Source organism: Equus quagga, chromosome 9 (assembly GCF_021613505.1).
Source record: "Equus quagga isolate Etosha38 chromosome 9, UCLA_HA_Equagga_1.0, whole genome shotgun sequence".
Taxonomy (NCBI): domain Eukaryota; kingdom Metazoa; phylum Chordata; class Mammalia; order Perissodactyla; family Equidae; genus Equus; species Equus quagga.
Genome location: NC_060275.1, coordinates 25299073 through 25401144, shown reverse-complemented (window position 1 = coordinate 25401144; position 102072 = coordinate 25299073). Strand labels below are relative to the sequence as shown.

General features: G+C 44.2%; 3 protein-coding genes across 53 annotated transcripts; all 3 read right to left on the bottom strand.

Annotated features, from left to right (window-relative positions):
- Positions 1 to 18093: 18093 nt before the first annotated feature.
- Positions 18094 to 60899, bottom strand: CFAP53 (cilia and flagella associated protein 53). The gene is made up of 8 exons (XM_046671139.1): positions 60380 to 60899; positions 56017 to 56246; positions 55348 to 55521; positions 42286 to 42589; positions 36828 to 37046; positions 27983 to 28199; positions 25823 to 25925; positions 18094 to 23093 (listed from the first exon to the last, which is right to left on the bottom strand). The coding sequence occupies exons 1-8, from the start codon at positions 60446 to 60448 to the stop codon at positions 22865 to 22867; spliced, it is 1545 nt and encodes a 514-aa protein (XP_046527095.1). The 5' UTR covers positions 60449 to 60899; the 3' UTR covers positions 18094 to 22864.
- Positions 60900 to 61528: 629 nt separating this feature from the next.
- MBD1 (methyl-CpG binding domain protein 1) lies at positions 61529 to 75743 on the bottom strand. 50 transcript variants are annotated; one of them, XR_006890043.1, is made up of 18 exons: positions 75586 to 75743; positions 74070 to 74204; positions 70976 to 71090; positions 70713 to 70879; positions 70543 to 70625; positions 70349 to 70389; positions 69821 to 69967; positions 69598 to 69726; positions 69358 to 69432; positions 69121 to 69240; positions 68969 to 69037; positions 68226 to 68393; positions 67580 to 67867; positions 67349 to 67441; positions 66886 to 67017; positions 66717 to 66799; positions 63275 to 63569; positions 61728 to 61800 (listed from the first exon to the last, which is right to left on the bottom strand). XR_006890043.1 is itself a non-coding variant. In XM_046671110.1 (18 exons), exons 2-18 carry the CDS (start codon positions 74177 to 74179, stop codon positions 61784 to 61786), a joined length of 2043 nt encoding a protein of 680 aa, XP_046527066.1. In that variant the 5' UTR covers positions 74180 to 74204; positions 75586 to 75742; the 3' UTR covers positions 61728 to 61783. The 50 variants fall into 50 exon arrangements, 28 of the variants coding, with proteins under 28 accessions (XP_046527070.1, XP_046527072.1, XP_046527066.1 ...); XR_006890044.1 differs by having other exon boundaries at positions 66738 to 66799; XR_006890040.1 differs by having other exon boundaries at positions 67349 to 67486; positions 75586 to 75742.
- Positions 75744 to 76804: 1061 nt separating this feature from the next.
- CXXC1 (CXXC finger protein 1) lies at positions 76805 to 82638 on the bottom strand. Of its 2 annotated transcripts, XM_046672222.1 has the most exons (15): positions 82327 to 82638; positions 81380 to 81498; positions 81179 to 81279; positions 80636 to 80871; positions 80350 to 80544; positions 79917 to 79943; positions 79594 to 79839; positions 79345 to 79452; positions 78989 to 79173; positions 78455 to 78662; positions 78265 to 78375; positions 78083 to 78132; positions 77837 to 77933; positions 77326 to 77478; positions 76805 to 77244 (listed from the first exon to the last, which is right to left on the bottom strand). In XM_046672222.1, exons 1-15 carry the CDS (start codon positions 82327 to 82329, stop codon positions 77098 to 77100), a joined length of 1986 nt encoding a protein of 661 aa, XP_046528178.1. In that variant the 5' UTR covers positions 82330 to 82638; the 3' UTR covers positions 76805 to 77097. The 2 variants fall into 2 exon arrangements, with proteins under 2 accessions (XP_046528178.1, XP_046528179.1); XM_046672223.1 differs by lacking the exon at positions 82327 to 82638 and having other exon boundaries at positions 80797 to 80871; positions 81179 to 81498.
- Between the last annotated feature and the right edge of the window lie 19434 nt (positions 82639 to 102072).

Genomic DNA, 102072 nt, shown 5'->3' with positions numbered 1-102072 from the left:
GCCGGCCGCCCCCTGCTGGACGCCGAGCGCACGCGGGGACAGGTGCGCGCCGGGCGCCCGCACCTGCCGCGCTGCGCTCTGCCTCAGGCGGGCTGCGCCCCTGGGAAGCCGCGCAGGGATGTAGCGGCGACAAGAAAAAAAAAAAAGAGGGAAAAGAACCCGAGGGGAAGAGAGGAATATAAAAGATGCCTGTGGCTGAAAGGCTCCATTTGTTTTCCTCTGGACTTTACGTGGCTGCATTCAACATTTTCATGATTAAAATTCAGTTATGTCGTAGATTGTTATTAGGGTGATTTGGCTATACCAAAGACTGTCTCCGCCAAACTGAGCTCCCTGCGCTGAAATCCTCACCAGGACGATGGGAGTCGTAACTTCACTTTGTTGGCCGGGTTCTCTCACAGCTTCCAACTAGGCTCTCGGCTGCCCCCATCAGGCGACTGTTGGCCTGTCTGGGAAGTCTCATTTTCTCCCCTCTCTCCCACGCTCACACTCTCAGTCCCTCTGCCGCTCCCTGCCGCATTCATTTTTGTCCCCTCTGCCAGTGTCCCTTGGCTGCCTACAGCAACTTTAGTCCCTCTTCAACTTCCAGCAAAAAATAGAAATTTCAGCCAAAAGGGAAAATAGTTGACAGGAGCTGGTGGAGAGAGAGTAAGTGCTATAGGCGGGGACATGGCTTTGGTTTTCTGAAGGTGGCTTTTGTACTTGAATGAGGGATGGCCTCTGAGGGTGGTTCTCAGCCAGAGTGTCTGTCTATAACCGCTGGAGTGATTGTTCTGGAGCCCCATTCCCTGGAAGGTGATTCTTAAACTCATCCCATTCAAGATCTTCCCACGTGGAATGCAGGATCCCCATTTAATTCCCCCGCCGTGGACCCTTCTCAACTGCGACTCCTCAAGGAGAGTCACCTGGGGAGCTTTAACATTCCAAGGAAAGGACCCCCCCCCCTCAGGAATTCAGATTTATTGGTGAAGGATGGGAATTATCTGAATTTTTTAAGCTCCTCCATAGTCTAAAGGATTGTACTTCCAGGGCTGACAAATGCAGTAACCAAAGCTTGGGCAACTCTCCTGGATCCGAAATGGAGCTCTTCATACCACTGTCAAGAGCAGAAAGGAAATGGTTCCATCATTTCTCTCTCAAAAATCTGTCTGCATTGATTCCTTCCCAGTAGTCCAGTAGTTCTCTAAGCATGGCCCCTGGGCTATCCGCATCACCTGGGAACTATTAGAAATTCAGATTATCAGACCTTACCGCAGATGTACTGAATCAGAAATGCTGGGGGTGGGACCCAGCACTCAGTGTTTTCACGCCTTTCAGGGGATTCTCCACCCTCAGACTAAGAAAGACCCCTTGCTAAGGTGCATTTCACACATGTGCTCCAGATTCCCTTCGCTTCTCCGCTTCGTGCTCCATCAGTGGTCCTGTCTCTCTACCAGCAACTTTCTCTCTCAACTGGCTCTTGAGTTTTTCCCTGTTCTCCTTTCCTGCTAAACTTCTTGAGGTGGTAGCTGGTACCAGCTGGCTCCACTTACACCCAGTCCCTCCATAATTCACTGGTTCTCAACACTTTCTGTATATTGGAATGACTTTTACAAAAACAGATGCCTGGCTCCCATTCCCAGAAATTCTGATTTAACTTGTCTGGGGTACTGCCTGGGCAAAGGAATTTTTAAGAGCTCCCAGGTGGTTCTAGTGACAGTCAAGGTTAAGAATTGCAGCTTTAATTCCTTCCTAAGTGGTTCCCACTCAGCCCCATCCTATTGAAATTGCCTTCTCCCTCTGAAGCATGGGGTGCTAATTGATTCTCCCCACCATGTTAAACCATGTCCTCCCTTGGCATCTATCATTTTTCTCCTCTTGTTTTCCAAGCCTCTCTAACCACACCTCTGTGATGCCCTTTTCTAGCTCTGCTTCCTATTCCTGGTTCCTGAATAAAACTGTGGCCCATTTCCCAGACCTCATTTTTCTTCTCATCTACGTCCCCTATTTCACCTCTTACTGAAAGGTTAACTCTCAAATCTAATTCTAACCTTAACTGAGACCCACCTTTCCACCTGCCAGATAGGCAAGGCTAACAATCCCACTGGGACCTCAGACCAACCTGAAACTCATTCATTTCTCTCCTTCCTCCCCACCCCCAACCCAGTTCCAACTTTCTGGCTTCCATCATACCTGGCACAAATTAAAAGCTCAATGCATGCTGACTGAACTGAGTCATGCCCTTGAGGAGAATGCTACTCTTGGCCAGATCCCTGTGAATTTCTAATCCCACAATCAGAAAAGGTCTTTCCCTCCTTTGAATAATAATAAAGATATTTTAAAACTTACTTTGTGCCAGGAAACATGCCAAGTGCTTTACTTCTGTGATCTCGTTTGAGTCTCAGAGCAATCCTTTAAAGAAGGTTTGAATAATAATTCTATTTCACAGATAAGCAAAGTGAGTCTGGAGGAGTGAGGAACATTCTAGATCAAAGAGCTGGTGTTCAGCTAAACTCTATCTCATTCTAGAGTCTAAGCAGTTGCTTTTTACACCAGTGATTCTTGAATGTGGGTATCAGGACTAAGGGGATAACAGGAGATAACAACATAATTCAGTTGGTCCACAAGTCTGCATGTTTAATGAGTACCCCAGGTGGTGTAGGGCCCTTACTTTAAGAAATATTGCTCTGTGCCCCATGGCTTCTCAAAGTAAAGAGAAGACATCCATTGGGTATGCCTTGGTCTCCCTCCTGACAGGTGGGGCTTTCCATCACATACAAATGGGGAAGAACTTTGAACTTCCAAAGCATTCATTTGCACCTCTCTTAAGGAGCTCCCCTGACTGCACCGTGCATTGCATGTGTGCTAATATCCCTCTCTCCTCCTCACTACTAGGCTTGAAGGACCTTAAGGATGAGATCCACACTTGACACATATTTGTATCTCTGCACTTCCTAGCACAATGCCTTGCACAAAGAAGAACTCAGGAAATAGTAGGTGAATTGTGTATGGGCTGGACCTAGTGATTTGCTTCTAACAAATAAAATACAGCAAAGGTGATGGGATGTCACTTCCATGATTAGGTTATAAGACTGACTTTTGTCTTGCTGGAAATCTCTCTGGCTCGTCTTATATGCTTGCTCTGATGAAGCAAGCCGTCAAAATGTGAGCTGCCCTATACAGAGACCCATGTGGCGAGGAACTAAGGGTGGCCTCAGACCAATGGCCCTCGAGAAACTGAATTCTCCCAATAGGTAAGAGAGTGAGCTTGGAAGCAGATGCTTCTCCAGTCAAACCTTCACACTCAACTTGAAGACCACAGCCCCACCTGACACTTTGATTGCAGACACACGATACACACTGAAGCAGAAGATCCAGAAAAACCGTGAGGTAATGAAGTCTGTGACCCACAGAATCTGTGGGGTAATAAATGTGTGTTGTTGAAACCACTAAGTTTGGGGGTAATTTGTTATGCAGCAATAGGTGACTAATACAATCACATACAAAAAGTGCTCTATGATGACTTACTGTCAAGAACTTCATCCTAGCAATTTCTCTCCTCCCCTTCATGGCGGCTTGGTTTCCCATAGGCTCCTACGTCCTAAGGTGTCATCTTCAAACTAGGATTTGTGGTTCCCTGATATGTACCAAGAATTTGCAAGGAGTTGTTATTCCGTAGATAGTTTTAAGGGAGACAGTTTCCAGATCCTAAATCTCTTTATTCATTCCTTCTAAACACCAATTTGCCAAAAAACAACCCTGCTGTTATGGGGGCTCATTCTCAGATCTTGCCTCTCACTTCTCTCACTTTGCAGAAGAAAGGCACATTTCTCAATCCTCCTGAAGAGTGTGTGTGTTGGGGCTGGGGGGGGAGGTGCTGTGCTTGGGGAGCAAAAGCCTGTAGGACACCAAACAAAGCGAAACTTAGGTGTTGAGAAAGTGAGTGACTCTCATGAAGGAGCCACATGCTGTGCAGGTCTGGTGGTTTCCAATTCTGTTATCCACAAAATTGAAGGAGGACCTGATCCAGTTGTCAGCTGACTATTAAAAATAATTTTTGGGGCCCAGCCCAGTGGTGCAGTGGTTAAGTTCACATATTCTACTTTGGCGGCCTGGGTTCGTCGGTTCGAATCCTGGGTGTGGACATGGCACCGCTTGGCAAGCCGTGCTGTGGTAGGTGTCCCACATATAAAGTAGAGGAAGATGGGCACAGATGTTAGCTCAGGGTCAGTCTTCCTCAGCAAAAAGAGGAGGATTGGCAGCAGATGTTAGCTCAGGGCTAATCCTCCTCAAAAAAAAATAATAATCTTTTGATGGATTGCCATGAGATTTTTGGCAACTCAGAAGGAATTCTAAGAATCGAGGACACTGTCCTAACAAAACTTCCTTTACCATCTATCTGTTTATGTAAACAAATATATAACACATATATATAACAAAAATAATAGATTTTAAGTTGTATAATGATACCAGCTGTGAAGACAATTCAGTTCAGAATAATTTTAATACTTGACCACTGGAAATTTTTAAAACATGTTAACATATACATATTTTAGCTATAGATAAGTATTATAGGGTGATTGTTAAAAAGAGTTTCCAGCATAAAAAATGTGGGCTAAAATTCTGTGGGGAAAGTGGAATGGAATTTCAGGCTCAAGAAAAAAATGAATGTTTTAAAGAACTGGTGTATTTTTTAAAATTGGCAATAGAGGGTATCAAACTGCTATGGCAGTTAGAGTCCATTGGGTTCATTTAAAAGATTGACATAGTTTTATTGTAAACTGACAATATCTACAATATGCCAGAAATTATGTCTTTTTCAATTATTTAAACTTGTAAACAATTTTAGTTATTAACCTAAAAATGCGTGGAGACAAACATGGTTTTTCAAAATTCCTTTAGAGAGTTTGAGAGCAAGAAAGTCTGAAGCCCATGGAGCAGAGGGCAGCCACATCCATGATCTCCCAATTAGATCTTTATTGGGAATTCAGGGTTGAGAATGACGTTAACAGCCTGATGCTCTGGAACACTTTCAGCATCGTGGTTTGCTCAGTGGGCGTCTCTGGGTCTCCCTTGGGGCAGTGGAGACTTACTTTTCACCTGTTCTAAGTTAGCACTCAGCCTGTGAGGGTTTAAGCTGTGACTTCTGACACTATTTGTGTAGAGGAGACCCTGACACAGACCCCAGCCTGGATTTCACATGGGCATTCCTCCATGGGGTAGAGGTGGGTGGTGATCAGTGTGGAAGCCCTAACGCATGAGGATGGTTGAAGACAGTTGGGAGGAGGTTGGTTTGGGAAAGGAAAGACTCTGGGGACTGAGGTATGGTGAGAGCTGAGGGCCCCCACAAGGGAAGTGGGGATGTCACAACTGTTTTCAAATATTTGAAAATCCATCATGTGAAAGAGAGATTAGCTGGCTCTGCTTAATGGAGGCCAGATCCAGACCACAGGGAGGAAGTTTCAGGGTGATAGATATTGAACAACCATAACAAATAAGTTCAACTTCTAACAAGAAACGCTGTTTAAGAGAGGAGCAGGCGTTTTGTGAAGAAGTGAGCTTGCTGGCCCTGGAGGAATTCAGGCAGAGGTTAGATTATCACTGTCAAGGATGTTGTAGATTCTGGATGGGAGGACTGGCTGTGCCACTGCTAGGAGTCAGTGTTTGTGGCCTGGTGGCTGCCCTGCATACACCTGGCTCATGACTCCAGAGAAAGTTTAGAGCTGTGGTCACAAATGCTGTCTTGATAACCTCGAAGGAAGAAAACCCCCATCTCAAAGCTCGCTCCTGGGAAGATCTGATATCGGTCCTTTACAACTCGGTAAGACTGTGAGTCCTGTGTTCCCTTTAGGGGGGTTTCATTTAAAGCTTGACTTTAATTCTAAACGGAATGAAAGGCTTGCTTCCTACTAGGTATCCTGACTCAGCTGCAGAAGGGTTGAATTCTTTTCTTGAGAGAAGAGGGAGAGAAAAGGGTGGAGTTAACCCTTTCCCAGAACTTCCAAAATCTCTGTTCACAGGGACTGTTCACAAGGCCAAGGGCAATTGTATAAACAACTGTAATGACCCCCAGAATGGAATGACAAATCTACTGGGGTTTGGATGGAGAGAAGGGCGGAGGAAAATGAGGTGGCATGGATCCGAGTAAATGCAAACGTAGCAGCCTGCATGCCCACAGTCTACACATCCGCACTAAAGTGACTCTGAGCCTGTAGTCCTCCGATAATAACAATGCCCCCCTCACTGTCACTTGCTTTCAGGTGAGGTAGATCCCTTTCCAGAGGACGGCCAGGAACACAATCAGGTTTATCCCCAGCATCTTGCTCCCTCTTCTGGATACTTTTCCCAACAGCTGGTTTTATTTTTGCTTTTTCTCTCATTTTCAATATTCTATAATTCCCTGATCTTTCAAAGTCATAACTAGAAGGGCCTCAAACGCATAAATGTCCAGCCTTCTCATTTTAAAAATGAGGAAGCTAAGGCTCAGAGAGGAGGTGGGACCTGCCCAAAGCCACACAGCTGGTTGGTGGCCTAGCTGCTCTTGGCCTGGACTTTTCTGGGAAGAACTAGGAAGTTGATAGGGGCTCACAAGCCCTGCTTGAGTAGCAGAGAGTTTCGCTCACAATCTCTCCCCCCTGCCTTGCTGAGAAAGTGTACCCTTCACCCCATATCACCCATTAATAAATCAAAATTGAAGCATTAAACTGAAGTCTTGCTGTGGGGCTCAAGTTTATTCCTGATTCCAGGTGAGACTTTCTGGTATCCTGAGATGAAGTGAGAGGGAATCAGAGCCAGACGCTGGGCTGAGGATGGACCTTGGGGCTTGTGTTAATTACACAACCCTGAAAATTAACAAGTCCTGCCTGAAATATGCTGAATATGCTGCCTGTTTCCAAATCCCACTCATCCTTTAGGGCCATGATTCTCAGTCTTGGCTACACATTAGAATCACCTGGGAATCACTTCAAACAGGTGATCCCTGTATCTCATCCCAGAAGCTCCAATTTAATTGTTCTGGGGGGTGGTCTTTAGACATTCCCAGGTAATTCAAGACCAGAGCCAAGGTCTAGAACCTCAGCTTTAGGGCCTACCTCATATCCCATCTTCTCCATGAAGCCTTCCCACACCACATGGATATATGTTTCTATTCTATTTGGTACCTGAGATTGACAATATTTGTAACATGCTTTGAAATATTTCAGTACACGTGCTTATTTTGAGTATTAATTCTAGGGGTAGCTGGATAATATGCTATCAAGAATTTCTATTCCAGAGCGGCACATCAGAAAAGGCCACATTCCATACATAGCCACTAGAAGTCCTTGTGCTACTCACATCTCAATCAGTAACCAAGTCTTGGCTTATTAGCATACTGAATGTCTTAATGAGTTGTTATTGGTGAACTTAAATAGCAGAATGGATGTCAGAAGTAGGCTGTCTCTGGTGAAATTAAAGGCACTCAAGATTTTTGGATTGGCGACAGACCCTCCTCCCCCTTGCTGGAACAAGAGTCCTGAGCTCCTTGTAGCTTGTGTCATTAGGGAGGGTGCCCGAGGCTGGATCCCAGTTTGGTCCTGTGTCCAGCCAATGGTTTAGGAAGATGTCTGATTGTATGGTGCTGACTGGAAGGCTTGAAATTCTCCCTCCGAACTGTTGCAGTGAATGAAGCTTTTGTTCAGGTGAACCTCGAGTGACCCTGCCTTACAGGTATAGTCAGAGCCCCTAAAAGGTCAGAGCACTGGGACTTCATCCAGCTTTTAAAGCCATTTGTATGACTGTTCTCTACCTACTTGCCAATGAAGGCTTCTTTAAGTAACATCTGTATATGTGGCAGAATTTTGACCTGAACTACTCTCTTTATAACCTGTAGCCATGAGCTCAAGTTTCTTCAACAACTACTGTTATCCACCAAAAAGCCCCCAAGTGTGGTGTATGACCAGATAAACCTAGATCATTTTCTAACTCGGAGTCTTGTATATTTCTGATTCTTTTTAAAAAATATCCATCTAAACATTGTTTATTAAACACCCACTATGTTACATGAACCCTACAACGTACTAGATATTTAAAGATAAAATATGTTTAGGGCCCCAGCTCAGACATCCAATAGCCAACTTGGCTTTTCCACATGGATGTCTCAGGGTATCTCCAACTTAACTGCCCAAAAAAAAGTCTTGATTTTCACCCCCTACACATATTCTTCCCCAGATCTTACCCGTATTGATACATGGCTTCACCATCTAACATCAAGCCAAACACCTAGAAGTCATCCCTGATTCCTCTCTTTCCCTCAGTTCTCTGTTCTAAACCATCCAGCAAAGCCCAACAGCCCAATGTCCAATGCTTGCTCCAATCTGTCACCTCTCTCCATCTCTACTGTCATCAGGTCCCAGCCATTTCCTGCTGGACACTGAAAAGGCCACCCAACTGCTCTCCTCTATCTACCCTTTGATCTCATCTCTTCCGGCCCTTCTCCTTTCTTACCGTGCTCTTCCAGCCACAAACCTTCTTTCTGCTCCCCAAACACGCTGAGCTGATTCTCAGCTCAGGGTACTTGAATGTGCTGATAATCGAGTCATTCACCTCAGGCCCAAAATTTAAGGGGGCACCAAATATCTCATCAATCAAGACATTATTTTAAGGCAATAGTAAAAAAAAAATAATAAATGTAAAAAGTTCATGATGAACAAAATATCGAAATTTTAAATAAAGACAGCATTCATCAGTGCCATGCTGAGCCATAGAAGAGCCTGAAGCAAAAGTAAAAATGTGTGCCCCTATATATATGCGTTTATGTTTTTTTAAATGCTGATTTTTTTTCCTAGGACATTAAAGGAGTTGAAAAACACTGAGAAACTGTAAAGTAAGTGTATTAAAACTCACAGCATTAAGTTTAAATGCTTTATTTATGCTTGTGTTGGGGGTCCCCCAAGACCACCTTCAAGTATGATGATTCCCTAGCAGGACTCATAGAACTCCGAAAAGCTGTTAAATTCATGGTTTTGGTTTATTACAGTGAAAGGATGCAAACTAAAATGAGCAAAGGAAAAAGGTGCATAGGGCCGTATCCAGGTGAGACACGGGCAAGCTTCCAGCTGTCCTTAGCCAGTGGAGTTGTAAGGACTGTGCTTACTTCTCCCAGCAATGAAGTGAGACAACACGTACAAAGTGTTACCAAGCAGGGAAGCTCATCCGAGCCTGCAGGGTTTTTACTGGGCGTTGGTTACGTAGGCATGGAGACCACAGTGACTGACCTGAACTACTCATTCTCCATTCCCCCCACTCCCAAAGTGAAACTGATACAGCACTGCCCAGAGCCCCCAGGGAAACAAAAGCAGACGTTCACCATAATTCACATTGGTAGTATAAACTCTCTGGTGCGGCCCAAGGCTCAGGTATACGAAGACACTCCTAGGCAGGATTCCAAGGGCTTGTAGGTTATCTCCCAGGAGCTGATTAAGGACCAATCACTCCTTTCTTTGGAATGTGAAGGGCTTGAACACCCCAAGCCTGCTGAGTTAATCCTTTACTGTTCAATCCCCAAGACAGAATTTATTATAATTTTACTTATTTGGCTTTAAACAAGCAAACTCATCATTAATATTCTTAAAATCTTCTTCTGGAAAAAGGTAACCATTAAAGAAACACATTAAAACATACATAGGGACATACATTTTTCCTTTGGCCTCAAGCTCTGATAGCCCATGCCACTCTCAGATCCTGCCTTTATTTAAAATTTTTATATTTCATTCCTCATGGATTTTTTTTTTGCATAAATCTGGATTTTTAAAAATACTGTTTATCTTGATTATTGAGTTTTTTGGTGCCCCTTAAATTTTACACCCAAAGCTAGTACCTTCACTCACCTCACCCTAGTCCTGGCCCTGCAACCATCAGGGCTGTTGCTTCTCATTTTCCTACCCTCAAATAGCACCTAATGAGAAAGGCCATTCCTCATCACCCTACCTGTGATTGCACCCTCCCACTTTTCTTTTCATTTGATCACTTCCCACTCTGAAATTACCTTATTCATATTCTTGTTATTTCCTGACTATCCCTATGACCCAACAAATATAAGCTCCGCAAAAGCAGAGACCTTGCCTGCTTGGTTCACTGCTGGACTCCCAGACCTCAGAAGAGTGTCCCTCACATAGGAGATGCTCACTAAATGTTATGTGCATTGAGCCTCTGGGGACTGAAACTCCTATCTGGGAATAGACACAAAGAGCAGCTCACAGGTGAGGTTCCTTCCAGTGTAGTTCATTGCCAAGCTGCCCTCTGTGGCTGGCGGGGTCTGAAGGCTGAAAGGACCCATGGAGACAAAACCAGATAGAATACTAGAGTTGAAGGAAGCCTCTACTATTCCTGATTTTACCAATTTAACAAGAGCTATTTACAGAGTGCAGACAAGCTGCGCTCATGTCCGAGTACAGAAAATACCTTTCGTATTCAAACTTGGCCTAACTCAAATTAGCTACGTTTAAACTCTCCAGCCGTGCAGAAAACATCCATTTACCACTGCCTCTGAGCTTCTCATTAAGAGATACTCTGGCCTGTGGCTCTGGTGTGTCCTAGGAAAATGGCTCATTCTTTTTCAGTGGAGATTTGTATTTCTAGGTATCTATTATTAAACTACGAACACCCCTGAAGGGAAAACGCGTTAACAAAATCCTCAGACACGCATGCTTTCATTGTGATGCCTGCACTTCTGAGTCTCGTATGGCTCCCTTGTTCTTGCCTGGTCATAACCATCCATTCTCCTGGGCCCAGAGTGCTCATCAGCGTGACCCCCATCCTTCTGGCCTCCTGCCCCAGCCTCTGCATGGGTCCTGACTGCAAACATTCCATTGGCCAGGATGTCTCTTTCCTCTTGTTCCCTAGATTTCCCCACGCACTTTCAGCGGCCTTGGCTCTAGTCCCCACCAACTCCAGCTACCAGCCCCTTGCTGTCCTTCACACCTCACAGTCAGTCCCTCCTTGGTGCCTTTGCCTTTGCTGTCTCCATGGCTTTCGCCGCCCGTCTCCTCGGGGCCTTTCTCCCTGAGGCCTTTCCTGCTGCCTCATTTAACAGTGCACGTCCCCGTGGCGTTCCAGACCCGGTCTCCTTGTGTTTTTCTCTCTGCCATTATCACAGTCTAGCATATTACAGATCTTCCTTGTTTATTTGTTTGTTTCCTTCGCCTTTCGAGAATGTAATCTGTTTTATTCTCTAATTCTTAGGGACATCCTCACCTTAAGCCTGGTTCTTTCCAGACTGAAGTGATAGTTTGGGTGATAAATTAGTTTTCTAGGGCTGCCATAACAAAGAACCACAAACTGGGTGGCTGAAAACCATAGACGTTTATTGTCTCACAGTTCTGGAGGCTAGAAGCCCAAAATCAGGTGTCTGCAGGACCTCGCATATGGAAGAATCCTTCCTTGCCTCTTCCAGCTTCTGGGGCTGACCGGCAACGCCTGGGGTCCCCTGGCTTACAGCTGCATCACTCCAATCTCGGCCTTCGTTGCCACATGACCTTCTTGCTATGTGTGTCTGTGTCTCTCTGTCTCTTCTCTTCTTTTTATAAGGGCGCCAGTCCTATTGGATTAAGGGCCCAGCTACTCCAAGATGACCTCATCTTATCTAATTACATTTGCAATGGACCTATTTCCAGGTAAGGTCATATTCTGAGGTACACAGGGTTAGGACTTCATCATCTCAGGATGTCCTTGTCCAGTTCTATGCCATCAAGACAAAGACGTGGGGCTGGAGCCACTATCCTTTATATGAAGCAAAGTCTTCCTTCCTTTCTTTACCCATTTAGTCCACAAACATTTATGGAGCCAGACATTTGCTAAGCACTGGAGACAAAAAAGTGACAGGCAAGCCCCCTACCCCAAGGAGTGCCCAGGCTGGTGAGGAGAAGCAATGACAAGTGGGCAGTGTGGTTGGTCCTGTGTTGCCCACCCGGTGAGAGGCAGCTTTTCCCCTCCTGGGCCATCCGGTAGCAGCCACCTGCTGGCGTCTCCGATAATATTTGCTTCCCTAGCCTCAGCAGCCTTGGAGTGTGGGGAGGCATGTCATTTAGGATTTCGTTTTTATGCTCTAGCTAAAACTTCATGGTGTGCTTTTATTTCAACTTGTGTCACTCCATAAACTAGGCTGTAAAATTCTCACATACAGAAGATGTCTTTTGACTCAAGCGTTTGCCACTCCTGCTCAAGCTGGTCTTAAAGCTTATTCCACAAGTGGTCAGTAAAGTAACTGTCCCACCCCTGGCTTCCCACTCCTTGTACCTCTGGTACCGCCCACAGGCAAGCTCGGTCCTGGAACTGCAACCGGTTTTAAGCTTAAAGTCTGTAAATTGTCTAACTCAGTCTCGACACTCATCTTGCCTTGAACTACACTCCTCTTCCAGTAATTGGGATCCTGCTTTATTCCTTCAACCAAGCCTCTGTCGCAGTCTGGTTATAGTAACTGAATCCTTCTCTTGTCCTAGTGCCCTCATCTTTCCCTGGTTCCTTATGTCATATCCAGCTTTTCCTGGGTCAAGACTCAGCCTCACAGTCTTCCCTTGGTCCGCGATCTCATCTTTCAACCCAGGTCCATGACTTTGTCCCAGTACTTGCAGCAGTTCCTCCTGAATGCCTGGACCTGCCTGTATCTTGCTTCCAGATTCCCGATGCTGTGATTCACTCACCTGTCAGGATTCCTGTGACCCACTGCTAGGACATTCCCAGACTTTCTGCTCGCCCTGTGGGATCTGCTTGGTTTGGGGGTCAGTGTCCCATGGCACACTGATGCAGCACCGTGAACTGTCACTATTGCACCACCAAATTCTGATTACAGTGTAAAATTTATTTTTGTTATGACTGAAGATGAACACACTTTTATGAACAGGATGTCATCTGCTTAGACTGAGAGGTAAGAAATGAGGTACCATGTTTGCTGGCACATCCAGGCTGAGAGTGTGGACGGTGCAGTCAAGCAGTCTACCTACACGCAGGAGGTCAGTGTGTAGTCCACTGGCCCGGGTGCTCTTACAGACACTGTGAGGCATGTGCTGCTACAGTGGTGACCATGTTGTAATCACTGCCAACTTGTCTAGTTTTGTGTATTTCAATCCTTTCAGATGCTTCAACAAATATTCTGGCATTTAAAGTTTGACTTGAAATATACATGGAAAAGTTGAAGAAGCATGACAGTATCAGGTTCATCCTCCCATACCTGAGCCCTGGAGTCATCAATCAGCCCCTCCTCTTCTAAGGTGGTCAGTAGCATGGAGGTGCATAGTGCTGGCTGCTCAGCAATAATGATCAGGAATCAAAATGCACATTCCCTTCGATGCAGAAATTCCACTTTAGGAATTTACTTTCCTGGTATGCTCCTGAGTTTATTCATGGCAGCATGACCTGAAATCACAAAAGACTGGAAACTACCTGAATATCCATCTACAGGAGTCTCCTGGTAGCACAATGCCCTAAGGAATTTTGTCCACGGAGATACTGGTCCAAACCTGAGTCATAGCAGTCTTGGAGATTAGTTTACCAGAACATTCTGTGGTAAGGGTAGGGCATTGCACACATGGGGACCCAGAACAGGTAAGTTTGGGGTCAGAAAAGAGAGAGAGGAGAACTGGCTGTGGGTGGGAGGAGGATGGGTAGCTATGTGTCCTTTGGGAGAAACAAGTGTGAGAGATGTGTCCAGCAGGTGGGGTTAGGGAGAGGGGACCCTGCCCCCTGGGTGCTGGGCTGTGAGGAGCCAAACAGCATGAGGTAGGAGGAGGGCAGCAGTCTGAGAGCAGACACGGAAACTGCCAGAGATAAAAGTTGATTTTTGTATCTTTTACCATTGTGTCCTGGGTGGCCTTGGTGACTCCTCTTGCAGGCAACTAAGTAACGGAGCAGTCCCCCCTCTTCCTGACTGTACCGAGCTGTATTTAGCACACGCTGTTGGAAAAGCTCATTCAATCTGAGTGATTTCCTCCCTTGCCTTTTTGCCTCACATAAATTTCTCCAGTTCTTGGCCTCAGACTTGGAATTTGATTTGCAGCATTTCAATGAAATGATTTGTTGTTTAGTGTAACTGCTCTAAATCCTTGTCTGGCTCTGTTTTCCCCGCCCTTGTTTTCTGCAAATCACTCTGAGCTGCCTCCAGCTTCTCTCCCTGAGTCAGGTGCCAGCCCCTGGCTGCTTCCCTGGGCTGCAGCGAGACTGCGGTTAGTCCTTTGAACGAAGAGCTAGAGTGGCCACACTCGTTCCTGAGACAGAGGTTCTGAAAGCTGGGGGGTGGGCTGGCGGCAGCGGGGCTGGGGGGGATCTGCAGGGGCAGAGCAATGGGCCTCAGTTTCCAATGCAGGGAGAGGCATATGCCCATATGCACAGCAGGGCTTTGGAATTTCACCATGGTTAGTGGCATGCTAAGTTCACACGCACACCCCCCCCCCCCCCCCCAGGATTTCTTCCATATGAATCAGGACCATTAAGCATTTATTCAAGGACTGCCATGGGCATGGTGTTCATTTTGAGTACATACCTACATTTTCACATGAGGCTTTCCAACATAATGGGTTTTTTATTTTTGCTTTTGCTTTTTGATTGAGCTACTTATACTCTTCAAGTGATTCAAGATACTATAAGCCATGTAACTCAAAGTTCTGTAACCTAAAAAAGTTTCAGGAAGCACTGCTTCAAAGGGGTTTGTTAGAAAGAGTACTGGGTTTGGGGCTAGATAACTCAAGTTCAAACCCTGGCCTTCCCAGCAGCCTGACCTGAGGGTCTGAGGGACTCAGACTCTGGCCCTGGATTTCTTCATTTGTAAACTTTATCTAATAATCCCTACCTACAAGACAGTAAGTAAATTCTAGTATATTCACACAATGATGCACTACCCAGCAATAACAGAGAATGAACGATAGTCGGGCACCGCAAAACGGTGTTTCAGTCCACGAGGGACCACATATTTGGCAGTGGTCCCATAGATTAGTACCATGGAGCCTAGGTGTGTGGTAGGCTATACCATCTAGGTTTGTGTAAGTGTATTCTATGTTGTACACACAACAACAAAACTGCCTAATGACGCATTTCTCAGAACGTATCCCTGTCGTTAAGCGACACATGACGGGACTGATACATGCAACAACATGGACGAATCACATAGACGTGATGTCGAGTGAAAGGAACCAGACACACAAGACTGCAATTCTGTATGATCCATTTATAGGAAGTTCAAGATCAGGCACAACGAATGGATGGTGGTGGAAGTCAGAATAGTGGTTATTTCTGAGGGAGCACTGACTAGCAGGGGGCATGAGAGAAACTGCAGGATGCCAGAAAATGTTCTCTATCTTGATCTGGTGGGGTTATACAGGGGCAAACATGTAAAAATTCACCATGCCGTGCACTTTACACATTTTACTGTAGGACTGTTATACCTTAATTACAAAAAGAAAAAAATCCCCATCAAGTGTCCTTGGCTATGGTGAGGACCAAGTAAAACTAGACACACTTGCGAAACACCAAACACATATGAATGCTTATTGTTAAGTGATAATAATGTGGTAGAAAGATGTTAAAGTCCCAAGAAAGCCATACTGTTCTTTTAGATCAGAACTAATTTGATAATAGAAACTGAGCACTTCTGGGAAGTTACCTAATTTCACTGGAAGGATAGGATACGTATTACGGTCTGTAATATTTCTAATGTTGAATTATAGCAATGAGCATTTGTTGAGTGCTAACCCTGGGCTTGTATCATCTCACTGAATTTCCTAACAGTCAAGGCAAGGTTAGCTCTGCTGCCCTCAGTTCTTTGACCTCTCACCTGGCCATGGAAGTGAGTCAACCACTCAGCCAGGCCCCAGCTCTCGAAGTCACTATGGCTCTGCAGGCACCTAACGGTGCCCCTTCTTCTTCCTGGAGTTCTGTGCAAATGGTTACGGCTGGTAGTGTTAACCGTATAATCAAGACCGTGCCCTCAGTGAGAAAGGAGGTGACTTGGTCTGGTCATGAAGCACGCCTGAGATGGGGAGTGCAGCGATCGAAATTCTACAGGCAGTTAATCTCTATTGAAAATTGGTGGGGTTTAGGAAATTTTCCTTTCTCTCATTTGGGAAATGGGACTTTTTGGTCTGCCACAGAATGCTCTAACCTCCTGCTCCCAAGATAGATTCTCCAACTGAGTCGAATCCAATTCTAACTGTGGACCTGCCCCTGACAGACTCACCTCCAAATATCCTCTTCCCTCGCTAAACCACCTACAGTCCACCTGTAAGTCCAGCTCAAGTGCCCCCTTTTCCCGGAAGCCTTCCTTGATAGCCCCTTCCATGGGAAAATTCTCCCTTTCCAAAAACCCAGAGCAGCAATGGTGTGGCTCCAAAGTGTGGCTTGGATAGTACCACCCTCCTCCAAGTCACCAAAACCTCCTCTTCCAAGCTCCTCCAAATAAACATAAAATCTAAACAAAGACAGGGGCCAGCCTGATGGCGTAGAGGTTACGTTCACTCTGCGTTGGTGACCCAGGGGTCGTGGGTTCAGATTCCAGGTGCAGACCTACACACCACTCATCAAGCCATACTGTGGTGGCATCCTACATGCAAAGCAGAGGAAGATTGGCACAGATGTTAGCTCAGGGCCAATCTTCCTCACCAAAAGAAAAACAAACAAAAACACTAAACAAAGACAGTATGCTGCTATTCAAATGCAGCTTCAAGACACTCTCTCTAAGCCTGTCTCCTAACCAGAGGCCTCCCTTAAGCCCAAGCTACACAGAAATTCTGGAGCCTTTCAGAGGGCTCAGCATTAAGTCTGTTCTATACATTTGATTATATTTAACACAGCACTTGATTGCATGTTGCTCATACTGTTCTCAATTATTTCTTGTCTGTAGGTCTTGATCTTCAACAAGACTATAAACTCAAGGGAAGAAATTGTGTCACTCTTACTTTGTATGCTCCCCAGGGCCCAGCAGAGGGCTTAACGTAGCCAAGAGAGCACTAGTTACTAAAGGCGTTGAGAAGTTCTGCTAAAAGCATACTATATTTTGTAAATTCAGCAAATTAATTTTATTCATATTATTTATACTAGTAATACTGATAGTCATAATGAATGATTGTTAGTGTCCTTATTATTGCATTTTGTATTGATTTCTCCACTTGTTAAACACAATTTATAAAAAACCAATTGGACTTTAAACTGCACTGCTGCTATTTTCCAAGGTAAGATTGTACTTTTTCATTACATCTTTAAAAACTATACTCAGCACATTTTGCAGGCTAATGAGATAAACTGCTCAAAAACAACACTGACATCTGTAGCGTGCATATCAATAAACATGTTTTAATTCCAATCACGCATCTCCCCACACTGGGTTTAAGTTATTTCTCCTTCTGTTCAAATACCAATTGCAGTTTATTTACATAGATGATTAGCTTTTCCCATGGTCTTCCTTGAGTTGACAGCGGTGGGGTTGGCATTATGGCAGTAAGCTTGGACCCTTATGTAGCACAGGTCCATGAGCTTTTATCCAAATCCCTTGGGGCCGGATATGTTTTTGGAATTCTGAGTCTTTTGGATTTTAGAAAGGTAGCAGATGCCTAAGGCATAGATTTTATAACACTCTCAGCCAGAACTGGGGCAATGCCCAGTGATCAAAAACATTAATAGCTCTACTGGAAAACCTAGTGAAATAATTTTAAGTAGTTTCACTCTTGTTCAGGTCAGGTTTTACTCCTAAATGAGGTTCAGCCTCAGACTTTCCGGCGTCAGAGCTTTTTGGATTTTGCAGCTGTAGGTGAGGGCTGCTGGGCTGGGCTGGCTTCTGCTGTGTATATGAAGTAGGGTTGGCCACTGGGTTTGTCAGAGATTCCAGACCAGGGCCCCAGTGGCACCATCTATCTCTCATTCCTTCGGGGATTACAATTCAGTTCAGCAAACATTTGCTTCGGGGGATCTGTATATGCCAGGTGCTGCGAGAGATTTTTAAAGGGAATAAGAAAGGGCTCTGGGGCCGGCCTGGTGGCACAGCGGTTAAGAGTGCATGTTCCGCTTCGGCAGCCCGGGGTTCGTCGGTTCGGATCCTGGGTGCAGACATGGCACCGCTTGGCACACCATGCTGTGGTAGGCGTCCAACGAGGAAGATGGGCATGGATGTTAGCTCAGGGCCAGTCTTCCTCAGCAAAAAGAGGTAGATTGGCAGCAGTTAGCTCAGGGCTAATCTTCCTCAAAAAAAAAAAAGAAAGGTCTCTGTATTAGCGCGCTCGGGCTGCCATATCAGATACCACAGGCTGAGTGGCTTACATAACAGACATTTATTTTCTCACAGTTCTGGAGGCTGGAAGACCAAGATCAAGATGCCAACAACCTGGTTTATCGCAAGGCCTCCCTTTCTGGCTTGAAGATGGTCACCTTCTCCCTGTGTCCTCACATAGCATCTTCTCTGTGCACACTGAGAGAGAGCAATCTCTGGTATCTCTTCCTCTTCCAATGAGGACACCAGCCCTATCAGATTAGGGTGCCACCCTTATGACCTCATAAACCTAATTACCTCCCTCAAGGCCTTATCTCCAAGTACAGTCACACTGGGGGTTAAGACTTCAACATCTGAATTTGGGAGGACACAGCTCAGTTCACAGTGGGTCCTTTCTCTCAAATAGCTCATAGCCAGCAGCAAGCAGAGGCCAGATCCCAGCTAAACTGTGACATGTGATAGAAAAGAGAAGTCAGAGCTGGGAGTGAGCAGGGAGGCAGGGCACCCTCAGGGAGTCTGGGGGGGCAAACAGAGCAGATGACATTTGAGTTGAGCTCTCAGGGAGGGAAAGGCTGGAATTTCACAGGGCATGTGGCAGGGAGGACATGACATCCTGAAGCCACACCCTGAGTAAAGGCACAGCAGTGGGGCAATGTGCATGTGTGGACAGGGAGGGTGTCTGCTTGGGTGATGGTGACAGTCAGTTCTGGGTAGCTGGATTCTCGGTGCTCAGAGAGTTGTATACGAAAGGAGCCCTTTCCCTGCTCTATGCCAGTGTCTGTGGCTACTTAAAGCTAAAAGACATTTCCTGTCCAGAGCTGGCGGCTGTAGAAATGTCCAAGTCTCCTACCTCCGAGGACTCATCTCCTGGCCCAACCACCTGCCTGCTTCAGGTCTTGCCTAGCTTCCTCATCGTCAGGGTTCTCTGCCTCCTCACGCTCAGCTCCAGCCTGCTGCTGGCCATTTCAGCTGTTTTCTGGGGCCTGTGTCTCTCCGCCCTGGCTTTATCCCACTTCAGCCTTGCTTGGCCCTCTTAGGTCTGGGTGCTAAGGAATAGGAAAGAAGGCTCAATGGTTACCCTTTCACTCTGGCCACTGATCTTTCCTTTTGTCCTCTAGAACAAATAAGGAAACACTTTCTGAGGCCTTGCTCTAGGCAAAGCCTTGTGCTGAAAGCTTGGGACCATCAAAGTTGTCTAAGACTTGGTACCTGCTTTAAGCAACTCAGTTGTTAAGCAATTAATTGGAGAAAAACACACACACATACACACACACATGGAAAATATGCAAAAAAGGAAAAAGCACAGTCTCAGCTGTGTGCTGCTGGTCATACCCTAAGTCCTCATAACTTCCGTGGCCTTGCGATGCTCTATGTCGCTGCTCCCCTCTGTCCACCTGATCCCACTGATGGTTCTGTCCAGGGCGCCAGGGTCACCTCGAGCACATGCCCTGTATCAGTACCATCTTGCCCCAGGGCTTTCTTACAGCCTCCTGAGCCTCCCACCTGGTGAGGGGAGTCAGTGCCCCCAGGGTACCCCTCAAGCAAAAGGGGTAGGACTAGGGCAATAAATGCCCCAGCCTCCACTTGGGCTGTCCATACCTGCGGAGGCTTTCTACACCCTTTCTCAGAAGGGCCCCAGGTGGAATGAGACGCAGCTGCCTGCAGCGGTAACCAGCCTATAACACATTCTTGTACTGGCTCCTCCCCCGCCGCTCTGCCTGCCCGACACTTCTGCTTCCTGGATCACCTACCAAATAACTTAACTGCAGCCAAGTCCTCATAGGCAACCAAACCCAATTCACTTTCTCATCTATAAAGGGAAGGATTTGGATGAGACACTCTCTCAGGTCCCTTTCGGCTCTCGAAGCACCTCAGTTTTTAGACAAGAAAAGTGAATTCCAGGAAGTCCTGCCGGAGATCACACAGCTGATTAATGGTACATGGGGCAAGAATCTAGCATGAAACTGTCATGTTATGTCAATTTCCCCAAAACCGTATCTACCCAGTCATTTCAAATAAAAGTCCCACATCACAATGCTTGGTAGCACTAAGCTAATAACCCTCAGCCTCTATCCAAAACACACGTCTTAGAACTTTATAGAAAAGAATTGACATCGGAGGCATGTTGCCTCTCAGAGCCCTCGTCCAGCCAACAGCTTCACAGGAGACAAACAGAATCACATCTTTTTATTGTGACCTGCACTAAGTGTGATAAAATACCCTTTTCCAGTTATCTCAGAGGCTTCTCTACATAGGAATGTATTTTTTTTATCAGATGAAATCCTCATCTATATTCTGAGAGGCTGTTTGCCCAGTTTATGTAAGGTAATTGAAATATCAGAAGGATGGTTTACAGAAGAAAAAGTATTCATGCCCATGTGTGATTTATGGATGTGCTTGATGGATTTGCGACAAAATGCTATGTCAGCAAAAACAAAGGTTTGGATAGAGACCACAAAGTGATGGAAATGGAATGAAAATAGCCTCCTGCTATATGTTGTCAAACAACAAGCCTTAAAGGGCATATTGGTTGATTAAGAGTGCTTTGATAACAAATTGGATTTTACGAAGAAATGATGTTATGTGATGGAAAAAGTGCTGAACCAAGAGATGGAGATTTGTTTGGGCTTCTGTTTATTTGCAAATTAAAGAAACCTAAAATATTTGTGATGGGTTTTTAAGCTCTAAAAGTCTCTAATTCATTGATTTTACCTGTACTACCTATTGTGGGGAGGCAGTAAAGCAGAGAGACAAAAGCATAGATTCTATAATCCAGGCTGGGTTCAAATGCCAGCATCACCACTTACTAACTGGGGTGTTTTCCAACACCAAAAACCAATCTGTGATTCTTCAGACACCAACGTTCAACAATTCAGTTCCCTTCTGACACTAACTACTCAGAGTCAGTGCAGACCCTACAGATTAAAGGCTCAGTCCCACAAGACTGTCCCTCACTTCAGAGGCCAGTCAAAATCCTGGGCTACCTGTACTTCTAACCAACTGGCTATAAATCGGGAGTTCCTATGACCTCCTCCTCAGTTTCAATAATTTGCTAGAACTCAAGAACACTCTTTACCTACATTTACTGGTTTATTATAAAGGATACAACTCAGGGACAGCCAAATGGAAGAGACACATAGGGCAAGGTACGGGGGAGGCAGAGCTTCCATGCCCTCTCCAGATGTGCCGCCCTCTCCAGATGTGCCACCCTCCCAGCTCCTCCACGTGTTCACCAACTGGAGCTCTCCATCGACCATCGTTATTCAAGCATTTCTATACAGCTCAGCCTCTAACCTCTCCCCTTTCTGGAGCTTCTCCCTTTTCTGGGTGGGGCTGAAAGCTCCAATCTGCTGTATCTTTGTGACCTTGGGTTAGGCAAAGATTTCTCAAATACATCACCAAAAGCATGATCCATAAAAGAAAAAAATAATTTAGACTTTGTCAAAATTTAAAACTTTTGCTCTTCAAAAGATGTTAAGAAAACGAAAAAACAAGCCTCAGACTAGGAGAAAATATTTGCCAATCATATAACTGATAAAGAACTTGCTTCCAGAATATATAAAGAAGTCTTACAACTTAGTACTATCAGAAGACAAACAACCCAATTAGAAAATGGGGAAAAAATATTTGAATAGACACTTCACAAAACAAGACGCCATCTTGGAGACTGGCTACCACACTACTGTCACCTCTCACCTGGGTTACTGTGTTTGCTTCTTAATTGAACCCCTGTTTCAGTCTCCCTGAAGTCTATTCTCACCCTAGCAGCCAGCAACCCTCTTACATCATATCATGTTGCTCCTCTGCTCAAAACCCTATAACAGCTTCCTATAGCCACATAAAAGCCAGTCTTTACCATGTTCCCAAGGACTGACATCATCAGGCCCCCACTACCTTTCTGATTAATCTTCTACCAGTCTCTCCTCACTCTACTCCAGCAGACACACTAAGCAGACTTCTGCCCCAGGGCTCTCGTACTGGCTCTCTTCTCTGCCTGGGATGTTTCCCCCCAGATAACCATATGGCTGGTTCATTTAAATACCAGCTGCTCAAAGAGATCTTTTTTGACCACCACATATAAAATAAAATAGCACTCCTGCCATTTCCAGTTTTATGGCACTTAACATTCATCTCCTAGTTTCCTCCACTAGGATGTAAGCTCCATGAAAGCAAGAGGTTTGTTTTGTTCTTGCTGAAGTCTCAGTATCCAGAATAGTGTCTAGTACAGGGGCGGCATTCAGTAAATATTTTTTTAATGACTGAATAAGTGGGTTAATGAAAATGGCTGCCAGTCCCAGCTCTGCCTGCAAAAATGCCCTGCTAATATTGTGAATTACGTATATGAGGGAGAAGAGAAAGGAGGCAACAGGGAATAGGCATATTGGTAGACAGATGGAAGAAAGTGTAGCTCTTAATAAATGAACAAGAAAGGGAGGCATGGGGTAAGTCAGGAAAATAACTGTGTGATATGAAGTACATCATTCAGATTCCTATGTCTATAAAATCTAAAAAAGGAACAAAGTTTAATTTGAAGGAAGAAAATTATGTATAATTATGCAAACTCTGAGGAAAAAAGTTATCCACGGGTTAAAAGGAACATACAAGCATACTGTAGTTAAAAATATTAAAAGACTGAGAAAATCAATATTGATGCTCATGAAACTATGGCGGCAGCTTATTCGGGTACCCCCTCCGCATGGGATGAATGTTTCGGGGCAGCACGTGGTGGACGGACAGGACCTCCTGGATCTTCTCCTGGCAAAGCTTGTTTGCTGCCACCCCTGCTTCAAACTCTCGGCGTTCCTCTTCCTTCTCTGCTTCCCGGGCCTGCTGCTGGTAGGACATCTGCATCTGAAGTTGCCTCCTGTACTCCTGGACTAAACTGGAGCGTCTAAAGTGTTAGAAATGACAAAGTATCCAATTATAAAAGTAAGCATTTGGATTTACTTAGGGCATTAAAATTAAAATGTAACTTGTGAGGTCAAATTAAAATTCCCATTAAAAGCAGAGTGAGTGAAGAAGAAATAGATAAAAAAATTCAATAATGTGTTTATTACATAATAAGAATTAAGATAATCTTAGAACAAATATTGATTTTAGGGAGGGAATTCTTCTTCCACACTCAAAACATTGATTACTTTGTGGAGAGAGTCCTTGCCTCTCTCCACTCCCTCTCTCGCTCCTCTCTAAGGAAGAGGGGACTTACCTATTGGGAACAGGCTAGTCTGCCTGTTTTCCCCTCTGCTCTCTGTCAGAGGGCCATGGCCCTGCAGGGGAGGCCTGCAGTGGTGTGACATTGCTGGTGGCTGGGTGGGCTAGTTTGCTTCATTCTATTCAGTATTAACTAGACAATTTCCTCCAAATATAAGACACATTTTAAAATTTATAGTGTGACTTTTTTTTATTGTGGTAAAAAAAACATAATATAAAATCTGCCATCTTAACAATTTTTAAGTAAACAGTTTAGTAGTGTTAAGTACATTGCTGTGAAACAGATCTCCAGGACTTTTTCATCTTTCTCCAGAAACTCTGTACCCATAAGTAACTCCCCATTGCCCCCTCCCCCTACGCCTTAGTCATCACCATTCCATTTGTTGTCTCTATGAATTTGACTACTCCAGGTACCTCAGGTAAGTGAAATCATACAGTATTTGTTTTTTTGTGACTGGCTTATTTCTCTTAGCATAATGTCCTCAAGGTTCATCCATGCTGTAACATCTGACAGGATTTCCTTCCTTTTTAAGGCTGATGGTCCATTTTATATGTATACCACATTCTGTTTATCCATGCATCTGTTAACGGACATTTGGGTTATTTCTACCTCTTGGCTATTGTGAACAGTGCTGCTATGAATTCAGCTGTGCAAATATCTCTTCAAGGCCCTGCCTTCAATTATTTTCAATATATCCTCACAAGTGGGATTGCTGGATCATATAGTCATTCTATTTTTAACTTTTTGAGGAAACTTCATACTGTTTTCCATAGCAGTTGCACCATTTTACAATCAGTAAGCTACATTTTAATATCAGCTTTTATCAGAAATAAAGATTATAGAATGCATGTACCTCTGTGGCAGATTCTATTCTCCAAAGATGACCACAGTAATATCTCCTCTCCCACACACTCTTCTGCAATGTGAACCTCTACTCCCCTTATCAAGAGGTGGAGCTTATTTCTCCATCTCCTTGGATCTGGATGGGCCCTTTTTACCAGCAAAAGAATATGACAGAAGTGATGCCATGCTAGTCACAGGTGTAGCCCTTAACTGGCCTGGAAATTTCATCCTCCTATCTCTTGAAATGGCTTGCTATTGAAGCTCCATCTCAGAACCAGCCACTGCACTGTGAGAAGCCCAAGCCACATGGAGAGGCCACATGTAGATGTTCAGGCTGATAACACCAGAATGGGTTCCCAACTACAGTCAGCACACACTGACAGCTATATGAGTAGGTCTCTTAGGTGTCCACTCCAGTTGAGCCTTCAGATGAATGTAGCCCCAGCCAACATCCGACTCGAACCACATGAAAGATCCCAAGCAAGAACCAACCAGCTGAGCCTTGTCAACCACAGACTCGTGAAAGACAATCAAAACTCACTTTAAACCACAAATTTTGGGGTGTTTTGTTATGCACCAATAGGTACCTGTAATACCTTCGGCCCACACTTTTTTTTTTCTCTCTCAGTTGATTCAGAAGTTGGGCAGGGAAGACAGTTACTATCCATTAAGTTCCCTCACCTCTCCAATAACAGACTATTCAAAAACAGAAAGGAAACACCTCCAGAGAAGCAGTAGCAGGAAGTCAGTAGCGTAGGCTAGACATTGTTAATGCACCTAACTGACAATAGCCCCAGGTACATAAACCATACTCTTTCTAGTAAGAAAAGAGCTTATCTCTATGCACCAAGTGTGGGTGAGTCAGGGGACAGGCCCCAGGGACAGGGAGGGTGACTAGCAATCAGAGGAGATGGGTCCTCTTCCTCTACCACACTGGTTTCCTGAATTGGGTGCCATGGCCATCAGGGGAAAAGGATTACTATAGTCTGAGAAAGGCCACAAGGAGGGGCCTGCCTGTTTCCTCCACTTGAGCCTGACTGTGGTGATCAGAGGGACACCTGTCAGAGGAGGGCAGTGGAATTTCCCAAAGCACCCAGAGCATTTCAGTTTTCCAGCCCAGTGAAGCTACACAACTCCTCCTGGGGACATTTGCATGGAATCATATCCCCATAAGCCATTTCTGCTAATCTTAACTAATTAGGTCACACTGTATTTCAGAATTTATTTCACGGGGGAAAAAATCTTATTTCATTAGGATCTAAGGTTGGTGCCTATTTCATAAAAATTGTTTCTAATTTATTTTATTTTTTAAGATGTACATCTAATTCAATACCTAATATGTATAATCAGAAAGCACACAATGGCAACAGAATTTGATTTTACCAAGATGGTTGGTGCTTACTTTTATACAAAATTTTGTAAACTGACTTAAGCTTTTAGGACAAATGTAATACTGATGTAAAATAACATCGATAATATGTGAACTATGGCACATCGTCCCCTCTCTATGTAAAAATCTCCATAGTTTTTTAGGTAGTAAATAATAATAAAGAAAAAAATCATACCTTGCAAAATTCTCCTTCTCTTCACGGTTAAGCTCTTTAAGACCTTCATTTATGCGTTCCTGTTCCATAGCACGTTCCTCCTGTTCTTTTGCTTTGCGTTGCACTATGAAACACAAAAGTAATTTTTGCTAAATGACTTTTTTCAGACAAGACTTGCTGACATCTTTCTGGGCATCAATGCTATGTTGTCTTTAGAGAGGCAGAGCTTAGAATCACTGGGCTGGATCTTAGATCAATAAGGTAGTAGTCATCTCCATTGAGGGAAGAATAGGGTTTAGGTTGATAAGCGCTGCAATCTATACAGATTTTCTCTTAATCATTTTTCACTGAAAATCCGTGGTCAGTCCTTTTCATACCAGATTGCCACTGTTACAACACTTCTTACCTTTCTCTTCTTGAGGACAAACAGTTCTTTCTATTGCTATTTATGTTAATAAGAGTTTATTTACTACAAAATAAATATTGGAAAAACAGTATTTAAAGATCTTATAAGTTAGATAAGAAAAACTTAAGCATCCCAGTAGAAAAAAATTATAAAGAAAACAGAGTTCACAAAAGAATAAATATAACCAAAATGTATATATCTTTGGTCCAAAAATCCATTTATAGGAATTTATCTTAAACAATCATATATAAGCCAAAAAAATTATGTAGACAGATAGTAACCTGCAGTGCTAAAATAGTAGTAAAAGGATTCAAAACGATCTGAAGGTCCATTACTTGTGTTTAGGTAAAGTAAATTATGGTCCATTTTTATAATGGATTTCTAGGCAGCATTACAAATCCTATAATTCACCTGGAAAAATGTTTATGACAAGTGGAAAATGCAGGCTGAAAAACAATATATACAACATGATCCTAATTTGTGGGGGGAAATTATATACATAGTAAAAATACTGGCAGGAAATACATGAAGTTGTGAATAGTAGCTATTGCTGGGTGGTGGAATTATGGTTGACTTTATTTCCTTGTTTATAAATGGTTCCAAATACTTAAATTTTCCATGTTTTTTTTTTTTTAATAAAGATTTTATTTTTTTCCTTTTTCTCCCCGAAGTCCCCCGGTACATAGTTGTATATTCTTCGTTGTGGGTCCTTCTAGTTGTGGCATGTGGGACGCTGCCTCAGCGTGGTTTGGTGAGCAGTGCCATGTCCGTGCCCAGGATTCGAACCAACGAAACACTGGGCCACCTGCAGCAGAGCATGCAAACTTAACCACTCGGCCACGGGGCCAGCCCCTTAAATTTTCCATGTTTTCTTAATATATTCTAAAACATTTATCATGGATGCATACAGAAATCTTTTTAGCTTATAAGCTTTCTTCTCATTTTCTTAAAACTATAATACTAGCTTAATAATTTTCAACTGCTGTTATCATTCCTAGAGTAGAGAATTAATCAAAGGAACCAAGATGAGCTTTCTCTTGTAAAGAGAATTAGTGTGAAATCTAATGGTTCCCTAATAGTAAATCTGTCCATCTACTGTCTCCCCAGTTCACTGGGCTAAACATGGAACGGTGAAAATCTGGAGACGGCAGGACATCCTCTCAACAAATATTTCCTTTTGTGACCAAGCACTGTTGGAAGCTGAGAGAACACAATGGTGTGCTAAGACAGAAATGTGAGCAAGCCACAGTGAGAGCCCCCGAAAGAGGATTTATTATGAATAGGGGGACACAGAGAACCTCACAAGGAATGAGACATTTGAGCTGGTCTTGAAGGATGTGCGGGATGACTCAAGATCAAAAGCATCACAGGGGAGAGAAAACTACCCAAGCAAAGGTATGGAGGTATGGAGGTGTGGAGACATCTGCAGAAAAAAAAGAGGGACAGCTAAAAGGGAGGAGGAGGAGGTGTGTGTCTGAGCCCTACCTTCTCATTCTCCTCTATAATCACTAAGGCACAAGAGCATTCAGGACATACTGTTCCTTTAACCTTGAGAACATCTCCCCCATGACTGCTCAGAATCTGCTGGGATATAAAACTCTTCATGTGTTTATACTTTATGTATTCAATTAGATAAGTTCTGCAAAACAGAGATCGTACCTTAATCCTTTTAACATCCTCCATAGTATTTCACACATAATACCTACTTAATAAATATTTTGGTTGCTACTTAAATTAAGGCCCAACTATAATATAATTAGGATTCACTTCCTTACACTTTTCTTGAACTTGAAGCTTTCTTGTACACATGACCTCATTCACAAGTTGTTTCCTTGCCTCCTTTTCAAGTCTTAGCTCCTTGTCCTTCTCAGCCAACTTCTTCTTCTCCTCTTCCTCCAATATTCTGTCCAATTCTTTCTCCTGAGCTTTGTCTTCCTCACGCCGCTGTGCCAGATATTGACGATATATCTTCTGTTCTCTTACCATCTCTTCCTTCATAACATAAAAATTACCCCACGTTAAAATGTTTAGGTGTGATAATGATATTGAAGATAAGTTTAAAGACAATCTTTTAGAGCTACAATCCCAATCTTTTAGAGCTACATACTGAAACATTCACAAATAAAATATTATGTCCAGAGTTTACTTTAACATATTCAGGGGTGGTGGTGGGGAATGCGTGGGGGTAGATGAAACAGGAATGGCCATTAGTTGATGTTTGTTGAAACTAAGTGATGGACACAGGCGGGTTCACTTTTTTTATTCTCTGTATCTGTTTGAAATGTTTTATAATACATTTTTTAATAAGTTAACTCAAACACTTTCCCAAAGTGTTTGTCGACGCGATTCTCAAATAATTTTCAACTATACGGCTTTATTTTCATTTATTTTCATCTGGATGGATGAAATCTTAACCTGATAAACAAAGTAAGTCAATACTATTATTATAGCACTGTCTCTGACTGAAAGATGAATCACCTCATACTTTATAATAGCAATTCTCAATCTTAGCTACACTTTGAAATCACCTGGGGAGCTTTAAAAACCATTAAGGGCTGAGTCTCACCCCCAGAGATTCCTATCTAGTGGGCAGCCTTTAAGTTCCCCAGGTGATTTTAATGTGCAGCAAAGGGTGGGAACTGGGCTTTATAATGCAGGCATTTTCAATTGGCTTCTCTGTCTTTCATAGTATTATATTTGTGCTGGTTCATCCAATCTCTGATCTGATCTCTTTCGAGAATATCATAGATCTGAGGTAGGACTAGAAAGGTCTGAGGGTGTAGCTGCACCCTCAGAAAGGCTTATATACATAGTTTCATACTTACTTACGAAAAAAATTAACAAAAGAAGTGCAAAACTTATACTCTGGCAGGCCAGCCCCATGGCCAAGTGGTTAAAGTTCTGTGCATTCCACTTCGGCAGCCCAGATTCACGGGTTCGGATCTTGGGCGCAGACCTACTCCACTCATCAGCCATGCTGTGGGGGCATCCCACATAAAAAACAGAGGAAGATTGGCACAGACTCAGGGCTAATCTTCCTCACCAAAAAAAATACCCCAAAAAACATACACTCTGAAAACTAAGAAACATTTTTGAAAGAAATTAAAGAAAACCAAAATAAATGGAAAGACATTCTATGTTCACAGATCAGAAGACAATATTATTAAAATAGCAATTGTCCCCAAATTGGTCTACAGATTCAAAACAATCTCTATCAAAATCCCAATTGCCTTCTTTGCAAAAATCAACAAGCTGATCCCAAATTCATATGGAAATACAAGGGAGCCAGAGCAATCAAAACAATCTGAAAAATAAGAACAATGTTGGAGGATTCACATTTCCTGATTTCAAACTTACTACAAAGTTACAGTGATCGAGACATATAGATATGTGATACTGGCCTAAAGAGAGAGCTATAGGTTAACAGAATAGAATTCAGAGTCCAGAAATAAACCCACACATTTACTGTCATTGATTTTTGACAAGGGTCCCAAGACAATTCAATAGGGGAGAACAGTCTCTTCAACAAATGGTGCTAGGACAACCAGATATCCACGTGCAAAAGAATGAAGCTGGACCTCTACATCACACCATATACAAAATGTAACTCAAAATGGATCAAAAGGCCTAAAATTAAGAGCTAAAATTATAAAACTCGAAGAAGAAAACATAGGACTACATCTTCCTGACTTTGGAGTAGGAACGGTTTTTTAGATATGATATCAAAAGCACAAGCAACAAAAGAAAATATAGGTAAATTGGACATTGTCAAAATTAAATACTTTTGTGCTTCAAGGGACACCATCAAGAAAGTAAAAAGACAAGCCATAGAATGAGAAAACTACTTACAAATCACTTATGATAAGAGATTTGTATCTAGCACATTAAGAACTCTGACAACTCAATAATAAAAAGACAACCCAATCAAAAATTGGGCAAATGACTTGAATAGACTGCTAATAGATTTCTCCAAGGAAGATATATAAATGGCCAAACAAGCAAAGGAAAAGAAGAGGCTCAACATCATTAGCCATTAGGGAAATGCAAATCAAAACCACAATGACATATCACTTCAGACACACTAGGATGGTTAAAATAAAAAAGACAAATAATAGCAAGTGTTAACAAGCATGTGGCGAAATCAGACCCCTCACACACTGCTAGTGGGAATGTAAAATGGTGAAGCCACTTTGGAAAACAATTTGGCAAATACTCAAAAGCTTAAACATAGAGTTACCCTGGTACTCAATAATTCCAGTCCTAGGTACTTGCTCAAGAGAAACAAAAACATATGGCCAAACAAAAATTTAAACATGAATGTTCAGAGTAGCATTATCCATAATAGCCCAAAAGTGGAAACAACTCAAATGTCCATCAACTGACAAATGGATAAACAAAATATGGTATATCCATACAATGGAACATATTCAGTCATACAAAGGAATGAAGTATTCATGGATAAGCCTTGAAACATTATGCTAAGTGAAAGAAACCAGTCAAAAGGTCACATAATATATGATTCCATTCATAGGAACGTCTAGAATAGGGAATCCATAGAGACAGAAAGTATATTAGTAGTTGCTTAGGACTAGGGGTTGGCAGTGGGAAAGAGGGATAAGCAAGATCATGAAAAAGTTCTAAAATTGACTGTGGTGATGATTGCCCATATCTGTGAATATACTAAAAGCCACTGAAAGTACATTTTAAATGGATAAATTGTATGTTATATGAATTCTACCTTAATGAAGCTGTTAAAAAATAAACAAAAGCAATCCAACCGAGAAAAACTCAGTAACAAAAAAAGAAAGAAAATCAAACAATCCAACTAGAAAATGGGCAAAAGACATGAGGAAACATTTCACTGAAGAGACTATACAGACGGCAAATAAGCACATGAAAAGTTGGTCAACATCATTAGTTGTTATAGAAATGCAAACTAAAAACACAATGAGATATCACTACGCAGCTATCAGAATGGCTAAAGCAAAAAATAGTGACACCACCAAACGCTGGTGAGGATGTGGAGAAACTGGATCACTCATACTTTCTTGGTGGGAATGAACATTTTTGGTGGAATAGTAATAGCTACTCTGAAAAACAGTTTGGCAGTTTCTTGAAGAAAAACTAAACAATGACCTAACAATTGCCCTTCTGGGAATTTTTCCCAGAGAAACAAAAATTTGTGTTCACACAAAAACCTATACACGAATGATTATAGCAGCTTTACTTATAACAGCCATTAAACTGAAAACAACCCAGATGACCTCTAAGAGGTAAATAGTAAAAACAGACTGTGGTGCAATAAACAATAAAAAGAACTACTGACGCATACAACAATCTGGATATATCTCCAGAGAGTTATGCTGAATGAAAAATGTCAATCCCAAAAGGTTATATACTATATGGTTCCATTTATATAACATTTTGAAATGACAAAATTATAGAAATGGAGAATAGGCTAGTGGTTGCCAAGGGTGGGCACAAGAGGGAAGTTGGTGTGGCTATAAAAGGGAAATGTGAAGGATCCTAGTGGTGATGGAAATGTTCTGTATCTTGACTGTGTCAATGTCAATATCCTGGCTGTGACATTGCACTAGGGTTTTGCAAGATGTTATCATTGAGAGAAACTGAGTAAAAGGTACATGGGATCTCTCTGTATTATTTCTTACAACTGCGTGTGAATCTACAATTATCTCAAAATAAAAGTTTAATTAAAGAACACAGTAGCAGACTTCTGGTTTCCAGTCTGGTATGTAAGGAGCTTAGAAGTTGCCACTCTATCCTAAGTAAAAAGCTCAACAAACTGAAAAGCCCACAGCTAATCTTAGATCCAGAAGAGAAGTGAGGGCACAGGGCAAACCACTGCCCCCTAAATTGGAGAGACATACAGGTGAATACAGAGAATCACAACTCACCGTAGCTGAAACCCATGAGCAGAAACTTCCATAGGAAGCAGTGCTGGGATAGAACGACCTCATCTGTAATAGATGACTTGCTAGAGGCTCAGCGAGTTTAAGGGGACCCAGACTCTAAGAGTTAAAAAGTCTAAGAGGACCCAGTCATGGGAGCCCCCACACTTTTGCAAGTTTTACTTCCTGAGTTTTTACCAGGTTCTCACAGTGAATATCAGAGAAAAATCCCCCAATGCTTCCGGCTGAGGGAGGGGGAAAGGAACCATTTTGAAATACACCAGAGCATTCTATTCTTCTTAACAAGGTTTGCCCTTAGGAGACACGATTTAACCAGAGTCTAACATGCTGGGCTTCTATCAGAACCTAACTGACCCAGGAGAAGGGAAATATCCAACTCTGGGCCCTCTCTAGCCTTCCATGTGGGAAAAGGGAAATACCATAATCAAAGCTTCCAATGACGAGGGAGAGTCCAAACCCAAAGGCACCAGCACGAAAGATATAGAAGGAGAAGACACCACTATAGACCCTACAGACATTAAAAGGATAAGAAAGAAACACTATGAACTACTCTGTGCCCACAAATTTGATAACCTAGAGAAAATGGACCAATTCTTTGAAAGAAACAATCTGCCAACATTCACACAAGAAAGCGACAATCTGAATAGGCATATGTCTATTACTTTAAAAACTGAATTAATAATTAATAATCTTCTGAAACAGAAATCACCAGGCCTAGATGAGTTCACTGGCGAATTCTACTGAACATTTAAGAAATTATGCCAATTCTCTACAATCTCTTTAACAAGACAGAAACAGAAGGAATACTTCTTAACTCATTATATGAAGCCAGAACTATCCTAATACAAAAACCAAAGACATTACAAGAAAATAGAACTATACGTTAGTATCTCTCATGAACATAGATGTAAAAATCCTCAACAAAGTATTAGTAAATCAAATCCAACAATGTATACACCACAACCCAGTAGGATTTATTCCAGGTATACAAGGCTGGTTCAACATTTAAAAATCACTTAATATAATCCATCACATCAACAGACTAAAGAAGAAAAATCATATGATCACATCAATAGATACAAAAAAAATTTGATAAAATCCAACATAAATTCATGTTAAAAACTCTCAGTAAACCAGGAATAGAGAGGAACTTCCTCAACTTGATAAAAACATCTACAAAAACCTACAACTAATATCACACTTAATGGTGAGAAACTAGCCACTTTCCCACTAAACTCAGGAACAAAGCAAGGAAGTCCTCTTTCAGCACTCATTTTTAACATTGTACTACAAGTCCTACCTAATGCAATAAGACAAGAAAAGGAAATAAAAAGTATATTGATTGGGAAGAAAAATAAAACTGTCTTTGTTCACAGATAACATGATGGCCTATGTAGAAAATCTGAAAGAACCAATGAAATCTGCTTGAATTAATAAGTATAGGCAAGGTTACAGGATACAAGGTTAATAAACAAAAGTTAATTGCTTTCCTAAATACCAGCAATGAACAAGTGGAATTCAACATTAAAAACACAATACCATTTACATTAGCACCCCAAAAAATGAAATACATAGGTATAAATCTAACAAAATATGTACAAGATCTATATGAGGAAAAATACAAAATTCTGATTAAAAAAGTCAAAGAACTACATAAATAGAGAGATATTCCATGTTAATGAATAGGAAGACTCAATACTGTCAAGATGTCAGTTCTCCCCATCTTGATCTTTAGATTCAATGTAATCTCAATCAAAGTCCCAGCAAGTTATTTTGTGGTTATTGACAAACTGATTCTAAAGTTTATACGGAGAGGCAAAAGACCGAGAATAGCCAACTCAATATTGAAAGACAAGAACAAAGTCAGAGGACTGACACTATCCAACTTCAAGTCTTACTATGAAGCTCCAGTAATCAAGACTGTATGACATTGGTGAAAGAATAGACAAATAGATCAACTGAAAAGAATAGAGAGCCCAGAAATAGATCCATATAAATATAGTCAACTGATCTTTGACAAGGGAACAAAGCAACACAATAAAACTAAGAGTCTCTTCAGCAAATGGTGCTGGAACAACTGGACATCCACATGCAAAAAAAAAAAAAAATCTAGACACAGACTTTAGACTCTTTACGAAAATTAACTCAAAATGGATCACAGACCTAAATGTAAAACACAAAATTATAAAAGACCTAGAAGATAACATAGGAGAAAATCTAGAAGACCTTGGATTTGGCGATAACTTTTTAGATACAACACAAAAGGCACAATTCGTGAAAGAAAATTGATAAGCCAGACTTCATTAAAATAAAAAATCTTTACTCTTTGAAAGACTCTGTCAAGAGAATAAGACAAGCCACAGATTAGGAGAAAATATTTTCAAAAGCTATATCTGATAAAGGACTGTTATCTAAAACATACAAAGAACTCTTAAAAGACAACAATAAGAAAAGAAACAACCCAGTTAAGGTTGGAGGCTGGTTGTCAGGAGAATCAACTATGTGATTAGAGGGTTGGAAGTTTCAGTCCCACCTCTCTGACCTCTAGGGTAGGGAGAGGAGCTGGAAGTTGAATCAATCACCCATGACCAATGATTTAATCACTCGTGCCCATGTAATGAAGCCTCCATAAAAATCCAAAAGGAGAGGGTTCAGAGAGCTTTCAGGTTGGGGAACCAGAACACTTCCATGTGCCACTGTGCCAGGCCCCAAACTTCATGAAGACAGAAGATCCTCTGCTCAGGACCTCATGCTCTGTATCTCTTCATCTGGCTGTTAATTCATATCCTTTAACATCATTTGTAATCAACTGGCAATGTAGTGAGTAAATGAGTTTCCTGAGTTCTTTGAGGTACTCTAGCAAATTAATTGAACCCAAGGAGGCGGTCATGGAAACCTGTGATTTATAGCCAGTCGGTCAGAAGTACAGGTAACAAACTGACTTGTCATTAGTATCCTGAGTTGGAGAAGGTTGTTGGAAACTCCAATTTGTAGCCCTTCAGTCAGAAGCCCAGGTAACAACTTGGGCTTGTGACCGGCATCTGAAGTGGAGGGAGGTCTTGTGGGACTGAACCCTTTCCCTTTGGAATCTGATGCTATCTCCAGGTAAATAGCGATAGAATTAAGTTGAATTGTAGGACACTCAGCTGGTGTCCTGAGCATTGCTTGGTGGTATAGGGGGAAAACCCCCCTCCATACATTGGAATTGGGCTCAGAACCCTTATGCTCCACACCATATGTCATTAGGGAAATGCAAATTAAAATAATAATGAGATACCACTACACACCTATTAGAATGGCCAAAGTCCAGAACACTGACAACACCAAATGCTGGCAAAGACGTGGAGCAATAGGAACTCTCATTCATTGCTGGTGGGAATGCAAAATAGTACAGCCACTTTGGAAGATAGTTTGTCAGTTTCTTACAAAACTAAACATACTCTTACTGTATGATCCAATAATCAAGCTCCTTGGTATTTACCCAGATTTTTATGTTCACACAAAACCTGCACACGGAGGTCTACAGCAACTTTATTCATAATCACTAAAAGTTGGAGGCAACCAAGGATGTCCTTCAGTAGGCAATGGATAAATAAACTATGGTACGTCCACACAATGGAATGTTATTCAGTGCTAAAAGGAAATGAACTATTAAGCCATGAAAAGATATGGAGGAAACTTAAATGTAACATGCATTTTGAAAAATGAAAGAAGCCAATCTGAAAAGCCTACTTACTACATGACTCCAACTATATGACAGTCTGGAAAAGGCAAAACTACGGAGACAGGAAAAATATCAATAGTTTCCAAGGATTGGGGGTGAGGGGAGGGATGAACATGTGGAGCACAGAGGATTTTTAGGGCACTGAAATTACTCTGTATAATACTCTCTTGGTGGATACATGTCATTATACATTTGTTCAAACCCATAGAATGTACAAGACCAAGAGTGAACTGTAATGTAAACTATGGACTTTGGGTGATAATGAGGTATCGATGTAGGTTCATCAATTGTAACAAATGTACCACTCTGATGGCAGGGAATGTTGATAAAGGGGGAGGCTATGCATGTGTCAGGGCAGGAGGCATGTAGGAAATTTCTTTATCTTCTCTCAATATTGCTGTGAATCTAAAACTGCCCTAAAACATAAAGTCTATGAAAAAAAATAGTACTTATAGGAAAAGCACAACACCCTTAAGAGTTCAATACAAATTTCAAAGGAACAGACAGCTAAATAAATATTGGAATACCTTACTCTCTTTGCCTGACAAAACTGTACATATCCTTCAAGGTGCAGCCCAAATACCACTTTCTTAGTGATGTCTTCCCCAACTCCAGGCATACTTAATCACTCCATTTCCTGCAATCCCAAACTGTCATCACAGTGCTAAGGCCATGTTATAGAATAGGAGTTCTCAAAATTCAGTGAGCATCAGAATCACCTGGGGGAGTTTGTTAAAATACAAATTTCTTGCCCTTGCCAAGATTTGGATTTGGAGATTCTGATTTGGAGCCTATGAATTTCTATTTCTAACACCATCCCAGCTGATGTTGATGCTGTGGGTTTGTGGACCACACTTATAGTAGCACTATTATAGTTCATTCTACAAGATGCTGGCTTCTGTAAGACTGAGAGCTCAACAAGGAATCTCCTTTCAGCACAAAGCAGGCACCGAAAAAATATCTTACTCTTTTTTGCTTCTTTTTATCAGCCTCTTCCTGTAAGTCTTGAAGGGCCATTTGCACAAGCTTCATGTCCAAGTCCTGCTCTTCTCTGTAACCCTGCTGAATTTTCTCCATCTTCTCTTGGAGGGCTTTTTGCAAAGCAGTCTTAATTTCCCTTTTTGTCTTCTGTGTCTTTAGCTTATCCTGTTCATTCTCAAGTTTCACCTGTGCTTTGTCCTTTTCCTAAGGTAGAACAATAATGAAGATCATGCATCAGTACAGTCCGACAAAACAAACAAGTTAATACATTGCATTTAGCAGATGAGAATAAAGGGTTTCTTGGAAATACACACACCTGGATTTAGAGGGACTATAAGAAATAAAATTTGTCTTTTCATTGCTGAGTTAGCAACAAGGCTTTGTGAAATTGCTGTGTGTATGTGTGTGTGTTTGATTACACACTATAGTTTTGGAGTTCAAAATGCATAAAAGTATAAAGAGAAATCACCTTTAATCCTAGTACCCATCACCCACCACCACTGTCAACATTTCCGTGTATTGGCCTTTTAGACTTTCCTCTTCTATGCACATCTAGATTTGGATACATTATTAAGCAGCAATAAGAGTCCAAAAATGGAAATGTGCACATCAGCTAAATATAGAAAATTAAATTTTAGGCATTTTGTTCTTTAAAAGTATTCTCTCGGGGCTGGCCTGGTGGCACAGCGGTTAATTTCGCACGTTCCGCTTCTTGGCAGCCTGGGGTTCACCGGTTCAGATCCCGGGTGTGGACATGGCACCGCTTGGCAAAAAGCCATGCTGTGGTAGGCATCCCACATATAAAGTAGAGGAAGATGGGCATGGATGTTAGCTCAGGGCCAGTCTTCCTCAGCAAAAAGAGGAGGATTGGCAGTAGTTAGCTCAGTTAAAAATAAAAATAAATAAAAGTATTCTCATTGCTCTCATTTTCTTATCTTTCTGACCCTCTTGGCTGTCTTAATTGCCTGGCCAGTCAAGCAGTTTTAACTGGAGCACCAACGCAGTTAGGCATTGTAGGTTTGGTAGAAAATCTGGGTATGTTATAAACAGGCATCAGTCCTCCTGCCAGAGACAGCTGAACTCCCCTGGAGGGATAAGTACTTGCCCAGCTGGGACAGGAGAGGATGTAGCAATAGTGAGGATGGGACACAATTCCCAATTTGACTTGATTTAACCAAGACTCACAACAGGCATGATTACTACGATTACTGATTTGTGAGAGGGGAATTATATGCTACACTTTTCCATTAATGCCATGAGCAGTAAATCCACACTGAATTTTGAAAGTCAAATGAGATAAAGTGAAAATGCTCTGCTGTATCTAAGGAAAAGCAATGGGCATCAAACACGAAAGCCAGTGGAATAGCAGGTTACACTTTTTTAAAAGTAAGGTTGACTACATCAGGAGGAAGCAATCAGCCAAATCCAGACTATGAGATGGTAGGGATGGGATGGGGGAGAGCTGTTCAAGAGTAAGAGACCTAAAACTAGTTTACCATGTCTTGGCTTCACCAGCATAGTTCTGATTTTACACCTGTTGTGCTCAGGTAATGAATTTATTGCACCCTTTCTATCTCAAATGTTCCCTGGTTTGAATAATAAGCAGTCACTCTTTCTAAAAGAGACTTAAAACAACCATGTTTAGATTCTGATTTAAGTGTCAAATAATTTAGACAATGATGGAAATTTAATGCTGATTTTAGATGATAAAAAGGAATTATTATTTTTTTCCTCAGGTATGATATTGGCATTGTATAAGAAAATGTTCTTAATTATGTTGTTGAGATGCATACTTGAGATGTAATTAAGGAAGAAGTGACATATCTTGGATTTTTTTAAAAACATGAAAACAGAGCGAGTAGGGAGGATATAGGAAACCAGTACGGCAAATATAACGGCTACTGAAACTGGGAGATGGTACATGGGGGTCATTGTTATATTACTGTGATTTATAAGAAATATATATTTGGTCATTCAGATGACCAAAATACATTTCTCAGATATATTTGGTCTTTATCCACAGTTCCTGGCTCATGGCTCCCAAAACTCTCAGAATTTCCTGAGTGGTAAGAGCAATAGGAGCTTCTGTGCTCACTTTCTGACTCCCATCCCTCCAAGGCTGAGGGCTGGTTGCCAGGTGACCCAGTCATGTGATCAGAGGATTGCACCTCTGAGTCCCACTCAATGGCCGGTAACTTAATCATGACTAGGTAATGAAGCCTCCATAACAACCTAAAAGGACAGCTCATTGGCCCTTTTTTGGAGAGCTTCTAGTTTGGGGAACCAGAACACTTCCACTGCCACTGTGCCAAGCCCCAAGCTCTACAAGGACAGAAACTCCTTGGCTCGGGACCTCACCCTGTGTATCCTTTCATCTAGCTGTTGATTCATATCCTTTAATATCCTTTGTAATAAATTGGTAATCTAGTAAGTAAATAGGTTTTCTTGACTTCTGTGAGCTATTCTAGCAAATTAATTGAACCCAAGGAGGGGGTCGTGGGAACCTTTGACTTATAGCCAGTCAGTCAGAAGTACAGGCAACAACCTGGACTTGAGACTGGCATCCTCAGTTGGAGAGGGTTGTTGGAACCTCCAGTTTACAGCAGGTCAGTCAGAAGGGCAGATAACAACCTGGGCTTGTGGCTGGCATCCGAAGTGGAGAGCAGTCTTGTGCAACTGAGCTCTTTACCTGTGGAATCTGATTCTATCTCTGGGGAGACTGTCAGAATTGAGTTGAATTCTCCAACACCCTGCTGGCATCTGGAACTGCTTGTCGGTGTGGGGAAGCCTACACACACACATTGGAATTGGGTCGAGGAACTCTTTGCAACTGTATTCTCCACTTCCATGCATTTGAAAATGTTCATAATAAAACATTAAAAAGGGTGGAATTCACACAAATTCTCAAAAATTACAAAATAATAGGGATAAATAATCTATCAGTGACTGCCAGGGGTTAGGGTTGAGGGAGGTTTTAACTATAAAAGAGTAGCTGGAAGGAGTTTCTTTGGATGATGGAACAGTTCTGTATCTTGATTTTGGTAGTGGTTACATAAATCTATATATCTGATAAAATTTCACAGAACTATTACCCTTTCTCCCCCAAAGAGTGCATGCAAAAACTGATGAAATCCAAAGAAGGTTTAATTTAGTTGAATAAGGAAAAACTTTAGTTGAAAGTACTACAACAATGTTAATTTCCTGGCTTTTATAGTTATAATATATATAAACATACATATAATCTTTGGTTATATAATGGTACACAGGAACTCTTTACTATTTTTTGCAACTTCTTGTGAGTCTAAAATTATTTCCAAAAAAATGTTCAAAACAAATTTTTTAAAGGAAGGTAGAAATAGAGATAGCTAAGTGTAGTACAATAAAAAATAAATATTTGGTCTTTGTCCCCCATTCCTGGCACATAGTTCCTAAAACCCTTGGAATCTCCAAAGTGGTAAGACTTTCTTTTGTATCCTAATGAGATGACTAGTGGCTGGCTTCCCGAGATAGCTTCAGGATGGGGGCTGGTAACCAGAAAGACCAAACTATGTGATTAGAGAGTTGGAACTTTCAGCTCCACCCATCAACTTCCAGGGCAGAGAGAGGGGCTAGAGATTGAGTTCAATCACCAATGGCCTAGGATTTAGTCAATCATGCCTACATAATGACACCGCCATAAAAACCCTCAAATAACAGGGTTCAGAGAGCTGGGTTGGTGAACACATCAAGGTATTGAGAATACGGTGTGCCCAGAGAGGGCATGGAAGCTCTATGTATCGTCTCCCATACCTTGCCATATGCATCTCTTCCGTTTGGCTGTTCCTAAGTTGTGTCCTTTATAATAAACTGGTAATAGTAAGTAAAGCACTTTCCTGAGTCCACTGAGTTATTTTAGTGAACTATTAAAAGTGAAGGGGAGGGTCCTGCCCAGTGGCACAGCGGTTAAGTTCGCACATTCTGCTTTGGCGGCCCAGGGTTCACTGGTTCGAATCCCGGGTGTGGACCTATGCACTGCTTGGCAAGCCATGCTGTGGTAGAAGTCCCACATATAATGTAGAGGACGATAGGCATGGGTGTTAGCTCAGGGCCAGTCTTCCTCAGCAAAAAGAGGAGGATTGCAGCAGATGTTAGCTCAGGGCTAATCTTCCTCAAAAAAGAAAATAGTGAAGGGGAGTCATGAGAACCTCTGACTTTATAGTCAAGTTGAACAGAAGTGTAGGTAACCTGGGGACCCACTACTTGAAACTGGCATCTGAAGTGGAGGCAGTGTTGCGGGACTGAGACCTTACACCTGTGGAGTCTGATGCTATTTCCAGTTAGTGTCAGAACTGAATTGAATTGGAGGACACCTAGCTGGTGTCCACAGAGAATCAGAGAATTGTTTAGTGTGAGGAAAAACCCCCACACATTTGATGTCAGAAGTGTTGTGAGTAAAAATGGCTCACTACGTATCTTACACCAGAGGATGCACATATATAAGGCAGTTTGGGGCCCAGTATTTTGATTTTCTTAGAGAAGCTAAAATATTTAGCATCGTCTACTAAACTCTTCAAAAGAAACGTCTCAAACCCAGAGAATGGGGCTGGCCCTGTGGCTGAGTGGTTAAGTTCGCGCGCTCTGCTGCAGGCGGCCCAGTGTTTCGTTGGTTCGAATCCTGGGTGCGGACATGGCATATCAAACCATGCTGAGGCAGCGTCCCACATGCCACAACTAGAAGGACCCACAACGAAGAATATACAACTATGTACCGGGGGGCTTTGGGGAGAAAAAGGAAAAAAATAAAATCTTTAAAAAAAAAAAACCCAGAGAAGGCTTCTAGAGCTCTGAAATACCTTACCTTTGACATTTCTTATGGTTCCAAATTTCAATACTTGAGTTTTCCCAGGAAAATAATACCTTTTTTCCTAAATTTAATGGTGTTGAAGTACCAGTTCTGAAAGCTTTTTTATATACATATAAAATTGCTACTTTTCTGATGCTTTCATGCATTTCCAGTGACAGCTCTAATTTCTGTACAGCAGGGGCTACAATCTTGTTGGAAAGAAATTATTGATGTTGGTGGCCAGGAGATCACTGTAGCTGTTGTACAGCACTTTACATATGGTTTGGAAACTGCCAATTATCCATATCAAAGAATGGGGGGATGTTGCCAAATTGCCACTAGCCTTCCACGGCATTGCTAATGATTACCCCATTTCATCCTCACAACAAAGACAAGCGCTCTTTTGCCTCATTTTTCAGATAAAGAAACTGAGTCACAGCAGTCCCCTATACAAGGAGACGGCACTGTTAGCTGGGCCTTGAAATCCAAGGCTCTGACCACGGTCTGTTGCCCTGTGAACCAGCCCAGGCCATCAGACAAACTGTACAGTAACAGGCCTACAAACTACGCAGTATACCCACTGAGCAGATCATCCTGTGACAAGCATTTTAAAAGACCCACCACAAGGCGCGCCTCTTCTTCCTTCAGTCGTTGCTCTGCCTGCCTTTGCGCCTTGATGCTGGTGATCTGGGCATTCAGCCCCAGGCGCGTGTTCTCCACCAGCTCTTTCTGTCTCCTTGCCTCTTCGGCTTCTCGCTTTTCCTTGGCTAATCGGTCTTCCTCCCAGAGCTTTGAGAACATCTGTTCTTCCACCAGTTTTTGCCTTTTCAGCTCCTCATTAAATGCAACCTGTGCTTTCCGCTCCTCGCACACCTTCTTCTCATGGATACAAGACAACTCAACACGGAGCTCCTCACAGCGTTCCCTGAAAGGAGAATTTTAAAAAAGCAAAACCCAGCCTTTCAGGAGACACCGCTCTATTTAAGCACATATCTGCACAGACACTGAAGTAAGAAAAGTAAAAGACCAGCATGTAGGCCATCTGAGCAGAGGAAACATGTGAGGGAGCAGCAGGGAGGCAGGCACCATGATGTCACAGACAAAAAATAGGCACTGGAGTCAGGCAGAGCAGGCTTTCACACCTAGTTTTGACATTTTTTTTGTGACCTCGGATCAAAAACTTGCCCTGTCTGAGCCTGTTTTGTCTCTTCATCTGTAAAAGAACTGTCTTTCAAGGTTCTGGTAAGGATCAGAGGTAATGGATGTAAACACCTGGTAGATAACAGAAGCTCAATAAATGATGACTATTAGAGGAAACAGAGGGATAGAGGAAATAGAAGGGGGACGGGTCCCTGCAATATTGCAAGAGGATTAAGGCTTTGGTAGGAAGATAGCCCACATGCATGTCCAAGGAAAGATCCAAGGGTAGAGTCAGCATATTATAGTGAGGCTCCCCCATTGCCCTGATTCCTCGCAGGGCACAAGTCCACTGAAGGGGTTTCTGCCAGGGTCGTAAAAACAGCCCTGTTGTTGCCTTTCATACCCAAGTTCATGTCACCATTAAAGAAGAAATGCTTTTTCAGTAAGTGTTTAGACCTTGTCCTTTCTTTCAGTCTTAGTCATTCAAATTTCTTCAAAAGTTCTTCATTGAGCCCATTTTTAATTTAAGAGCTGTGATATTCAACACTGTCTATACTTTAGAATTACTCAGGGATATTTTCAAAGTCCCCCTCTCTCCTTTTCCCTCCCTCCTTCTCAGATGAGACTTGTTAAATCAGAATATCCAGAGGTAGGATGCAGGCATCTGTGTTCTTCCGGAGCACCTCAGGAGATTTGGGCAGACAGCCAAGTTTGAGAACCTCTGATTGAAGGCACTGTTTATAAACATCAAGTCTTCCTGGTTTCTAAATCAAATTCTGCACCAAGAAGCTGAAGTTTGGAGAATGGGCTCAATAAAGAACTTTTGAAGAAGTTTGACTTGCTAAGATTGAAAGAAAGGATGTCTAAAGTCTTATTGCAAGAGTGGCCAATACCACACAAATTGACATTTGTCAAATACTGTTGAGTATTGTTCACCATTTGACAAGGATTAGTCTCATTTCCCTAACTAAACTGGAATCTCTTTGAGGGCTGGGACTCAGGAATATATTTCAGGAATATATGTCCCATACTACCTACCCAATGCCCAATAAATAATTGTTGGTTTAACTGATACATAATCATACTGATTAGCAACATAAGTGATAACCAGCAGTTATCCATATTCTGTGGAAGGCTTAAAAAGATAACAAGCTGAAATTGCTAGATTACCAAAAAAACAAAATACACTTTAACATTGAAAAATGAATTCATCTGCCTGAAATTGATCAGTGAAATTCTCAGAACTGGCCATGATAACTTATTAAAGTCCTTCCCAATCCTGTGATTCATACTCCTACAAAGTTATTCAATTAATTAAAAATCTGAAGCCTAAGAATAACAAGTATGGCTTATGATATTTTTTCTTTTTAAAAAAATTCTTTCTTCCTAAGTACAAAACTAATACATGATCATTGCAGGAAAACTGGAAAATATAGAGAAGTATGAAAACACTAAAAATAACACTTAATCCTACTACCAAGAGATAACCACTATTAGCATGGTAATGTGTTTCTTTCCGGTCTTATGTATGTACATTTTTATTAGAGTTGAAGTCATTCTGCATACCTATATCTGTATCTCCTTGTATCTTAACTTTTCCACCTAACATTATATTGGGAATGTTTCGTCACGAAAAATTCCTTCAAATAATTTCTAACTTTAAAACTTTATTACAGCTTGCCAAGCTGTGCAACATAGGCTGGAACCTATAAATCACAGTTTATTTAAACATTTCCCTATTTGATGAACATACAGGTTACTTCTTTTATTATAATGTTGCAATGAGCATTCTTTTTTTTTCTTTCTTTCAAAATTGGCACCTGAGCTAACGGCTGTTGCCAATCGTTTTTTTTTTCTTCTTCTCCCCAAAGCCCCCCAGTTCATAGTTGTATATTGTAGTTGTGGGTCCTTCTAGTTGTACTACGTGGGATGCTGCCTCAGCATGGCTTGATGAGCGGTGATAGGTCCACCCCCAGGATCCGAACCAGAGAAACCCTGGGCTGCCAAAGGGGAGCTCACAAACTTAACCCCTCAGCCACAGGGCTGGCCCAACAATGAACACTCTTAAATGTAGCTCTTTCTACTTATCTCTGATGATTTCCTTAAGGTAATTTCCTTCCTTAAGAAAAAATCAGAGTACAAAAACATTGGTAAGGCAGTTGACGCATGCTGCCAAGAAAGCCTGAATTAACAGTATATGAAGAGCCCATATCAAGTATTTCCTTAGATCAGTAGGTCTTCAAACTTTTTTTTGCTGAGGAAGATTCGCCCTGAGCTAACATCCACTGCCAATCTTCCTCTCTTTGTATGTGAGCCACTACCACAGGATGGTCACTGCCAAATGAGTGTTATAGGTCTGTACCCGGGAACTGAAACCGGGTCACTGAAGTGGAGCGCACTGAACTTAACTACTAGCCCACTGGGGTTGGCCCCAAACTTTTTTGATTATGTATCACTTTCAGTAGAAAAGTTCTTAGCACCCACAAACAAATGATTATTTATAAATTATATGCCATTATTACTATGTAACTATATTATAAAATTATTAAATATATGCAAAAATTAAAATTAAAAAGAGATGAGATAAAATACATCAAATATTTTCCTCCTCCACCCTAATGATTCACCCATTCATTTGACCTAGGGAACCCTTGATTTAGGGATGCTCACTTTTATCTACAGATAGATAGAATATCTATTTTAACGATAACAATCATTGATAAAAGGGACTTACTGTTTGTGAGTGCTTTATATGGTACTTTCACAAATAAAATCTTATTTCACCCTCACAAGTGCCTTCTAACTTAGATGGGGCAGCAAGTATTATTCCGATTTTAGAGTTAAAGCAATTGAAACTCAGGGAGCCTAAGTATCTTCCCAAGCCACATAGTGCAACAAACACTATTGCAAGTTCATTATTATTATTATCCCTGGTTTACAGATGAGGAAATGGAGGCACAGAGCAGTTAAGCATCTTACATAAGTTCATACATTTAATACAGTATGTAGTAGAGCTGGGACTGAAGACCTGAAGTCTGGTCCTAGATTTTAAGTTCTTTGGTACTTCATTAAATCATGTCTGCCAGTAATTGACAGAGGCAGGACTACTCTCAAGTGTTCTGACCACATCCTAGGGTATTTATTTAATAAAAACACTCCAAAACAAAGCCAAAAAATGCCTACCTTAATCTGGGGTCTAATCACTAACTGTGTATAAATATAGGACACTTAAAAATAAATTTCATGAGGTACCAAAAGCATGATCCATAAAAAGGAGGCATTGATCCATAAAAGAGGTATTGATAAATTGTATTTCATCAAAATTAAAATCTTTCTCTCTATCAAAGACCCTGTTAAGAGGATAAAAAACAAGCTACAGAGTAGGAAAAAATATTTCCAAACCCCATATCCTGCAAATGTCTCTGTGCTAGAATATGTAAAGAACTCCCAAAAATTAATACCTAATCCAACTATAAAATGGGCAAAAGACACAAAGAGACATTTCACCAAAGAGGATACACAGATGGCAAATAAGCATATGAAAAGTTATTCAACATCACCAGCCATTAGGGAAATGCCAATTAAGACCACAATGAGATATCACTACATGCTTCCGTTCTAATAGTGACAATATCAAAAGCTGACAAGTGTGTGGAAAAACTTGATCTTGTACATATTAGTGGTGGGAATATAAAATGGCACAGCCACACTGGAAAACAGTTTGGCAGTTTCTTAAAAAAAACAAACATACAAATAAGACACAACAATAGCATATGGCAATTATCCTAGAGAAACGAAAAACACAAAAACCTGTGCACAAATGTTCGTAGCAGATTCGACTATGATAGCTAAAAACTAGAAACAACCAAAATGTCCTTCAATAAGTGAATGGTTTACACAAACTTACGTATATCCATACAATGGAATACTACTCAGCAATAAAAAGGACAAACTAGTGATACATGCAGCAATTTGGATGGACCTCAAAGGCATTACATTGAGTGAAAAAGTCAGTCTCAAAAGAGCACATATTTTATGATTCCATTTACACACTGTTCTTAAAATGGTGAAATTACGGAGATGGAGAAGAGATTAGTGGTTGCCTGAGGTTAGGAATGATGGGGTTGAGAGTGGTGGGTACAACTATAAAGGGGTAGCATCAGGGAGACCTTTGTGGTGACAGAATAGTTCTGTATCTTAATTGTGGTGGTGGGTTAGCTGGATCTATACATGTGATAAAATGGCGTGGAACTATACATTCATATTGTACCAATGTCAATTCTTTGTTTAATATTATATTATAGTTATGTAAGATATAAACATTGGAGGAAACTGGGGCAGGGGTACTTGGGACCTCTGTGCTATCTTTGTAATTTCCATGAATATATAATGATTTAAAGATTAAAAAAAGTTTTAAATCACTGGTTATCTTGTCATTATTATTCATTTCATTATTATTACTGAAAATAATTTCACTGTTTAGAGGTCTTGGAGCACTAAAACTGACCCATTCCAGGTATCAAATATTATAGGTATGCCACTGAATATACCTAACAGAAATGAATACATGCGTCCACCAAAAGACATGTAGAAGAATGTTCACAGCAGCTTTTATTTATAAGTGTCTCAGACTGGAGATAACTGAAATGCCTATCACCTGGAGCATGAATAAATAAATTGTGGTATATTCATACAATGGAATACAAAAAGGAGGAGGAGGGAAAGGGGGAAGAAGAATTTCATCTTGCTTTATATATATAATAAACCTTCAATTATATTTTCAGTAATGGGGCCGGATTTAGCATCCTTGGTCAAAATTTAACCCTGGCCCTTCACTCTCATAATTAATTAAAACTATGCTTGCTGTTCTATGTTGAAGAGTTGGCAGTATTGCATTAAAAACACTGAAAACAGTTTGTTTTCAGATAAATTATATTGCCGTAGGATATAACTGTTTCCTCAAAAATTCTAACCATTCATCTAACTAGCAAGTTATACAACTTCTTGTATATTCAGTTATGCAAGATTTATCTATGAAATCTATAAAATGTTACCAAATTAATGACTATTTTAAGAGCACAAACCACTTATGAAACTTCATTTTTCTTACTATGTTGAGAAACATTTACTAGGGAGTGGAAAATATATGAATGGTCCATTGAAATTCACTTGCTGGTGTCCCCTTTGTCCCTCACAGCATCTTTTCCTCCAGCAGCCAGTAGAGAGTGTCCAAATCCTACCAAGGACAGTGAGGCTAGGAAATCTAAGCCTAATCCTTTCTTGGTCACTGCAAGCTTGAAGACCTAGGCAAATTACTATCTGTGGAACTCAAATTACCCATCTGCAAGATGGGGAGAGTGGCAATTCCCGTCTGGCCATATGCATCATTAATCTGGTTTTCTTCACTGCCCTCCTTCAGCAGCTCCCTAAGCCCTGAAATGTCCCATTCTCTCCAATTTTAGCAGTTTAATTTACTCTGTTAGCAGCTGCATCTGCAATTTGTGTGCACTATTCATTGCAATAGCTTACTTCTCCTTTGTACCTCTACTAGGATGGTTTAGGGCAGTCTATATGATTAATAGCAACTTCATGGCAGAGAGAGAGGAGACGGCAAAAGCTTTGTCTCTGAACAATGTCTTGATTCCTCCATATGCCTGGTTTCGCTGTTTTCTCACACTTTGTTGACCTTCAGATTTCTCACCACAAATGTTGAGTGCAGTGCAAAATGAATTCTTGTATTCCTTCTGTATTCTAGTAGACTTTAACTCAGGGTTTACATTTACTTTATCTTGGACCATTCTGCTCCTGAATCCAAAGTAACATGATACACAACCTGCCCCACTCACACTTGGTGACCTGATAGCCTATGTGACCTTCCGTTTTTTTTGTGAAGCCCATCAATCCACTATTCAATCATAGGGCCTGACACGAAGTAGGGAAAATATTGAATGAATGCTAATGGCTATGTTTTAAACATTTCCAGGTAGTATTTGAATTTTAAAAATCCCTTCTGAAGAAAAAAATCTTTGTCAGTTACTCTAAACTTAAAAGACTGATAAAGTGGATGACTTGGGGCATTCCATGGGTCACATGATGTGATCATCACAAGACATCAAGAGACATGAATGAAAAAAGGGGGCAAAATGAACAAAACATCCTGAGATATATAATAACTATTCTTGATGTTCACACTCTTAGAAGGAAGTATCAGAGTTACTGAAAATATAACTGAGGAATTACATATGTAATAAAATTATAAATTATAAATATGGAAATATGTTCTTGTTCTAAGAGCTATAGATCTAAGAAGAAGTGAAACACATTGAGACTTTTTAGTATGTCTTTGCTTTATAGGTAAGAAATCTCTCACAGTTTGTGAAATTAAAAGCACTTGCCAAGCTCTTGATGATATAACACTATAGACCATCTCAGAAGCACTTCCTTTGGTACTTCCATACAAATCTTCCTTCTGTAAGTGCAGAGTATTAGGCTGAAATGAGGGCATAGACTCAGGATATTCCCAGATGGAAAAAGCAAAATGAAAAGAGCTGATGGAGGCAACCACAGGTTTTGACTGAGTACAGTGAAGACCAGGGATCTGAAAACTAAGAGTCACTGTGGATCTGAGTCAGGAAGTGGGTGATAAGTTCAAGTGATCAGACGCCAAGGGTCAGGACACCAGGCAAACAATAAACAACATGGAACCAAGTACACATGCACTAGTGGAGGTTAATACCTAAAATTCAATAACAGACTCTCACTTGGTACTTCCATTCTAATTGGTCGGCAAGCACAGAACATTAGAGCACAGTACTCAGATAAACTCAGTACCTACGCAGATGGATATCAGCAAGACAGGAGAAGAAGAGTTTTCTACCACTATCTCCTCACAAAATATTGATTTTGATAGTCACCGATGGATGAGAGTACCTTTATTGGAGTCCGGGAGTCCAGTAGAAAAGCTACAGAATACCACTGGAGCAAAAAATCCAATAATAGATAAATTGAGGTTAAGAAGAGCTTCACTTTATCCATGTCACCCTCTCCCCAAGGTGGCAGAGCTCAGTGCCAAGAGAGACCCCCTCAGTCTGCAATTTCTCCCATGGGGGAAAGAGAAAGGAAGTAAGTTAGCACCTGGCTTCCCCAGCTGCCCAAGAGACCCAGTTCTTTCTCACTCCACCCAGAATAGTGAGGTGATCTGCATGGCTGAGGAGTTGGAAGAGGCTGAGAGCAGAGCACCTAGGGCTTGGATCTTATCAAAGGATGTGGATCCTCCTAACTGGACTCCTCATGGACTCCATGAGGAAGCCCATCCATGAGCCACTGGGAATGCCTTTCCTGCAGACCTGCCAAACTGGCCCATGGGCACCCACAACACTCTACGACATGCCCCATGGCCAGCTGCCTGTGTGCACTCCAGTGGATGGTGAGTATGAGCATTTGCAGATGGCTAGTGAGTATGCGCAGAAAGTTGGCCTGATTCTGTGGGATTCGGAGAAGCTACAAACTTGAGTATTTCAGGGCACCACACTAGGGAAAACAAATTGGAGGTTCTCAGCATCTGACTTGGCTTTGCAAGATCAAGAGAGGGCATACAATCTTAAGAATTGACCCCCAAGAGAGAACAGTGTGGAGTAGGCACATGCATAGAAAAGATCTCATAGAGAAAGATTTTCATAGAGAAAGCCTCAGAATCCTTAGCTGGGCTGACTGGTGAAGGTATTTTTTTCCTGAAGTTAGTCAATAAAGATTGGAGGAGGTGACTGCTTCTTCAAATGTGAAGAAAGCAATGCTATATTTCAAGGAACACACAAAAAATCAGGGAAACATGACACCACCAAAAGAACACAATTTTCCAGCAAACAATCCTAAAGAAATGGAGATCTACGAATCGTCTGACAAAGAATTCAAAATAATTGTTTTAAGGAAGCTCAGTAAGCTACAAGAGAACACAAATAGATAACCAAACAAAATCGGGAAAACAATACATGAACAAAATGAGAGGTTCAACAGAGAGACAGAAATCATAAAAAAGAACCAAACAGAAATTCTGGAGCTAAAGAATACAATGGATGAAATGAAAAATGCAAGAGAGAGCATCAACATCAGATTTAATCAAGTATAGAAAAAAATCTGAGAACTCAAAGACAGGTAATTTTAAATTATTCTGTCAGTGTGGCTAAATGTTTGAAAAACGAGATCCAACTATATGCTGCTTGCAAGAGACTTGCTTCATTGTTAAGGACACACATAGGCTGGAAGTGAAGGGATGGAAAAAAATATTCCATGCAAATGAAAACCAAAAGGAGCAGGGATAGCTGTATTTCTATCATACAAAATGACTGTAACTCAAAAGCTGTAATAAGAGATGAAGAAGGTCATTTATAATGATAAAAAGGTTAATTCATCAAGAGGATACAATAATTGTTAATATACATGCACCCAACATCAGAGCATCTAAACATATTAAGCAAATATTAACAGATCTGAAGGGAGAAACAGACAGCAATGCAGTAATAGCAGGAGGCTTCAATACTCCATACCCCACTTTCAACAATGCATAGATCATTCAGACAGAAAATCAATAAGGAAACACTGGATTTGAACTACACTTTAGATTGAATGGACCTAAAAGACATACAGAGAACATTTCACCCAACAGTAGAATACACATTCTTCTTAAGCACACATGGAACAGTCTCCAAGATAGATCACATATTAGGTCACAAAAGTCTTAACAAATTTAAGAAGATTGAAATCATATATTTTCTGACCACAACGGTATATAACTAAAAATCAATAACAGGAAGTCAGCTGTAAAATTAACAAATATGTGGAAATTAAACAACACACTCCTGAAAAACCACTGGGTGAAAGAAGAAACCAAAAGGGAAATCAAAAAATATCTTGGAACAAACAAAAATGGAAACACAACATACCCAAAATTATGAGATGCAGCAAAACCAGTTTTAAGAGGAAAGATTATAATGATTAACACCTCTATTAAGAAAAAAGAAAGCTCTCAAATAAACAACTGAACTTTACACTTCAGGGAACTAGAAAAGAACAAACTAAGCCAAAGTTAGCAGAAGGAAGGAAATAACAAAGATCAGAGCAGAAATAAATGAAATAGAGACTAGAAATGATAGCACAGATCAATGAAAACAAGAGCTGGCTTTTTTATTTATTTATTTTTATTTTTTAAATTTTTTCTAAAGATTGGCACCTGAGCTAACAACTGTTGCCAATCTTTTTTTTTCTTTTTCTGCTTTATCTCCCCAAATCCCCGTCGGTACGTAGTTGTATGTCCTAGTTGCAGGTCCTTCTAGTTGTGGCATGTGGGACGCCACCTCAATGTGGCCTGATGAGCGGTGCCATGTCCACGCCCAGGATCCGAACCGGCGAAACCCTGGGCCGCTGCAGCAGAGCACGAACCTAACCACTTGGCCACGGGGCCGGCCTCTGGCTTTTTTAAAATGATAAACAAAATTGACAAAACCTTAGCAGGACTAAGGAAAAAAGAGAAAAGACAAATAAATCAGAAATGAAAGGGGAGACATTACAACTGACACTGCAGAAATGCAAATGATCATGAGAGACAACTATGAACAATCATATACTAACAAATTAGATGACCTAGAAGAAATGGATAAATTCCTAGACACATACAACCTACCAAGACTGAATCATGAAGAAATAGAAAATCTTAAAAGACCAATAAGGAATAAGGAGATTGAATCAATAATACAAAATCTCCCAAGAAAGAAAAACCCAGAACCAGACGTCTTCACTAGTGAATTCTACCAAACGTTTAAAGAACAACTAATACCAATCCTTCTCAAATGCTTCCCAAAAACTGGAGAGAAGACTTTCAAACTCATTTTATCAAAGCCAGACAAGGACACTACAAGAAAATAAGATTAGAGGCAAATATCCCTGATGAACATAGACACAAATATCCTCAACAAAATACTAGCAAACCAAATTTAACAGTATATTAAAAGGATCATACCCCATGATCAAATGTGATTTATCCCTGGGATGCAAGGATGACTCAATATATACAAATCAATAAATATGATACACATTAACAGAACGAAGGATTAAAAATTATATGATCATCTCAATAGATGCAGAAAAAGCATCTGACAAACTTTAGCATATTTTCATGATATAAACTCTCAACAAACTAGGTATAGAAGGAATGTAGCTCAACACAATAAAGGTCATATATGACAAGCCTACAGCTAACATCATGCTCAACAGTGGAAATTTGAAGGCTTTTCCTCTAAAATCAGGAACAAGATAAGGGTGCCCACTCTTGCCACTTTTATTCAACATAGTACTGTAATACCTAGCCAGAGAAATTATGCAAGTAAAAGAAATAAAAGGCATCCAAAACAGAAAGGAAGAAGTAAAATAGCCTGTTTGCAGATGACATGATCTTATTTTTAGAAAACCCTAAAGACCACCAAAAAAACTGTTAGAACTAATCAACAAATTCAGGAAAGTTGCATGATAGGAAACCAACATACAAAAATCAATTGGGTTTCTACACACTAAAAACAAACTATTTGAAAGAGAAATAAAGAAAACAATCCCATTTGCAATAGCACCAAAAACAACAAAATACTCAGGAATAAATTTAACCAAGGTTAAAGACCCATATGCTGAAAACTATAAAACACTGAAGAAAGAAGTTGAAGACACAAATAAATGGAAAGATATCCTTTGTCCGTGGGTTGCAAGAATGAATATTGTTAAAATGTCCATATTACCCAAAGTGATCTGCATATTCAATGCAAGCTCTATCAAAATTCCAATGGCATTTTTCACAGAAATAAAAAAAAATCCTAAAATTTGTATGGAACCACAAAAGACCCTGAATAGCCAAAGCAATCTTGAGAAAGAAGAACAAAGCTGGAGGGATCACCCACTTGATGTCAAACTGTATGACAAAGCTATAGGAATCAAAACACTACAGTACTGGCATGAAAAACACATACACAGACCCATGGAACAGAATAGAGGGCCCAGAAAGCAACCCACACATATATGGTCAACTAGTCTTTTACAAGGAGGCTAAGAACACACAATGGGCAAAGGATAGTCTCTTCAATAAATCATCTAGGAAAAACTGGATATCCACATGCAAAAGAATGAAATTGGACCCCTATATGGACCATTCAAAAAAATTAACTGGAAATGGATTAAAGACTTAAACATAAGACCTGAAACTGTAAAACTCATAGAAGAAAACATAGGGAAAAAGCTCCTTGACATTGGTCTTGACAAAGTTTTTTTGATGTGACACCAAAAGCAAAGGCAACAAAAGCAAAGGTAAATAAGTGGGACTATATGAAAACTAAAAAGCTTCTGAACAGGAAGGAAACAACAAAATGAACAGGCAACCTATGGAACAGGAGAGAATATTTTCAAACCATATATCTTCTAAGTGATTAATATCTAAAATATATAAGAAACTCATACAACTCAACAGCAACAAACCCAAATAATCTGATTAAAAATGGGCAGAGGACCTCAATAGACATTTTTCCAAAGAAGATGTAAAAATGGCTAACAAGTACATGAAAAAGTGCTCAACATCACTAATCACCAGGGAAGTGCAAATCAAAACCACAATGAGATATCACTTCACAGCTGTTAGGATGGCTATTATTAAAAAGACAAGCAATAACAAGTCTTGGTAAAGATGTAGAGGAAAGGAAACCCTTGTGTGCTGTTAGGGGGAATGCAAATTGGTACAGCCATTATGGAAAACAGTCTAGAAGTGCCTCAAAAAATTAAAAATAGAACTACCATATGATCTAGCAATCCCACTTCTGAGTATATATCCAAAAGAAATGAAACCAGTATCTCAATATCTGTACTCCCATGTTCACTGCAGCATTATTCACAATAGCCAAGATACAGAAACAACCTAAATGTCCACTGATGCATGCATGAATAAAGAAAAATGTCTTATATATATATACAATGGAATATATTCAGCACAAAAAAGAAGAAAATTCCACCTTGGAGACAACACGGATGAACCTGGAGTACATTATATTAAATGAAATAAGCCAGGCAGAGAAAGAGAAATACAGTCCGATCTCACTCAAATGTGAAATCTGAAAAAAAAAAAAATTGAACATATAGAGAGTAGATGGTGGTTCCCAGGGGCTAAGGGGTGAGGGAAATGGAAAGATGTTGGTCAAAGGATACAAACTTTCACTTATAAGATGAATAAATAAGTTCTGGAGATCTAAGGTACAATATGGTGACTACAGAAAATACAGTATTGTATACCGGAAATTTGCTAAGAGAGTAGATCTTAAGTGTTCTCACCACAAATAAACAAAAAAACCCTCAGTGCTTGTATTATTCAATGACGTGTACATAATTATCAAGACTCAAAGATATAACTACTGTGCATACCCTCTTAAGGTTATACTTTACTGCAAATTAGCATTCCTAAATCATTTTTAATACAAACAAGTTCAGATTGTGTGTGTGTGTGTGTTTTTCAGACCTCATTACCTGAATTGCTGGTCTAGCTTTTCAGCCACAAAATCCTGTCTCTCTTTTTCTTTCTTATCTTTTAATAATCTGGTTTTATCCCTCATTTTATCTTTTTTCTCCTCCATTGTTTCTTCTTTCAATTGCATTTCAGTAAAATACTCATTTTCTTCTGATGCTAAAAGTTCACGGAGCCTGAAACAAAATGAAAAAAAAATTAAAACTGTCATGTCACACGCACCATTTTACTAAATGATTTTTATTTAGTTAATTTTGATTTCAGAAGTACGTTTAATCATAAATTTTGTAAGAAAGGAAAAAATCATTGCAGTCTTCCATAAAATAAGACTAGTTCCATTTAAAGCAATAAAGAGACGGATCTGTGCCATATTTTATTTGATCACATACAGATGAGATACGTAATGTCTATCTTCAACAAAAGAAATAAAATGAACATATTTTAGTTAAAGCAACAAAATATGAAACAATATATTCTTTTGCTTTCTATCAAACGTAGTAGGTTATCACAAATGAAAATATAAATAAACAATAGCTACTGACTTGGTAGGAATATGAATATCCTAGCCATGATCCTTACTATAGAAATTCACTTGGTTTTTAATTGGTCAGTCTCAAGTTGTGGTTTTAGGAATGTTTCACAGTCTGAGTCACCAGGTTTATGAGCCTTACTTGTTTCGTCTTTCTTCTGTGTTGATGATAAAGCCTTGCATGGCATCCTTCATTCTTGCTTTCACAAGACTGTCCACAAACTTGCGGTCATTGTGCTGTTCCCACTCAACTTTCAAGCGATCCCGCTCCTTTGACTTAATAGAAGCCAAAAAAGCATGATGTTTCTGATGGGTACGTTGGAGTCTTTCCAGACGTTGCTCAGCCCCTTGGCCTTTGGGAGGCTTGGCTCTCTGAAAACAAATAACAACTATCACTTATGACAGACCCAAAATCAATTGCATATTTTCAAGTAATCATGACCTCCTCATACTCATACTAAATAGAATTGGGTATATAATACCAATACATCCTGCTACTACTACAGTTTATATGCTTAAGGTGTAACTTATTTGATTCTTTGAGCCTATACCTAAGATGTTATCAAATCAGTCTAAAATATTTCTCCAGTGCCGTTTGAGTAAAAGTTCATGGAATTATAAAGTTAAAAATGTGAATGGAACTCTAGAGATTATCTGTCAAACCCAGGGACATTAAGTGATTTGCCCAAGGTGCTCCAAAAGGGAAGATATAGATAGTACAAGAACTAGAGTTCTTCTAATTCCTGACCTTGATCTTGCCACCCACTATGCCACATTGTTTCTCAGGGATAGACAACATAGTTACCACGATCTAAATATTTTCAGTTAAAGGAAGCTACTATCTAAGTATATAGGATATATATGAGTTGTGACAATGAAAAACCGTTTACTAAGAAGGAAGAAAGAAAGGGAGAGAGGGAGGAAGGAGGGAAAGAAGGGAAAGAACAGAAAAAAGGAAAGAAAAACTGGTAGAACTTGATTCCTATTTCTGTTGTGCCCAGAAGTTTAATGCAAGGGCTATCATTTCGGGATAACTTGAATTTCTGTAAGTACATTCTTTTTACACAAACTTCCACTAAAAAGATGGAAATGCATATACCATTTAAATACATATTGATACATTTAATAAAATCACATGGACTATATCTTTTTCATCTCTGTATTCCTAGCATCGAGCATGATGTCTACCACCATCGGGTTCTCTATATGAGTGAAAGAATGAATGAATGAAACAATGTTTCTGGGTGGGCTTGATGCAATTTTTGCTCCTCCCGGGGCCACCGTGAAATCCATGTTCTTGAGCTTTGTATTTTCAGCCAGTTTTATCAAGTCATCCTTAGGTGAATATTGAGACGCTGGGGTGCTGATTCACAGCAACAGAATGCTTAACTCATGTAGCAGAGAGTCAATCTGATCATTTACACTTAGAACATCACTGTCGGGATTACCAGAATACCAGGTTTGGGGCTTGGTAAAGGAGTTTCTTGGGGAAAGAAAATCAACACTTGAAGATAGACTGATGAAAACATTCAGGGTTCACAGTACACATTTGGGTACCTAGATATGGTTGAACAAGATAAGGTAGGGTTGAGATGGGTTGGAGAGATGATGTTGGGGGTTATATCACAGGAAGGAGCTAATCCATACAGTAGCCCCCCTTTATCTGTGGGGGATACATTCCAAAACCCCCAGTGGATGCTTGCAACTGCAGATAGTACTGAATCCTATATACATACTATGTTTTTTCCTATACGAACATACCTATGATACAGTTTAATTTATAAATTAGGCACAGTAAGAGATTAACAACAATAACCAATAACAAAATACAACTATAACAATGTACTATAATAAAAGTTATGTGAATGTGGTCTATCTCCCCAGTCTCATTGTACTGTATTCACTATTCTTCTTGTGATGATATGATACAATGCCTACATGATAAGATGAAATGAGGTGAATGAGGTAGGCATTGTGACATAGCATTATTTTCAGACCACAGGTAACGGAAACCGTGGAAAGTGAAACCACAGGTAAGGGGGGGATTATTGTACCATAATTAGTTAGAGCCTAGAGCCAGTTAACTAACAAACTACTGTTCTCTAATATGTATGGTATTTTATGGATGCAGGTTCAGTGATAATGAAGCAAAGCAGGGTCAAGACTACACCTTGGTCAGGATACACACAGGAACTCAGGCTCCCGGTAGACATATGGGCTGAGAACAGGAACCAAGCGCCCAGCTCATCAAGAATCAATTGTCTTGAGTTGTCAGGGCAGAACCGTGCTCTAAGGTATATTTTGACTAAAGAAGGGAATTGGGATGGAAGGTGGTGAGAAACAGCTTGAGGAGTAGCCAGGGGGTCAGGAAGCCCTTTTAAGGCTTGGGGTATCCTACACAGGACTCTGTCCTCAGGAAGGATCCAGTCTCTCTCTGGATGAATAAGGTACGACCTGGAGTTCTCTAACAACAAAGTGATGCCAATCTATGCACAGTCTTGGCATTACCCAAAACCCACATTGTTTAATAAAAATATAATGTAAGATGGATCCGTAATTTAACATTTTCTACTAGCTGTATTTAAAAAAGTAAAAAGAAACAGGGGAAATTAATTTTAATAATATATTTTATTTAACCAATATATATACAAAATACTGTCATTTCACCATGTGACTCTAAGCACATTTCAAGCGCTCAAAAGTCATGTGTGGCTAGAGGCTACCAAACTGCACACTGCAACTCTAAACCATGCTAAAGTCAGGAGAACGAAGGATTTAATAACTGCTTTGTATTTTCAAGGACACTGAAGGCTTGTTACTGGAGCATCTCACATTATAGCTGCTAGCGTTACAGTTTAAAGTCGTAAAGAACAACGTCTTACCGTCTAGATGTGAGTCTAGCCTCTACCATTACTGTGATCTTGAGCAAGTTACTCCATCTCTAAGTTTTCTCATCTGTCAAAATAAGCAAATGTCCTTCGAAAAAACTGTTTTGAGAATTAAGTCATTGGGTCCCTAGGCGCACTTACCAAATAGCTGCTCCTTTCACTTCTCCATTACTTCAGACGTTACATCTTTTATTGCTTTCTCCTGGAGGAATTGTTTAAGTCTCCTCTCTGGTGACTTTAATTCTTCCCTCACCACAACTCTGCAACTTCTAATATCCACACTTCTTACCACACTCTGAAATCTGAGACGCACCAACTCTGACTTTTTCCTTTTCCTCTTTATTCTTCTATAAGCTCAGTGTATTATTCAATAAGCCTGCTTCTCTGGATGGGTGGTAAATTTTTTTTCCTGTTCCTTATTGGTTCCCAGTACAAGCAATGGCATCTGAGCAATAGCCCAAACCCTGAGCTCTGTGTTCAGATACAAAATCCAAAGTAGATCGGTTTCTATCCCTCATGAAATCTTTCTGTAATTACCACCTTGAACTCTACAGTCTGCAGAAGCCTCCAGTCTACTGATTTCCAGACTCAGACCCTACAGTCCTTGGACCTAGAATAGGGAGCAGGTCTATAAGTTGACTGAGAACTGCCATGTGCACTGTGGAGCATAATAAAACTGTATCCTTCACTATCCCTATCTTTCTTCCATAAAGTGCCATCACCTACAATATAGCACATCAGTATCTACTATGTTAACCTTAAATGGTTTTACGCATGAGCAAGTTGTTTCTGCAACTAGATGATAAGCAACCTGAAGGCAGAGATCAGACTTCTAACGAAGGGTAAACCTCCCATCGTCTTTGTATTCACCCCTATGCACACACAGCAGGGGCTCAAGTAATACCTCTATAATTGCCTAATTACACACAGAGGTTTTCTAGCCTCTAGAAATTAGCTTGTAGGAACATAGGAATCCAGGTGCATGGACCAAACCCATCAAATTCTGCAGCATGCAGCATTCTCCTGGCCTCCTACCACCACCTTAGAGGCAACTAACTGTTTTATTTCCAGGCCTGCAGGGACACTTCTGTATGGTTGTCAGCACAGGAAGAGCTCTACAACCGCTCACAACCCCTCACAGCCCAATCTTCCTTCCACAGATGACTTTCCTAGAGGTGCAGAACAGCCCAAGATCATACAGCTGAACCACTGCCAGCCCAGACCCTGATTGCTCAAGTGCCATTCCTTGTGTTGGGACTCAATTTCCTGCTGCCTGGCACAGCGCCCTTTCCATGACACACACACTCCGCATCGCAAGGAGACAGACCTTCTTCTGGAGGTCTCCTTCAGTCTTGGTTACTGAAAATCCTTAAGATTCCAAGGGGTATTCTCCAGATCGAGAATCTAGATATTATCACTGACGCGGGGTTGGGGGAGGGACGGAGTATAAGAGCAGGTGAACGACCTTATTCTTCCTTCTTTCAAAATTCAACACACTGCGTCAGGCACCACTCCCCTCGAGAGAGCCCCAGCTAGGGGCCAGGTTGGGATCAGCTGGACCTGGAGTGCTGGGAGATGCAGAAAGCGGTAGGGTCTCGCACACACATCCTTGCTTACCACGATCACCACTTTAGGAGTGGGGCCCTTAACCTCGCGCTGTACGATGCCAAATCGCTGGCTGTACATTTTCGAGTCCCCTCAGGATGGGGGCGGCGTCCGCCGAGGTTTCCCCACCGCGGCGACCTGCGAAACCAGCTTCCGCAACGCAGAGATCTGGTTTCCATGGTGCGCTTCGCGGGGTGAGGGGCAGGTGGGTGGGGCGGAAGTTGGTCCCGTCACCATGGTGACCAGACGCCGGCACTGGCGACTTCCTCCTACAGCGGAGGAGCTGAGTCTGCGTGGTCTTCATCCCACCCTTGGCCAGTCCTCCGGCCAACCTTGCTCCCTTCCTCTAGGGTTCATCAGAATAGCAGAAAAAGGCCTCCTTAACCCGAAGTGAAGGCGAAGATCTAATTATAGTCCAACTGACTTTGCTATTTATATCCTGTAATCGGTCTAAAAGCATGAGAAAGGTTAGCGGACATTTTGTGGGAAGGTTAAATTTTGTGCCCATCTCTAGGTTAATCTTGATGACAGTAATAATCATCACAGGACAACCTTATATTTGTGTACTTCTTTACAATAATTTGCAAGGTATTTTCACACATAAAACCTTTGAGCCTCACAAATATCTTATAGGATTGATGGAACAGCAGGCATTATCCTCATTTTACAGCTAAGACAATTAAGGCTTAGAGATCCTAATTGCCTTGACAGTCCACCTAACCAGTAATGAGACAACTGTTATTAATCTTCCTACTGCACTGGACACAAACCAGGGCTTAGACTCAGGGTACCCTGGGATGGGTGGCTGATCAGATGGTCCAGTAGGGCACTGACACAACCTGGCTGGGTAAAATAAAGACCAAGAGTCTGAGCCAAGGGTCACAGTGGACCAGGGTGAGGACATGGATGAGAAGTGTAGGTAATCAGGCCCTGAGAATCCAGATCCCAGGCAGGGGAACAGGCCCTCAGCACAGGTGGAGACCACAGCTGTACTCCCAGTTAAGAGCAAGGTGGTAGTTAATACCTAAAAGCCAATTGTGAATGACACTTTGGTACTCTGCTTCTCAAGTGGGGGCAAGCATAGAACACTAGAGCACAGAAAAAAACCAGTACCAGTCCGTCACTGACATGTAGTAATAACCGAAGTACAACTACTGTGTATACCATCTTAAGGCCGCAATTTACTGTAAATTAGCATTCCTTAATCATTTGTGATCCACCCACTTCAGATTTTGTATGTGGTACGTTTCTAGATTTGGATTCCACTTCCTGAATTGCTGGTTCAGCTTTTCAGCCACAAAATAATGTCTCTCTTCTCTTTCAATAATCTTTTAATAATTATCATTTTGTCTTTTTTCTCCTATAATGCTTCTTCTTTCAATTGCAGTTCGGTAAAATACTCATTTTCATTTACTGCTAAGAGTTTACGTAGCCTGAAACAAACAAAAAAGACAGAAATTAGACGGTCAGCTCGGTTCCATGGACGGAGTCTTGAGGGCCAGTTCCTTGATCTTTGGGTCCCACGGGGGCCTGGCCTGACGGCTGTTCTGGAAAGCACCACCCCTCACACCACACCCTTGGGGAAGATGGGAGACAATGAAAACGCCCTACGCCAGACGCGGGGTTTGGGCGAAGCCGCCGAGATTCAGGGACGCCGGTCGGGCACCCCCCGAGGTCGTACAGCCTGGAGAGTCCCGTCGAAGTTTTCGGCGCGGTGGAAGCCGACCCTAGGCCACACCCGGCTGCCCTCGAACGTCCTAGCGTTGGTCCCGAGCTCGTCGCGCCGCGCCCTCACCCTGGGAGAACCCGATAATTTAACTCCGATTGGGTTTTGCCGGCTTTACCACTATTTGAAGGGGAGTCGGCTTCCCTCTGGGATGGCCCAGGGAAACGGCGAGCAGAGGCCACGCCCCAGGGCCGCCCAGGCCAGGGCTGGGGGACAGCTGTCTCCAGACCCCAGTGGGAGGACCGCGGCCCCGGCGCCCCCTGGCGAGCCTATTCGGAGGTCGGAGGGGCCGGCCCGGCACCCCGGTGCGGTAAGCCCTGGCCTTTAGCCAAATCCCTTCGGTGGCCTAGAGAAGAGATTCGCCCAAGGTCCTTGGACAGAACCTGACCTTGATCTTGCTACCCACTATCCCACTTTCTCAGAGGCAGTCAACACTGTTACCACCATCAAGACACTCCCAAAAGAAACACTAAGTATATGAATCAGCAAATGGGACAATAAAAATCATTTAAAAATAATTTAAAAATACAACAGCTTAGGGATAGAAACCACATTACTTCCAATTCCTATTGTGCCCCAACAAGGTTCACGCAAAGGCTGTCCTCCTGATAGTTTCCTGAATTCTATATTTTCACCATTAAATTCCATGATAAAGTTGGAACTCCATTCACCATTTGTAATACATATTGATGCATTTAATAAAATCGTATGGGCTATATCTTTCTCATTCCTGTATCCCAGTATTAAGTACAGTGCCTACCATGGGCCAGGTTCTCAATACTTGAATGAACCACACAAAAATAGCCGAGACCAGCAAGTTTTTTTCTGGGTGGGCTTGACAGAATTTCTGTACTTGCTGGGGTCACCATGAAATCCATGGTCTTCAGCTTTGCATTTTCAGCAACGTAGCTTTATCAAGTTATCCTCAGGTGAGTAGTGAGACCCTTGGGAGCTGATTCATGGCAGGGTGGCTTTGTAATGTATCACCTTGACTAGGCTACGTCTCCCAGAACTCCCTGCCCCGTATGCTTCCAGTTAGGATGGGCCACCAGAGACATTTGCGTGATAACTGGAGGGCAGAAGTGAAGCAGCAGCATATTGTTTTTACACTTGGAAGGTTGGTGCAGGGGCACCAGGCACTGTTGCAGTTCACACATGTTGTCATGTATCTGCTGGCTCACCTCGTTGGTGTGGGGCAGCAGGCAGGCCTGCAGCCAGGCCTGCAGCTGCTCCACCTTCCCCGGAATCTTCCTTCAGCTTCTCTAATTCCTGGGTCAGATGCATATTTAACTCTGTGATGAAGGGCACCAGCTTCTTCTGCAGGACACCCAAATCATCGAAACTGGAGGTGGTGAGAGACTGACATGGGTTCCAGGCCATCCTCGTGGGTTCCAGCTCCTGCTCGTGAGCGCCAATGTGTCCTCAGTCTCCCACACTTTATATCCATCTTCCCTTCCCGAATGCCTGCCCTGCAGACTTCAAGCTCCAGCATTAGATGCAAAGATAACAGCCTTACTGAGCCTGTTTAACCAGCTCCCACAATTGCCTACGGTCAAATCCCTATAATAAATCCCTTATATATGTGTGTGTGTGTGTATATATATATATATAAAATCTTTCTATTAGTGGTGCTGCTTTTCTGACTGAACCCTGATAAACATGGTAACCAGACTCTTATCTCATGAGTCAGAATGCCAATCAAATAGATTTCACTTAGGATATCACTTTCAGAATTACCAGAATACTAGGGTTGGGTGGTTGGATCCTGAGGGGAGCAAAACAATATCAGAAAATTATCCAGAGCTGACTCTGGCTGAAGTAGGTGGAGTGAGGCAAAGGAAGGTGCAGAGGGCTATATCATGAGTTACAGCAGGGAAATGGCTAATCTACATCTGAATTATCTAAAGCTGCAGGACTAGGAGGCACACAGGCTACAAAACTGAAGGAGGCAAGCACTCAGTCCTGGCCCTGTAAAGCTGGCTAAGAATCACAAGTCTAATCTTTTTGGCACTCTATGAAAAATTGGAAAGGGAGGCAGGGGCTGAGCCAAGACTGGCCCTTAGGCAAGACTTGAAGCGGGACTCAGACTCCCAGTAGAAGGGCTGAGAGAAGAAACCAAGCACAAAGGTTATCAAGGGGCAGGGGATGCACGTTGTCACAGCAAAGATGAGCCAGACTGGCAGCTTTACTTCTGAAGGCTGTTTCGGCTGAAGAGGGGTAGTGAAGGCAACAAACAAGATGGACAGCAGCCAGTGAGGAAGGATGCCCTTTAGGGTTTGAGGAATCCTACACAGCACACAAGGCATGGGAAGAACCCAGTCTCTGGATGCACGAATGCTCTGACAAGGTGACCCCATCCATACAGCAATGGCACTCCCTAAACCTCACTAGAGGCAGCAGTGTAAGGGATTTGCTAAAATTGCCTAGGGGTCAGTCTGGTGGTGTAGCGGTTAAGTTCGCATACTCTGCTTCGGCAATGTGGGGTTCGCCAGTTCAGATCCCAGGCGTGGACCTGCACACCGTTTGTCAAGCCATGCTGTAGCAGGCATCCCACATATAAAGTAGAGGAAGATGGGCACAGATGCTAGCTCAGGGCCAACCCTCCTCAGCAAAAAGAGGAGGACTGACGGCATATGATAGCTCATGGGTATTCTTCCCCCCCCCCCCCCCCCCCACAAAAGTGCTTAGAGTAATCCACCTTGTTCTCAAGGTCACTGGAAACTTGTTACTATATTATTATTACATGTTATTGAACATAGGATTACAATTTACAGTTTAGTGGATTGAAGAACATGGCTTTTACAACCTGGGTTTGATTCTAGGCTCTATCAGTACTAGCTGTTTGACACTGGACAAGTTATTTAATTTCTTTGAATCTGAGTTTTCCCATCTGCAAAAATAGGCAAAACCAATGTCTTCCTAAAAAGACTGTTTTCAGGATTAAATACATTAGGTCCATAGGAGGAACTCACCAAATAGCAGTTCCTGTCCTCATTTATTAACATTACATCTTCAATTGCCGTCTCCCTGAGAAAATGTTTAGAGACACTGCCAGGTCTCACCCAGAAGCCATTTCAAATCATTTTTGAAGGTGGCTCGTTTAGGCTGTTTTGTAGTGGCTTTACTTACATCCCCTCCTCCACCCCAGCTCCCCCATCCTTAATATCCATACTTCCTCTCACACTCAGGCTCCTGGGATTTGCACCAGTTGGAGCAGATGCACCAACTGTCTGCTCTCTCTTCCGTTTCTGCCTACTTCCTCTATAAGCTCAAAGTACTGAACAGGCCTGCTCCTCTGGTTCGGCGGTAGGTTTGTCCAGTTCCTACTGACTCCTACAAAAAGCCCCCCGATCTATGGTCCAGCCTCTGAGTAGATCAGTGTTGTCTCTCACAAAGTCGGTCTGTAAATATCACCTTGAATCCTACAGTCTGCAGAAGCCTCCAGTCTACTGCTTTCTAGCTCCAGGTTTTTTAAGGTCCTTGGACCTAGAGAAGAGGGAGCAGGTCTGTATGTTGAATGAAGTTCACTATGCGCCAAATGGAGCATCACAAAACCGTTGCCTGCTATTCTGTGTCCACCATCTATTTCCCCTTAATTATCCCTTCTCTCTCTTCTCTCTTCTCAAATCTTCCATTATAAACAATGTAGCACATCATTACCTCCTCTGTTCATATGTAATGATTTCATGCGTAGGGAAATTGTTTCCCCAGTTAGAGTATAAGCTCCCTGAAGGCAGGAATCCTGTGTGTCCTGAAGGATAAGCCTTCTAGGGTCATTGTATTCACCACTGTATCTCCCACACTGCAGGGTACCCAGCAGAGACTCAGTCAGTACCTCTGTAACTGCCCACGTGCAGACAGAGGAGTTTCTGGCTTGCAGAAACTATGTGCAGGAACAAAGGAATCCATGTGCTTAGGCCAATAGTTTATGTTGCCTGTACCTGTAGCTTTGTGCGGGGCCTGTCAACATTCTGCAGGAAGGAGCATTCCCCGTCTTCCTCCCATCATCCTAGTCCTTATAGGCACCTAGCCTTTGTCCTATTGCCAGGCCTGCAGGGACAGTTCTGTGCAGCAGCTGAAACTGTTAATAACCTCAACAGGCTCAGGAAAGGCTCAAGAAACACAGCCTAACCTCTCCACAGAGGATACTCCAGGGAGGTGCAGGACTAGCCCATAGTCACGTGTGGATCCAGATCACAGACCCACATCTCAGGACTCAGATCTCCTGCCCATCTACCACTGCCCAGCCCACCTGGTCATCTCTTAGAGACTCCAAAGGCCTTCAAGACCCCAAATGATGATTCTCTGAATAAAAATTTATATACTAAGTCTGACCCCTGCTGGATTTACTTAGGGAGATGAGGACCAGACTTTCCCTATCTTTGTTTTTCTTTCAAATCTCACCACAGGGCACCAAGTCTTCTGCCCAACCACATCCTCAAGGAGAGCCCTGACCTGGACCTCAGGAGGAATCTCTAGGGTCCTGCACATACCCCCTCACTACTCACAATCAGTGCAGTGCAGTGGTGTGGGGACTTTACTTCCCACTGCACTATGCCAAATTGCTGGCTGTACTTTCAAAACTCAGGGCCCACATCTGACCGGCACCCACCCCATCCCCACCTCTCACTGTGCGGGGCACACCTTGGCAACCAGACTGCTGTGTCCCGGAGGCGGGTTCCACCCAGGCTGAAAATCTCCGTGATCTGGGAAAGAATTAATATCATCGGTCAACATGGCTGGTGGGGCTAAAGCAGGGTCAGGGCAGGGTGAGGTGTCCCCCAGCACTGACCACAGGTGTGCCAGCCCCTCCTGCCTCCTCTGGGGCCGAGTCAGAGGTGGAGTCATCTTTGCTCTCCTTCCCCTTGTCCTCCTCAGGGTCAGGTGGCTCTTGCTTCACAGGTGGCAGGCCTGGGTCTACTGCCTGGGAGAGGTGGGAAACGGGCAGCAGTCAGAAGGACAGGGTGGGCCTGAGGAAAGAGTCTCTATCAGCCAGTCTGGCACTGTGCTGACAAATCCCACTGCTGTCACACTTCAGGCACAGAAAAACCAGCTCTCTGCCTACAAACTTTTCTCGTTCCTCACAGATATCCATTTTTCTATTAGCTGAGCAGCAAAGCAAGCAAAGCTAGTTGCCTGGGGAAGATAGGGCATCTGTCAGACAGGCAGGGTAATTCTGTGAAGAGGTTGCAATCAGCACACCTACTGCTCTGCTCAAAGAACCACTGTCATGACCACCCATCACTGACCCCCACCTTGCTGGGGCAGCCAGGCAGCAATACAGGAGAAGTCAGGATGGCTGTGCCCGGTGTCCAGTCTTCTTGGGCATCCGCCTTCTCTTGCTTCACCTGGGGTAAGGCCACAACCCAACTCAGGCCGGGGCACTGGGCCTCCTGTATGAAGGAGGATTGCAGCAGACTTGGTCCCAGCTTCCTGACACGAGGCTGGGTGGGGTTGGGAAGGGCAGGATAAGGTAGGGCCCTCACCTGCAACAGGGCTTCTGTGGAAGCTGGGGCAGGGCCAGGCACCTGCACGGGACTGCTTGCACCCTCCCGTAAGAACACAAGGTCGGTGCCAGGTGGGGGCAGTACAAAGCCACTGCCTGCTTCCTGCTTCATTGGAACCTGGGCACGGTCTGGTCGGGCTGTGGGTGTGGCTGAAGGGGGCTTCGGACGGGGCCGTCGAGTAGAGCCAGGCCTCTTTCGACGAGTGTAAGGTGGGGGCGACCCTGCTCCATCCTCGGACCCTGCCCGGACACTTGGCAGCAGCCGCTTCTGGGAGGAAAGATGGAGTGTTACAGTCATGTGGTGCAATGACTGAACACACTAACCCACCCTGATCAACAAGCCTGTTAATGCCCCAACAGTCCCAGCACAGAATCTGCTTACATATGAGCCCCTCATCACTGAGCCTGCTAATCTCCTATTAGCAATGCCAGTGCCGCCCAGATTCCTCATTTACCCTAGCACAGTCTGCTAATCCTTGGCCAAATACATTGCTTGCCTACCCCTCTGAACTTGCAGGACCCATCTGACCTGGTCAACCCACGTACCAGGCCTGCCCACCACGCCCAGGTACTGGGGGCCCTCACCCAACTTATCCTGCCTACTTGACCCTTCCTGCCCCACACACCATGGCAAACTGCAGGCATTGGCGCCAACGACACTTCTGGCGCTTCTGGTTGCTGCCCCCAAATTTGGGCTTGTCACAGCAGAAGTCGCAGTGGCCACAGTCCATCCGCCGAAGGCAGGCTGCACAGGCCCCACACTTGCGGTTCTGTCGGCGATTCGTGTAAGGCTGCTGGGGGACAGGAAGAACAGGGGGTACTGTCACTAGGACTATTACAGTGCTGTTCCTGTTGCTCCTCCACTAGCCGCATCAGAGGGCGTTGGTTGCACAACAGTCTTAATCTGACTCCTCACTCGTCACACCTCAGTGTCTGCTAGTCCAGTGTCAGGCACTAACACTGTACCAGATGGCCCTTGATACCATTAGGATTGTGACTGCTCTAACAAAGTTATCCATCACTGTATCTGCTAGTCCCCCACTAGCTACCAAGATAATGTCTTTGACGGTCACCTCCAGCAGGATTTTGCTGACTCTCTCTTAGCTCCCATCACTGTGCCTACTATGTCTGTGAACAGTTTTCTCTCTATTCACCCCACTAGAGTGTTGGTTCATCTGACATTAGGTACTATCACTGCACCTGGTGATCCTACATTAGTTGCTCGCCCATTGTCTGCTCATCCCATACTAGTACCCATTACTGTGCCTTGCTGTTCCCCTATTAGGCCCATTGCAAGATCTGCTTCTTTAGAATTAACCAAGTGTCCTGGGAAAGTCTAGGCTTATCCAGGTAGGGTGGGGCCACTCACTAGCTCGTCCTCGTCTACACAGTAATAGATGAACTCAGCAGGTGGCGAGGGGGCCAGGGCTCTGGGGTGCTGCAGAGGCAAATGGGGTGGGGTCAGGGCAGGTACTGGGTGAAGTTAGGGTTGTGCCTTCCCTCTGCCCACTAGGGCCTCACCAGCTCTGGGGATTCTGGAGGCTGAGATGGGGGAGGTGGAGGCAGCGGCTGGGTTCGAGGGCGCCGCCGCTGGGCAGCCATCTTGGAGTCGCAGCCTCCCCTGCGGCGGCCATGTTTACCCTGGGAGAAAGCCAAAAGGGTAGTTTACGCTTGTGGCACCAGGTAGAAACAGGACCCCGCCCCGTGCGGAAAGCATGCATTGGACAGGTAGGCAGAGTGTGGGGGTGGAGCACTCACAGCAGGGGGAGCCACAGCTAGGGGAGGGCGTCGTTGACATCGCTGATGGTGGCGACGGAGGCGGTGGGCAAGGTGCTGGCAGACAGGGACAGGTAGATGGGGCCAGGGAGGTGAGCGTGGGGTGGGAAAGAAAGGAAGACATGAGGTGGGCAAGACCAGGTTGGGAGGAAGCAGCAGCAGCAGCAACTTTAATAGTAAAATGAGCTCTGCCCCAGCCCTGGCCCCTCCAGCCTGACTCACCCGTAGGCAGCGCCGCTGGACGCACCTCCACTGGCGCCTGAGACCAGGGCGGGGAGGGCGAAGGCAGACTCGGCAGCGGCCACAGTCCTCTCGGGTTTGACAGCCCCGGCACACTCCACACCCTCGGCTCTGTGGGGGGGCCGGAGGTGTGATGCATAGAGCCAGGGCTTTGAGGGCCAGGGGCTGGGGTGAGCCTTGGGCACACCCCACCTGCCCGACTCACCCTTTCCACAATTCTGAGGCACCGTCTCCGCTCACACTTGCAGAATAGCCCTGAGGCCACGTCTTGGGGCAGCTGCAGAAGGCAGGTGGAGCAGGCCCCGCAGTCCTCCGTTACCCGACAGGCTGCACACTCCCCGCAGCCCACTCGCTGCCAGGAATGGGTGGGGCAAGGTCACAGGCCCAGACAGAGTGGCTGTAGGAGCACTGCCCCTCATGTGTCTGCTGACCTCACATTAGCCCTCATCACCATATCTACTAGTCCCCTATTTGCCTCATCACTGTATCTGATAATTACTGATTAGCCACCATCATTGAGGACATCACAATTTCTACTGGTTCCCTGTTAACCTCATCACTGTGTCTACTGACACCCCGGTAATTCCCATTACTATCTGCTGACCATGGCAGCTCCCTACAAAATGACTTTGACACCCTGTGGATCCGTCACCATTCCTTCAAACCCTCCACCAACCTCCATAACATCCTGCTCCCACAGTACACTTGTGAGGGGGAGGCAGGTCATACTTACCTTAAACATCCTCTGCTCCCGGTTGAAGGCAATTCTCTGCGCTGCAGGGAGGGAGAGGGAAACAGAGAAGTGGAAAGGGAGCATCAGATATCTGACCTCATCCACTGCCTCTACCTTGATAACCACCATTCAACCTCAAGCCTGACACCAGGTTTGCTCTAACTCCTATCTCCCAGTTCCCTAGGGGCACTCACCTCGGCAGTCCTTGCACAATGTCTTGAGCCGCTGCCTTCGGATACCATCCCCTGAGAAACTGATTCCACAATTCTCACAGCACCTGGGAGGGGAAACATGGATGTGGGGCCCTGAGTGCACCCCCAACCACAACCCTCACCCACTTGGCTCACTTTAGGCCAACACTCACCCAGGTGCAGGGAGCGAAGATGGGGCTGTATCAGTGTCAGCCTTGGTCTCATCCCCTGGGGCCTCCTTCCTGACCTCATTCCTCTGAGGTCCAACCAGACGTTTCTGAGCCTTGGCTGGCCTTGAAGGCTTCTTCTGCTTCCTGCTGGGGGCAGCCAAGGAATGGGCCTAGAGATGAGAGCAAGGGCAGGAAGAATGTAGGTCAGTGGGTGAGCAGTAGGTGGCTCAACAACTCCAGCCTGGATACCCCAAACTGTGTAGTACCTTGGGGGCTGGATAGCACAGGACGCCTTGTTTGAAGTCGAAGAGGGTCAGGTCACACGCAGGGCCTAGGTATCGGGTCAGCTCTACTTTGCTTCGGATCCTGTCTCCTGTGGGGCTGGGGGTGGGCCAGGATGAGTAGATCCCCAGGTGGAGCTATTGCCACTCCACCCACATAACCCTCCCACTGGGCTGGTAAAGAGGCCTGCAGGGCTGGTGGGATACAGGAGGCAGCCTGAGATAGGCCTGGAAGCCCTGACCAGGCCTTACCACAAATAACCTTGAATAGCAGTAACATACAAGGTTTATAAACACCAGTGTGTATACAAACATTAATAAATAATATAAATGCAAATGAATATAAAATATTTATAACATATGCTACTAGTAGTATTCTACAGAGATGAAAATAAACACAAATAGGAACACAAATAGATTAAATAGCATGTAAATGTACTAGGATCACATACTAAATATACAAGGAAACTTACATAAGAAACAAATATTTAAAAATATACATATAAATAAACGTATATACACAAATAAGTATATTTGTAAATAAGTAAATGCAACTACATACAAAATAAAGTATAAAGAACCAGTTTTGGGAAATGATACTCCACAGGTCTCTTGCATTTCTGCATGTCTTGCAAGAGAAGCACTGACTGCCCTTTGTTATGAACTATCTTTTCAAGGATGTTTGTATAGCCTTGGAAGATAAGAGATAGGGTCTCCTTCCAGAGCAAAGGGAAGGCATCCTTGCTGTCCTAACATTATAAAAAAATGAGAGTCCCTAAGCTCAGGGTTCCTTTCCTACAACACAATCCAGGGCATGAGTAGGTGCTATTAGCCCTCTTTATGTTATTGTCTGGGAACCGGTGTTAGGGGATCTGGCACAAAAATGATATTCTGGATATTGCTATTGCTGTGAGTAATAAACTGTCTTCCATCTCTGACCTAGGAGTCTCATATCTCCTACCAACATCCACAAGACTGTGACATATCCACCTGTTACCTTGCTCTAATCAGGATAGAATCTCTGATCCTTTATAGTTCTTGATAATTGCACTTATAAACTTTGAACGTTTTTTCCAACTTCTAAATACAAAAATAAATGTACAACAATATAAACAAATGAAACTATATTTATAATTTTACTATATTCCTCCAGGAAAACAGCAACTTAGATACAAAAAAAGTTCAAAAAGAGTGTAAAAATCTTAATATCACTAACATATCCTGAAACACCTTAAATCCTTAAATGTAAATTGTTTATAAACATGTATGTTTAGTATTTATAGTCAATTCTCATTATTCACAGTATGTTATGTTTATGTTCTATAAAGTCACCTTGAATGCTAAATTAGTGAATACAGAACAAGTCCTCCTAGCGGAACTACAGGTTAGGTTCCTGCAAGCCTCTGGTCACAACATTTTTGTCAATCGATCAATACGTAACCTTGTTTTATGTATGTTTCTGTTTAAAGACACCTTACTTAATATATCCATCTTACAAATAATTAACTGCATGGCCTCTGGATGACTTAAAGCCAGGAGCTTTGGAGGCTATCTGTGTTATACAGGCTCCTTTGCCAACGTCCTTTGATATGAGAAATTTTATATATCCAAGTATATGGGGAAGCCATTCTGGTTTAGACTTGAGTGGGCCTGAATTTTATTTGAACCAGAGAAGCCCGACTTACAGCCTGTGAAATGTACATTGTACATCTGCTTTAATTATTACCCTAAAGAATGTACTCTTTGAAGATAATGAATAAATGCCTCCCTTCTTATGACGTCAGTACTCTTTGAAGATAAGTCTCCCTTCCCATGACACCAGTCATGTTGACCTGCTGTGTATGTGCTAATCTGTAACAAACATCTCCTTGAACCATTGAAGGAATGTGCCCCTGTCATGCTTCATGCATGTATCTTTGTTTTGAAATGGTATATAACTGTGCTGAAAATCGCTCTTCTCTGGAGCACTTTCTTCACATGCGAAGGCTATGATTCCCGGGCTATAATCCTCCGTTTTGTCTTGAATAAAACTCTCTTTTTACATTATTATAGAATGAATATTGATTATTTGCGTTGACACCTTGTAAAAGAAGCCAGTCTTATCAGCATTGCAAACCTACTCTTCAACATAACCCTTTTGTGAAATAAAAAATAACAGCTATTTTAAAAAATTCTTCCACAGAATCTTCATCTGCAGAACCTGTCTTGCATGCAAATTTAACATTTTTCACAATGTATCACCTTTTGAAATGTGTAAACCAGCAAGCACTACCTGAGATAGGTGTAACATTTTCCTAACCCTGGATAACACAACTATCAATGTCCTTGGCTTTCAGCCTCACAACACCATCCACCATACTTTATTTTATTGGTCATCTCGTGGATCCACAAAAATCTGGACACTTTTTACCTTTTCCTTAGCTTCACCACATACTATAGATGTCACTTCAGCACTTTCTGGAGCAGCCTCATGTACAAATTGGCATATTTCCTCTTCTTTTTCTAGATATACAGTGTTTTTGATTCATTAACATTGAACTCCCAGCCAACAGCGCTGCAACTCACACGTGAATGAAGCATATTTTACGTGTATTTTTCTCCTTACAGCACATCACAAACGTTTCGCACTTAGAACCTAGACAGCCCTTCAGAACTACACTTAAACACCATAAACCGTAAACAGCCACCGTAAACAGCAAAATCACCAATAAAGAGTACAAAAAAGTGAAAAACATGGCACTTAGTATAGACCGCAAAAAGAACAATTTATGGTACAAGAACTGAAATAAGAAGGCCTCGTTCAACCACAGCTGGGAATGCATGCGTCAGGCGACAAATTTTTTTTGCTGCTCTGTGCACATCTATGACTGACCATGAAAGCACAGTGAGTACTGATTTTGGGGTACAAATAAATTTTAATGAGTAGACGAATTTGCAAATATGGAATTTGCAAATAACGAAGAGTGATTGTATATACATAATTTTAACCCCACCCATAAATTGAACCACACCCCTTGATTTCACCATGCATAACAAAGCTCAGCCCTACCCCTGACTCTGTCCACAACCCACCCAGTACCTCTGGTAATAGGTGTCTGAGCGTCCGCAGGTGGCACCTGACTTGCGAAAGACCTCACGGCGCTTCCAGCCAGGGCCCAGGGCTGGGCAGTCCAGCCAGTCCTCAGCCATTGGGGCCACAGGAAGCAGCAGCAGCCTGCAATGTGGAGGGGTCAATGGGAGAAACTGAGGCTCTAGGAGAAGAAATGCTGTGCCCCAGGCCACCCAAACCCACTGATATCTATTAATGCTTGTGCAAGACCCGGGACCTGCCACAGGCAACTGGCCAATATAAGCAACAGAAAACCCCCATTCTCCCCTGTCCTGGGCCCAGGAGCTTGTCACTCCTCCCACTTCTTGACACAGTAGTCCCATCCTCAACTCAGGGGTTCTCATTCCTCACAGCGTCCTGACGCCCTATTCTCCATCCTCAGCCTGAGAGCCCATCATTTTTCCCCACTGCCAACCTAGGAAACTTTCATCCTTCCCCCGCATTTCTCCCTATCCTTGGCCCAGGAGACACTCTGTCTTTGACCTTCTGGCCCCATTCCTCCCCTTTGTCACCCCAAAACCTCCATACTCCCCATCCTCAGCTCAAGAGGCCCTCATTCCGCTTGTCCCCAGACCGAGATCCTAGTACCCTGCCTCAGTGTTCTGACCTCCTATTCACTCCCTTCCTTGACCCAGGAGTCCCCAGTTTCTCTCTTTCAGTCTTTTAACCCTCCCATTCCTTCCCTGTCTGATGTCCTCTTATCCTGCTACCTCAGTGTCACTGCCTTGAGTTCCTCTGTGTCCTCTGCCAGAGAGCCCATAACTTCTCCGTATCCTTGACCTGAACAGTCCCTCATTCCTTCTGTCCCTCAGTCTAAAAGCCTCCCCCACTTAGTTTCCCTTTCTGTCACTGTTCTGAGCCACATTACTCCCCAATCTCAGCCCCCAAACCTCCCTATTCCTCTTCTCTGCAGCTGAACACTTCCCTCACTCCTTCCCTTCAGCGTCCTCACCCTGCATTCCTCTCATCTGCCTGAGAGACCCTGATTTCTCCTCTCAGCATTCTGAACTCCCTCCCCGTTCCTGTCCCGGGATCATGCCATTCCTAACTGTCAGCGTTCTGACTTATCTGTCCTCGTCTTCCATATACGTCCCTCTTTCCTCCTTCTTCAGCATCCCACGCCCCCCTTTCTCTCCTTCATCTGCATGAGGGCGCCTCATTTCTCCCCCTCGGCGCTCTGAACTCCCACTTCTCTCTCTTTTACCTGAAAGGCCCCGATGTGTCCCCTCAGCGTTTGAATCCTCCCCCATTCCTCTCCGTCCTCATCTAGGATCCCGACACTTCCAACTGTCAGCGTTCTGAGCCCCATTCCTCCCTGTACCCCGCCTAAATCTCCCCATTCCTCCCCTTCAATATTCCGACGCCGCCATTCCTCCCACTCATCGGCCTGAGGGCCCTTCATTCCTCTCCGTCAGCGTTCTGAGCCTCAATTCTTCCCTATCCTCCGCCTGAGCGCTCTCCACTTCCACCCCCACGACTGTCTCACCAGTTCGGCACTGGGCCAGTAGCTCCCGCCGCTCTAGGTCCGCAGACCCATGACAACGGTCCCGCCTGTAACTCCCGCCTTGCCCTGCTCTTCTTCTTCCTCCTCTGCAGCCTCTTCCTCTCAAGCGCTAGCTGTCGCCGCCGCGGCCGTTCGTTGCTCCCGGAACCGGAAATACACTGCCTGCCTCTTGGGCTCCGCCCCCGGCGACACGCCTGCGCGCTAATGCCCCGCTGGCACTTGCCCTTAGTAGGGAGGACCCCCGCGCCTGCGTACTGAGTCCTAGAGCGGCGCGCGCCCCTTGCCAAGGACCTGCTACGCTTCCGCGCTGACGTCCAACTGCTCCCTGCGCCCCTATCGGAGCACCTGCGCTCTTCGCGTCGCCAACCAGCGCTTTCTCCCCACCCCGCCCTCCTCGTTTGCGCCTGCGCTCTCCAGTCCCGCCCTAAGGGGGCGTGGAGGGTTGGGGTTGGCTCTGCGCTCCAGGTTTCCTAGACCACCTCCGCAAGGAGTAACCGGGAGGGAGGGGCTCCGAAGGTTGGGGCGGCTCCGAAGGCTGGGACTGTGTCGGAGCCCTCCTCTCCCACCTGCCTGGGTCGAGCCTGTGCTTTCCAGTCCTTCGGAACATCCCCCCAGGCCTATTGTGTCCCGCTCTCCTCCCCGCTGCACAGTCGCAGGAGCGCGGAGACGAGTCCCGCCGCGCGCTGGCCCCGCTCCTCCGTGGGAACCCGGGAGGCGGCGATGCCGCGCCGCAGGTAAACAGAAGGCCAGGTCCGCGCAACCGACGAGGGCGGGTTCATCCCGGAAAGGCCGCGCTGTGGGGCCGACTGGACCCGACGAGAGGGCGGGGTGGGCTCCTGCTGTATACATTTCCGAAAAGGGGTTTGTAGGGAAAGAGGGGGCCTCGTGTCCGTCATTGAGTACACCTCTGGTCTGGAGAATATTAACGCTGACACAGGAGTGGTAAATCAGCCACACACTGAGTGCTGTGCACCCACTGTCTCAAAATGAGAGGCAGAGAATGTAGGTCACTAGGCTCTCTCTCAGCAGGTCATATCCCACAGCCCAAGGGGCAGCCTGCAGAGCACAGAGTGGGTGCCAACTGTACACCTGCAGCCCTGCACATATGCTGCAGCCCTCCTGAGTACAGGTGTGCCATGGCCCATCTACCTTAGGGGTTTGGGAATGTAGTTACAACTGAATAAACTGTGGAGACCATCAGTAATCTTTCTTGCTTCTTCAAAATTTTATTAACAAAACCAGAGGATGGGGGAGGCAAGGGTGAGCAGACTCCACAGTCTCACCCAGGCAGAGAGAACGGAGAGACAGAGAATAAACAAAAACGGGAGGAAATTCTGAGACCCTCTGGAAAGGGCAGATGGGCAAATGGTGGATGGGCACAGGGAGAAACTCAGGGACCATTGGAGAAACAGATGAATGGCAGAACAGTCAAATGGGGAATTCAGGCACTCCTGCCTGGAATGCAGGGTGTGAGGACATCTGGGCCAGTGAGGCTCAGCGGTCGGCACTGGAGCGCAGGTCTGTAGTGAGCGGGTCATGCTGGATCGTTTGGTGCAGCATCAGGGCCAGCAGTCCTGCCCGGTTCGTCATGGCTGTGCGTACATTGCGCTCCTGTTCAAACAACTCGTCCAGCTTGTACCACTGCCAGGAGAGCAGAGGAGCCATGAGAAGGGGTTCCAGAAGCCCTGCCTGACCCTGGCCACATCCAGCATCAAAACCTACCACGCGCACCCGCTCCAGGTCCACTTCAGCACGCCGCAACTTCTCCCAGCAGTAATGGCGGTTGCACTGGCGCTTGGGCAGGCGGCAGAAGTCACCTGTGAGCTCAAAGACGTCACGTACAAGGGGGCACCCGCATACCTCATCGGCTGGCACCTGCAGGGAAAGCCGGGGATGGGGATGAATGTGAGGTGGTAAGCCAGGAAGGAGGACAGGAATGGGGGAGTGGTCAGGGAGGGAGGAGGGAAGGAATGGAGAGTTCAGGGGAGGGTGGAGAGGAGTAGAAAAGGGAAGGGCTAGAGGATAAAGAGGCAGGGAAAGGGGAGGCCTAGGAGGTGATGACACAGGAAAAAGGAGAGGGATGAAGAGTGATGAGGCAGGGAAAGGGGGGTTATGGAAATGGTCATGTAGGAAAAAGGCAAAGAAGGAGGGGAGGTGAGGAAGGAAGAGCTAAATGTGGGGCAAGAGAAGGGGAGGAGGGACAGAATGCGGGAGAGTTGAGGGAAAACCTTACTTTGGGGTCCCGTGAGTGCTCGGGGCACAGGACCTGGAGCCGCTTACAGTATGTCTTGCTCTGAGGATTGTAGACATCACAGAAGAGTCGTGTAGCCCTGGGGGTTTGGAGTAGAGAGAGGGTAGTGGAGGGAGAGAAGAAGGGGGGCCACCTATCCTTGCCCACACCCATATGCTGCCTCACCATTCCACTTCTGATCCCAGCCTTAACCTCCCTCCTCTGACTCCGCGTGGCGCCCACACTCACCCCTCAATGCGCGTGGGGTACATGGACCCAAAGGACGTCTGGCTCTCATACTGGAGGGATGAGCACAAGTGGAGGGAACTGTGGATGTGCGCTGCATGCCCTCCCAAAACAACACCCAGAAAACACATCTGACCCCCATGGGCCCACTGAGGTTCCCACAGCCCTCAGGCTGACACCCCGACCTTGGCGTAGCAGCGCTCCATGTGACGCAAGGCAACACGTGGGTTGATGGGGTGTCCACAGGAGACGCAGAAGATCTGCAGGTCCGTGTCATCACTGTCACCCTCATTGCTCTGCATGAGGTGGAAGCAACAATGAGGCCAGGCAGGACCAGGTACTGGGCCCTGAACTACCATGCCCATACTTGCTCACCTCCTCGTCCTCACGCACTGCCTGCTGCTTGGCACGCAGAATGATGGCCTCAAGCTCATGGAATCGGCGCTCCATTTCCTGAAGGCGGGTTCGGGCGCTCTGCTGCTCACGGCGAATGCGTTCGAGCAGCTTCTTGCCATGCTCCTCAGCAATGCAGGGGCTCTGCTGCCACTGCTGGATGCGCTGGGGGAGGATCTCGTAGATGCGGCTGCAGGGAGGCAGTTGGTTGGGTGCGGGCAGGTGGCAAGCAACAAGATGAGTAAGTGGGATGATGCAAGGATGGCAGAATGAATGGGTGACTAAATGGTGAAAGGATAAGTAAACAGGTGACTGAATGGTAGATGGATGGGCACAACAGTGACTGAATGGTATATAGAAGAGTGAAGAGACAGATGGATAAGTGAGTGGGAGGAGGGACAGGTGGGTGCCTGGTTAACTAAATGGTGGACAGGTGACTGGTAGACATACAGAAGGCTCTGGTCATGCCCTACCCAGTACTGCCTGACTCCCTTAAACCCCCCAGGAATGACTCACTTGGCTGCCAGCTTCATGCCACAGTCGTCTGAACAATACTTGGAGCCGGGCTGGGCAGGGCGCACACAGCCAGGCCCCAGGCACTGCGGTAGCGATGCAGGGTCCTTGGCATCAGCGCGCTCCGGGTGTTTCCACTTGTCCTTGTGCTTCTGCTTCTGCCGATGCCGCTTGTATCTCTCCTCCTTCTATGGGACGAGGCAGGTCAGGTCAGGATGGAGTTGAAGGCAGCCCCAGACCCCTGTCTCCCCCTGCATTCCATCCCTTTCTGGTTCTTACCCCATGCGGCCCCTGGCCTTTGCCTCTCCCTCCCCACCCTGCCCTCTGCCTTCCCACATCCATTTCAGCGTCTCCATCACCTTCTTCTCAGACTTCTTCTCCCGGCGCTTCACATGCTTCACTTTCACTGCCCTCTTCCGCAGCGCAGGATCCAGGAATGGGGACTCTTCTGTGTCGCTCATCCAGGGCTACAAATGAGGCATACACTGGCCCATCTGCCCCTCTCTTGACTCCCCCACCACCTACTCAGTTCACAAATCGGCCTTCCATATTCTCGGCCTCCTCTCTCTGCCTTATGGATACTCTCTATTTCTGTAACCTCTGCTCACCAGGCCGTGGTCATCAAAGGCCCCCGCACAGAAGTCCTGGTACAGGTCAGGGTCCAGTGGTAGGTCTTCATCAGAGAGTGGCTCAGGCGTGGCCGTGGCCTCAGGTGGCTCCTTGACTGCTGCTGATGCTACTGCCCCCTCGTCCTCACGGATGCGCCCTAGCTTCTGTGATGACTGTGGCTGCTGCTGCGTGGGCAGTGGCCGACGAGGCCTTGGCAGGGACTCTGAGGGCGTCACTGGCGAGAGCTGCAGGGCAGAATCTCAGGACTGGCCCTGACTGCCCTGCCCGCATGCCCTGCCCTGCCCTGGGAGGCTGGACTCACCGAGGAAGGGAAGTACTTGTACGATTCCTGTGCCGGCAGGAGGAAGGCCCAGGTCAGCCCCAGATAGATGGAAGGTGGCCCTGCCCTAGCCCCTCCCACAGGTGCTTGGCCCCACCAACTAGCCCTGCCGTGCCTTTCCAGACACACCTGCCCCTTCTCCTCTCATCACCAGGACATGCTAAGGCCTCTGCCACCTGCCCTGACATGCCTGACCACCTAGAAACATCTGGTCCTACTTTGCCCACCTGGGTTTGGTGGGCTCCCCTGCTGGCTCAGCACACCTGGGCATGCCCCAATTCATCTGGACAGGCCAGGCTCCTTCCCACCTGTCTGTATGTAATTAGACCCCACCCCACCTGGCCCACCCATTTTAGCTCTTCTTGGACACACTGCCCCCCAACACCTGACCCTGCCCAACTCCACCCAGGCTCACCCGGGCCCGTAGCTGGCACTGACGCAGCCGGCACTTCTGCCGGATCTTGTTGGGGCCCCCAAACTTCTTCATGTCCCGGCAGAAGTCGCAGTGGCCACAGTCCTCAGTGCGCCGGCAGGCCTCGCACTCGCCACACATGCGGGCTGACCGTTTGATTTGCTGCTGCTGCTGCTGCTGCTGCTGCTGCTGGTGATGCTGGTGGGAGGGACCCAGAACAGAAATCAAGAACTCAAGTAGGACCTGAGATGGGATCACCTGAGCTATCCCAGCCACCACAGCCACTCACCTGGCTGGGTGTGGCCACCAAGGGCTGTGGAGAGGATTTGTGGGGCGAAGCAGAGCCCCGAGCAAGCATGGCCCCAACCCCTGTCCCTGACCCCGCCCGGCGCTGCAGATCCGGATCCGGGGCAGGCCTCTTGCGCCCTCCACCCTCATCCCGGGGCTCACTGCCGTCTCGCTCATTGCTGTCCCGATCCCGTGACTTCTTGTGCCGATAGCGGATCTCCAGCTTGGGGTCTTTCTCTGCAGAGGGGGCAGATGGTGGGGCCAGGGTGGGTTGGCACTGGGGGATCTGGATGGTCCTAGAACTCTTTCTTTCTTGTCTCTCCCACCCACCTGTTGTGTCCCCCTACTCCAGGGCAGAAGTGCCCCTCCTGGTGTGACCCTCTATTATGGCTCATGATGGAGCCTCCATTCTAGCTCACCACAGACCGACAATTACTCTGCCCACAGACATATATCAGTACTCCCCATGACCCGACCTCCCACTATGGCTCCTCCTCCTCCCTCGAAGTCCCACCTCACTGCCTGTCCTTTCCATCCCCCTCACCTCGGCACTCCCGACAGTACCACTCCCGGATGGCCTTGGCCATCTTCTCAGTGATCCGGATGCAGTCCCCATGGAACCACTCATTGCAGTTGTCACACCCGCTGCAGAGGATGGGGTGAGTGGTGGAGATGTGAGGGGCCAGACCTATGGCCTTGCCCAACCTTGCCAGGTGTCAGCCCCGCCCACCTCTCCCCGGCTCACATCATGAAGCAGTTGATGTCCGGTTTGCGGCAGATACAGTAGATGGGCGCATTCTCCCCATTCTCCGACTTGCTGTCCTCCCCAGCGTCTGGAGGCTCTGGGTCTGAACCATCCCCCTCCTGTGGGAGTCCCCCCATTATGGCTCCTTAGAGAACCCCCATCATAGCGCCTCATTCCTCCATTAGGTTCTGCCATGGCTAGCCACAGACCCCAACACTCTACCGACAAATTTCCTACAGGCTCCTCGTAAACCTCCCCCTGACGGTCCCCACAGCCCTGACACACCATTGCTCTGCTAATAAACCCCATCCTTCTGCCCCAGACCTCCCATCGCTTACCCCACTGACAGCCCATCCCACTATCTTCACACTCATAACGGCTCACTAAACACTCTACCGCTCACCCCACACCGCCCCCATCACGGCTCCTCACACACCCCACCACAGGTTCTCACAGACACTGTGATTTACTCCGCAGACTTCCCATCAGGGTCCCCACAGATCCCTCGTTAACAACTCCACTGACACCCCTGTCCCCATTACGGTTCCCTACAGATCCCTTGATACAGACTCACCACGGCTCACGACAGACTGCCCACTACGGCTCATGGCAAACCCCTCGTCACTCTGCCCAAAGAAGCCCCCCTCTGGACACCCCCGGAACTACCATCAGGGATTCGCACTAAACTTCCATTACGGACCCCCATATGGCTCATTACAGAACTCTGAGACTCCCACAGAACTCACACATCAGAAAAAAACCCAGACCCCCAGACCCCCATCGTGCCGCCCACAGACCCCTGTTACGGTTCACCACAGGCCCGCACCGTTCTGCCCACAGACTCCCGTTACGGTTCACCACAGACCCCCAGGCGTCTGCCGACGGACCCCGCCATGACCAATCCCACTGACCTCTACCGCCGGACCCCTCCCCGGACCCGTGCTCACCATCTCTCAGCTCCGGGCACACCCCCTCGCGACCCCCGCCAAAGACCCGCGAACCCGCACAGACTACTCGGCAGCGTCCGTGGCGGTTGCAAAGGCGCCCACAGCTACTTCCGCCTCTGGTGGTGCCTCCCGGGCACCGTACTCCGACTGCGCAGGCCCGGTGCGTCGGCTTCGCGACAAACAAGCAGGTCGCCCGCCTAGAGCTCCTTCTGTCTCTCAGGAGCCGCCATCTTGACTACTGACACTGTATGGCGTCCGAGTCTATACATTGCAGAAATATGGCCGCGCCTCTATCGCTACTTTTCCGTGGGCACCGCCACCTTGTCGGTCAGGTCCGTACAGTATCTTCTTGTACGGCCTCGACGTTACAGGCAATATGGCCGCGCCTACCGCGCGACTTCCACATAGACGCCGCCATCTTGGAATTGATTCCGTAAGATGGCCGAGTCCGTACGGTTACAGGCAACACATGGCAGCGTCCTGATCGCGGTTTCCGCCAGGGCGCCGCCATCTTGGCGGTCGATGCCGTACGCCGGCAACTTGTACTGCAGAAAAGTTAACAGGGAAAGCGGCCGCTCCTGAAACACTACCTCCCTCAAGCTGTGTTCGTTCCTCTATTCAATCACTTTTCCCTTCCACTTGTGTTCATGGGACGCCGGCAGACTGTGTGCCTTGCGCTGCAAAAGAAGCCAGCCCCGCTGTTAGGTCTCCGACGTCACCTCCCACCACTCTTTCCCGCTCTTACTCCTTGCAGCACCTAAACCGGGCCTGGCACGGTTCAGCCTGTGGACCTTTGCAAGAGCGCTCTCATCCCTCAGAATTAGTCCCGAGAGACGAAGGAAGGCCAGACACGATGTTGGCCTTACCTCCTCTGGTGAGAAGTGGCCAGAATAAAGTAAATTCTGAAATCAGGGACAATTGGCTTCACCAAGCCCTGCCCTGACCACCCACCCCCGCCGCCCCCGAGTGTAGATTTGCCTGTTTCCTATTGCTGTCCACTTTGGTTCTCTTCTTTCACACAAATTCAAATATTCTCTCCGATAAAGTTAGTTTTAATTTTTTTTTAATGTAAATTATGTGCAATAAAAAAAAGTCTGTATAAGTCAGAGAGCTAGACGTCTCCCCAGGATAATGGTCAAACCTGGGCGACCATAGAGATCAAATGAGATAGAACATGCAGCGTTATTTTATATGCAACACCCATTTCCTAGATGCGACGGTCATGGTCGTAGTAAACGTCCACTTCCAAAGTCAGAACGACTTTATTTCCGGTTGAGGAGAGGGGTCTGGGCAGAAAGAGATGTTTAACCCTTGGCTGGCAGTTTTTCTGGATTTCTTGGCCCAGACATAGTAGCAGCTTATTTGTTACTGATGATTTTGCTGTTCGTGGCTTTGGAGGTCTGATTTTCCCCGCCCCCCGCCCTTCTTAAACGTGGTCCCCTCCACACCCTCACAGACACCAAGAGGCAACGGCCACAACAAAGGTTCTGTGACCTTCTCCTCAAAAGGGATTTTTAATCCACGAGACAATTGGACATTCAACGACCTGCAGATCCAGCATAAGACTTGTCTTATTTTTATTAGTTAATTAATTTTGAATTATTCTTAATTTGATTGTAATTTATTTTAATTAACAGGTACTTAGATAAATTTATTTTAACAGCGATTATTGAATTTTATATAATTCAACTTTAATTTAATTACAATTGGATGTATGAAAATAAGTTTAAGGAAATATAGCTCTAGTTTAACTTAAATTTAATTACTCAAGTTAAATTTAAATTAACAATTGAATTTTGATTTTTAAATGTAATTTGGTTTAAAATAATTTAATATTAGTTAATTTATTCAGTTTGATGTCATTTGCATCATTCAATTTTAATTTGTTATATTACATTTTATTTAATATGACAGTTCAAGTCATTCAATTTAATTTAACATATTTAAATTTTAATTCAAATTCACCTTAATTCATTAAACTAAATTTTATAGTCATGTAATTAAATTGAATTAACTAAATTTATATTCAATTACTATACTTTTAAATATAACTTGTCAAATTAAATATGATTTATTTAATTAGGGAAAAATAAAGAGAAAACATGTTACCTACATCATGAATGAAAAAAGAGCCATCAATACAGATCCTACAGATGTTAAAAAGAGAATATTATGCACACATTTATACTAACCTAATGCAATATATTTGGCTACTTAGATAAAATGGACAAATTCCTTGAAAAAGACAACTTACTAAAACTAACACATGAAGAAATGGAAAATGTGAGTGGCCATATCATTACAAAGTTATTTCTATTTCTGATCAAAAACCTTCCCACAAAGTAAACCCCAAGCCCAAATAGCTTCAATAGTAAATTCTGTCAAATATTTAAGGAGAAAAAAAGGGCAATCCTAGGCCAGCCCCATGGCCAGGTGGTTAATTTGCATACTCTGCTTTGGCAGCCCAGGGTTTAACCCATTCCGATCCTGGGTGCCAACATGGCACTGCTCATCAGGCCATGCTGAGGCGGCATCCCACATAGCAGAGCCAGAAGGACCTACAACTAGAATATACAACTATGTACAGGGGGGCTTTGGGGAGAAGAAGAAGAAGAAAAAAAGATGGCAACAGATGTTGGCTAAGGTGCCAATCTTAAAAATAAAAATAAAAGAGCAATCCTAGGCAAAATCTTTAAGGAAATAGAGGAGGATGAAATACTTCCCAATTCATTTTGGGAATCATTTCCCTGATACCAAATCAGACAAAGATATTACAAGAAAAGAAAATGACAGACCAATATACCCCATGAGCATAGATCCTGCAAAATTTGAGGAACAGTTTCCAAGAGACCATCTTTACTTCTGATGCTACTGCAGAGTTCAAGGGTTTAAGTTTAAGAGTAAGGAGATCATGCCTACTTCTGACACCAATTGCCAGTTTGGGGGTCGCCAACTAACTTGCTAGAAGGACTCACAGAACTCACTGAAAGCTGTTACACTCACAGTTATCACAGGAAGAGGATACAGGTTGAAATCAGCCATGGGACAGAGTCCAAGAGGGTTCTAAATTCAGAGCTTCTGGTTATCCTCTCCCAGAGGATTCATGGACAGAGGTAGCTGCTCCCACTAATAATATGTGACAATACGCATGGAGAACTGTCAGTCAGGGAAGCTCACCTGAGCCTTGGTGTCCAGGGTCTTTGCTGGAGTTCCATTACATAGGCACCATTGACTGTCCATGTGCCAGATCTCAGTTCCTAGCCCCTTAGGAGGTTGAGTTGCTAACATGTGACCCAAAGCCCTCACCTTAAATCACATCATTAGACTATCCAGTGACCAAAGACCTCCAGGCAAACAAAGGTACTCCTGTCAGATGTGACATTAAAGGGCTAGAGATTACCTCCCAGAAGCCAAGGAGGGCAAATGCCAGATCTCTCTTTGGGCAAGGTTAAATTCTTTAGAACACAGATGCAAGAGTCATTAACAAAATATTAGCAAATTGAGCCCAGCGACTTATAAAAAGAATAATACACCATGAGGAAGTGTATTTATACCATGAATAAAGATCCCAAGAATGCAAAATTGGTTTAATATTTGCAATATTGCAGGGGAATAGTTATACCATGCACCCTGATGACCTTATACATCTCCACAAAGGCCAAGCAGGCAAAGCTTAATTGCTGTCTAACTGAGCCTTGGTAAAATGCCCTGGATTCCTCCCAAACCAAGGAAGACAAGCACAGGGGAGGAAAAGGCATCCTGTGGGCAAGGAGCCAAAGGATAAAAAAGGTTCCACAGCTCTGCTGCCCACCCTCCACCGCCCTCTTGCACTCCTTAAGTTCCCAGCCAGAAGGTAACATGATCTCCTGATAGGGTTTGGGCAAAACTCACAGTGAAAAGGAAAAAAAATTAAAGAGACCATATGGTTGAGGCCTTAGGCCAATTAATCTACTGTCGTTATATGTTCCTCTGCCAAATATATAATGAAATTGATGTGTTGTATGCTTGTCCTATAAATGCTCATAAACTTCCAGGGGAGATTCTCCCCTTTAGGACAGAGCTACAGCTAGAAAGTGTAATGGGACAAATTCCCCTGCCACTGCCACCAGTCAGTGGGTCAGGATTTAGGGCGAGTGCTTCTATCCTGATTCCAAAGCTTTCACTAACTAGATAATAACCTGTTGGTTGGCAGGTCAAAGCCTCAGTGTCAATAACCTAAGGCGTTATCATACCTCTGCCCACAAGAGGCTGATAACCAGCCCCCTCCTAAAGTTAGGGGCCTATTTGCTAAGTTTTTTGGGTTTATGGGCTCACACTGCTGAGTCTCTCTGGAGTCAAGAAAAAACTGCTATCTTTTCCCCAGATAGGACGTGCTTCACTAGACAGGGCTTGCTGAGTGCAGTTGACCCAGTGCTACGGTCATCTTGGTTTTGCATAAAGGGTGGCAGCTACTCTACTACCACTGTTGAACCTCGCTGTCATCTACACAGAATCAAAAGCAGGTGTGGTCGCTGTGCTCTGCGGAAAGAATTTAAAAGCCATTTTCATAGGCCCAGCCAATACTCCCCTTCATGAATCTGTTATTTTATTTACTGACTCTTGGGCTGTTTGCTCTGCCACTTAAGAATACAGCCTGGCAGAGTAAGACACTCTTCTTTGGGGCTGTGAACTACTTGCTCCTGATCAGACCATCTGGTCACTCATGTAGATGCCCATGGTAAGGGACTATTCTCTGGTGAGATCGAATGGAATCAAGCTGCTAATCAAGACTGCATTGCTCAGATCGCCACCAGACATTGCAGTGCATCCACCATCCGCGACTAGGAACAAAGCAAAGGACTCCTTGGTTTTGATGCAGAAGCCACGACTACATGGCAGACTTGTAATTCCTATCACAAGTGTGCATTTGTGTACAGTGAAGTAGGCCACATTACATGGGGCATTGGCTCCACCTGCTCCTGACAGACTGACTATATACCACATACAACACTTGACCCTGAGTTGGGGGAAACCAATAATAACTGATCACTCTTCACATTTTCTCAGGTTACAGTGTTATTCTAGTCTAATCAGCCAACTCTAGCCATACCATTTTGGTCATTGGAAATAATTGGAATCCCCATGCATGGGTGGGAGTGTAAAGAGGTACAGCTGATTTGGAAACAAGTTTGGCAGTAGAGCAACCATTTGACCTGGCAATTCCTCTCCTATACATATATCCAAGATAAATTAAAAACATATGTCCATAGAAGGGCTGGCCCCATGCAGTAGTGGTTAAGTTCAATGTGCTCCACTTCAATGGCCCAGGTTTGCAGGTTTGGATCCTGGGTGCAAACCTGCACCACTCATCAGCCATGCTGTGGCAGCAACTCACAGACAAAATAGAGGAAGATTGGCACAGATGTTAGCTCAGGGCTAATCTTCCTCAGCAACAACAACAAAAAAAACCCACAAACAAAACATATGTCTATACAAAACTTGTACATGAATGTTCATAGCAGCAAATAACCAAAAAAGTGGACACAAGCCAAATGTCCATCAACTGACAAATGGATAAACAAAATGTGTTATATCCATAAAATGTAAATTATTCCATCAAAGGAATGAAGTACTCATATATGCTAAACATGCATGAAATTGGAAACATTACGCTAAATGAAAGAAGCAGACACAAAAGGCCATGTATTATATGATTCCATTTATCTGAAATGTTCAGAATAGGCAAGTCTACCAAGACAGAAAGTAGACATCTTTGTCTCGTTCCTGATCTTGAGGGAAAGCATTCAGTCTTTTACTACTAAGTATGATGTAGGCTGTGAGTTTTCGTAGATGCCCTTTATCGGGTTGAGGAAGTTCCCTTCCATTCCTAGTGTGTTGAGTTGTTTTTTTTTTTTTTAAATCACGAAAAGCTGTTGGATTTTGTAAGATGCTTTTCTGTGTCAATTGAGATCACGTATAAATTTATTCTTTAGTCTATAAATATTGATTTACAAAGATTGATGTTTGTATATTAAACCATGCTTGCATTCCTGGGATAAATCCCACTTGGTCATTGTGTATAATCTTTTTTATGTGTTGTTTGATTTGATTTGCTAGTAACTTGTTGAGGATACTGTGTTTTATATTCATAAGGAATCTTGATCTGTCGCTTTATTTTCTTGCAAAATCTTTGTCTGGTTTTGGTATCAGGGTAATACTAGCCTCATAGCACGAGTTAGGAAGTTTTACCTCTTTGTCTGTTTTTTTTTGGCATTAATTATTCATTAAACACTTCCTGGAATTCACCAGTGGAACCAATTGGGATGGGCTTTTTTGTGGGAAGTTTTTAAATTACTAATTCAATCTCTTTGCTTGTTATGGGTATATTCAGATTTTCTACTTCTTCTATAGTCATTTTTTGTAGTTTGTGTTGTTCTAGGAATTTGTCCATTTCATCTAAGTTACTTAATTTGTTGGCATACAATGACTCATCGTATTTTAAAAAATAATTCTTTTTTTATTTCTGTAAAGTTGTTAGAAATGTCCCTTCTTTCATTTCTCATTTTAGTAATTTGAGTCTTCTTTTTTTGCTGGTCCTTCTAGCTAAAGGTTCGTCAGTTTTGTTGATCTTTTCAGAGAACTACTTCTTTGTTTCATTGTTGTTCTCATCTCTATTTCATTAATTTCCACTTTAATCTTTATTATCCTTCCTTCTGATCACTCTGGATTTGTTTCACTTTCCTCTTTCTATTTATTTGAAGTTGGAAAGCTAGGTTATTGATTTGAGTGGAATGGACTCTTAAGAGAGAAACTAGATAAGTGAACAATAAAACCTCAGCTTCCAGTAAAGCACACAATAAGATACGTAGTAATGTGGCAATTTCCAGAAGCGTACTTCCAATTTGACAGAATGCTCAACCTTAAGGTTGGGGAGGGGGATAAAAGACCCCAACAGGCCAGTAATCCTATGATTAAAGATAGGCATTGTTAAGATGTTAATGTATTTAGCTATATACATATATGTACATAAACACGTTAAAAAATAGATTTGGAATTAGACTGTATTCCTATCACTCTATTTTGTTGTTTTCTTTAAAGTATGCTTTTTGGTGAGGAAGATTGGCCCTAAGCTAACATCCGTTGCCAACCTACCTTTTTTTTCTCCCCAAAGCCCCAGTACGTAATTGTATATCCCAGTTGTGAGTCATTCTAGTCCTTCTATGTGGGATGCCACCATAGCATGGCTTGATGAGCAGTGGATAGGTCTGTGCCCAGGATCTGAACCAGCAAACCCTGGGCTTGCCTAAGTGGAGCACATGAACTTAACCACTGGGCAACAGGGCTAGCACCTGTATTTTGGTGTTTTGAGCTAACATTTTTGGAGGAATACTTTTCCACGTCCCTAAATTTTTTAAGAATAATTCTAAAACTAATATCAAAATTTTTTTTTAAATCTCTGAAAGCAAGGATTATTATCCACACTTTACAGTGAAAGTAATTGAGACTCAGGGAGACTAAGTCTCTTGCCAGCACACACAGGCAGGAATAATGAATCTGATATTATTAAAAATTCTTCCTACCGTGAGTGTTTGTCAGTGGGCTGAAATCGGGGCACAGACTGAGGGAAGCCTAGGATGACAGCAGCTAGATGAAAAGGTGGATGGAGCAGCTGCAGGATGGAGCAGTTTCTGAAAGCTGAGGATCACAGTGGATCTGAGTCAGGAAAGGGATCAGAAGTCCAGGTGATCAGACCCCAGGGATCAGGATCTTAGTCAGGGGAACAAGCAATACGGAGTGAAGAACCAAGTATGGGACCCCAGCACAAGCTGGGACCATAGGAACAGGAGAGATGAGCCTAGATCTACCAAAGACTCCTAAGCATGTGTCTCTACTGGGAGAGGATAACTGGGAGCATGGTCTCTCCCGAACTCTGCTCTATGTGCCTTTTGTCCTTTGTTGATTTTCATCTGTATCCTTTTGCTGTAATAAACTGTAACTGTGAGTTTAACAACTTTTCTGAGCTCCTTGAGTCCTGACAAATCGTTGAACTTGATGTTGGTCTTGGGACCTCCAACATAAGTGTCCTTTCTTCTCAGATATTACATTTCAAATTGATGTCTCCCTGAAATGTTTAGAGACACTGCCAAATGTCATGAACCAGACACTTAAAACTTTATGAGGAGGACTTGTGTAGGTTGTTCTATAGTGAATTTAACTCTATCCACACAGTCCACCCCCAGCCCTGCCTCCAGCTCCCCCATCCCTAACATCCACACCTCTTATTACACTCAGACTCCTGGGTAGGAGCAGATGTACCAATTTTCCACTCTGATCTTCTCTTCCTTTCCCACTTACTGCCTCTAAAAGCACAAAGGCCTGTTCCTCCAGTTTGGTGTAGATTTTTCCTCTTACTGTTGATTGCCACACAAGCCCTAGCAACCAAGCTTTGATCCAGTCCCTGAGTAGGTCAGTTTCTATCCCTCATAAACTGGTCTGTAAATATCAACTTGAATTCTACAGTCTGCCAATGTTGAGAAAATGACATCTGTTACCACTCCCAGAGGAGGAATCCCACAGCATGGAGCATAGCAAATAACGTAACAATGCCTGTCCAGGAGTAGCAGTGTCAGGGTGTCAACCCACTCCATAGTTTGTAGGTTTTGGAGTCACCAAGAAAGACAGGACTCACAGAGGCACTGGATGGAACAATGCTTTACTCACATAGAGAAGGGATGAAGTAAGATCAGCTTCAATAGTGGGCATTGGTTCCCCTATGGCAAGTGGGACCCTTATTGCCTTGTGTGGGAACATCTTCCCTTGTTTCAGATTCAGTGTGTACTCCTTTGGTCTTCTTAAAGCATAGGCATCATATGTCACCTGACCAACTCCACCACTATATCCCACCAGGAATGGGGTCCTTCGCCTACAGCACAAGAGGGGGGCATATAGACCATCACTCACGTAAGGATAGACATATCGATCATTTCTGTTGAGTATATAACTAACAGTGGAATTGTTGGGTTTACGGTTACCCTATATTTAACTGTTTGAAGAAATTGCCAGACTGTTTTCCAAAGTGGCTGCACCATTTTACATTCGCATCGGAAGTATACGAAGGTTTTAATTCCTCCACATCCTTGCCAACGTTTGTATCTGCTTTTTATATTATCGCCATGCTAGTGGGTGAGAAGCAGTATCTCATTGTAGTTTTGATTTGCATTTCCGTGATGGGTAATGATGTTGAACATCTTTCCATGTGTTTATTGGCCATTTTTATATCTTCTTTAAGGAAATATCTAATCAGATCATTTGCCTATTTTTTTATTGTGTTATTTGTTCTTATTAGTTACTTGTAATAGTTCTAAAAATATTCCAGATACATATCCTTTATCAGATATATGATTTGCAAACATTTTCTCCCATTCTGAGGATTGTCTCCTCACTTTCTTGATGGTGTTCTTTGAAGCACAAAAGTTTTAATTTTGATGATGTCCAGTTTATCTGTTTTTTCTTTTGTCACTTGTGCTTTTGGTGTCATAGCCAGAAACCATGGCCTAATCCAAGGTCACAAAGGTTCACATCTATGTTTTCTCCTAAGAGTTTTATAGTTTAAGCTCTTATATTTAGGTTTTTGGTACATTCTGAGTTAAAAGATCCAGTTTGAGTTTTCTATATGGTGTGAAGTAGAGGCACACCTTCATTCTTATGCATATAGGTATCCAGTCATCCCAGCACTGTTTGTTGACTACTCTTTCCCCAAGGAATAGTTATGGCAGCCTTGTCAAAAATCAATTGAGGGTTCATTTCTGTACACTCAGTTCTATTCCATTGATCTGTATGCCTACCCTTATGCAAGAACTACATTTCTATGTGTCTTGATTACTGTAGCTTTGTAGTAAGTTTTGAAATCAGGAAGTGTGAGTCCTCCAACTTTGTTATTCTTTTTAAACATTGTTTTGGCCATTCTGAGTTCCTTAAATTTCCATACAAATTTTATGATTAACTTGTCTAATTTTTCAAAAAAAAAAAAATCAACTGGAATTTCGTTATGGGTTGTGTTGAATCTGTAGCTCAATTTGGGAGAGTACTGCCATGGTAAAAATATTAAGTCTTCCAATTTACAAACATACGATGTCACCCTTTCCTGTTAACATGAGCCTTGATTGCAGGTCCAGTTGGGCTAGGCTGGGCCTAGAAATGAGGGCAGCTGGACAAGTGTCTAGGGTTTAGCGCCCAAGTTATTAACACCCTTCTTTCCGCTTCCTCCTCCCACTTCTAGCTTCCCTCCCGTCCAACCCCTCAGCTGCCACCATTACCATGACCGCCAAGTAGGGAGAGTGGGGCCTTTCACCTCCTCCTGCCCCACAGAGCCGGAACCTTCCTAGGCAGGTTCCCAGAAATAGGACCAGTGAGGACTGCTTCAAGATGCCGCGATCTGGTTGCCAGGGGCTACTCACTCCGTGAGCAAGGTGGTTGGGGGTGTGTTTGCATCCTGCCGGAAGGGAACAGAGTCACCATGGCAACCGCGGATGCCAAAACTAGCTACCTCCTCTTGCGCTGAGAAGCTGCGTCTGCGCAATTCTCTCCTCGCTGGGTATTTTCCGGGTTCTGCCTGGAAGGCAAACTAAGTCTTAGTACGTTTTTCTTCTTGGGGAAGTCGGTCTAAATACAGCTTCTATTTATGCAGCTAATTGTATCTTATAATAGGTATAAATGCCTGGTTAGGTTTCATCTGGTTCCAAGCGTGCACAATTGCGGCTTTCTTAGCACGTGGGGAAGATTTTGGTATCCATTGTACTGGCTTAAAATGGGGGTAGGCGTGCAGGAGCGCCCCTCTCGGAGCAGGCAGGAGAGAGCGAGGGTGATGGCGGCGGCCACGTGGCCCCTCCAGATCCCTCAGCAGCCGCAGCCCTACACCCCGCTGGGCCTCCTCGCCTGGAGACCGTGGGCACTCTAAGAACTCAGCATTCCGCAAAGGAGCCCCTTTGGGTCCTGCCTGGGGTCGGTCAGCTCTGCGCAGCTTTGTCCCACCTCTGAACCCGCTTCTGGGAGGATGGGTTTCCATAAACGAAATCCTGCCTTCTAGGGCGGTCAGCGCGCACTTGGAGCAGGAGGGGTCTCGGCTCAGCAACAGGAGACCCGCGCTGTCCCCAAGCCGGGCACCGTCCACGGGGAGACCCCTGCAGACTCTGCCCACCGCCAAGGTGGCTGTCAGCGGAGACACGGGGTCCCGGTGGCAGCTGCGCGCCTTCGTCGGCCGTGGTCTGCAGCCGACCACCGGCTGCCCTTCACTCTCACTGGAAAACCCATGTCAGCGTATGGGGAGTTTAGATAAGCTACTCCATGATATTGCTGTCTCTGCATCCATTTGTCTGGCCAAGCAGCTTGCAGGGGTCTTAAACTGACGCTAGCCCCCTCATGCAAGCGCATGCCCCAGACGGCAGCCACAAAGTCACAAGCAAATCTATGTTCCTGATATGACTTCCCCAACAGCTCTGTGATCAACAGTCTCCCCAACTTCCCAGCACCTCTATGCCTTATGTACCCATTAAATAAGACCCCATGGGGCTTGCCAAAACCCCATTCTTTTGGTTTGAATTGACCAATCCAGCCCCAGCCTGGGGAACTCCAAAGCACTCCAACCAGGAACCCTATTAAAGGCATGTGCACCAGGTCCTGCCTTTCCTGTCTGCACTCTGCCTTGACCTCCCGGTGTGGCTCCTGGAGCCATGGTGTGTACTTCCTCCGGGACCTGTGAGTAATAAACTTCTCTATTTCAATTTCTCTTGTGCTCTGTTGTTGAAGGGGGTTCGGGGGGCTCACCGCCTGGCACCCTGTGCTCCTCTTAACAAATGTTATTTTAACAAAGTCCCAACATGGCGGCATAAGATAGGAGCCTATGGCCAAACCACTGTCATCCCCCTCAAGGACTCAATCCTTTGCCCCTACATGGGGAGAGGCAGATTGTGGCTCAGATCCAGGGACAGGTGGAATGAGGAGTGGCCCCAGGTGGGAATGGTGTTGACCTCATGGAAACCAGGAAGGGCATGACAGGCTAAATTTATTTTTTAGTTCATTTAATTTACATATAACGAAATTCACCCCTTTTACTGTAGAGTTCCATGAATTTTGATAAATGCATATAGTCATATAACAACCACCACAATCAAGATACAGAACTCTGTCATCACCCCCCAAAAAATTCCCCTGTGCTGCCCCATTGTATCCAACCTCTTCCCCAGTCCTCAGCATTTGGAAACCACTGATCCATTTTCCCTGCCTAGAATTTTGCCTTTTCCAAAACGTCATATAAACAGAATCCTTTGCACAGGCCTCTTTCACTTGGATTAATGGTTTTCAATTCAAGTGGTTGCATGTATCAATAGCTCCTTCTTTTTAATTATGGTAGGATTCCTTCTATGGATGTGCCATATTTTATCTGTCTATTGAAGGGCATTTAGGTAGTTTTCATTTTTTGGTGATTATGAATAAAGCTGCTATAAATGTTTCCTTATAATTTTTTCTGTGAACATAAATTTTCATTTTTCTTGAATAAATACCGAAGTCGGATTGCAGGGTGATATGGTAAGTGTATGTTTAACTTTTTTAAACTGCCAAACTCTTCCCAAGTGGCTGTACCAGTTTCACCAGCAATATATTTCATTTTCTTTATCTCCTTGTGTCTTTAAAAACACAAATTTATTGAGATATAATTCACATATCTCATAAAATTTACCCATTTGAGGTGTACTATTCAATGATTTTTAGTATATTCACAGAGTTGTGCATCGATTATCACAATCAATTTAGAATATTTTTATCACCTCAAAAAAGAAACCTGTGCCCTTTAGCAGTCACTCATCTACCCTCAACCTCCCCAGCCCTAGGCTGTCACAAATCTACTTCTTGTTTCTGCAAATTTGCTTAGACTGGACATTTCATATTAATGGGATCATATAATATGTAGTCTTTTGTGACTGGCATCTTAGCATAATTTCTAGGTTCATTCATGTGGTAGCATGTATTAGTACTTCATTCTTTTTATGGCCAAATGATATTCCATTGTTTGGATATATCATACTTTATTTATCTCTTCATTCATTGATGAACACTTGGGTTGTTTCCACTTTTTTGGCAATTATAAATAGTACGGCTATGAACATTTGCATACAAGTTTTTGCGTGGACATATATTTTCACTACTCTTAGATATATTTTTAGGAATGGAGTTGCTGGGAGATCATATGGTAACTCTATACTTAATCATTTGATGAACTGCAAGGCTGTTTTCCAAAGTGGCTGCATCATTTTACATTCCCACCAGTAATGCATGGGATAATTGAGACCACCTGGGTCTTTCATTGTGCTGCACACACTGCAGGGGCTAAATCGCTATCTCTGTAATTACATAAGTGCAGATGGAGAGGTTTCTGAAATACTGTACCTGCTAGGCAGAAACAAAGGAATTCGGGTGCTAATACCAACAGTCTGCAGCGCTATGTGGAACCCATCAACATTCTTTGGTGAGCAGCATTCCCTTGGTCTCCTCCACAACCACAGTCCTTTGAGTCATCTATCGTTCTTCCAATTTTCAGGTCTACTGAATCTGTCCGGCCAAGCAGCTCTCAGGGTTGACTGACCACATAAAGCAGCCGTAGAAGGCTGAGAGACATAGGCATGACACCCAAAGCTCCATCACTTTCCACAGACCACACTCCAAGAGATGTAGAACTAGTCCCATATCTCAAGCTCAGAGCCCAGATCTCCTGTCTCCCAGCCCTGTGTCTCTTCTGGGGCATGCATACCCTATCACAAGGGAACAGCCCTCCTGGATGTCTTGGAGACTGAAAGGGCTTCAAGACCCCAGATGATTTTCCGGAGACATAATTTATACATTAAAGCTGACTCGTGGAGGATACTTCTTGGAGGTAGGGTAGGTGGTGAAGTCTTCTGTTAAATCTCCTTACTATATACCAGAGCACACTCCCTTCTTAACTAGAGCTCTGGCTGCGGTTTGGGGGCGGGGAAAGCCGGAGAAATCTCGGGGTCTTGCACACTCCCCCAACTCCCGCGTTTTACCATGCTCACCACGTTGGAAGTGGGGCCCTTTACCTCCTGCTGCACAATGTCAAACCACTGGCCTTATATTTTTGCGCTGCGCGCTCAGAGAGGATACCCTGAGGTAAGAGACCGGAAGTGGGCTCTGTCACCATGGGAACCGAAGACGCCAGGATTCGCTACTTCCTATTAGGGTTGAATTGCTGAGTCTGCGCAGTTCTCACCTCGCCGTTGGTCGCACGCTCAGTCTCCGTAGCTCGCTCGCTCTCGGGTTCGGGTGGAAAGGTGGAGACTCTCAGGAAATCTATTATGGTGTATACCATAGCTTCCTTTCCCATGAGAAACTTACCATGTAGTTGGAAAGATGATATAAAAGGAAACGATTTCAGTAATTTTTTAAAGTACCATCAATAATAGAGGAATGCAAATTTCAGAAAAATCTGACCTAGTCTGAAAGGATCAAGGAAGATGGCATGCAAGGGAATTATTGAGCTCAATTTTGAAAGATGATTTGGAATTATTCGGAGAGGGTAAAAAGAGTTTGTGGACCGAGGGATATTCTAGACAGAAGAACATCATGAACAAAGACGTAGAGGTGTCAAACAGCATGTATGTACTGGCAGACTGGGGCTGGGGGGCTCGCAGACGTGGCAGTCAGCACAAACAGCTGTTCTTGTAGGATCAACTACCAGACAAGAGGGGGTGGTCGCTGAGGCTGGTGAGATAGGCAGGATCCAGAACAACGGTGGGCTTGCGTGTCATGCCAAGGAACTTGGGCTTCCCTCTAAAGATGATAGGGAGCCATGAAAACACTTTTGTTGGGGAATCGTTGAGTCCCACCACAATCACCCTGCCCACCAGTGTCGATGAAAATAATCCATAGCTATCTATAAATGAAAATTTGGGTGAGTTTATTCTGAGCTAAAATGTGAGGATTATAACCCAGGAGAGTCTTTCCACAAAGGAACAGAGCACTCCAAAGAAGTGAGGCTATACAGGCTGGTTATAACCCTCAAAGAGGATGTTTCACATGTGATTGAAATGTCCCTTTTACAATAGTCACGAGGCTGGCACAGTGATTGATGGAAACAGCAGATAGGTCTGCTGTCTCGGTGAACACAGCAGGGTGGCAGGTCTGTTGCCTCCAGCTGAGTGGTCACAGGTGAGCGCTGCAATCAGTTCCTAGCCTAAGGAAAGATGCTTAATCTTTAAGGAGACGCCAACGTTGGGAGGGGGAGGGAAATTGCACCTTTATCTCAAGGGCCTTTGTTCTTGTCATAGGAAATGTCTAAGCAGGTATACAATGCATGCTTAATGGTCACAGTCAGGCCCTTTTGGAAAAAAACAAAGTCAGGCCGAATTAGGTTTATACCAAATGGCTTCCTCATATACTCCAATATATCCTATTGCTTGCCATTTCAGTTCGTCACCGGTGATCATCTTGTCTCAAGCCATTCCTGATCTCATTCCCCTCCTGTCAGCTGCACTCCAAATCCGGTCCTATTTTTATAAGCAATAACATATCTGAGCATGGTGGTTCATAAGAGGATGCTGTTGTTGATTCCAAATCTGTCATGAACATCTGTGGGGCAAGCCAGGTGAAAGGGCAGGACCAGGAGCTGGGCAAGGCCAGAACAGCACAATAGGTAGTGGGCCATACCATCCAGGTATTCCATTCTGGAGGATAAATAGTTTAGCAATGGAAAGTACAGGTATAGTAGATGCTGTACTGCACCGCCCTGATCCCACTGAGGGACATATTTCCCCAGCTGCAGGTGGTGTTGCTAGGAAATTCACCAGGAGGCTTCACTGAGATCCCAAAGCAGGCAACACAAAAAAACGTTAATGGAAAACAGTGCTGTAAGCAGAAGGATTAAAGTCAAGAACATTCAGTTGTATTGAATGATTTATCAATTGGCTAGTTAATTAATCAATGCCAGAAGAAGATTTATTTAAAAAAATCCTGGACAAGACGTTAATTACACAGTAAACAGAGGGCAGAATTTAATGGACCAAGTCCTTAAATAAGGGCAGGATGACTGCCTCTTCCCTGAGAGTAGGTGGGAAGAGGAAAGGGGTCCAGCATTTCCACATTTGCCCCTGCAAGTCTGAAGATGTCTGCTCCTGAATATGTCTATAGTCTTTCTAAAATCGAAGTCCACTACCACTTCTGGGCTTGACAGAGTTAGACTTAACCTGGAGATGAGATTGGAAGGATAATGCTGTCCACGTGCAGCCTGTTCTTTTTCTTTTTATATAATTGGGTCCATTTGGTTTGAGTGTGTCTCAAACTGTATATAGTTGAATGGTGTTTTTTAAAAATATGAGAATCTTTCTATCATACTGAGTATTAAATTCATTTACTTACATCATTATAGTTCACAAATCAACATCAGAAATTGGGCTCAAGGAGCACTTACACGTGCCTAGATTTGGGTTGAATGAGGTAGGGCAATGCTGAGGTGGGGAGGAGGAAGAAGGTATGTGGCAGAGGGCTGGGTCCTCTGGGAGTTAGAAATGGAAAGTGACTAAGCCACATGAGAATTATATAGATTTCAGAGGCTATAAGCCTAGAGGAGAACAAGGGATTGGCTATCCACCTTGTGTTTTCAAGGTGACTGAAAGCTTCTATTACTATTTAATGTCTAAAGTTATAGTTTCCAGGATTCCAGTGTACAATTTAGTGGCTTAAAGAACAAAGTCTTATAACCTGGGTTTGATTCTACGTTCTGTCAACACTGGATATTTGATACTGGGAAAGTTCATCTCTTGAGTCTCGGTATTCTCATTTGTAAAAACTGGCAAAACCAATGTCTTCCTAAAAAGACTGTTTTCAAGATTAAATACATTAGGTCCATAGGAGGAACTCCTGTCCTCATTTATTAACATTACATCTTCAATTGCCGTCTCCCTGAGAAAATGTTTAGAGACACTGCCAGGTCTCACCCAGAAGCCATTTCAAATCATTTTTGAAGGTGGCTCGTTTAGGCTGTTTTGTAGTGGCTTTACTTACATCCCCTCCTCCACCCCAGCTCCCCCATCCTTAATATCCATACTTCCTCTCACACTCAGGCTCCTGGGATTTGCACCAGTTGGAGCAGATGCACCAACTGTCTGCTCTCTCTTCCGTTTCTGCCTACTTCCTCTATAAGCTCAAAGTACTGAACAGGCCTGCTCCTCTGGTTCGGCGGTAGGTTTGTCCAGTTCCTACTGACTCCTACAAAAAGCCCCCCCGATCTATGGTCCAGCCTCTGAGTAGATCAGTGTTGTCTCTCACAAAGTCGGTCTGTAAATATCACCTTGAATCCTACAGTCTGCAGAAGCCTCCAGTCTACTGCTTTCTAGCTCCAGGTTTTTTAAGGTCCTTGGACCTAGAGAAGAGGGAGCAGGTCTGTATGTTGAATGAAGTTCACTATGCGCCAAATGGAGCATCACAAAACCGTTGCCTGCTATTCTGTGTCCACCATCTATTTCCCCTTAATTATCCCTTCTCTCTCTTCTCTCTTCTCAAATCTTCCATTATAAACAATGTAGCACATCATTACCTCCTCTGTTCATATGTAATGATTTCATGCGTAGGGAAATTGTTTCCCCAGTTAGAGTATAAGCTCCCTGAAGGCAGGAATCCTGTGTGTCCTGAAGGATAAGCCTTCTAGGGTCATTGTATATTCACCACTGTATCTCCCACACTGCAGGGTACCCAGCAGAGACTCAGTCAGTACCTCTGTAACTGCCCATGTGCAGACAGAGGAGTTTCCGGCCTGTTGGAATTGGTTTTGCCATCAAAAAGGAATCCAGGTGCTGAGGCCAATACAGTAGTTTATGTTGCCTGTGTCCGTAGCTCTGTGCCTGTGTCAACATCCTGCAGGAAGCGGTATTCCCCTGTCTTCCTCCCACCATCTCAGTCCTCACAAAGCATCTATCCTGTGTCTCATTGCCAGGCCAGCAGGGATAGTTCTGACAGCAGCTGAGATGGTCAAGTTAATACCCTGAAGCAAGCTCAGAAAAAGGCTTGAGAAACATCTGCAGCTCAAGCCTGTCCACAGAGGATGCTCCAGGAGGTGCAGCTGCATAATGGCCAGCTCAGAACCCAGATCTCCTGCTGCCCGGCACAGTGCCCTTTGGTGACACCTGCTCCCCATCTCAAGGTAATGCCTTTCCAGGGGCACCTTAGACTCAAAGACGGCCAAGATGCCCAGGTTAATGTTCTTTAAATATAGATCCTTATAGATTGCAGTGAGACGGAGATTTTGTACTATGCCTGTCACAAAAGGGGGCAGGGGTTAGAGTTCTTATATATTCTCATCTTTCAAATCTCAACACAACAGTCCAGGTCATACTCTTCTCTTAGGGGAATTCTAACTGCCCGCCCAGTTGGACTAGATAGGGCTAGGGGTGGGGGCCTAACACTCACCGCCCTCCTGCATTTACCAGATCACCATGTAGGGAATGGGTACTTTGCCTCCCGAAGCCCACTGCCCGTGTCCCCTCTGAAATGGGGATCCCACGATTAGAGCGACCTGCGGGGCCGAGGGACCCACTTCTGGGACACGACGGTCTGGTTGCCATGGTGTGTGCATCCTGCGAGGCTTAGAGCGCAGGTGAACTGTCACCATGGGAACCAAGGACGCAGGAACTCGAGACGTTTTCCTAGAGAGGAGGAGCTGAGCCTGTGCGATCTTCACATTTTTCTCGCTCCTCTCCGGCTTCAGCCCCAGAGGCGGTGTAGAGCCTCCTTAAGGAGAAAAAGAAAAGCCGAGAGTCTAATTACAATCTCTTTATAACCTGCAATTTATAAACTATAATAACTGTAAAGTTCTAGGTAGATCGCATCTAGTTTAAAAGTACGCAGGGCTTTCATAGCGCCTGAGGATTCTTTGGTTATTTTTCTATCTCAACTGTACCGGCTTAAAATGGGGGTGGACAGGCAGGTGCCCTCTTGGAGCAGGCAGGAGAGAGCAGGGGTCATGGTGGCGGCCACGGTGGTCCCTCCAGGTCCCTCAGCAGCTGCAGCCCTGCACCCCGCCGGGTCGCCTCCGCTGCCTGTTGGTGCCTCCACTATGGCATCGGCGGGAGGCGCCCCAGCCGGAGACCGTGGGCACTCCAAGAGCTCGCCATCACGCAAAGGAGCCTCCAGTAGTTGGGTCCCGCGTGGGGTCCGTCGGCTCTGTGCAGGTTTGTCCCACCTCCGAACCTGCTTCTGGGAGGGTGGGTTTCCATAAAGGAAATCCCGCATTCTCGGGCGGTCAGCGCGCACCTGAAGCAGGAGGAGCCTCAACTCAGCGACAGGAGACCCGCGCTGTCCCCGCACCGGGCACTGTCCCGGGGAGACCCCTGCAGATGCTCACGACCAGGATGGCTGTCAGTGGAGACCCGGGGTCCCAGTGGGGGCCGCGCGCCTTCCTTGGCTGAGGTCTGCAGCCGACCACCGGCTGCCCTTCACTCTCACCGGGAAACCAGAGTCCGCGGCCAAGCCTCTCCCATCCTTCCGGAAGGACTCAGCCTCCGCCTCCACGTTGGAGAGGCAGATCGCAGAGCCAGGGACCAGTCTGTTCAGATCTGGAGACAGGTGGAACGAGGAGCGTCCCCAGGTGGGAAGAGGATAGACCCCACGCAAGCCAGGAAGGGCATCACTGGCCTCAGGGAACAGAGACAGAACGCGGAGCAAGAGGCTAAGAAAACCCCCGGTGGGCAGGCTGGGGCGAGGGGT

Coding starts and splice junctions, on each gene's coding strand:
- CFAP53 (XM_046671139.1), bottom strand. CDS start 60,448: ATGTACAGCCAGCGATTTGGCATCGTACAGCGCGAGGTTAAGGGCCCC. Junction 55,522..56,016: donor ACAGAAGAAAGACGAAACAA/GTAAGGCTCATA, acceptor ATTTTGTTTCAG/GCTCCGTGAACTTTTAGCAT. Junction 37,047..42,285: donor AAGAAGAGGCGCGCCTTGTG/GTGGGTCTTTTA, acceptor GTTCTACCTTAG/GAAAAGGACAAAGCACAGGT.
- MBD1 (XM_046671107.1), bottom strand. CDS start 74,179: ATGGCTGAGGACTGGCTGGACTGCCCAGCCCTGGGCCCTGGCTGGAAG. Junction 69,038..69,120: donor CTCCAGAATCCCCAGAGCTG/GTGAGGCCCTAG, acceptor TTGCCTCTGCAG/CACCCCAGAGCCCTGGCCCC. Junction 68,394..68,968: donor GTGTAGACGAGGACGAGCTA/GTGAGTGGCCCC, acceptor CCTGTCCCCCAG/CAGCCTTACACGAATCGCCG.
- CXXC1 (XM_046672222.1), bottom strand. Junction 80,872..81,178: donor GTACTGTCGGGAGTGCCGAG/GTGAGGGGGATG, acceptor CCCCCTCTGCAG/AGAAAGACCCCAAGCTGGAG. Junction 79,174..79,344: donor AGAAGAAGTCTGAGAAGAAG/GTGATGGAGACG, acceptor CTCGTCCCATAG/AAGGAGGAGAGATACAAGCG.